Source organism: Eucalyptus grandis, chromosome 5 (assembly GCF_016545825.1).
Source record: "Eucalyptus grandis isolate ANBG69807.140 chromosome 5, ASM1654582v1, whole genome shotgun sequence".
NCBI classification, from domain to species: Eukaryota; Viridiplantae; Streptophyta; class Magnoliopsida; order Myrtales; family Myrtaceae; genus Eucalyptus; species Eucalyptus grandis.
In genome coordinates this window covers 6,863,621-6,980,142 of record NC_052616.1, presented here as the reverse complement: position 1 = coordinate 6,980,142, position 116,522 = coordinate 6,863,621, and the positions used below count along the sequence as shown (strand labels likewise).

The window sequence follows — 116,522 nt, the reverse complement described above, 5'->3', positions numbered from 1 at the left end:
AGAACTGAAGGTGGGTGTGGACCACGAAGCTTTCATTTATGTAAAAACAGAATATTCATTGCTTTATATTATGCGGATCATGTGATTATCTGATCACGAGCTGTCATTTTCCCTTTTTCGTGCTCCTTCAATAGGAAATTCACGATATTTCTGGCTTTCATTTTCATTTTCTTTTTCCGTTTTTTTTTTGGTTGTTGTTGAAGTCTTGAAGCAGGAATGATTGATATATTTTTATAGTGAATTTTTCATTATGGAATTTTTCAATATGCGCATATGATTAAGTAAACTGGGTATTTAATACGTGGATATGATCAATAAATGGATATGATCAGTAAATTAAGTGCCTATCTATGTTCCTCTATCTACTAATGCGATGCTATAATCTCATAAATTCACAAGATCGTTATGCCATAATTAGAAAGCAAAAAGCACCATAAACATGGGCCCGCACACACATTCTAAAGTCAGCTCGCCAAACACCTACTATAGTGTTACAACGCATTATAATTAAGGATATTGGAGTTTCGAACAATGTCGTGGTAACTGTATCTTAAACATTTTCACACATGATTAAAAAATAACACCTTTCAGATCCAAACATAAATTTTCATGGTTCGGACCCATCTTGAAACATAAATTCCTTCACAAAAAATTTAGTACTAATGCCCACATGCATCTCCTTTTTCTAATGCGAGCACATAAAAGCCAACGTCTTGAAAATCAGGATGGACCGATCGAACCAATCGAGTACTAATCCGGTCTTCCGTTCGATTACCTATGCTCGTCGTCTTTTTTCCACCCCCTATATTTGGCAATTTTAGCTATAAGATTTACCTCGGATCAATAGCATATATTATAGAAGTTGCTATCTAATATTAAGCATGATATTAGGAAACACTAATCCTGATTAAATATTCGCCCCACCCTTTTCTTCCCAAGTCGCCAACTTTTGAGATTACGAAATTTCCAAGTCTCCCTCCGCCCGGGGGGGGAGACGTCGCGAGCACTCTCGCTTCTCGCATATAAATAACAGGATCCGCTTTTCTCTGCTAAACCGTAGAATCCCATCTCTCTCTCTCTCTTCTTTCTCTCTCTTCCCTTCCTTTCGCTCACTATCCTCTTCGATTCGGCAAAAGCTCGCGAGGACTCTCCATTGCCCCGCTCTCCCGATTCGACCTCCCCGGCTCCCCGGAAGGCGCCCGCACGCCGCGCCACCGCCGCCGCCGTTCCTCAGCTCTCGGTTCCGTCGTCGTCGTCCCCGCGGAAGCAAGCGCGCGCACGCTCGCGCGGTCGTCCGTCCGGTCGCCACGTGAGCCTGGGAGGAGCGCTCCGGATCGCGAGGGCTTCCGTCGGATTCGGTCTGTGGTGAGTTTCGTTCGTCCTGGTGTCGGCGAGAGTCGGTTCGCGTCGGCGTTTTCGGTAGGTGCGTGCGTGCAGGCTTGCTTATAGGAGCTGGGGGAGAGTGACGGGGGAGAGAGAGAGAGAGAGAGAGGGAGAGGGACGGGCAGGGAGGTTGTACGGAGAGGGAGGTACGGAGAGGGAGAGTGAGGGAGTGAGGATGTGAAGGCGCCCTAGCCCGCTCCTAGCGCCGCGGTGGCGTCGTTGTTTTGCGTCTTTTTTTGATGGTGTCGATGCTGTCCGGAAGCTGCGGAGCTGAGTGAAAACGTCGCCCGAGCATTCTCGGGGATCGAACAGAGCTCTTCGGGATGGTCGAGCTTGGAGTTTTCACGTTTTGATGCGGTCGCTCGTCGATTCAACTTGATGGTTGAATTGAAAGATTCATGTTTGAGAACTCCAGCTCATTTGATACTGGTCAATCTGATAATTCGCTTTGCGTATATCTACTATTACTGACTCGAAAGCGGCCTTTTTTTGATTATTTTTAATTTTTCTTGTCTTCGTTCTACTTTCAAGATCCTGACGAGTGTGTAAGTTTGCGGGGGTTGGACTCTATTGATGCATTGGCTTGCGGTTGTGGCATCGATTTATTTATTAATTCACGTCGGCTTGGGCGTGTTGTGTGGTTTTTGAACGTGAATTTTCGAATTCTTCCTTAAGTTAGTGAAGAATTCAAGCCACAGATTGCTTAATCCTGCTAAAGATCAGGATGCTTAATGAAAATGTAACCCGACAGATATGACACCATGTACGTCGAAACCTAAGGAATAAGAAGAATTATGCACATTCTTAGTATTGGAAGAGAGGGATTCTCTTGGTTTTTCTTTGTGTCTCGAAAATGTGAAGGAATCTATCTAACCAAATGTATTTGGTAGAAAAGTCTTTAGTTACTGCCATTCTGGTGTGCCCCCTGCTTTCTGCTAAATGCACTTCCCGCGCTGTATGACTCATGCAATGCTACTGGTACTTTGGGGATTTTACAACTCATATCTAAGCATTTGTAGTGCAATGGACATCTGCTTGTTCTTGTATGCTGTTTCTCTATATCATTGGAATGGCATGATATACTGTTTTCAGAAGCTTTGAGTTCTAGGGTAGATATCTTGTATTTCTGGCTTGAGAATGTTTCCTTTTACAATAAGATGAAATCAGTAACTCTGTATGGAATCTGGCAAATTCTTTACTGGATGCGTCCAAGGTGGACTTGGGGAATCCCAGCTGTTAATCATGTGGGTCCCCACCTAAAACATCCAACAGTTGTGATTTTCCCGGTCCATATAAGTATTTCCCCTGCACTTCAGATACTTTTGTTTTCTTTGATATGGGAGATTGTCGTGTTTATGCTCTTCTTTCAACTAAATACAAAAGAGAATTTCCTTTTTGATGTGAAAGTTCTATGCTTTATTTCAGAAGGACATCTATTATCTAACTTTTCCCCCTCCCTAATGAACTTTTGTGATGAATTGCAGAGCCATGGTCGCCTTTGGTAAAAAGCTGAAAGAAAGGCAAATTCAAGAATGGCAGGGGTATGATTGGCTGCAATGTACAGGCTTATATTGTCAAATCGTTAGTTTGAAATTCCTGGAAAAAGTTATGAGTGTGTATTTTTTCACCAGTGGTTGGAAAAGCCACACGGAGTGTCATCCAATCTGGTCTCACGTGGAGTTTTCTGCCATTCTATATGAAATGTGTCATTTCATGTGCCTCATAGTTCTTAGATAATATTTACTACCATGTCTAAGTCAAGGTAGCTATCTTCTCCAAAAATAGAGTGAACTTGACAACTTGTCTTGAGACTCTGCTTCTGTGAAACTCCATGCATGCTTGCTGGTGTTCATTTTGTTCCAGGAAATGTCTCATGGTGCTTTGAGTTCTTTCCTATGCATAATTGACGTCCTAATATATAAATAGTGTTGCCTTTAGGTTTCTTGTATGCCCATGCAGTTGCATCGTATGAAGTTATTGAAGCTGCTAATGCTGCATTACCTTTTTCCTGATATTAATTTGATAGGTTCTTAATTTGTCCCTCTTTAATCAAATTTTCAGTTATTACATCAACTATAAGCTGATGAAGAAGAAAGTAAGACAATATACTCAACAAATTCAAGTTGGAAGTCAAGATCGTGGACATGTTCTTAAGGATTTCTCTAGAATGTTGGACAACCAGGTATATGGAACTGCAACTCTGTACAGTCTTACAAGCTTTTGCAGGCAGGAAGTTTTATTTTCGTTTCAGAAAAATATTTCATTTATGAATACTCCTATATTATTGGACAACCAGGTATATGGAGCTGTAACTCTGTACAGTCTTACAAGCTTTTTCAGGCAGGAAGTTTTCTTTTCGTTTCAGAAAAATATTTCATATGTGAATACTCCTATATTACTTAGAATGCATTTGGACAATAACATCTTACTAGCCCTTTGGGAGTTTGTTGATGTTTATGAAATTCTGTTCTCTGGAAGCAATGGTGTGAAAGGATTCACAAATTCAACTCCACACTGCAGGACTAGTTGTAGTGTCCTTCCTCGAGATTGATTGAGCAATGAACAAGTGGTGGAATTGTTTATCGTACTTAAAAGGCCCATTAACCAGCTGATATCAACTCTTATTTAGGAGAAATCCTTTTGTGCAGTGACATTGAGATTTTAGAGAAAAGGATTTGTTTTATTGTGTCTATGCATATGAGAATGAGGAGGGGTATTATGATCAATTCAATACAGAGCAGTGGTCTTGATATTTGGTGCCATGTTTTTTTCTGATCTTTATTCTCATGAGATGATTGATAAAAGAACACTATATGGTGTGATCCTGCAAAGAAATTATATAATTTTTTAATTTTTAATTTTTTTTCATGTATGGAAATTCATTTCAAATATGTTTAATAAGTCATCTGATGATATCAGATTGAGAAGATTGTCCTTTTCCTTTTGGAGCAACAAGGTCACCTAGCCAGCAGGATTGCCAAGCTAGGAGAGCAGCAAGAAGCTCTTCAGCGGCAGCAAGATATATCAAAAATATCTGAATTAAGAGAAGCTTATAGAGAAGTGGGGCGAGATCTTTTGAAGCTCCTTTATTTTGTTGAGTTGAATGCAGTTGGTCTGCGGAAGATACTGAAGAAGTTTGACAAACGCTTAAGACATAGATTTACAGACTACTATGTCAAAACTCGTGCTAATCATCCTTACTCTCAGCTTCAGCAAGTGTTCAAGCATGTGGTATAAGCTTAGTCCAGCATCTTTTTTACTTAGGTTATTCATGCTCCATTTTGTTAGTATCTGTTATGAAACTGGAACTTCTCCATCGAATATAGATTAATGGCATAGGCACATCATAACAAGCTGGCTGCGTGCCAAAATTCCAGGGGATAGGAGCTGTTGTTGGGGCAATTTCCCGCAACCTCGCAGATTTGGAGGATTGCCAAGGAAGCTACTTGTCAATCTATGACCAGCCTGCTCTTCCTCTACAGGTTTATCTCCACCAGATATTATCCATGCAATGTAATTTGTATTTCGTGGTTGTTTCCTACTGCAGAATGATGTTCCACTATGATATTTACCAAGGTTCTTCTGCAGGATCCCACAATCGAGTCAATAAAAGCAGCAGTAGACAGGTTGACCCACTCAACAAATTTCCTACACTTTCTGGCACAGCATGCATTAATTTTGCATGAGGAACTACCAACTCCAGTCGAGGAACAAGTTGACGATGGAAGATACCATTTTATGTCTTTACTGTTGAACCTGGCAAACACTTTTCTATATATGGTCAATACATACATCATCGTGCCCACAGCAGATGATTATGCCCTGAGTCTTGGTGCTGCCGCCACAGTTTGTGGAGTTGTGATTGGAGCAATGGCTGTTGCACAGGTGTTCTCTTCAGTATATTTCAGTGCATGGTCAAATAAATCATACTTCAGACCTCTTGTCTTCAGCAGTATTGTCCTCTTCCTGGGCAATATCATGTACGCAATGGCCTACGATCTAAATTCGATTTCTATTCTTCTAATGGGTCGTCTTTTATGTGGGTAAGAAACCTAACTCCTTGTATTTTTCTTTTTGAAACCATCAATTTTGCAAATTGTGTCACTCTCTGTCATTTAACCTGCCCAGGCAGATTGGCTTTGTTTTATGGTTGGTCATAGGTAATGCGAACTACTTTTACTTGAAATAAAGGACACAATCAATTTGACCTTATATATTGTATTCTTAAAGGAGAGGGAAATTATCACTGGCTGAATAATCCAGATGTTGTACCCACATGTTTTTCATCAAATAGTAAGTTTATTCCTAGACAGGGTCATCTGAATACTAAGAAAATCTGTCACTGCACATGTAATGTTGACAGCCTCTTCTGACCAATGCTGCTTAGTCTTGTTCAATTATCTATCAGAAGATAGCCCGGTTATTAATCATTTATTAAAATAGAAGGATGGTGCTCATATTTGGATTGATCGTGTCTTTGAAATCTTGAAGAGTATGTTGATAAAGAAGTTTTTGACTATGCATGTCCTAGACAGTGTGAGACTTCCGTAGCCTAACCACTTGAAACTTCCTGACAGTCTGTTGTCTAGATTGCAGATGGATAGGTTATGTTCTTGAATTTGAAATTTTGGTATTAGTCTTATCAGGTTCTCAAGTATGCTGCCTGCTGTTAACATTAACACATCTTTGACCCTGCAGATATTGTAACTCCTAAATCGTGCTTCAGATTGTAAAAAGTTTCCTTGTATAATTGCAGATTCGGCTCTGCTCGAGCTGTTAATCGACGCTATATAAGTGACTGTGTACCAATAAAGATCAGAATGCAGGCATCTGCAGGTTTTGTGAGCGCTAGTGCTCTTGGCATGGCCTGTGGTCCTGCTCTTGCTGGTTTATTTCAGTGTCATTTCAAAGTCTTCAATATTACATTCAATCAGGAGACTCTGCCTGGATGGGCAATGGCTGTTGGATGGCTCTTCTACTTAATATGGTTGTGGATTTCATTTAAAGAACCCTCCCGTGAGAAGGAACCAAGCCACAAGCCAGAAGAGTCTAATGAAGGTAAATTGTTTTCACTTGCCCGCAACTTTTCTATGGTCATGTTATTACTGGTCCAATAAAGCCTCCACCTTTTCTAGTAACTGAGAAGCTATCTTTGGGATTATGAGCTGCATCTTATCGTTTTTTTTTTTTTTTTGGTAAAGGGAATCTTATCGTTAAATTGAACCATGAAAGACTACTTGTTTCATCATTATCTAAGTTTGATAGAATGTGGAAATTTTAATCTTGATACCCAGATGTAAGATGTCGTTGGGATTCAGCATCCACTTTATGATTCATTGCCAATTCGGAAATCTAAAATCCAATTGGCTTAAACTTTTGCTCGCATCATAGGGAGTTAATTGTCCTCTTGTCCAGAGAATCATTGCGTTTACAATGTCTTTGTTCATGGTTCATCTGTTTTTGTAGTTATCTTGTAAATTTTGCATGACAGAATCATTACAAACCGATGCTCTTGAGAATGGTCTCCAGCAACCATTGCTTTTAAGTCTGGAGGAAAAAGATGAAGATGAAAGTGGCGATCAAGAATTTGATGGAAGTGATGAAGCTTCTGAGGAATCTCACCAACCAGCCACTTCAATTGCATCAGCGTATAGGCTACTAACACCCTCTGTAAAGGTATTGGAATGTTCCCTGGACTTCTTTTTTCTTTTAAACACACAATGCAGCTTCATAGAAAATTAGATTGGTCCAAAGAGACTCCATCTGCACTAGACTTGCATGCACTGTGTTCTATGGATTATATCGTAATTCACAGCACATGTTTCCAGGATGGACTCTTTTAGGCCTGAAACATTCATAAAACATGAATTTATTGTGGCCAGCAATTTTTTCTCTATGATAAATCTACAATGATTTCTTGGTCTTTCAATTGGCTCTCTGTGTCATCAAGGCCACAGTACATACTCTAATTGGAAGTTGAATTTATCTTTCATATGGTCATTTTTTCTAGTCAAATGTTCTCTTGGATTCTTTATTTTTTTAAAAGTTGGATAGGAATGGTTCATACATCAAATATACTTTAACTACAACTATGTTTTTAGGTTCAATTGCTGATTTACTTCATGCTCAAGTATGCAATGGAGATTTTACTCTCAGAATCTAGTGTCATCACCACATACTACTTTAGATGGTCAACAACCAAAGTGGCGATTTTCCTTGCATTTCTCGGCTTGACAGTTCTTCCAGTAAATATTATTGTTGGAAGCTACATTAGCAACATGTTTGAAGACAGGTAATCCCAAATGTTTGAGAAGTTATTTGGCTTATTAGGTAATTCCTCATCATGAAAATAGTTTGTAACTGTTCTCATTGATTTGATTGCAGGCAAATTTTGCTGGCATCTGAAGTCATGGTTTGCATAGGCATAATACTAAGTTTCCACCTAATAATACCCTATTCTGTTGCACAATACGTCTCTTCAGGGCTCATCATGTTTGTTTCTGCCGAAGTTCTTGAAGGTACCGTATTAGTTTAGTTTACTCCTGGGGAATATAGAAAGGCAAGAATCGAGTGAATCTACTGCTAAATATTCATCTCTGAGAAAAACGAAGATATCCAAGAAACTTCCATAACCAATTTTAACTCCGTCTATTAAGGCAACTCCTGCAATCTTACTGATAGCTCATGAGCATGACATAAAGGGATCATGCATCCATTTCCTGAGTAGTAATTTTCTTCTGGCCTCGAATACATCGTCAAAATGTGTAAGATGTCAGTGAACATATAGAAAAAAAGTACTAAACACGTGGATCATTAAAGACAGTTCTCCGGTTTAGACAATGCAGTGGACGGGTTCAAGTGCATGCTCCATGAAATGAAATCACTGTGCAATTTATGGGAGAGTGAAAGCTGGAAATTATCATGCAATTTATGAAGTGGGAAGGGGGGGGAGAGAGAGAGAGAGCAGGGGTTTTTGCACGGTTCTTCCTTGTTGACATTTTCTTCATATTCTTCGACATTTTCCAGGTGTCAACCTGTCGCTACTCTCGCGCGTCATGTCGTCCCGGCTTTCGCGGGGAACCTACAATGGCGGCTTACTTTCAACAGAAGCGGGAACGATCGCCCGGGTGATCGCAGATGGCACAATAACGTTGGCCGGTTACTTGGGGGAGAGCAGGCTCTTGAACATCACCCTCCTTCCTTCGCTAGCGATTTGCATATCATCCATCATCGCCACCATTTACACCTACAACACCCTCTACTAAGTTCATGTCTCTCGTAGCCGGTGTCCCTTCTAATGCCATCTTATATTTGTTCTCTTTTCTTCTCCAATATGTCTGTACATGTGCTCTAAAACTGTAACTGATGAGGTCCGACGGACTTTTTCTTGAGTGAGATTCTCTAGAAGTTTTCGATCGGGATCTTTCCCACAGTAGATGGGGTCCCCGAAAATCTCACTTACTTTTGCTCTCTCAATCCATTTTCAAGCTTTGGTCACCGAAATAGGTAGATGGCCAGTGGCCAGATCGCACTCTTTCTGTGGTTTAATGCGGTTTACATCCGTAATGTAGGCGAGACGTACTGGAGCGATTAAATTGCCAGAGAAAGAACAGTATCACTGGATCGCGTATAAGGCACGGTCAAGTTTTGCATCCTGACATTGTGAAGTTGGATCAATAATGGAGGAACCACAACTCAAGGTTATTCTTGGCGGTGGATACTGGTGTTTTTTTTTTTTTTTTTGTGGGGGCGGCGGCGGCGGCGGTCGCGTCTTTATTAATTAGACATTTCGCGTCTTTTTGGTGGGTAGTGACGGTGGGGAATTGACAAATTGAGGATTATGGATGTCGTCGAGGTGGATTTAATGAGATAGAAAGAGAGAGAGGCGGCGGAGTAACCCTAATGCGAAAATTATCCAAAAAGGAATCACAGACTTATTATATTTATATCAATTTGATCTTAAATATTTTAATTTGACTAATTTAGTCTTAAATTTTTTGACAATTTATTAATTTTGGTTGGAAATCATTGATTTAGATTGCCAATTGTCTTATGTGACACAACCGAAGTTGGCATAAATAGTTTTTATAATTTTTATAATTATATTTAATTTCACATTTTTATTTTATTTTATTTTCCTTCTTCTTTTGTTAATTGTTGGGTCTCGATGATGGCCAACAACTAGCCATAGTCGATGATTGGTGAGGGTTGGCCTCACAAGCTTTGGGCGTGGTTAGTGAGGTCACCTCTCACTAGATCTTGGAGAGGGTGAGCCTTGCCCAAGGTCTATGGGATTGCCTCTCGTCTAAGGCTAGTGAGGGCTCGCTAGTCGTCTCCTATGACTGAACGGCATTGTCAAGGTTCGGCAACTGGTGGAGAAAGAAAGGGGAAAAAAAAGAAAAGAAAAGAAAAGAAAAATGTAAACAATTAAAAAAATATATTAAATCATTATAAAGATCGTTCACATTAATGATTTTCTGTTAAAATTGATGAATTGTGAAAATATTCAAGACTAAATTAGCCAAATAAAAAAAATTAAGGAACAAATTAATATAAACGTTATGGGTCTATGACTTTACTTTTTTGGTAATTTCTTCGGTTGCTAACCGCACCGGTTGTGCTTGTGGCGAGGAGCGCTGATGCCGAGAACCGCGGTGCCCCCATTAAATTGGAAAGATCTAAGTCTGTACTGCTGAGGCCCTACTGAGCTGCGAAGGACAATACAGAGACAGATCTTCCCCCAGTCACAACCCCCAAACGGACAAGGAAGCCACGAACGAGGCAAAAAAAATTAAATGCCTCCACCTACTAACATATAACTACCATTCCTGAGGTGGTTTGATTGAATCAGAGGCTACCACGTCACCGCCTCTCGTCTCTCTTTGCCCGCCCATACGCCTCCCACCTCATCTCTTCTGGCCAAATAATGATCGCGATGAAAAATCAATAATTAATCAACGAAAACTATTATCATAATAATAAATGACGACCCGGATGTACCCGGTGATTAACCTTTTTTCTAACGATTGTTTCGCGACACTGATTGGATGAGTAAATAGATAGAATCTATATCATGACTTCGCTTTTTCTAGTATCATTTTTAGTCAATGTCTTTTTCGTGATTCCGACTGTGAAATCCATCCGGAAATTGGAAATTCATCTACTCCCAGATGATAGCTAGAGAAGGGCAAAATAACAAGAAAAAGGAAAAAAGAAAAAGAAAAAGAAAAACAGCTGCCTCACAACTTCGTGTCGTCTCTAAATTTAATTTTCCTCAGGCGCAATTGTGAGTCTTATAAATTGCGGTCGTACAGATATAGCTAAAGCGAATTTATGAGCCCCTCTCTCCGCAACGCGCCGTATTTAGTGTGGCCGACCCACCCTGCGTCTGAGTGGTTGGCTTTCTCATTCAATTCCCCCCCCAAAAAAAAATTCAATCGTTCACATGGGCTCCTCCTCAAGCTTGTCGACTGATGTTTGGGGAATAGATATGATGATGCTACCATCGGCCGCGGAGCCATCAGAGGTGAAGAGTTCAAAACTCAGAGGAGGCGCTAGGTGTATTAAGTGTGACTCGGGGTGGTGAGTTCTCCTGCTTACGTATCACCTGGAGATTTACGGCGCGGCTGTCGGCTGCAAGCCGATTCCTCCAACATCAAAGAAAAAAAAAAACAGATAGGATGATGCTCGTACCGACAAGAGCCCTTTAGCCCCCGTCAAATGATGAGTTTAGTAGGGAGTTTGATCCTCAAAAGCTCCCCTTTTTGACTTCCCGATCCCGTGTCCCCCCTTCATCTCGGCAAAAGAGTGGTTTCGTACTTTGCTCGAGAAGTTAATGCACCGAGAATCGTGGTGTTTTGTCAATCGGTCGCTTAATCATTGCCCCAAAAGGGCCCTGCTTCGTGAGTTCCTGAAATGAATCGCGGTTTCCGGTGGAGTCGAGCTGTAGAGGTCAAGCTGTGTTGAGTTGAAAGTTAAGTGATTCCAGTAGAAAAGCTTAGCGATCAAATTGTATCGAGATTGAAAGAACATGCAAAGCCAATACCAAATTGGATATATACAATCGAAGCTTATAGTGAGCAATACATAAGCTGTACGAAGTTTGGTCATCACTTTGAGCTTTATGGCTTGATTTTCATATTAGATCTTTGTTAATCTAATGAGCGTTTACACACAAAAAAATAAAAAAATGATCTAACTTTTGATTATTATAGATAAATGATAAACTCAATTTATGAGAACGATATTTGGTGAACATAAAAAATCATTAGTGAACAGAACAATCAACAACTTGATGAGTAGCGATATTTTTCCATATTTAAATTCTTTTCGATAAATGTTGATAACTTGAAAATCATTGGCAAGCAAGTAAGTCATCGACCGAGTTGTCAACGTTGAGATTGACATTGACAAGTAATTGTCTAGTAGTGATTTTTTTTTTCAAATATTTGAGCTTATTGATGATAAGTATCGTTGTAACTTTTTGTAATCGCATATAGACTGATGAAGTTATTCATCTAAATTTAGTAACCACCTAGAGAGGATATGAAACCTAACACTTTGGAAATGTGAAGGAATTGCTAAAGAACTGCTTATAGATAGTTATACTGTGAACACTATGTATATAAGTGTTTATGTATTGGAGAAGCTCTGCACAAAAACAAATTGATCTTGCAATCTTTCATTTCTTGTATAATAGTTATAACTGTAGTTTTGAGATATCATGTCGTTCTTTAAATTCCGACATATATTTTAACTGTAATTTTCAAATATTTCGCTGTCGATTAAATTCTGTTAAGACATCTTTGCTTCAATTTTGGTGCTTCTTCCGTGAGTGAAAATGCAGAAAAGGGTAAAGATCCAGCAGATCCAAACGAGGTTCCAGAAAGCAAATCCGCAATGATGTTCACATACCTACCGTGGCCAGAAAATCCGAATCCAAACTCAGTAATCAGCCAATTACTTGCACCCATCATTTAGCAAAGTACCACCCGTCTCTTTCTCTCCGTTTCTCGATCTTGATTTAGACTTCATCTTCATGAACGCGTTACGCGTGCCCATGACGCCATAATGAATTGAGAACGATGTTAACAAACGTAATTAGATGAAGGAATTAAACACCCGGCGTCGTTTTCTTATCTTAATACTACGAGTATCTTTTAAAAAAATCAAGTGAGAGTATGCTTCTGTCCTTTTTATTGACGAGAAACAAACATTCACTCAAAATCTAAGGGGAAAGAAATGGGATTTCATCAAGTGCAATTTTTATGGATAATCCCTTTTTACCAATTTTACTTTCTTTCTCTTTCAAGAAAAATGAATTTTATAAGACCCCCCCTGAATATTCATCTCCCATCTATCTTTGGTTTTTCTTTATTGCGGTGTCCTTCGCGTCTTGAAATTCCCTAGAGAAGTAGTTCACTTTATCATCTTGGCGACCCTACTTCTTCCTTCCTTGTCACGTCTTCTGCATTGTCCTCCCCTTGATCCCAGGCTCGCTCCTGACATCGGTCCCCTCCTTCACCACGTCACTGCCAAAGCTCGTTCGGTTCGAGGTTCTCGAGCGAGGCCAGCAGCGTCGCCATTTAAAAAGGGCATCGTCGTTCGTCTTGCTTTCTCCAAGAGGTCGTGTCGGGAAACCCTTCAAGAAATCGATCATGGTTCTTGCGTCGTGGAGGTTCCTTGCAGCTGCATTTGCTGCGGTTCTCTTCCTCCATGGATCTCGCGCCTCGGATGAAGGTACGCCTCGTTTCGCACCCGTTCTTGGCTCCTTTTCCTTGTTTTACCTCACGAGTTGCTCAATCACTGTCGATCGATGCGATAATAATACCTGTCTATTGTAATGTCCTTGCCGAAGTAGTTTGAATAGGTTACATCGAGCTCGATGTCGGATACGTATATATACGGGGCCTTCAAGAAGGTCTCTCGTCTAGAATTCGACATGAACTAGCCTTCAAGAAGGTCTCTCGTCTAGAATTCGACATGACCTATCTCTCGTAAATCGCAACGTTGTAGAATAGCGACTGGACGAGGTTAAGACGGGGTGGTTCCACCTACTTATTGCAGATCGATATGAGCCATTTAAGGGGAAGCGGTGGTTGCAATTGCAGTATCACATCCTTCCTTTCCTTTTCATTTTGCTACAGTATTACATACCACATGGATTTCTGCAATGTACTTAAAAGAACTGGTTCACAATCGCTCTCCAACGTACCCCTCTCGGCACATTTCCGTTTCCTTCCGCCAGCACTCTCTCCGCTTTCTCCAAACTAGAAAGCGAATGCGACATTTTTTCCTTTCGCTGCGAATGATGCAGGAAAAGCAACAAGTTTTATGCGCTAACCATGTGCATATTAAGATACGAAGGAGACCGCACAGGAGATGGGTCATCTCATGGTCCCCTTCACACGGATCAGTCCCTTTAGAAGGATAAGTAAGAACATGGTTAGGGTAGATCCCAGTTAGCAAAAACAAGGGATTTTCCTAAGTTTAAGGTAGCGTGTAGGTTAGACAAAGTAACTTGTTTTTCATTTTCTTACAACGCCCTTAATCGAAGGACATCATGCACTTAATCATCATCATCAGTTTTTGCCCTGAGGAATTTTTGCAAATGGTTGTTGACCGGGGCAAAAGCAAGCTGGTTGTCATGGGCTTGATGTGGATGCAAAAGATAAAATGCACCAATGATTGTTCATACTTTCTAATTTTTGTATTACTAACGTGATTGGAAACCAACGTCATCGTCTTATTTGCACCTTAGCGCTACTTAACAAGGTTGGTCAAAACATTCTGCAGCAGGTACAAGGAAGGGATTGTTAGTGTTGATCGCTCCTTCCCGTCTTTTCATACTTTCTATTTTTCTAAAGGTACTAAATTAATTAAGAGAATCATAATTAAAAAAATAAATAAAAATAAATCGATACCCCTCGCAACTCATATTCCTTTCAATATGATTCGATGAACTTTTTGCGGACAATTTTAGGAATCTAAATTTCTTGAGAAGGTGTATAATTTCCTCACCAATTTTTTTTTTTCCTCTTCAGCCTACCCAACTCAATCCTATAGCTTTGTGCGCAACGCCATATCGGCACCGCCGCTCTCATACTATGACTACATTGTCATCGGCGGCGGCACTGCCGGCTGCCCATTAGCAGCGACTCTATCTCACAACGCCTCCGTCTTGCTCTTGGAAAGAGGCAGCTCGCCCTACGGCAACCGGAACATCACTGACTTGGATGCCTTCGGGGCGGCGCTCTCGGACCTCTCCCCATCCTCCCCGTCACAGCGTTTCATCTCCGAGGACGGCGTCATCAATGCGCGCGCACGAGTGCTGGGCGGCGGAAGTTGCCTGAACGCCGGGTTCTACTCACGCGCTGCTCCTCAATATGTGAGGTAAGTTGCGAAATGCGTATACCTTTCATTTATTTTTCTTCCCAAGGTCTAGTGCTCCACTCGTCAACTATGTTAATTAAAAAAAATACTTGATTTTCAAACTAATCTATTGTAAAATTATAGTATTCTCCGATTTGATTGCTAAGTAAGTGCGTAAAAGATAGTTTTTAATAAAATTCATGGTCATCATCATCAACATTATTGACTTTTTTGGTTGGAAATAGGGATGTGGGGTGGGACGGGAAACTGGTAAACGAGTCGTACGCATGGGTGGAGCGGCTGGTGGCATTCGAGGCCAAGATCGGGCAGTGGCAGACGGCGGTGCGGGACGGGCTGCTAGAAAGTGGCGTGGTTCCCGACAACGGCTTCACCTACGACCACATCCCTGGGACCAAGGTGGGCGGGACCATCTTCGACGAATCGGGCCACCGGCACACTGCCGCCGATCTGCTCGAGTACGCCGATCCCAAGGGCATCGCCGTCCTCCTCCACGCTTCCGTGCACAAGATCCTCTTCAAGAGGAAAGGTACGTCAAGGCCCGTGGCCCATGGAGTGGTCTTCAGGGACTCGACGGGGGCCAAGCACCGGGCCTACCTCCGCCGAGGGCCGAGGAATGAGATCATTGTCTCCTCCGGGGCCCTCGGAAGCCCACAGCTCCTGATGCTGAGCGGGCTGGGCCCCAAGGCCCACCTCCAGGCCCACAACATCTCGCTGGTCTTGGACCAGCCCATGGTCGGGCAGGGCATGTCCGACAACCCGATGAACGCTGTCTTCATCCCGTCGCCGAACCCGGTGGAGGTGTCGCTGATCCAGGTGGTCGGGATCACTCCCTTCGGGAGCTTCATTGAGGCTGCCAGTGGCGAGAACTTCGCCGGCGGTGCCTCGACCAAGGACTATGGCATGTTCTCTCCCAAGGTAAAGACTATGTACACAAACACATACGCGTATACTCTAAACTCGCACTTTCACTTCCAGATAAGTTCAGAGTTTTTATTGACAAATCGAAGCGTGTTGCTATGATATGTTATGTCTTAGATTGGCCAGCTCGCGACGTTGCCACCAAGACAAAGGACTCCGGAGGCCCTAGCGAAAGCCATCGAGGACATGGACCGCCTCGAGCAGGCAGCGTTGCAAGGTGGATTCATCCTCGAGAAAATAACGGGGCCCAAGTCCACAGGCCACATGGAGCTCCGAAGCCGCAACCCGAACGACAACCCCTCCGTCACTTTCAACTACTTCCAAGATCCCGATGACCTGCGGAGGTGCGTCGAGGGGCTCTCGACCATCGAGAGGGTCATCGAATCCAAGGCGTTTGCCGACTTCAAGTACGACGCCATGACCTTCGCGTCGCTGCTGAACCTGACGGCGAGCGCGCCGGTGAACCTGCTGCCAAGGCACCGGAACACGTCGACGTCCTTGGAGCAGTACTGCAGGGACTCGGTCATGACCATCTGGCACTACCATGGAGGGTGCCAAGTAGGGATGGTCGTGGATAGGGACTACAGAGTCTTGGGCGTGGACGCACTTAGGGTCATCGACGGTTCCACTTTCAATCACTCTCCCGGCACTAATCCTCAAGCCACGGTCATGATGCTCGGAAGGTAACAAAACTCATTATCGATCAAGCATTTTAACTTATGACGTCGGCCCGCAAACAAAAATAAAGAAAACTACCATTTTCATGAGCGATATCGAGTCGAAATGGCCCGCGCATGGACGGACAGGTCTAGGACGAGCGCCCACATTTCGAAAAAGGCATTTTCTTCATTTAGGATAGATGGAGAACTCTTGAAATCTAGGTTATGAACGGGTTTCTCAGAGGAGTTTTCGCCTGGTTTTGGTGCAGGTACATGGGGGTCAAGATACTGAACGAGAGGCTCGCAAGCGAAGCGTCTTAGGAAGCAGATCATCGCCAGCCGAACGAACGCATCTTCAGTAGCTGCTTGCCTTAGATAATCGAAGCGTTATGAATTAGAAAGAAGCACGAAATTTGTATTAGAGGGTGAACGACGAACCAAAATTGGGGACTAGCCTTTCTAGCTGGTGGCAGAACATTTCCCAAAATTCCGTTGCCGTACGTACCCCTTTTGAAGAGAATATGATCTTGGATATGCTATCCATCTTCCAGATATTACCACTAGGTGGCATTATCTTTGCCTATCTTTTTACCCCCCCTCTTTTCGCTTTCGCTGTCTTGGAATGTTGCGAGGACGAAACAAATATTCGTCGCCTCCCCCCACTTCGTTGGTGGCTTCGAGCTGAGCGCGCTGGACGCCACATGAACGAATGAGGCGGTCGGATTATGGATTGCTGCATAGGCCTAGACAAATTAACAAACAACATGCACAGAGTCAGACAAATTAACAAGCAACATTCATGGTTTATGATTCTTGCTGTAATAGAGAGAGAGAGAGAGAGAGAGAGAGAGAGAGAGAGAGAGAGAGAGGGAGGAGGGAGGGAGGGAGGGAGAGCATAAAATGTCACGAGACTACTTAATTTAACTAGACCTAGCTACCACTAAATGCACATTACTGATCTAGTTCTGTTAACCCCCTATATTTCTAGAAAATTATATGCACAATGTGTGCTATTGACAATAATACATTGAAATGTAGTTAAGATTCTCTAGATTTGCCTACATTGAAGTTGTTTCTTAGTTTTTCTACTTTTGGGGTAGAGCCAAGATTGGTCCTGAACTCATACTCGGTGTTCAATTTTAATTTTTGAAATTTGTTTTGGTCAAATTGGTGCATACGCTTTTTTTTTTTTTTTTTGTTATAACCAATTTGGTTTTTTTAACTGGAAAGTGGTATCCAACTCTTCCTGAGGCCATCATCAAATTTGAGAGCAAGCCTTCATCGAACCCTCGACGAGGATCGTCGGACGTCGCAAGCCCAGTTCTCTGTCTCTCTCCCCATACTTCCGATGCTTTTCTCTTTCTTTTTTTTTTTTTTTTTTGCCGAGGTGGCTGTACACATGTACAACCACGTCAACTGATGCGTGTTCCACTAAGTGAGGTGGATTGCCACGTAAGCTAAAATGGCCAAATTGGTTTGGACCAAATCAAATTGATTAGAATTAAAGTTTAAGGATCAAATTGAACATCAAGTAAGTATTATAATATTATTAATATTATCTCACATTTGATTTAATATTACCCACATTAATTTCAGTGATGTTCTATTATCCCAATTAAATTGCTTATAACTATTATGATCACTTAATTAAAGATGAATGTCTTGATGGGAGATATAATCTGTAAGGATTTGAATGGGCATATAAATAGGTCATCTAAGCCAAACTTTCTTATTATTCTGATTATTTGATGATCGGAAAACACTCCATTAACGTCAAGAGGACAATTGGCTAAAAGTACTTATTTTCGACGGTTCAAGCTCTGCGTATATGTTCTCGACTTTATCAATGGCTAGAGATTTGTATGGATTTTACACATTTCCGCACTCGAACCTATCACGATCGTTTTCTACCTGCAAATATTTAACAGTAAGAGCTAGGAATCGATTTCGGCATGGTCCTTCTGCTTTTCTCACATGGAGTGAAGGGAAGAGAGAGGTCTAGATCATGGCACGGAGAATATCTTCGCGATGAGGAGCATTTTCAACGGAAAAAGTCTGGCATGCATGGAATGCGTAGAAAGCAGGCACTCAGCTATTTGGATATCCATGGCATATGCCTTCTGAACTCGAGCCCTGTAAATTAACCCTAGAGCCTATAAATACATCCTCAAATGTCGTTCCATTACAAACCAAGAAAAGGGCAAAAGAAAAAAAAAGAGGTCGAAGTCAAAGATTTTGAATGGCCGATGAATATAGGTGAGAGTACACACTAAGCAAACCAGTTTTAGGGCTTCTCTACTTTGGCAACACACGTCAATGATGACGACGACGGAGAAGGCGAACGGATGCCGTCCAGTCATCGACGACTTGCCAAAGGAGAGTTGCCCTTTGACTGCTTCTGCTTAACGCGATTCGAACTCGAAGGGTCTTCGAGCTTTTCGTTCGTACATGGTGAGTTTCTGCATTGATGTACGACGTGTGCTGATATGTCGAGCTTTGTTCTCTGCCTGGATTGAAACCGCATGAAATATCGACGTGACATCCTCCAGCCACATCTCTGCATTCTCAATGCATGAGTGACAATAGTAATAGTAAACGCAAGTATAAAATATGGATGAATTGAATTCGGACATTCAGTAAGCACGCTACATCTCTTTGTGAAGATATAGTAGAATGACATTGATGTGTGGTGCCTGCCTAATCACCAACTTAGCGATGACCATCTTTTTAACTCGACATACCGAGAATTAGTTGGAAAAATCTGTAGATTTGGCTTGTGGATCTGTAAATCCCCTTAGAGAGAGGGATCTATACTATGAATCGGGCTGATACCACTTCTAATTTTTGCGATAAGGTATTCGGATGATAACTATCTCGCGTCCTTCAAAATGTAATGATCTTTATGCAGTCCGAATTATTTTGAGTTTAGTGTTGCCGATCGATTCGGCTCCGTCGGATCAATCTTTCTTTGGTGCACGAGACAACATGATAAGAATCTGCCCCGTTGGGGAGCATTTCGCGACTGGAAAATCCAATCCTGAGAGCATGTCTGAAGCTGCCGCCGTTCCCCGCATCAAGGATGCCTACGTCCGTCCCCGTTGCTAATACGCACACAAACTCAGCGATTCTCAAGGAGGCTCCAGCGACAGAAAAGAGGCCTCGACATACCGCTTCGAGGTTTAGCGACGACACCGCAGATGCCCTTAATAGAACCGACGAGGCTTCGGACAACCATCGCCGGAGCTTTTCGGAAACACCCGTGGCGGCCTATCAACCTCATTCAAGGAACTTTTTTGGGGTTTTAGGGACGAGTTCACCCGTCGCCTGTTGTCCTTTTTTGAAGTAACATTAGACAAAAGAGTCGTGTAATGCTGTGAGCCAATTGCTTATCCTAACCCCATCTTGTATGGGAAGCAAAGGCTGCAGACGTTGAAACTTGTTTTCACACGGCCTTTCCTTTTGAGAGCTGGACAGCCACAGACAGCCACAAACTATGAATAAGAAAAATAGATCACTACCGAAATGTTAAAAAAAGTATATAGAAAATCCTGCGATATTTAAATGAGTTGGCTAAGCGAATTACAATTTCAGCAAGTATCTCTTCCTGAAAAATACATTGCAGGTGATAAATTTAACACAAGCAACTCGATATTTTCTTTTGTTCTTGTTTGGATAAGATGGTTTCCAAATTTTTGTTCCTGTAGGCATGACCCCTACTATTACTCTGAACACGAGACATTGTGACTCAGCACGAGAAATTGCCGCATTCGAAGTGAATGTTTAACCCCTTAACCGACCATTCTCAGTGGCATACTTAATGAACATCGTACGAAAGGGTTTTAGATCATAACGTCATTTTAATTTTGGATAACACAGGGTTCTGAATTTTTGCTCGAGCATGCATGACCCCTATGGTTACTTTGAACAATAGACATTATGATTCAATACGAGAGATTGCTGCATTTGAAATGAGCATTTAACCACTTAACCAATCATTTTCAGCAGCATACTTAGTGAACATTGTACGAAAGGGTTTTAAATCGTAATATCGCAGTTTTAATTTTGACATCGGATCAATGTATTGCAGTTCTTTTTCTGCATAAATAAAAATTGAGGACAGAGATTGTGCTACGTTGTTTGGTAAAGTGATTTAATGCTCGAGAAGACTTAGGAGTCTAGAGACTATAGAGTATGTACCGAATTAATGTAACCTTTGAAAGGGGGCATCGCACTGGTAGTCAATGAAATTGACCTCGTCATAAATAGGGAAAACAAGGTGAAAATCTAGATGGACCATTCTATGTTTGTCTATATCTATATGCAAAGGGGACCATACACCCACCCAATATATATATGCAGGACAATACGGGTTTTGCGAATTGTGATAAGCCATTGCTCAAAAGAAAAGAGAAAAAAAAAAGGAAAAGCAAAGAAAAAGAAAAATTCAGAATTTTTATTGAAGCAAAAATTGTTAGCCTCGGTTGCACATTGGACAACCTAGGTTGACTGGGTATCCATGTTAGCATTTCTTAGTTAAAATTGATTTGGCCGAGAGGACTATATTGATAGATTATCACAAGATTTAAGGCTAAATTGGCAAGATTGGATAGTTTAATTTAAAGTGGTTGCTATATATTATGTTTAAAATATTTTGGACAATTTTCTTGATTTTGCGAAATGTGATTAGTGATTGCTCAAAAGGAAAAGGACACTTATCACTAACACAAAGCCGTGTCCGTTGGTATTGTCACAATTTTGTGTATACTCAAAGATTACAAAAGCTGATAACGAGATGGTTTCATAAGAAAGTAAGCATCTCCACGAATAATAATGGAAAAATGAATTCCAATCCGCTTCCAATGAAAAGGAATAACATGGAAAAGTTTTACCTTCCGTGTTCATACTTTCATACTTTTCAATAATATAAGGGTGCATTTGGTTCGATTTTTCCAAAGGGCTTTCAACCTCCAAAGTCCCTTGGAAAAATGTTAGGGTGTTTAGCATGCCTATCTAAGGGGCTTTAAGTCAAATGCTAGTATTGAAAAAGTTGAAAACTCAATGCTGATAAAGACTAGTTTTGAATTTTCAGCATTTAGCTAAATATTGAAACTACTTTTTTTTTTTTTCAAAACTACTATTATAAATTTTTTATTTTTTCGATTTTACCTCTCATCGTTCCAAAACTATCCTTGCCTTCACAAGAGTCGGACAAAGAATTTAATATTTTTTGATAAAAAGAAAAATAAAATCCAAAAGCCCTTTATAAAAAAAAGATTTGCCAAACACTCTTTATGTCAAAATAGTTTTGTAAAGAATTTTTTTTTTTTTTTTTTATCAAATGCAATTTGCATTTCCCCATAGCTCTTTTAAGTCGAAGATATTTGCATTTTCCTAAGACCCATTTCCAAAACTAAACCAAACATAGCCTAAGTCATTGTATTTTTTTCTTTTATAATCAAGTCCTTCAACTTACACAAAATGACAAGATAGCTCCCTTTGGCACTACGTCTGGTCAAATCCAGCTGATATAGCTGTTAACAATGCTTGAGCGCGACATGGCCACATTTTGCTAATGCGGACTCTACCATAGAAAATTGTACAAGAAAACACATCAATTTCTTCCGCTCACAGCCTCTCTTTCTGAATATGAACTTGACTTTTGATCTCCAAAGATATTATTAGTGTCACACTCTAGCGTCGTCCGACACCCGCGTTAGCTTGATTTGACAATTTGTGCAAGTACTATAACCCAGATATCGATAGCATGTGGAGGGGTTTTTTTCTCCTTTAAAGTAGAAGATTCTTTCTACTTTTTACATTCTAGCATAGTGTCTATCATGAACAAATACGTGCGCCGAAAAAATTACTTACTTAGTGTCTATCATATTAAGAAAAAGTTGAGAATTTATGAAACATTGTATAAAATAAAATAAAAAAATCTAAAATTTTATTTAAAAAACAAAACTAAAAAACCCATGGTTGAAGGGGCTAGTGGAGGTTGCTATCTCTAGAAGAGGGTGGCTGACCCTTGTTAGCCTAGGGTGAGGCCTTGTAGACCTTAGGTGAGGGCTTGTGACCCTCACTAGGCTTGGGCTTGGGCACCCAGATCTGGGTGACGCTAGTGCTCACTCGGGCCTCGCAAGCATCATCGGCTCCAAGCGATAGTTGACATTGCCTAGATTTGGGCGGGTACCCGAATTGATGCTTGCGAGGCCCAAGCAGCGCCAGCATCACTTAGATTTGGGCACTTGAGCCTGAGCCTAGTGTGGGTCGCCAAACCTCGCTTGGGGTCGGCAAGGCCTCGCTTAGGGTTGGCGAGGTTTGGCCACCCTTGCCCATGGTTGGCGACCTCTGCTGGCCCCTTTCATGGTGGGTGGCAGTGGTGGCGGCATCCATCGGCATGGCCTTGCCTTGCCCTCTCTCTCTTTTGGATTGTTTCTTAGATAAAATTTTAGTTTTAAATATAATTTAAATAAGATTTAAAAAAGAAAAAGATAAAAAATGCAAGTGAGAGAGAGAAATTAATTTTAAATCGTAATGTTGGTATTTTTTGTTAAATAAATTGACAGTGTTAACAAAATGACTTGATTATATTAATTTAATAAGTTTTAGGACTGAATTGTACTTTCGTAATAAATTTTAGGATTTTTAGTGAATTTATTTATATAATTTTTTTTTTCTAATCAAGTTATTCTACTCACGAAAAGTGGCTATCAATCACCGGCCAAAAACAAAGAATGGCTAAATCAATCCCCTTTGGCACCGCATCCGGCATGCTTGAGTATGACGTGGCCACATTTTGTTTATGCGGACTCTACCATAGAAAATTTTACAAGAAAACAAATCATCTTCTTCCACTCATAATCTATTTTATCAATATATAAACTTTTGATCCGGGAAAGTATCATCTGTATTATACTTTCTAGGTTTTCACACCTTCGTCATTGGTTATTTACGACAAAACTAAAGCGTGGACTTAATATGTTACCCGAATTCTTTATGAGCATTTTCCCGGGGGTACGAATTCCCTACAAAAACATCGCAATCCAGGCTTATTTTTCTCGTAAACTCTTTATAAAAATGTCGTATTACACAAATACTTTAAGCTACGACGGCCCTAGGGAACCACGGCTGGGGCCCCCTCCTACATGATTGAGCTTTCACATTGATAATGATTTCTTGATTATTGAGGAGGTGGTGGTGTCGTTTCCTAGAAGTTGAAGTGAGGGACACGAAAGAACGGACGCTTTGCGCGAGAAAGCGCAAAAAAAAACTAGTGGCCTGCGCGAGAAGGCCGGCCACTTCCAAAAAGTTGTCTCGCCTTTTCCTTTTTGTTCCGTTCCGTCCACCACCTGCTCGACAAAATTCCCGTGAGGCCTTTTTGCGCCTCTTTTTCCAAAGGTTACATCCTCAACCCACCACCCACGGCAGCCTCATTTCTCGGCCTGGCAGGGCCTCGGGCGCTTTGGCCATTGTCGCTGGAAGGACGGGACAGCAGTTGCCAACATCAAGGAGGAAAAGGGGGCCGCTTGACGACGCGTTGGAAGTTGAGGTTCGCGTTCCTCGGTTCGCACATGTTGCAGGTATTGCATGGCCCCTTCACGACGACAACAGCATGAGGCTGAGCGATTGTGTTTGACCATCTAGTCCTCCACCCAAGTAGATGCATAGCATCCGAAGTGCTCGTCTTTTTAGGGGTGTTATATAGATGCCCACGTTACAAAGTCAACTAATTCGGCTCGAAGTCAGCAGAAAAATCGAGATCAGCCATTGGCAATTATTGGGTGTGCCGGGTGTGCGAGCTATCGGTGCACCACAAGCCCTGGATAGTGCGAGTTCCTCGTGAGCCCCGCTCGAGTCAAGGGCCGACGTGGGTCAATGGTGCACATGCGCTCGGTGCGATATTTTCAGAGCATCAGGCAGAAATATTGAGGACAAATTGGACTCGCAGCAGCGCGAGAGGCTCCCTTGTTGGAGTTTTGTCTCATGAACACGTTGACTTGGACTCGTTCATAAGATAGCACGCGAAAGACAGCCTGTCCAACAAGCAAGGGGCCTTTGAACTTGACATTTGAGGACAAATTGAATTGATTGCAGAAGCGGATGGAGATAAAACAAGGAGGAGGAATGGGAGCAAACCGAAGGTGATTTAATGGGGTGGGAATAGCAAAGAGCGATATGGACTTGCCTTGCCTCAGGGAGGCCTCAGAAGCCTGCTTCCATGGTTGCTCTCCCTTTGCTGGCCTTGCAGGAGCACCGGCTGAGAGGTCCGTGACCGGTGCCGCCACGTTCCGGCTCAACTTCCTTAATGCCACCACCTCCTCTCTCCACCCGAATTCACAGTTCACTAACCACGAATCCCTTCCTTCATTGCACGAAGCATTTTCTTTGTTTGAGAGCGCATTTCCCCAGTACGAGCAAACGGATAAGGCCGATGAGATCCGAGCCACTGAATATCATCATCTCTCTTCGGGTAACTATGTTTGTCTCGACTACACAGGTCACGGCCTCTTCTCTTACTCGCAGCAGATTGACAATCTTCCTGCGACTTCGGTAGCCTCTTCATCCTCGCATCCTCTGCCATTGCATTCGACCTCACTGGGATCGCCCTTCCTCGAGATTTCGTACAAATCAGTGAACTTGAGTTCACAGATACTTCATGGTGTCCAAGAATCCGAAATCGAATCCAGAATCAGGAAAAGAATCATGGCCTTCATGAATGTTTCTGAAACTGATTATACCATGGTTTTCACTGCTAACCAGTCATCCGCTTTTAAGCTTCTTGCAGAGTCATATTCCTTCCATTCTGATACTGATCTCCTGACGGTGTATGATCATGAAAATGAGGCAGTAGAATTGATGCTAGAGAGCGCGAGGAAGAGGGGTGCACGCAACAGATCAGCTGAATTCTCGTATCCAAAAATGAGAATCCGATCAGAAAAATTGAGGAAGATGATAGTTGGTAGTAAGAGGAACAGGAGAAGAAGAGGGCTTTTCGTTTTCCCGCTTCAATCTAGAATCACCGGGGCTCAATATTCATACTCATGGATGGGAATGGCACAGGAAAATGGTTGGCATGTTCTGCTCGATGCATCTGCATTGAGACCTAAGGACATGGACACTTTAGGCCTCTCTATCTTCAAGCCTGACTTCCTCATTTGCTCGTTCTACAAGGTTTTCGGGGACAACCCGTCTGGTTTTGCTTGCTTGTTTGTCAAGAAATCGAGCGCTTCTATATTGCAGGATTCGGATGCAGCTAGAAGTATAGGGATTGTGAGTCTCACCCCCATCAAGACATCTTTTCCTCATTTTCAGGAATCTTCTCAAGAAGGCATCGGTCAGAGACCCAGTTCTGGATTATTTCAGTTGCCAAAAAATGAAATTACATCTGGAATGGCACCTAAAGAAATGCATTCCGGATCTCCCCAGTTGCATTCATCTGAAGCCGACAATGTGACGCCAGAGGTAGTGTCATCTACTGAGATTGAAGAAGTAGAGACACCCTTTGATTCTGCCAGAACGAGAATTACAGAGACCGGCCTTGATGGGAGCTTGGAGATAGAGTTCCGAGGCCTTGATCATGCAGACAGATTGGGCATAATACTTATAAATTGCAGAGCGAGGTACCTCATCAATTGGCTTGTTAATGCGTTGCTGAGCCTGAAACATCCGGATTCAGACACCGTGCCACTTCCCCTGGTCACGATTTACGGGCCAAAGGTCAAATTCGAACGAGGACCAGCAGTCGCGTTCAATGTGTTCGACTGGAAAGGGGAGAAGATTGATCCCGCACTCGTGCAAAAACTCGCTGACAGAAATAATATTTCCCTCACTTGTGGATTTCTGCAGCATATATGCTTTTCCGACAAGTATAAAGAGTGGGAGAGGACGCTGGAGACCAGAACAAGTGTGGCAAAAGGGACGGAACCGAGAAGGAAGAGGGACGACCGTCGCGGTATATCGGTTGTCACGGCTTCGCTCGTTTTCTTGACCAATTTTGAAGATGTGTATAGGCTGTGGGCATTCGTTTCGAGGTTCTTGGATGCGGATTTCGTTGAGAAAGAGAGGTGGAGGTACATGGCCCTGAACCAAGAGACAGTCGAAGTATGAAAATCGGAGTTCCGTTCGAATCTTCTTCTGCTCTTGGAAGCATTTTTTGTTCTTCATTCTTCCATTCTTTGATTCATCCTCCTTCCTGTACGTATGTTTTGTAGGCAGCCATGTCTGATTATTACGTTGATCAAGAAACTTGTACTTTAAAGAACTTATCTGTCATAACATATAAATTGGATGCTTGACGTGCGAAAGAAGTCGGTCGCATCATCATCACCTTCAACTACACGTTGTCAATCATCCAACGGTAAGTGTGAAAATTGCTCCGCCGGTAGATTTAAGAATTGTCCCTTTTCTTTCTGTGCTAATCCACGGCATAGGTTCACACGGTCATTTCAATAAGATCACCCTCAATTTGGTCAAGTTTACTGATATTGCTGCTCGAAATTACACCATTTGAGGTGCATAGCACATTGATTGAATTGATTAAGGGAATTCAGGATTGATTCAATTTCTTTTGGCAGATTGCCATTAGCTAAGAGTCTCATATATAGTTAAGGAAAATGACACAAATAGTCATTGAATTTTGGCCAAATGTGCAATGTCGTTCATAAAATTTTAATTTATTCAATGTGGTTCATGAACTTTACCCCAATTTGCAACGTGATCCATAACTTTCAATTTGTTTAATATAGTTCGTAAACTCTTAAACGTTTTCAATATAGGTTTTGAACCATATGAAAGTATTCAATATTATTTCTAAATTTGAATTAATGGAAGGATAGTATTAAATATTTTTATATAGTCTAGGGGTTAGCTTAGTCTAGGGTTCACATTGAATAAATTAAAGTTTGGGAATAATACCGCATATTGAGCTAAAATTTAAGGGTCATTTATGTCATCATTCCACATTGTTACGAAGAAAATAAGGACTTTGAGCCAAATTTCACTGTAGTGGGCTGATCGTCCAAATTTAATGGGTGTCCAAGCCCATACAAGTTCGGGTCCACCGGAGGTTCTTTGCCAAAGAAACAAAAAAGCAAAGACATAAACATCGCTCTTTAACCCAATAGCAAAGGGATTTGCTTGAAAATCATAATTAGTCAATATAAGGCAAAGAATTCTAAGAGTGAATTTCCATCTTCTCCATCATCCTCTAACTTTAGATTTATTATTTTCTCGACCTCGCTTGTTTGATATGTTATATGTGTGTATACTATTTGAGATTCAACTTTAATTCTGATCCTCGACAGACATGTAGACAAGAAAGGATGAAGTTTATAGACAATATCTTTGATTATAATCACAAGGAATAATCATTAGTCATTACAGACTCTCAAGAAAAAGAAAATATCAAGATTTTTTTTTTTTTTAAATTTCAAGTAATATCTTTGTCGATTGATATTATTAAGGGTTAATACATTGAAAAACCCAAAATTGATATACCTGTGACAAATTTACACAAAACTATTTTTTTGACCACTAAAAACTCCAAACTGGTATACCTTTGACAAATTTACCCAAAACAAATATACTTGTGACAAATTTACCCATTGTTAATTTTCGTTAAATTTTACTGTTAAATTATTAAGTTAAATAACACGTGACAGTTAACTGGTATACCAATTTGGGATTTTACGCTCCGTTTGTCATAGTTTACAATTTTTGTGATTTTTTTGTGGTATTAATCAAATTTAGCGGAGAGTATATTTGTCACAAATTTGCCGGTTTGGGGTTTTTTGCGGCCGAATAAATTAGTTTGGGGTAAAATTATTATAAATGTATCCGGTTTAGGGTTTTTTATGGTTAGTTGGGGTAAATTTGTCATAAGTGTACTGGTTTGGGGTTTTTTATAGTAAAAAAAAATAGTTTTGGGTAAATTTGTCACAAGTGTACCGATTTTGGGTTTTCCAGGGTATTAAACCTATTATTAAAATATCAAGATTACTGACAGTATATTTGATTAATATCATGACATATATTTTTTATTATATTTATACAAAAAAATTAGTGGGTTTATTTTGTTATTTCCAAGGAAATGAAAATCTATAATTGGATAATAAGATATTCAAATAGAAGCATAAGATTTGTTTCAAGTTTTGAACTTGTTCCTAGTCAAAATAAGATATCTGGATGGAAACATGAAAAAAAATAGTAATTGGTTCCATTAAATCGAATCGGAATGAGACTAAACCAGTCCGGTCTAGTTTTCGGTCTAAGGACCAACCTATCCATTCCCTAATTCTCAATTTTGGAAACTAGGAGCTGATCACCCTTACTGTAAATGAGAAAGAACCGAGAACTAGAAGCAACCAAACAAATAATTTTTTTATTTTGAAGAAAATAAGAAATGTTTGAAATTTCGATTTAATTAATCTCTAGAGATGTATATAATTTGTTCGGTACACGTACATAAAAAGTTATTGATCTTCCTAGCAACAAAAAAGAAAAAAAAAAGAAAAAAAAAAGTCATTGATCTAAAAGGTGGCGGTTGTGGCCTCAAAGTCAAAGTCACACTAAACTAGTTGCCTTGCCTAGCCATCGCTTCGTAGGCACGTCTATTTGCGTATTTCTTTTTTTCTTTTTTTGGTAACGTCTATTTGCGTATTTCTCTATATTTAGTAAGCCAATAATATGAGTTGTAATATAGGAGAAAAAATGCTGTTTATTTTAATTATGCTTAATATTATTCTAGAATAATGTCATCCCTCATGAAGGTCTAAGATTAACATGTGGCAAAAAAGGCATAAGCATATCTTTCTTTCGTTTACCTCTTTAGTCTTCACTTTAATTCCAAAAACTTAACAGTCGTAGCCTGTACAGCCGTTGAAACATCTCCCTAGTCCTAATCAAATGTTCGGTTGTCCTTCATTAGGGTTTAAACGGCACACAACGATTTGCTTTGTCATGAATTAGATTTTTATCAAAGATCAGAAGCCTACCCATCATACTGACTCGAAGGGAGGGGTCTATGGGATTTGAATTACTTGTCTTGATCGAGCCACATCGGATCTCACTTTTATGAATTTGTAATATTAACTATGATGGCGTGTTAGGTGACAGTTCATGTGTGAGCATCTTCAGATTGCAATTGCTTATTCTTGTGTCATTAAATACATATCTCAAAGACATAGTTGTAGTGTCTTATGATGTCGTAAATAACTCTATATTTTAGAATACAAGAAATGACTAACGGATATTCAATCTCATGTATATTAAAAAATTGGTGTAGTCAATTAGTTATGTCTCATTTTGGAGTTAATTATCTGTTTATATATATATATATATATATATATAATATAGATAGATAGATATATTAAATAGATACACTTTATTAATTTATCTATTAATTCTTGTTAAGACCGAAGCCTACTCTAGTGTGCGTAATTTTCCAGGTGTCTCTTACTGACTAAACTAATGCCCTCACCAACGCCACTGTTGCCGCAGTCGAACTTGTCGTCTAGCAATGAATAGTATACAAGAATTCATGCTTTTAAATGTGGGATTCACTAGTTTAGTACTTGGTTTGCCTCGGTTAAGGCAAAACCGTAAAGGCTCTTCCCAATTTTCGCTCAAAATTAAAAAAGTAATAAAATCAGAAAGCTCATATGGTATTACTTAAATTGTTTGTAAAGACATGAGATGTTGAATGCCAAACACAATTTAATTGCGGACATAGAAATTATTGCTCATTTTTTCCTTATGCAAGAGTCTGGTGCTTTTCAGATTAAATGTCTCTTGGCCTCTCAGGCCCATCAATGTTGATGTGTGATTCATACTCTCCATTATACCCAAGTGAGTGGATAGGGGTTCGAGGGGCCGCCTTGGTGGGAGTCCTAGGGGTAGCACCCCTAATCTGCTAGATAGCTTTTATAGTTTGAGCAAATATTTTATTAGTAATTTGAGTTTGGGCTTATGAATATCTACTAATTACATAATTTGTTTCTCTTTTAATTGAAGTTTATAAAAGAAAGGTGTGATGTGCTAAGACTTCATTTGTTTCGTGGAAAATAACACGTTTTTGGAAAATGTTTTCCAAAAAATCATTTTCTAAGAAAATGACAATATTTATCGATGTTTAACTAAAACTTGAAAATAAATTAGAAAATATTTTCCACTGTTCAAGTATCTAATTTTATTTATTGAGAAAAATTACCTAAAAATTGATTTATTTATTTTTTAAATTGAATTTTAGATTATTTTTGTTAACAAATCGAATTTTATTTTTATTTTTAATGTTTCCTTTTCTTTTCCTTCCTCCTTCTTTCTCCTCCTTCCTATGATAGCCACTTGCCTTGACAATGGACGTGCTCGGGCCTCACCGAATCTAGCCTCGAATTGAGCTTGATCCTCATAAGGCTCGAACTATTTTGTGACAAGTCGTTAGCTGCCATCGTAAATGGCGATTGGTTGAGGAAGAAGAAAAAAAAGAAAAGAAAAAAGAAAGAAATTCAAAATTTGATTTTTAAAAAAAAAAAAAAGAAAGAAAGAGAACATAAAAATAAAAAGAAAATATGTTTGGTGAAAGTTGATAAGGTGAAAGAAGATATGGAAAACGTTTACCCCTTTCAAAAAGTTAGAAAATATTTTCTCCACTTTTGAATGTGTTTTTTTTTCCCATTAGGGGAATATGTTTTCCATGACTAATTTATTTTCCGTGAAATAAACACTAGAAAATCTGAAAAACATTTTTCTAGAAGTTATTTTCTGTAAAATGAACGAAATCTATTATAGTGAAATTTTTAGTTGGATGTAGCCCTAATTTAAGGATGGATTTTCTTTCTTGCCTTTACTCTCTATTTCTTTGTATTTGTGAGCCAAATCCGAACAATCAGTTAATAAATAAAGTCCAATTGAATGATGATGGGCAATTGAATTGTTAAATTTGATGCCAGGCGAATTGGAGAGAGAGAGAGAGAGAAGGAGAGACAGAGAGATGATTGGCCCATTATTTGTTTTGGTGAAATGCTCCTCACCAATTCTTCTTGTGTGTTCAATTGGATCATTCCGTTATGCATGTCGATTTTCATCTCCGAACATTTTTTGACTTGCGTGCTACTATGAGGATGACGTGAAATTGCTCCCGATTCCTTATCTCTTCCATGTCTGTATGCTCTTTGAGTCAATCGATTGCATCACATATCACATGCTTCACTGGAATTTACCTACTGGAAACTCATCGTCGAGGAGCAGATTAGTTCGACTTACATAATGAAAGAGCTTATTAGACATTCGATTGATAATGGACCTTATGGATCATGTTTATTGTCATGAACCGGCGCTAAGGATTGTCGTTCGGCACTTAAACCTTTTGCATGCGTGGATTCCGGAAAAGGGCAGAAGGAACAACACCGATTTCCATTTCCATCGATAGACGCGCCATTACTTGTCCTCTTTCTCTTGTCTGAAAACACAAAAGGACAGAAGCGAGAGCATTTTATTCTCAGTTCGCGATGGCATATACGTAAATAATGCAAATGTGGAGGTCAATATAGCAGCCCGAATCGGACCGGACCGGACTGTATCGGCCAATTTGGTTGTTTTCTAAAGACGTCGGTCTGATTCCCGTTTTCGGGAACTGAACAAGACCGGATCGACAGATTGGATTGACTTTTTTTTTTTTTTAAATATTTTAAATTTTTTTTTAAAAAGGCAATAAATCTTAAAATAGTGATAACTCTAGTATTTTTTTAAATTTCTAATTTTTTTCCCTAAGTGACTGGGTCCATTATAGGCGGGAGCGAATCGGATCGGCAATGGATCACGTCTACTACTGTCGGTCTGCACCGGCACGTCGGCGTGTATAAAAAGGCCAAGCGCCTGCACTTGAGTCCTCACCTGTCACTTGCTCAATCTCTCTGTGCGACTTCCCCGGGTTCTCTCTCCTCCACTGTTCAGGAGTTGAGTTCGAGGTCGGAGGAGGAGGAGGAGAAGGAGAAGAAGAAGAGCGAGGTTCTCTGTCGTCTGTTTTCATTGTCCATCGTTTCCCGCTCGAGTTCCTTCGCGTTGCGAGTGATAGTTTTTTTCGCTCGAGCACGGAAATGGCGAAGAGTGTGGGGATTCTTGCTATGGAGATTTACTTTCCTCCTGCTTGCGTGCAGCAGGTGCGTCTCTCCCGCTCTCTCTCTCTCTCTCTCTCGGGTTTTTGTGGTCCGTTCAGTCGTGGCGATATCATTTTCAATGCACGAGAATACAAAGGAAAACCTTTCGGAATCTGGGTGGCTATGAACCTGAGCTGTGGCGAGCTGGAGTCTCTTCTGGAGATTTGTTTGCTCAGCCAGTTTCCTGTTCGCCACTTCTTCTTTTTTCCTGGTGGTGTGGATGCTCGCTCCAAGCGATGATCTAAGTGGCTTGTTTTGACGAGCATTGGTCCATGGCATTCAGTGATGGAGCTCGCAGAGTTGCTTTGTTTGAATATTTTAAATAATAAATTACGCATTCATCTAATAACTTAAATTTTTAAATAATTAATAATAGTTTTACAAAATTTCACATGGTATCAAAATAAGAGATCCTAAGTTCCAATCATTTTAGGCCCTTGTTTGCCTCTCAATTTGAACGTTTCCACGTTTTAGGCTAAGGACAAAGTCAAGCCTACACGATGAGAGGAAGTGATAGAATATTTAAATAATTAATCACTTATTCATCTAACTTATTAAACTTTTAAAATGGTTGGTAGCTCACAGTTTTGACAAAATTGGCATATGCATGTCATTTATTTCTAGAGCGTATTATAATTGATTGTTAAAATATTTAAATAATAAATCACGTTTTCATCTAACTTCTTAAGGTTTTCGAATAGTTGTTAATGTTTATACAAAATTTTAGAATATTTATACTGTGCCAACATAATTAGCATATGCAGTTCATTTATTTCCCTTGCATACTGTAATCGCTACGACAAATCTTCTCATTTGAAATATCCTCTTGAATTGTCTCATGATGGTTTGGGAGCTTTTGGGTGGCGCGGAGTCGACTGTTCTGCATCGCCATTTTTCCCTTTTGAACTAATTCGAGGCAGATTGCTGGGTAGATTTTCCAGACCAGGAAGATGTCAAGCTTAGATATTGTTCTTTAATTGTGCTTGTGAATTTACGCAGCTCCTCAGTTTATAACATCTGTCATTCTCATCTGCGCTAACTCAGTTTCTAATTTCTGCATGAATAGGAAGCCCTGGAGGCTTATGACGGCGTAAGTGCAGGGAAGTACACTATAGGGCTAGGACAGGACCGCATGGCCTTCTGTACGGAGGTTGAAAACGTCATCTCAATGTGGTTTGGCTCATGATTTTTTGGGCTGTCTGTGCGATGATCACCACCTTTTGCCTCTCGTATGGCATGTTAAGTTTGAGATTTATTTGCCTATGCGGACCAATCATATCTGCTCTAGCAAGGGGAATTCTGTCTTGACTCAAATCTTGAAATTTTAAGTTTGACAGCTGTGACTTCCCTTTTGGAGAAATATGGGATTGATCCAAAGCAAATCTGTCGCCTGGATGTAGGCACTGAGACTATCCTTGATAAGAGAAAGTCCATCAAAACCTTCCTCATGCCAATCTTTGAGGTATACTTCCGCATGTTTTGGAGTCTATTGACTGTTGTGGCAAGGGGTGCATTAGTGTTGTTGCAAAGAAACCGATGTGTACTTGTGGGGGACTTTTTTTCTTTTCTGGCTATTCCACAGAATCCCCTCAAGAAAATGATTGCTTTGATTAATTTTTGTGTGTAAACGAATGGGCAAGTGGAAATACTGATGTCGAAGGCATTGATTCAACTAATGCATGCTATGGGGGAACTGCAGCTTTGTTCAACTGTGTCAACTGGGTGGAGAGTAGTACACGGGATGGACGCTATGGGCTTGTTGTATGCACTGATGGTGCGGTATGGATTCTTAGTAGTATTTGACTGTTACCTCAAGTTATCTCTAATTCCTTGGCCAAAGGGCAAACGTATATGTTTGTGTGAGCCTACATGTGTATGAATATCTATCTTCATAGCTACTCATGCTGAATGTGTGTTTTTGTAAATCCATACCCCATATAATTTGTCAATTTGCTTTTTTCCCTTATTTTTTGTGGTAAACGAAAGTGAGGTATATCAGTTTGAAAGCACCTTTTCGGTTGCACCAAGAGGTCTGTCATAGTGTCTTAGATCGTATCACATATAATTTGTTTGCTGGAGCACCCATAATTGCGGGAGATTTCCTTATTCAGGTATATCCTGAAGGACCAGTTCGTCCTCCAGGAGGAGCAGCTGCCATTGCAATGCTTATAGGTCCTGATGCACCGATTATTCTTGAAAGCAGATCCAGGGTGAGTCACATGTCTCATGCCTATGACTTTTACAAGCCCAATTTTGCGAGTGAATATGCGGTAAATGCCCCTGTACATTACATTCTTAATTGGTCAAATGATGTCTCCCTTGGTTCATCACTTCTCTTATTAATTCTTTTCTGCATCTAAATGTGGGGCCGTAAATAAGCACTTTATGGCAAGTATAGCAGATAATTACTGAATGTAGTTGATAGATGTCGCCGAGAATATTGCAGCAAATTGAATGAAGGGATTTTCTTTTGGTGCTATTTCTGTCATATTCATCTTGATAAATTCAAACTTTCTGAAGATGGTAAAATGCACCTTGACAGTTTTCTGAATAAAGAATTTGAACAGTTATAAAGAACAGAGAATATGTAAGGAAGTGTCTTTGATCTCTCACCTTTGATTTAATTTGACTTTAGCTTCTTATGTAATAAAATTTGGGAAGCAGTAAAGTCCTTGAGCAAAATGATTGAATAATATACATTTTGTAGGATGAGGAAGGGTGATCTGTTGTTCAAAGGGATCTGTGATGACAATAAATCTGTCGAAAAGATTTTGGGTTGAGTAAGCAAACATGATGAAATCTTTAAGTTCAGGAATCAACAGATACATTCGAGTCCCTCAGTGCAATTGCAAAATAATTCTAAGTATTAGGTTTGGCCAAGACAGAAAATTATTTCTATAGATTAGTTGAAAATATTTGGAAATATAGTTAAGATAATGCATGTGATGCTAGCGGTTTTTGAGCAATCAAGGCCCTTACGACGTATAATTTAGCAGAGCAAGTTGTCGTAGTTAGTGTTATCAGAAACCTTCTGGAACAGAATCGGTTGCATTATTAAGCAAGTATATTTAAGTCAAACCAAGTACCTCAAACCTTCTTGATGAAGTCGAATGCTGTTCTCTTGATGTAAACCTGATATCTATTGATTGCTGACCACAAAAACATATCCACTGGCTTTTTTCATTACGGAGTATGTGGTAGAGACTAGATGGATCCTTCCTACAATATTGTGCTCTGATTAGTCCTAGTTCTCTGCGATATCCATCTGCTTACCCTGTTTCTTAGATGTATCTATAGATACTTTTTGGGAAGCTATCAGAAACATGCTATTCGATGGCTCTTGACTCCTGCTATAAACATTTTTGTCACAAGTAAGTTGCTACCAATATGCTAGATGCCTTTTCCTCTCTATTGTTTTATAGAATCTTACATGCTTTCTATTTTATTGTGCTTTGGCTTTCCATAGATTTGAGACGTTAGAAGCAAAACAATTCTTGATTTCTGATGCCGCCTACTTCATTTTCCACTCTCCTTATAACAAGGTGCCATTTTTGCCTCATCTCAACTTTCAAGCAATAACTAATTTCAGTATGCTTCAACTTCATTAAGTCCAGTACATACTACCCACTGCAGTTTGTACAGAAAAGCTTTGCTCGTTTAGTATTCAATGACTACTTGAGGAATGCCAGGTTTTATGTTCTTCCCACTTTACAGCTTTAAAAAAACTTTGGTAACATATATACTTTTACTCAATGATCAATTTTACTTCCATTTGACGGGCAGCTCTGTAGATGAACTTTCCAAAGAAAAGCTGGCACCTTTTTCAAGCTTATCTGGTGATGAAACTATTCAAGCTGTGATCTTCAGGAGGTCATTCTAAAGCCTTCATCTAAATCCAATAGAAGGATGAAACTTTGTGGCTCATAGTGCTGTTTTACCCCTCATTTTAGGTATCCCTACAAGTTGCAAAGCCCTTGCATGATGAAAAAGTGCAATCAAGCACTTTGGTACCAAAACAAATTGGCAATACATACACTCCATCTCTCTATGCCGCATTTGCTTCTCTTATTCACAACACGCATGCTACACCGGTAAAAGTTTTTGGACATATTTTACTGATTGGTTCTTGCGCCTAACATCCGGATCTTGCATCTCATGTTTATGTTCTTCAATTTCGTAGGGAGGCAAACGCGTCATACTGTTCTCAAATGGAAGTGGTTTAGCTTCTACAATGTTCTCATTGCAATTTCGCGATGGTCAAAATCCCTTCAGCCTCTCTAACATGGCAGCTGTTATGGACGTCGAGAAGAAGTTGAAGTCAAGGCATGAGGTATTTCTCATACTCCAACAATACGCATAATTTTTATTGGGAGAAATCTCATGCTACATGTGCTTAAACCCACTATTTGAGCATATATATGCAGCAGCAGTTAAGACGTTTCTGTAAATGTCCTCCTCTGATCACCCATCGCTTTTGTAATTTTCAGCTCGCTCGACTGTATTGCTTCTGCATCTTGAATACTAAAGTCTGAGGACAATAAAATCTAATCATCAAAATTGCGATGAAAAAAACCTAGAGCAAGCTGTCATCTTATCACATATTAGGTGGATGATAGACTAGTGATAATACATGCTTTATTACAGTTCGCTCCTGAAAAATATGTCGAGACCAGGAAGCTTGTGGAGCATATATATGGGTTAAGGACTTTGCGATGAGCAAGGACTGTAGTCTCCTATCTCCTGGTACATACTATCTCACTGAAGTAGACTCCATTTACAGGATATTATACGCCAGGAAAGCCAAGGATGGTAATTGTGACAAAAGTTCGGCTGGTCACTGAAATGAACAAGATTTTTCCTGTAAACCCACAAATTTGGATTTTCGGTTTTTCGAGCTTGGCAATTTCAGGAAGCATCACTATCTTTCTTGCTTTTGTAACACCATTAGCCAGCTCGTGTTCGCACAGTGGTATGTAGCTATTGCTGCAAGTATTCTCACAGTATCTATGGATGTTTTTACTCATTTCCAGTAAAAAGCTTTTCATTCACTTACTCAAAGAGAGCTTGATTGTATTATTGGAACCATTTCCTTTTGGGCATTGAAGCTGGGAAGAAGACCTGGTTTGTGTGAATTATTACTAGTTAGAATGTGTTGAGAAAACTCCTACCAAGTCTTGAAGTTGACAAAACTTTCTTGTTTTTACTCTTATTTTGAAGAACAAAATGCATTTAAAGTTGCTTCTGAGGTGATATTGAAGACTTTTGTCAAAGTTTATTTGTTCTCAAAAATACTTCCCACTTTGATAAAAACTCAATCTGAGATATGCAGAGGATTATGCCCCTCTCTGTTAATGAAATGATAGGCACTATTCAGTTTTATGAAGTGGAATAGATCAATGGTGAAGATGATTCAAAGGGTAAGAAGTCAATTGCACTTAAGTCTAATGCTAATTCTGATGATGCAGACGATGACATGGATGACGAGGAACTTGCACTCTTGATTAAGAAATTCGGAAACCGAATAGGAAGGGAAGAAGATTTAACTGGAAAAAGTAGAACAGGCAAAACTTCAAGAAGATCAATAGAGGACGATGAACCTAATAAGGATGTGATATGTTTGAGTGTAAGAAGAAATGTCACATCAAGTTAAACTTTCCTTGCTAAAAAAGAATAAATGTAAGTATGAAAAGTGTACGAAAGTACTAAAAGCATAAACTTAGATTGATACAGAGTGTGAAGAAAGTGACGAGAAATTTGCAAATATCTGTATGATGGCTCACTCAAACTTAGATTCAGAATCAAAATCCGATTGAGGCATAGACTTTGAGTCTGATAAGGAAATCGAGGTAAACCATTCTAAATCCCTATCAAAGTGTCTAAATACAAAAACGAGCTTTATTTAAACCTCAAATATTCTCTTAAAAGGAACACTGAATTAAAGAGGGAAAATTCTAAACTTAGACAATAGGATACTTCTTGGAAAGAAAAGTTTGGGAGTTTGAAAAATAATTTTAATAATTTAAAGAAAAGCTACGATTCTCTTTTCAAAGAAAATAAAATTTTGAAAAAGTAAATTTTTTACACTACGAAATTCTCAAAAGGCTCGAAAACTTTAGAACAAATTCTCTCTGCTCAAATTCCTTATTATAACAAATTTGGTTTGGGTCTAAATAGAGAAAGTGATCCCTTGATTGATTTTCCTAAAGTTAATGAAAGATTTAGACAAAGACCTCCAAGACTTGCTTACAAAAACCACTTTCAAAGAGTTTTCTTAAATATTCTAAGTGTGGAGACTCATAACATTTTGAGAATGAATGTCCTAAAATTTGGAAACCTGTTAAGAAGGATTGAACAAAAACTGTCTTTACAACTAACTCTTGAGGACCCAAAAAAATTTGGGTACCAAAGAAAGTTTGAGATTTCTTTTTTATTGTAGGTTATTATTAAAAGGAAAAGCAAATGGTACTTAGATAGTGGTTGTTCTAAATATATTCATAAAATTAGGAAAACAAAAATGAGGAAATGTTTCTTTTGATGGAAACAGTAAATGAAAAATTATTGGACATGAAAGTGATGATTGGTACCTTGATAATCAACGATGTATTCCTAGTAAAATCTCTAAATTACAACTTTCTGAGCATAATCCAACTATGTGATACAGGGTTCGGAATCAACTTCCGAGAAAATGTTTGTTTTGAAGTCACCAAGACTTCTCATAAATCTTTACCGGTCGAAGACGTGGCAACATTTATCTTCTGGACATAAACACATAGAGTACTTAATGTCTTATTTCAATTCAAGATGAAGCAAATCTTTGGTATCACAAGTTAGGACACATTAGCATGAAACATATTGCCAAACTATCCTCCAAAAAGCTAGTCCGCGGTCTCCCTAAAATGTTGTATCAGAAGTTTGAGCTGTGTACTTAAGTTCATTTAAACCCATAAATTATGTTCCCACTAACTGCTTTTTGCAGCTTTTTCACATGGATATTTTCAGACCGACTAGAACTCAAAACATAAGTAGTAAAAAATATTGTTTGGTAATAGTAGACGACTACTTAAGATTTACATGGGTTTTCTTCTTGGCAAATAAAACAGAAACTTTCTCATATTTTTCAAAGTTTGCAAAAAAAATTCAAAATGAGAAAGGCCTTCTCATGGGGGAGAATTTTAAAATCAAGAATTTACAAATTTTTGTGATGAAAATGGTTTTTAATATGTTTTCTCCTCTCCTTACACTCCAAAACAAAATAGAGTTGTAAAAAGGAAAAATTTGTCTTTACAAGAGATGGTCAGAATTTTGTTAATTGAAAGTAGGATCTCTTCTCATTTTTGGGTAGAAGCAGTCTCCACTGTTTTTTTATATAATTAATAGAGTATTTCTAATGCTAATCCTAGAAAAAATCCGCTATGAAGTTTACAAAGGAAAAAAATCAAATATTTTTATTTTTATGTTTTTGGTTGCAAGTATTTCATTTTGAAAAATGCAAATGATCATCCGGGTAAGTTTGATAAAAAGTCGGATATTTCTTGAATATTCCACTATAAGTAAAGTTTACAGGATCTTCAATAAGAATACACGGACTGTCGAAGTATCAATGAATGTCAGGTTTCAAGAAGTTGAATAGAATCAACAAGATCAGACTCAACTTGAAGAGTCTGAGTTAGTTTCGAACTTAATGAAGTCTAAGTCACTTAAACAAACTCAGCCATTTGAACAAAGTCAAGTTGAAGAAAAAGCAGAAGATCCAAAGGAAATAGAGACTCAAAAAATTCTTGAAGATAATGACAAATTCAACAATAACTGGAAGCACAAATCAAGTCATCCTAAAGATCTTATCATTGGCAATATAGAAGAAGGAATACGTAGAAGATCTAAGATCAGAGGAGACTCAAATGCTCTACATTTCATTTCTGAAATAGAACCAAAAGGAGTGAAAGAAGTTTTAACTGATGAAAGTTGGATAGAAGCAATGCAGGAAGAGCTTAGGCAATTCAAGATCGATAATGTTTGAGAGTTAGTTCCAAAATCAAAAGAAAAATCTGTAATTGGAACAAAGTGGGTGGTCAGAAATAAGATGGACGAAAAGGGAAAATTGATCAGAAATAAGGTAAGACTTGTAGTAAAAGGATATATGCAAGAGGAAGGAATAAACTTTAATGAGCCATATGCATTGATAGCCAGGTTAGAAGCTATGAGGCTATTACTTGCATATGCATGTTTCCACAATTTCATTTGATTTAAGATGGACATCAAAAGTGCATTCATAAATGGTTTTATCCAATAAGAAGTTTGTGTAGAATAACCACAAAGATTTGAAGATCCCAGAAAAATAGACTTTGTCTACAGATTGAAGAAAGCTTTGTATGGTCTGAAGCAGACATCTCGAGCTTGGTATGAGAGACTGAATAAGTTTTTGAAAAATAATGGTTTCAAGAAAGGTATGGTTGACACCACCTTGTTTATCAAAAATGAAGGAAAATACTTTTTACTTATTCAAATATATGTAGACAATATCATCTTTGGTTCTTTTAATGAACTTCTGTGCAAGAAATTTTCAAAATCTATTCAAGAAAAATTCGAGATAAGTATGATGGGTGAATTAACATTCTTTTTGGGTCCACAAGTCAGACAATCGAAGAAAGGAACCTTCATTTATAAAGAGAAATATGTCAAAGATGTCATTAAGAAGTTTGGAATGGAAAATTGTAAGAAGATTGAAACTCTTTTGTCAAGTTCCTCCAAACTTGACAAGGATGAAGATGGAAAAAAAGTAGACCAAAAGACATACAGAAGCTTGACCGATTCTCTTCTCTATCTTATTGCTTCACGGCCTAATATTTTATTTAGTGTATGTATGTATACTAGATTCCAAACTAATCCTAGAGAATCACATCTTAGTACTGTTAAATGTAATATCAAGTATATTGCAACAAATCCAAAATTAGGTCTGTGGTATCTAAAATGAGGAAACTTTACTCTACATGGATGCTCAAACGCTGAACTAACTAGTTGTAAAATTGACAGGAAAAGTACATATGGGAGTTGCCAACTCTTGGGATAAATGTTAATGTCTTGGTTCTCTAAAAGGCAGAACACTGTGGCACTCTCAACGACATAAGCGGAATATGTTGCTATTGATAGTTGTTTTTCTCGAATGCTTTAGATTAGACAACAACTAAGAGACTTTGGAATAAAAGAATCTTGCACTAAAATCAGATGCGATAATACTAGCATTATCAATCTCACCAAAAATCTAATTTTTCATTCAAGAGTAAAGTATATTGAAATTTGTCATCACTTCATAAGAGATAATGTACAAAATGGTAAAATCAATGTTCAATTTATTGATTCAAAGAATCAACTAGTAGATATTTTCACCAAGCCACTAGAGAAATGTTCATTTGAATTCATTCGTCAAAAGTAAAATATTACCTAGACATTTGGTTAGAATTTATGCAAAACAGACTCGTCCGATCAATCTTCCCGAAGAGACATTCTTCCGAAAGTCCTTACAGACTCAGGTAATTATATTTCAAATTTTAGCGCGTAAATTTCTTTCCTTCTTGAACATGTATGAATATTTTATTCGAATTTTACTTGCCATTTATATTTTGAAAATTGTTATCTTTTAATTCTTTTTTTTCGGAGTCAAATTTCAAAATTATTTACAGTTATTCTTTTGTAAATTTTCAAAATGGAAGTTATTTTTTCCTTTCTTGTGTTCATTCGGTTGCCTTAGGTCAATTATTTTAAATAGGCCTACAATTTCTTTTCTTTCGATTACCTTTGTCCTTCACAAACCCTAATCTTGCAAACCTTCGTTTCTCTTGTTCTCAAATTTCTTTATCTTTCTCTGCAAATTTTAGTATCATTCACTCGCAATCATATAATCAAAATCCTCCAAGTTTGTCTCGATATCTTCATAATGGAAGTCCTCTCGCATTGCTAGTTGTGGGCCTCGTTTTGTACCTGATACTTAGACGCATTTTGATCTTACTAGAGAAGAGTCACCAAGGAGCACAAATTGACCATATGTTGGGGAGGAGGTCACTTAGGATGCAACTCTTTTCTCGGTGAGGAAACCCAAAATCTTCTTAAGCACTATGAGTTTTTGAAAAATTGAGGAAATCCTATGGATTTTATCACCACTTTCATGAAAGAAAATAGTTACAGGAACAAAACCTTATTTTCAAAAGTCATGGAAAAACTAGGGCTAGTAAAATTTGGGAGAGCAGAGGACAAATTTGCAATGTTTTCGGCTGATCCTCGTGTTGAAATCGAAAGTCTATCTGAAGGGAAGAAAGAAGATGATGATTAGAGAATGTTTAAGAATTTCCAACCCAAATTGGGTGTTGCTACTGAAATTACTGGGTCTAAAGAAAAGTTGTTTCGGTCAAAAGAATACAAGAAGGTTTATGTATAGATACTAAATAGGGGAGTCATCAACCCTTGCATAGTAGACTTTGTTTTTCTAGATTTGATCAAAGTACATTTGAGAGAGAAATTTGCCAAACTTCAAATGGAAAAGTTTTGTGTGGAGTCATGCGATGCTTATCCTCAATTGACTACCTATTTTTACTCTAACTTGTCTATCTTGAGTCCCATAAACATTCAATTTACTATATGTGAGAAAGTCTTTGATGTTGATGTTGGTTTGCTGATTGATATATTGGAAGTGGAAAGAAGTTGATTCGTGTCCATAAATATCTCGAATGATGAGGTTATTAAGTTTCTAGTGAAGGATAAAGTTCCTAAGGGAATATTACCTATTCCAAACTGTCTGCTTCTAACATTTTGCTTCGCAAGATTGTTATCATCTACATCAAATCCAAGGCTACCTCCAAGATTGATGTCTTGAAATTTGAAGCCAAAATGAAGTGGGCTATCTACAACGAAGTTGCCTTCTCTCTCCTTCATACCACTCTACCGCATATGTATAGAACTGTAATGAAGGAGAAAGTTTAACTTCCTTACGCAACATTGATCACTAGGCTCTTTCAACACTTTAGATTCAACCTCCTTCAAGCTTTTGTTCTAGAACCATCCTTCCTATGCAAATTAGATTTAAAATGATCTCCAAGATGAGATTAAAGGATCTCTCTGATGTTCTGAAGCTTATGAAAAAGGAATATGCTAGTACAACTAAAACAAGATCTGCGGCCGAGAAAAAGAGGAAAGGAAAAAGTGTCATCTCGCGTACTCCAAAGAGGAAAAGGCCTATTCTTTTGCTACAAGATGACAACGAGGAAGATGATGAAAACGAGACTATTTCTGACATTGTGTTAAATATTACCATGAGAGACCTTGTTGCAGGATTAGCTGATTTTGAAGAAGAGGTAGAAAAAAGTGAGAAAGATCTAGAAGAAGAAAGTGAAGGAGAAGACACTTAAGAAAACAATGGTGAGACGGATGACATAGATGAAGGAGAAGAAGATGCAGATCGGAAGAAGGAATATGAACATTCTGATGAGGAAGGAGATGATGCAAGGGAACATCATAAGGTGATGCTGGAGATAAGAATGAGGGAAATGATCAACAAATTAGTGTTGAAAGTACTGGACAAGGAAGTATTCCAGAAGATGAGAATATTCTTCCTCATACTAAAGTCACTAAGATAGGAGGAGTAGGTGAGAAAACTCTTTTTCAAGATTTGATTGTAGAACCAATCATAAGTGTTGGAGAAAACTTCCTTATTTGTTTTGAAGTTGACAAAACGTTTCCATCAGTCTAATATGAAGATTTGCAGATTCTATCGTCAAAGTCTGAAGACCTCTAGACTCAAGATTTAAAGTCTACCCTCGCTGATAGTTTCCAGACCGACGAAGAAAAGATTTATTCGATGAAAAAGCTTTATCCAGATATGAGTATATCTCTAAGGATTTGGTTTGTGCGTTTGAAGAAGATCTCACGGCTGGAGATAGCATCTTATGATCTATTATTCTTATTGAAATCAATTTGGATAATTAGATCCATTGATTGACAGAGTATACTTGGAAGGTTCTACTTATGGAAACCTAGATCTTGATTGTATGGGCGAACATGATTGGTGAGCTATCATCACATTCCTTAAATAACTTGAGATCTTTCTAATTGATTCTGTCTAACAAGTTGAATGGAAGAACTCCTTTGGAAGGTGCCAACGGTTATGAAGGCATGGAGGAGTATATAAGGAAGACACTTAGGTTATTCAAGTGTGTGTATGAAAGAAAAATTCCAAAGTCTGAATCTCCTAGTTCTTCATTATTTCGATTGTTAAGCTTTTCTTGTACTCAAAAGAGAGATTAAATACTTGTGAGACATTGATGAAGTGTAGCAGAATCTCTACACTATAGAATCAAAGATGTGAGATTGTAAAATCTCTTTTGGTCTATAGTGGAATCTAGCCTGTGGGCTGTCAGTATGGGAGAGTGGACGTAGACTTAGTCTAAGCCGAACCACTATAAACTTTGTGTCTCAATTCTCTTTCTCTTATCTCTTTACTTTAAATTGCAATTTCATATAACTGTTTATAGTTCTTTATGCTTTCAGTTTATTACTCTTAGAAATTAATTTATTTTGTTAAGATTCCAAAAATTTCTTTGATCACCTATTCACCCCCTCTAGGTACTTGTACTAGCCCTATCAATAAGTAATGGTGTCAGTCACTTTCTACCATATGTAGAGGAAATTTATGCATCTCATTTCCCTAAGGAATCTCCTAGCGCAGAGGACCAATAAGCTAATGTTTAGACCAATTTTCCTTCCAACTTAGATATCCCTCTAGTTCAACTTGTAGAAACTAGTGCTCAAACCAAACCAGACTCAAACTATCCTTAGATAGTTGAGCTTCTTATGGAGATTAAGGCACAATAGTATGGGATAGAGGTTGAAATCCAAAAGTTACATGTTGCTCTCGGTACTATCTCAAAATCTCTTAATGGCAAGGTACAATCTCTTGATGGCAAAGTTAGATCATCAATTAGCAAGTCATTTAGAACTTGGCTAAGGGTGAGACTATCTTTGATCAATGCCTAACAAAACTTGAGAAGACCGTGCAGAATTTTGAGGATTTTCGTCTTGTTTGTGTTTCAAGAAACCCCTGATCCTTTCCAAAAACTACATCTTTGGTTTTTTGCTAAGTTTGTTTTTCTCTTTTTGCTATTGACAAAAAGGGAGAGACTTTTGCCGATTGTGTTGTCGTTTTTTGTTGATGATGTGCTTTGTGTGCTTTGTTGGTGTGCTTTTTGTGCAGATTTTTGCAGACTTGTGCAGACTTTTGTAGATTTTTGAGTTGTGAATGCTTTCAATTAGTATTATGCTTATTTAATATTTGCTTATTCATAAACTCTATATCTTGTGCTGCTAAAGTGTTGTTTTGCAGGATAACATAGATATTATGCTTAAATTTGTATGAAAGTTTTGTCACCATCAAAAGAGGAGATTGTTGAGAAAACTCTTACCAAGTTTTGAAGTTGACAAAATTTTCTGGTTCTTACTCTTATTTTGAAGAACAAAATGCATTCAAAGTTGCTTCTGAGGTGATATCGAAGACTTTTGCCAAAGTCTATTTGTTCTCTGAAGTACTTCACACTTTGACAAAATCCAAATTGAGATCGTGTATAGAATGAATAAGAAATTAGATTCAGACTTAACAATTTTGGGACACGGATTCATAATAAACTTATTGGGAATTTATTCTACAATGTCTAGTTCTCTGGTGAAGGATTTCACTTACCTTTTATAATGTCCTCTTGGTGGGTCAAGTAATAGAACTTGCTGGCTCTATAAGGTCCCGGTATGCATTGTTAGGGTATGCGGAATTTACAAGTGAATGCTTTTAAGTACATAATGGACCACCACAGATGTTTTCATCAGTGAACCTATCTTTTGCGGTGAGAATTGCATCTTCTAATTTTCTAAATACCCTTGGTGACCAAGTGTCACAAACATGTCATTGGCTGAAAATCAAGTGTGCTCACTTGATGAATGTCATTTTCACTCACAATAATGCAGCATTTGCTCTGTTTTTTTTTTTTTTTTTTTTTTTTTTAAGGCTTTGATAGTTCGTTATCTTATATTGCTCTTCATAGAATGTGGAGCAGAGACAGATTGATTGTCTCTTTAGTCTTCTATCTCCATTGGGAAAACTCGTTCCCACGGGAAAGTCACTACATGTCAGATTGACCCTTCATGACCATCTCTTTGCATTAACCTGAATCATAGATTTTGCAGTGAACGAGGGCATTTTTCGACACCAATCCGAAAACGCCTCCTTAGACACCATTCTACTACTCGGATTCGTGACATTGATCACAACAAGCTGTCAATCCTATGCTTCTATTTTTACATAAGTGTTTCTCAAATACTAACATGCCTCCTACATTGTACGTGCATACTTCAAGTGATATCATATTATACAGAGAGATTGCGAAAATTGAGCTGGTTTCTTCTGGGGCAACTTGGGAATTGCTCTCGTACTCAGAAGTTGCACCACGTCTTCCATGGAGACCCCCCCGTTCTCTTCCTTCAAAGTACAAACCAGACCAATGTCCAAGGCACGAAGAGCTTGTTCTATGGCTCCGCCTGATCCCATCCGCTCGTCCAGGACTCTTTTCTTCTCTCCTGTCTCATGCATGCTCCACGCAAATTCTAGAATTCCCGTGTCCTCTTTCTCGCCCACACTCGAACTTCTCTTCCCAGCAACAATCTCTAATACCATCATACCGAATCCAAACACATCTTTTCTCTTGCCAATGAACACATTCTCGCCTCTGTTTGACTTCGCTGCGACAGTAACTAATGCATAATCTGCCAAAATGGCTGCACAGCTAATGTCGAGAAACACACTGCTCGTCCTCAAATTTCCATGAATGGTGTCCTTAGAATGGAGAAAACTTAATGCTTTCGCGACATCTGCAATGAGATTGAACCTACGAGTCCATGGAAGGATGCCGAGTCCTAAAAGCCATTTGTCGAGGCTCCCATTCTGGAAATAATCATAGACGACGATCATCTCCTTACTGTTGTAACACCACCCTTTGATAGGAGCCAGGTTAGGATGGCAAAATTGGTTCAAGCCATTGATTCTTTTCATTATTCGGGCGTGCATGCTCGACAAAATTGTCTGACTCTCCAAGTGCTGTGAGAACCGCTTAACTGCAATATGATGGCCATTGGGAAGAGTTCCTCTATATAGAACACCTCCCGGGTTGCTACTTAGCACTTCTGATTTGCTGAATTTGTGTGTAGCTCTGTAAATTTCATGGATCGTAAAGGAGTGAGGCTTGCTAGGTGGTGTTGGCCTCTGCTTGATGTCGGGGAAACTATAAGGTGAGCTTTTGTGGGGGTTGCAATAGAGGACTACAAGAGCTAGTGTGCATAGCCCAACCACAGCGACAAAAATCAGAAAGCTGCTTGGTTCCCTTGAGCGAGGGACTTTAGAGTACTTGGCAACTTGGTGGAAGAGGTTTGTTTCGCAAATTCTTTCACTGGGGACTTGAAGAAAGGCTTCAATTGTGGAAGAGAAGTTCCATGATAGGACACTCTGGATTTGTGTCGATTTGGCTGTGGAGGCCGAGAACCCAACAAACATAAATTTGTTGAGAAAACAGGATAGATCCAGAGGCGATGATAATATGGTTTGGTTTGGCGTGCGATCATTGTCAGCTCCCAGATAAACATCGATCCATTTCCGACTACCGTCGTAATTGATCCATGCCCGATGAACAGAACCACCATGGAGGGAAACTGTGGTTTCTGATAGAATGGCTGTTTTCATGGAAACAATGCTTCCAAGGTTGATTCCGACGTGATCATCGTTAGGATCGCCAAACTCCGTGTCATGGCCGTTATTGAATTTGATTGCGAAAATCTTGCAGTGGTCGCATGTGTCATTACGCAAGCCAAGCCTGTGTCCGGCTCTCCCTACAGTGAACTCAGGAGCCAGGACAAATGCTAAGCCGCTCCCTTCTTGATCACGGCTTGAGGATGACTCATCAGTAGCATTGGATGTAAACATGGTGGCTGTGAACTGAAAGGAGAAAGTGGTATTGAAGGAAGCTATGGTCTTGGTTACAGGTTCAAACATACGAATAGGACAGCTATAAACGGCTCTACCTGCTAGACAACTACGATTAGCAGCCCGTGATGGGTCAGGAATTTGGATAATACCATTGTCATTGGATATTGTTGCACTCCCCAGGAGCTTAATGTCGTGCGTACTCCTTGGGTTTAATCTAGGATGGAAGCTAGTGAAGCAGAGGTCCTTCCTTACAGTTACTGATGTTCCAAAATGGAGGTGATTGCGGTGGATTTTGTGTGCTGCAAGTTGGGTGTTCACTGAGAGAAGGAAATACAAGGTTGCGAAGATCGCCGAAGACAGAGAAAATGAGAACGAAGCCATCTTGTGATTAAGGGGTACGTGATTGCCTAAATATAAGTGCATTTTGCTGGCTATTAAAAAAGGCAAATTGATCAAGGACAGTAATTATACGATTATTTAAGATAACTTTATCTATCACTTAGCCCATAAAACCATTAGCAACTAAAAGTATGTTATCAAAACTCAAGACAGTGCTTGTCCATTATTGTAGGAACCACTTAGTACTTTCATATATAAAATTTTGGGAATCTCAAGTTTTAATTCCTTAAATAAATGCCTTAAAAAGGTCCCTATAAAAATTATCTTTCTGCATGTACGTTTCCTTCGTGGGTTGGTCGAGAAAAGAGCGGGTGCAGAGAAAACTTGAAGGATAATATTAACAATCATCCCAAGTTATTGCCATAGAAGAGGAATGTTGGCAATCTTCGTGCAAGAGCCTCACTGATTATGTAGGAATTGGCTGACACTCCCAAGTTGTAGTTACAGAGCTACAGGAGAGCCAAAATGACTCTGGCGGCTGACCTAATTCTCTAGGAAGGATTATTTTAAGTAATCACGTTGAGAGCTTCAAGCAGGTAACCTTCCATGTTTCATTGTGTGCTGTACTGTGACAAAATTTGAACAATTTAAGCTCCTCATTCTTTCTTGTGAAGAATTAATCATGGAGAACTGGTAGGGGACTGGAGTTTTTCATCGACCCTTGTAAATTGGCATGACGAACTCTATGTTGAGCATGCAATTCCATATTGAGGTATAGACAATTACAATTAAGAGAACTTGTGTTCTCTGAGTCGGTTCATGCGGCTGCCCAATGCAGGTTCAGCATGCTTTCCCGTCCGAAAGTGATTGAGTCTATTGGACATAGCCCTGCAATAACTTCTCTGTGATCAGTGTAAGGAAAATCTGAAAAGCCCGAGAACTACCAATAGTAGCAGTTACTTGCATCGTTTGAGTTGGTTTCTAAAATGGAACAGACACTTTCGGATATGCTTCACTGTCATGGATGCTTTTAATTTGCAAGAAAGCCTTATCATTTGTTATAAAATGAAAGTGGAATATTTTGCCTACTTACTGCATCTCAGTGATATCAGCTCCAAGCGATCTTTCTCAGGAGACAGCAAGTTGCATAATGAAGCATTAATGAAGCTGGGTTATACTTTTTGCACGATATTTAACTCTAGTTAGCTGCTTTCATTCTTAATTTGCATTTTCTACAGCATGACTTGTGAAAAAGATTGGTTCTTGGCTGGTTATATGATTTCTATCCGTGGTGTACCTCTTACGGTACTCTTAGTGCAGTTTACTTTTTGTAAATGATTCTAATTGGTCTTCCTTTATCCATTCTTCTTTTCATTTGATGTTCCAAAGGTTTCCCATTTTATACTGGAATGACGGAGCATTTACTTTTCAAAATTGTTTTATCTTGCACGAAAACGGAAAAAAGGCGCACTAAAATTTGTGTTCCAGGGTGTTGGAAGGGACCAGAAGTTGACAGACAACAAGAATTAACAATTTTGCTCGTGTGTTTCTCTGTGTGTCTGTCACTTCTATTTCCATACAATTAATTATCCCCCATATTATGCTTCACACCTCATCTTCACAAACTTCAACTTTGGAGGTGCCAAAAAACTAGTTGTTCATCTGTTTTTTCCTAATTAGATTATATTGAGAGAGTTTAGAGGACATTGTTAGAACTAGGAAAGCTAGAAGAAACAGGAGGGTACTATCATTATCAGGCTGCTATGAAAAGCACTTCCAGTATTCAGAGAACGGATTATAGGTTCTGATTAACCAGAAGAAGAGCATGAGGTACCATCCAAGAACTGCTCAGTTTCTGATCCGGAATTGCCTGAGATGTCAGGGCATGGAAAACGATAAAAAAATTAGTCGTTCCAATTCGAACTTAGGGTTAAAAGAAAAAGTATTAGGTATGAGCATTAATCTCTAGCATATCCATTGCTGAAGCTCTGGTAGAACATTATCAAAATTTCTACTCGAGAAGATGATAAGAGAAAATTCATCTTTATCCCTTGCAACAACTGTAGGAAGAAGGAAGCTATGCACAGCAGAGGCTTTAAATCCTGAGAGAAACAAGTCTTATGCAGCAATGGACGAAAACCTTTCCTAGTTTTAGAAGCTGATTGAGCAAGAAGAAACTTAGAGATGCGCGATATGTCCACAGGAGCCTAGAGCTTGTCAGTTCCTACATTGAGAAGAATGGAATTCTTGTTGTGCATAGGATTTATTGTTCCCTAGATGACCAGTGCCTTCCAATTCGTCTGCCTCCGTTTCTTGATAATCTCTAATTGACTATCTTCTGCTAACTTCAGGAGATAGACAGAGCTGGAAACATACATTGTTTTTAGTATTAGCAATTGTTATGACCCGGAGAGGCTATCTTACCTCAACCCAGAAAGTGTATTGCAAGCCAGATTTCACAGGGCTTGTCTAGGGACTTCAGGACCATTATGCAGCTTAAGTACCCCGCCTTTATCCTTTTCTTTTCCTATGAGGCATATAGGAGATTTTGCTATAATACACCTATTTTATAGATGGCAAGCGTGGTCATCTGAGTTAACAACTTCATTTTGACCGTACCCTAGTCATTAGCAGCGGTTGCAATGGGGCTTTCTTCCCTTTGGGCTGGACAAGCTGCATCAAAAAACATAAGATATACAGAGCAGATCTAATCCTCTAGATGACAAGTTAAGAGTTTTGGCCCAAGAAGAGAAAAAAGACATGGAGATCATATTATCAATGATATTAGCAGTTCAGTTTCCCTGATTGATAACTACATGAGATGACCCGAGTGCAATGTTTCAAAGATGGGCTTCAGTTTGCAATGAACAGCAGCTGGAGTTCTGGGTAATGAAATCTCTTTCGTTTCATACAAAAAAGGTTAAAAAAAAAAAGCACAAGAAAGTTTGTGAATCCCCAATTGTCGATGGTGCGAACTTCACTGATCATTTAGCAGACTGAGACATGCTGGCTGAGTACCCAAGTTCTGGAGAACCACCAAAAGGCAAAGGTCATATCTGCTGAAGCTTCAATGTTGGAGCACAGGCCTAGGATCTTCAAACAGGTTAAGTTTCTTCATTCTCTAATGTGGCAAAATTTGTGAAGAAGAGAGAAATAGACGGTATGATAACTTTTGCATCATATACATTCGTCGATTTGATATTACCTGATAATTGTCCCCAATCCTCAAGTAGACCATCTGGGTGCTCTTTAAGTGTGCAAATTCAATTAACGAATGTAAAGAGAAGAGCAAGAGTAAGCCCTGACGCAGCAGGAAATACTTTGGTGCACTGATTTGAGAGAGAGCATAAGAAAGACAGCAACAGCTTAGAAAAAAGATCTTTTTTGCCAACCCCGATTGGTAAGGCCTATCTTTTTCACTGCAAAAATCTGCCAATAGTTCATCTATTGATTTATTCATTTGGGAACACAGATGAAGAATGGCCTCGCTGCAGTTGGTTGAATTTCAGTCATTCAGTATTACATCACGAAGATTTTCAGTTAGAAAAGCCGTCTTATAAGCTAATTTCACTTCAGATATACGTAATCCTATCTGTCTTTGCATGACTATCCGTTTTGCCTCCAGCACAGTCGCCAATTCCGTCAATTCCAACCACGGCGAAATTCAGTAGGAGCTAGCAATGTCGTCGATCTCACACTAGGCCTGGTCTAATAGAGAGAGCTCATGTACCAGCAAGAGCCTAACGAGCCATGTTCTTTTTGTCCAACCCCTTTTCTTTTGGCACCGTTTGACAAGTTAAACAGACGCATCTTTAGCGTAAGAGCGACCAAATTTCAAGAAAGTAAAATCGAAATTTGAATTATTAAATCCGGAGTATAAATTCACAATTGCATTATAAGAAACCAATTTCCAATAACTTTCTTTTCATGGCATTTGGTGGGCAAAATGTTTTCTTTCACAGTAATAAAAAAATGAATAATCCTCTTCTTTCTGTTCTTCCTCCTCTTTCGGCAATGTTTTGGCAAGTCAAACAACATATTTTTGGCACACGGGTGATCAAATTTTGAGGGAGAGAAAGTAAAATTGAAATTCGAATTATTAAATCTGGAGTATAAATCTGCAATTACAATGTAAGAAATCAATTTCTGATGACTTCCTTTTCATGGCACTTGGTGGGCAAAATGTCTTCCTTCAGGGTAATAAGAAATTAATAATCCTCTTCAAGAACGGTTCTTTTCCTAATTTTCGTCTTTCACCCTTTTAACCTTTTAAGCTACCAATCCCTCTCTCTCTCTCTCTCTCTCTCTCTCGCGGCCATATCCTTGTTGCACAGCTTCCCACGCAATATACAAGACCAGAAGTCAATACATAAAATCTCGGTGAAAAAGCATGAAATTTTAGGACTCCTCGAGCGTTGAATGCTTCCGGGGGGGGAAGTTCGAGCTCGTCGGGACGTCTTTGTGCCTGCTTGATTCCGCAATTTGGCTGTAAGTTGAAGAATTTCGGAGCTAGTTCATACCCAGTAGCTGGCTATGGCGAAACAAGCGAATACCCTCTTTCTTGAAGACTGGTTGAGAAGCAACAGCGGCGGCGGCGGCGGCGGTGTCAACAGCGCCGGCAACGGTCCTACTTCATCGTCGTCCGCTCGAGCAATAATTCAAGCCTGGGCCGAGCTCAGAGACTGTCTTCAGCACCAATCTTTCCAACCCCACCACCTCCAATCCCTGAAGACGCTCCTCAACTCTGAGGCTTCCCTTTATGTCGCGGACCCTCAAGCCAAGCTTTTGATCTCGACCCTCTCTTCTCCGAACGTCTCTCTCCCTCAGGAGTCGCATCCCATGTTTCTCAGGCTCCTCTATTTTTGGGTAAGGAAGTCCTTCAGGCCCAATCCCGTGCTTATTGATTCTGCCGTGGAGGTTGTGTGCGGAATTGTTGTTTCGGCGAGGTTTGATTCGGACTGGGGCCGTTTGGTGTTCGCCGAGGGTGTTCTTGTTCTGGGTGCATTCTCTGTCGTGCCTGCCGCATCCGATGCCTCGAAAGTTCTATGCTTGGAGTCCATTTGCAGGCTGTTGGAACATGGTGGTGCATTGATGAGGTTGTATGAAGGAGTCATAGCGAATGTCCTTGCGGGAATTGGATATGCTTTATCTTGTCCTGTCAATGTTCATTACGATAAATTTGTGAGCTTTTTGTTGGGAGTTTGGGGGGGTGAAGATGGACCTGAGATTAATATTCCAAGTGGACTTATGATTCTGCATTTGATTGAATGGGTGATCTCTGGATATATCAATTCTCGTTCTTTCGAAAAGATTAGGTTGTTTTCGCAGATTGCTTTGGAAAATTCAGAGGAGAAGTATGTTCCTTATGCTCTTTCAATGGCTGCTGGTGGAGTATTAAGAGCTTCCAATAGACTTGCATCTCGTGGTGCAGGGTTGGAGATTCTTGGATTGAGAAGTAGTGCAGAAGACAAGATGGAATATCTCGCCAGTGCATTGATTTCCAGAATGGGAGATCCTGGGAATTTTATTGACTATCCTGCGGATAGACTCCTTTTACAGTGTTTAGCCTTATCAGTTGCTCGGAGTGGCTCGTTATCTTCAAGAGCCCCCTTTCTTATATGCCTTGCTTCTGCATTGATGAATGAAATTTTTCCCTTGAGGCGTTTATATGCCAAGATACTTGATAATTCTCCTAGCGGTTCAGCTGGAATAAGGCACAGTGAGGTTAGAGAACATGTGGAAAGTGTTCTATTTAAAGAAGGAGGAGCTGTGACTGGCATTTTCTGCAATCTTTATGCTTCTGCGGATGAACAAAACAAAGCTCTTGTGGAGAATCTCTTCTGGCGTTACTGTTGTGATTTGTATGTGGGTCATCGGCAACTCGTTCTAGTGTTTCAGGGCAGAGAGAATAATTTACTTGGTGACTTGGAAAAAATTGCCGAATCTGCTTTTCTAATGGTTGTCATGTATGCATTGGCAGTTACAAAGCAAAAGTTAACTCCCAAACATAGCAAGGAAACTCGGATGGAGGTGTCGGTGCAGATATTAATTGCATTTTCTTGTTTAGAGTATTTTCGGCATATTAGGTTGGCTGAGTATCTGGATACTGTTAGGGCAGTCCTTCCTAGTGTTCAGGAAAATGAGTCTGCATGTGTAACATTTGTAGAGTCAATTCCTTCTTATGCTGATCTCACAGTTGGCCAAGGTAAGAATTATCTTCTGTTCTACTTATCAGTGCGCTTAGTGCCTAGCAATAGTATTTCTGAAAGTTATATGTGGATTATTGTATTTGATAAACTTCCGGATTTGTTCTGCATTTATTCCTTTGTCAGGATCAGAGTACTGTTGGTCCACAGATGACGTGCAGACTGCTCGCATATTGTTTTACCTACGGGTTATTCCAACCTGCATCGAACAGTTACCAAGTGCAGTCTTTAGGAAATCTGTGGCTCCAACTATGTTCCTGTATCCTTAACCAAGGGTCTTTTTTCCTAATGATATCTGAGTTGTGTGTCTTAGCATCCTTAATGAAGCTTCGATAGATATATGGGACACCCAAATGTAAAAGTAGCTCAAGCTGCACACTCTTTGTTTGCTGCATTTGTATCTTCTGGTAAAGATTCTTTTGAGGATCAAAGAGCGTCATTAAAGGAGCAGCTTGTGTTCTACTACATGCAGAGGTCTTTAGAGGTATCTACTGATATGGCTTTGCATGAAAAATCAATCTTTTTTTCCTTCATCAAAAGTTAGTTCTCATTGTTGTAATTTCTCTGTTGCAGGCATTTCCTGCCATCACTCCTTTTGAGGGTTTGGCATCTGGAGTGGCAGCCATTGTTAGACATCTTCCTGCTGGTAGTCCAGCTATTTTCTACTGCATACACAGTATTGCTGAAAAGGCAAATAAGCTATGCAATGTAGAGTTTGTTCATGATGGTCATATGTCCATGAAATGGCAAGGAGAGTCAGAACCTTGCAAAAATCTGCTGGAGCTGCTTCTGCGCCTTTTGTCACTCGTTGATATTCAAGTGAGCTCTCTTACTTGTTTGTTATGCCATGCAGTACAATCATTCTTAGCCAAACTATATATTAAATGATTATTTGCCTGGGTGCGCGTACCACTTTTGAACCACATTTTTCTCTAGTTTTATCATCTGATAGGAAGTTGCTTCCATCAGAGTGATAACTGAGGGACAAGAATACATTGGGGCAAAGTAACTTAGTACATGGGTGCAGAGCTTAATAAGAAACTCATTTTGTTGGAGAAATGACTTCTGCGATTGAGATAGTATATCTCCTTTGATGTGTTAAACTTGTGATATGATGATTCAGGTATTGCCAGACTTGATGAAGTTGTTGGCACAGCTGATAGTCCAGTTACCGAAAGATGGCCAGAGCATGGTGCTCAATGACTTGTATGCACAGGTTGCAGAGTCTGATGATCTTACCCGCAAACCCACATTAGTTTCATGGCTGCAGTCATTGTCTTACGTATGTACTCAAGCTAAGTCATGTGGGAGTGATATCTCCGAGATTTCTTCATCGAGGAAAGAATCACCAAGTTGGAGTGCTAAACTTGCACGACTTTAAAATGTTGAGGTGCAGTCTTGACTTTTCTGACTTGATGCAATTGTCTTGTGCACTCACATTTCTGTCAGCAGGCAGTAGTATGTAATTTTGCATTTGATGGGTGGTAAAATCTGGTTTCAATTCAGTGCTACTATTAGTTATGAAAATAAAAGAACTCCCTTATGAAGATTTTTCAAGATTTTGGATAAGTGGCAACTATCTCACCATTTCTACATGGCATAAGATTAACCAGTTGTGCGCTCTCATTAGAGTTTTTGATCAATTTTCTATATATATCTTCTTGAGTTAAAATACTTCTTGTTTAGCATAGGTTGTTTATCTTAGTTTCAAATCAATCAAGATATTCCCTTCTCTTTTACTCTGTTGAGTTCATTTTCCTTCGTTTTCCCTTGCATAGATGCCGGCAGTGGGAGGTTCTTCAATTCTGAGATTCAATTATGCTTATTGATATGTCAACAAGAGAACAAGTACGATATAATTTACAAGTGAGTTGTCGTTTCTATTTCTATGCCTAATCACCTAAATGTAGCTGGTTACATCAGGCATGCGGCCTCGTCCCCAACAACTCTGGTCATGTTGCATATCCAAAAACCAACAAATGAATACCTTAGTGATTGGATTTTTGCACATTGTTAACTTGGTCAATCTGTCTTATAGAGCTGAATCTTGAACCTGCGAAGATGACCTGTCATTGAAATATCAACATAGATTTTTAAAACAGATCAGAGCTGGCAGACCAAATGGAACTCCACTGCTTAACCTCACTCCTGACCAGGTTAGCTTTTCTATGCGACTATTTTGTCTGTCATGCAATCTTCTTTTCGTATAGAAGAGCGATTAACGGTGTCAGTTTCACATCATGTGTTGCTTTCACTCTGTTTTTTCCTCTTAATGATTGATGGGGTGCATGTGCGCTTCGCTGCAGAGTGGAGATTAAATTTCCAGATGCAAAGCTATTAGATCCCTCCGAGTTGCTTGTATTTTTCTGCCGAACATAATCCTGGTAATGAAACTCAATTTTCCTTTTGCCTTGAAGAAATCTGAATTGTATATATGCCCAGAGAACAGTTAGATACAACTCTTGACACTCATTATAGTTTGTCAACTTAGGCGCTGATGCCGCCCTTTTACCCCTAGTTTAGGGTAAAGTAGTTTCAGTAGAAGGTATGTATTTTATCTTCTTCTGTTTGTCTGAGATATGCTGACAAATATCAGACGAATACGAAAATCTGTGATGCCCACCCTTTCTTTGCTTGGATCACTTATTTTGATTGGTTAGAGAGCCTGCTTAAATTACTACCTTGAAGTTTCACTGTAAAGAAATCTAACCTTTACTACGATAATCATCATCCAAATGTAGGTCTGCTGCAGCTCAGAGACTCTGCTTATGTTTACCTAACACAGGTTCCAAATACTCCTTTTCACCCAGATACCGGAATGTTCTATATCCGCATGCTATCTGCTAGTTGTATGAACTAGAAGAGGATACTGTTTATTCACACGTATAGTGGATGCCACAATATGAGTGGAGTCGACATTTCAATCGGCATGTGAAAGGGATTGAGCATGTTCCAACAATGTCCACAATTAATCTGAGGTGATGGCGGAGTAGCTACTGATTCATAGTGATGGGGACTATTGCGGAATGGGAGAAGAGGTTTACCAAAAAGACTATGCATGGGGTCACAGATGAAGACAGGTGCTTAGGAACAGTATGTTTTATAAGCTTAATTTCAATGCTTTTGTCGGGCACTCACTGGTTTCCCAGAGTTCCTTTTCTTCTCGTCCTCTCTTTTTTATTCTTTATTCCAAGTTGTTGATGGTCCCCTTGCGCCACAGTGACCGCACTGGCCCTCCTTTCAACCGGAAGTTTTCCTGAATTGGTTGGCCAAAAAAGAAAGAGATAATAGTATAAATAAACTTCGATTCAGTGTGCGATCTCGTTTTCGAACTTTTAATTTGTGTAATGTGGTTCATAAACTTAGACTCAATGTGTAATGTCTTCTTTAATATTTAATTTATCCAAGTAAATGTTCAATGTAGTCCATAAATTATTGATAAATGTCTAATGTAGTTTTTAAATTATATTAAAAAAAAAAAATTGAAGGACTATACTGAATGTTGGATCAATAGTTAGGATTATCACAAATTAAAAATTAGGAATGATCTTATGTATTGAATTAAATTTTAGAATTGTTTGTTATTTTTTTTTAAAGAAAAGAAGGGAAGAAAATGAGATGTTCACAATCGCTGACGTCTAGTTTCATGTGGGATCCTCGGAGCAGAACTTTGCGCAGACAACTAATTATTGTCCTTTTGACTCCTGAGGATTACCTTGTTTCTATCCTAATATTGGCATGTGGATGCGATCTTTAACTCGTTATGCAGTTGACGTTAGTGCTTCATTCGACAGGCCAAACGCATTGTGATTTAAACTAAAATTATGCATTGCGATTTAAACTGTAATTAAGGTCTGGGTTCTGTTAAGGAGTGTGCCAAAGTACTATTTTTGTTTAACTACTCCTGTGGAGTGTTTTCTTTTTTCTTTCTATTTTGTACTTTTGTGGCATTGAAATGATGAAGTAACGGCCAATGGAACTCTCTGCTATGAAGGTAGGGGGCGGGGTGGCGGTGAAAATATTTTATAATGTAAGGAATGCAAATTGCAGCTTAATAAGTGTAGTAAGCAAGATGTCGAAATTTGCTTTGTGCTTTTAGGTTTAAGTGGACGGGCCTGATCGTGGGATGTTCTGCTAGTACTTCTTTGAGGTAGCCGGCTAACTACGGTTGTCTTTGAATTTCGAAAAGAACTAGAGAATTGAAGTGAAATCTTTGAAACTCATATCGCTTGGTAATCATGAGACAAAACCTTTTAGATATGTTAATCAATTCATGCCGCGCATCCAATAAGACCTAGAGAAGTGTAAGATAGAGAAGCAAATCATGTGCCTCTTTTGAGTGCTAAGAACACCTCGTTTATTATGACAACGCTTCACATCAAAGTAAAAAAAGAAGGAAAACGAGTACACATATCATGTTCTAGAGGATCTAATGCTCGAGAGATAAGCTCATACCTACAACTACACAAAGGAAGCTTCTAATGAGCTATTTGATCTCGACTAAGATTATTTGAGTGGTGCTCGATTCTTTGAGTTGAGTAACTCGTCAACTTAATTGTTATGGCAGATGCAGAAATTAAAAGGAAATTAAAACTGAGAAGAATAAAAGAATACCGGATTACATAGAAACCCTTGTCGGAAAAATCATGGGGGGAGGAGAAACAAAATCCACTATAGAATTTTAAGTATTACAAAAGGTGGTTGTGAAAAACTAAGACTTTTTTTGTCTCAAATTTTTAACCTCATAACTTGAGAAAAATAATATTTATATTGTTCCCAAGCCCTAACGTTGGCTCAAGCCCATTAAAAAGAAGAAGAAGAAAAGATTTAAGACATTTACAACAAATCTCCACCTTGGCTTGATTCTACATAAGTACAATCTTCTCCTCCCATTAGAATAAAACTTAGTTGCATCAAACATTAACCAAATCCAAGCAATGATTGTATTTGGCTATAGGTAAAAGCTTTGTCAACATATCAACTGGATTGTTTTCTGTACCAATTTTCAAGACCTTAATATAGCTATCAACAAGAATGTCTCGAATAAAATGATACCATATATTAATGTGCTTTGTTATCTCATGGTACATTTGATCTATAGTAAGATGAATAGCACTTTGAGCATCACAATGGATAATAACCACACCATGATCCACAATAAGTTCTTCAAATAAGCCTCTTAACCATATAGCCTCTCTAATTGCCTCTATAGTAGGCATATACTTTGCTTTTGTAGTAAACAAAGGAACTGTATGTTGCAAAGTAGCTTTCTAATTGATTGCATAACCTCCAATAGTAAAGATGTACCCAATCAATATATCCTATCCAAATGTCACTAGTTTTCCAAAACTCTAAACCAAAATCATAAGTATCCTTCAAATATTTCAAAATCCACTTCACAAATTGCCAATAAACTTTGCTTGGGCATGATACACTAATAGCATGTGAAATATCGGGTCAAGTACAAACCATGTTATATATAAGGCTACCAACAACACTGGAACATGGAACATGGGACATATATTTTATGTCATCATCTGTTTATAGACATTTTTATTAGTTGATAATAATAAAAAAATGAGCAGTAAGAGGAGTATTTACTGGTTTGTCATCTTTCTAGGAGAAATATAATTTTAACCCTTTTCGATCTCGTCAAATTTCCATGCTTAGGATTTTCTTTGTTACACTTAAATCTTTTGTCTTAAATTTAGTGCTCAAGTATGCCTTCAAATTATGTATATTGGATTTATCTTTTGCCACAATCAACATATAATAACAGATAAATAAAAGAGCCACTAGGAAGTTTGGGCAAATATACATAGCTACCATATTTTCTCTTACAATAGTCAATTTTTACCATAAATGAATCAAACTTTTTATACCACCATCTAGGCGATTGCATTAAGCCCTATAGACTTTTTTAATAGACAAACATGATATTTTTTACCTTCAAACTGAAAATCCTTTGGTTGACCTATATAAATTTTGTCTTTAGGTTCACCATGCAAGAAAGTTGTTTTTACATTGAGTTGTTCTAACTCTAAATCTTGCATAGCAACTAATGCAAGAAAAATCCGAATGAGCTATGTTTAACAATAGGTGAGAACACATCATTAAAATCAATTCCCTCAATCTGACTATAGCCTTTAGCAACTAGATGAGCTTTGAACTTGATTTCTTCAATTCCAAAATTACCTTCCTTTCTTTTGAAAACCCATTTATAACCCAAATATTCTATTCTTTTGGTGGCTTGACAAGCTCCCAAATTTGATTCTTTTCAAAAGATTACATCTGTTCATTCATAGCAACTAATTACTTTGTCGAACCTTTTGAAGAGAATGCTTTTTTGTAGGTTTTAGGCTCACCATACTCTATTGACTCTACAATTGAAAGAGCATAATCAACAAAATCTAAGAACCCATATTTCTATGGAAGCTTCATTGTCCTTCTTGGTCTATCTCTGCAATAGAATACTATTCCTTCTCAGGTTCTTCGAACTCAATATTATTAGTAGATGAATGAATTGGTTGTGAAGAAATTACTTCAAGCTCTACTTTATCTACAACACTTTGGCTTTTCATCACAAAAAATGGATGATTTTTTCTTAGGATGAAGCATAGTAGAGTCATCAAAAGTAATATCTCAATTGATAATAATCTTAGTTGAATTAGCACACCAAAGTCTATAATTTTTTATACCAGAAGCATAACCAAAAAAGATGCATTTTTTTGCTCTAAGCTCTAATTTGCCTTCGCTAACATGTGCATATGCTGGACATTTGAATACTTAAAGAGAAGAATAATCAGTAGGTTTACTTGAGCATACCTCCTCGGGTGTCTTGTACTCAATAGAAATGCAAGCGGAATGATTTATCAACCAAGCAGTTGTATTGACTGCTTCAACCCAAAACTCCTTACCTAAACTGGCATTAGACAATAGGCACCCAGTCCTTTCTAATAAGATTTTGTTTTTGCGTTTGCAATGCTATTTTGTTATGGTGTATTCACTGTAGTATGATGTCTCATAATACCTTTAACTTTGCAAAACTCATTAAACTTACCTCCACAAAATTCCAGTCCATTATCTATTCTCAATCGCTTAGTCTTCTTACCAGTTTGCTTCTTAATTAATGTTTTCCATTGTTTAAATGTAACAAAAACATCACTTTTTTGTTTTAGGAGATAAACTCAAACCTTTATTGAAAAATCATCAATGAAAGTGAGTAAATATCTCGAAGTAAGGCCTTTCGAAGGAACTTTCTTAGGCCCCTAAAGATCAGAGTAAATATAATCCAAAGTGCACTTTGTCGTGTGAATTCCTATCTTGAAATCAATCCTTTTCTATTTTTCAAAGACACAATGCTCACAGATATATAGTTTTCCAATTTTCTGACCACATGGAAGACCTTATTTACTTAGCTCCTCCGTCTCTCTAATACTTATATGGCCTAATCTCATGTGCCATATTTTAGAGTTGTCTTTTCAGTCATAGCGGATGAGACATCAACTTAACCGGTAACTGTAGTGCTTTGCAGTTGCTACAAGGTGCCAGTTTTCAATCCTTTCATCAATAGAAGTGAACCTTTCATAATCTTCGTAACTCCACCTTCAACTCTAAACTTACAATTGTTAGCATCAAGTGTACCCAAAGCGATGATGTTTTTCTTCAAATTGGAAACGTGTTTGACATTACTTTGTACGTGGAGAGCCAATCATGATTAAGACACATGTGGTACGAATAACCTGAATTAAGAATCTAGCTATCACTGGATTTGTTTTTATCTTTTGCAACCAATAACTAATTTTCGTTTTCTTTTTCAGTAGTAACAACTTGAGTGGGGTTTTCCTTTCCTTGATTCTGCCTAATCTGGTAGTTTTGATTAGTCTGTCGATTTGCGTTCCCTTGATTTTGCTTTGCTTTCAGTTTCAAACAATTTTTCTTGATATACCTCTTAAATTTACAATAGTTGTAAATCAAACCCCTATGCTTTGATTTTAATCTAGACTTGCCATCATCACTTCTCTTAACAAACCTTCCTCTAGCAACTAAATCAACCCCATAATCATTACTGCATTCAAAAGTCAATTATGTATCTTGTTTTTCCCTATTTAGAAGACTAGTCTTGACATCTTCAATAGTAATAGTTTTTCTACTAACAAACATGGTTTTTCTAAAATTCTTATAAGAGGAAGGTAGTGAACCTAACAATGAGAGAGCTTGATCCTCATCTTCGACCTTAACATTAATAGTTCTTAATTCAATAGATAATAACATTGAATTTAGAAATATGAAATTTAAGAGAAGCAACTTCAGCCACACGAAGAGTAAAGAGTTATTGCTTGAGCCTCAACCAATTGGTGAGGGATTTTATCAAAAAAATAAAAATAAAATACTCTCCAATCTATTCCATCAACATGCAGCTATTTTCTAGTCTAGTGCCTCATGCGGAACTTCATTCATGAGGCACAATTGAATAGTAGATATGGCTCTTTCATCCAATTCTTTTCATGTTTTATCTAACGTGTTTTTTGATTTCTTTCCTTTTCCAAGTAGAGTTTTATTCAAACCCTGTTGTGTAAGAATAGCCAATATACAAACTTGCCATAGGTTGAAATCGCTACTTCCCTCAATCTCCTCAATATCAAATCTCGTTGTTGAACTTGAAACTATAACAAGAAGATCAAGAAAAACCCTAAGGCTATAATACCAGTTTGTTATGGCAGATACGGAAATTAAAACGAAATTAAAACTGAAAAGAATAAAAGAACACTATATTTACGTGGAAACCCTTGCGGGAAAAACCACAAAAGGAGAAGCAAAATCCCTATAGAATTTCAAGGATTGCAAAAGGTGGCTATGAGAAATTAAGATTTTTCTGTTTCAATTTTTATAACCTAATAACTTGAAAAAAAAAATTATATTGTCTCCAAGCCCTAATGTTGGCCTAGGCCCATAAAAAAGAAGAAGAAGAAGAATTAAGACACACTCAACACTAATCAAATAGGCAGATTTCCATCTACTATAGTTACATCCCTATATACTAGTTTCACTCAATGATAAATCAGATTTGACATCAGAAACGAATCAAGTCAAGTCAACTTTAAGCTCGTCAAAAGCTTAATCAAGTCAATCTCAAGTTTGACTAATTTGGGCTATTATATTATTATCCCATACCTAACTATACCTAATCAATTGAAGTCAAGTACGAATAATTCAATCACGCACAAATTAGTGGACACTGTAGATGGACTCCACAATTGCGCCGCTAAACTAGTTGAGAGATATTAGATTGGAGTGGTGCGCCCACCCGGAGCGTCTCGAAGCGCACAGCACATTCTCATTGGTCGATGATCTAAATTCGGCGATGTGGTGGCTCGTTACTGGTTCTATCCACCTCAGCAGCACGGGGGAAAAATTATTATCCGACAGGCTTCTATCTAGCGCATCAAATGCTTTCTATTCTGTCTCCTCGCTCTCTCCTGGGAGAGGTATCTTTGGTGGGATGATAACGACAAGACATGGCCTTTAATTCCATCACGAGATTTTCGTAAATGAATGAGTTATTGAGCATGTAATAAACAGTCATGTTACTAATGAAAAATTACGAGAGATTGTCATTTTTCACATAATTTTGATGACCTTCTGCTTAATATTTCTATGTTTTATATAAATCAAGGCATATTGTATTCAAGTTTTCTTTTATTTGGTGATTTAGGAAAAAAGAAATAACTACTCTTATTGCTAAAAAGGGGAGTTGTTTTTCTCTTATTTAATATTATCATTTTCAGCCTATAGCAAACGTTTTTCATGCATGGATTAGTTTTTCGCCATCCAAATATCGGAAAATCAGAAAATAATTCTCGAACATCGGTCTTCTTATAAACAAACGAACCCTTAAACATTATTTCATGTGTAACGACATGAACAATTGGGAAAATCAATTAATTTGTAAAACGTGATTGGATTTGTGGGTCATGTAATACAGTGATGAATGATGGACAATTTTTTATTGTATTTTTTTAGTTCAAAAGCGAACTAAAGCGTCGGACAATCCTGCAATCTCACGCGTGATATTCTTAGGTCAACATGGCGTTGAGTTTAGCATTGTTATCAAAAACTAGATGTGGGGAGGAAGGACAAGGGCCCACTCCCCCCTAGCACCACGTGTCGCCTCGTCACGAGGCGGTATCGGATTTTCCATGTACCCATTCGTTCGGAGTTTTTTATTCCCCCTAATTATATATTTTTTTTTCTGCCCTTGTTTTGAGAGGCGCCTGTGTCTCTTCTCCAGGATCTTTACCAAAACAAGAAAGGTATTTTTGATTTCTGTCGTTCTCTATTCATCCACCCCATTAATTTAAGCATTCAAAGAATGTTTCCTAGGGTTAGCCATGAGAAGGCTAGGGTTCTTGGATTTATCTTTTCTTGGGTCCCTGAATTTTTCTCACTTGGGATAAATAATAGATAATTTAGAAAAGGAGATATCTGATTTCTTTCCCCTTCAACCAACAAGCACTTTTCTTTCTTCTTGACTTGGTTTCATCCGGTTCAGATTCCCGTCCCTCCTTTTGCTATTTCTGGAAAACCTAATCCGGGTCTTGCAGATCCGGTAGCCTCCTCAAGGAAGCTGTCTCTCGATACACCATTTCTCAACTCCCCATTTTCTTGGCATCGCAGAATCGTTTCTTGGACTTTCTTGAGCTGCTCCTTTCGCCTCATTTCTCAAGTGCGTGAAAACCAAAAAAATGGTGAGGGGGAAGACTCAGATGAGGAGGATAGAGAACAAGACGAGCAGGCAAGTGACCTTCTCGAAGCGTCGGAACGGGCTGCTCAAGAAGGCCTTCGAGCTCTCGGTTCTTTGCGATGCTGAAGTCGCCGCCATCATTTTCTCTCCTACTGGAAAACTTTATGAGTTCTCTACCTCAAGGTACTTCAGTTAGTGAACCAAATTACTGTCGTTGCTATAATTACTAGCTGTTTCTTGATTTGCCGTCTTCGGTCATGACTAGATTGGCTGCGAAAAAGCGAAACGAAAGGAATGAAAACCCTATAATTCTTATCAAGTTTTCTGGTAGGAATTAGTGCCTTTCTATTCATTTTAATTTTTAGTACAGATGACGCTGTCATTAATAATAATGTTTCTAAGTAGCCTACGACTTTATATAAAATGGCAGGTAACTATCATCTCATCTTTTTTCTTTTTTCGGCCCTATAATCAGATCTTTATCTTCTGTGGTTACAGTCTTGTACGGCAATTAGTATATAGTCAAATTTATTTCCGTATCTTCTGGCCCTGGCTGAGATCTGCATAATCTCCGCCGTACTACTTGGAGTACGAAATATAGAAAACAGACATTTATTTGCACATGGATGAAAAAATTATATTTGCAGATGGTATTTACTGTCAACACCATATTGGCCTAAATTTTCATTTTATGTAACTAAATATATAACTATATGAAAGGCGAAAGTTCTCTTTGCAAGATGGCACGTGTAAAAGATTTCTCACTGTTGGGTCAAACGTAATTCCTCATAAAGGTAGTGTATAAACAAGTTGGTCATGTTATGCTCAACATTTTCTAAACCATACTTCGTATCAACATAACTTTGATCTATATGAGTATAGTTTAACTTGTCGGACATTTCCTTTATCTCAAAAAGTATGAATTTTTGTAGCAAAAGAATTACTTCTTCATTGTCAACTTGGAAATAAGATCTTTATACATATATATACTCATTTTCGAGTTGCACATATAGGAGCTCACATGAAATAAAAACTTCCTACTGCAGGTACTGGTTAATCAATTTGTGAACTAGTTATTTTATTTTTTCATAAGACGGCTATGCATGCCTCGTGACTTGACTCATCCTAATGGATGCACGCGAATTGCCCCATCCACCGCATTGTGTAACCTACCCACAAAATGGTGGGCGTGGCTTAGATGACATCATTTTTTTTTTCTTTTCATCTAATGTTTACCATCAAATACATTTTGGTTACACTGACCACCATGGGAACCAACGTTCGTTGGTGTTGTCTTGGAAAGACTCGCTGACAAAGATAAGCTTAATCTTGCCAAGAATTCTCATACTGAAATCATCTATGGTAGAGGAAGATGGTGTATCTCTTTCTCAATATTGTATGCACTGTGAGAGGAGTTTATCACCTCAAATCTGCCTTCCTTAGTTCTTGATTTGTTTAAGAGCTATATCTTCTGAAAGTTTGGGTTTATGGCCACTAAGTTTATTATTTGTTAGGATTGTTTGTATGATCTCGGCGGCTCATTGGACTCAATATCTGTCATTCACATAGATAGTTTATGCATTTTCTTGAAAGTGTTAAGTGAAGCAGATGGGGACAACGTTTGCATGAAAAGAATCTAATCTTTTTTGGAAAACTAATCTGCTACTAAGAGCAACAGTTAGGATTTCCCAGTCCCAGTACTTAAAACAGAAAATCTATACCGTGCAATGCACTCCTAGTTAAAATGATATTATTCTCTCCTTAAAGCAAAGGCACTCGTTCTTCTCTTCCTCTCACATTTATACACTTACTACAAGGGATATATAATATGATGAACCGGTGAAGAAATATTTTAGACATGTGCTTTTGGTCCACTTCATTGGAGCTTACATTTTTGAGGAGATAGATCGATGTAACAATTTGCAGTACAGGATTGAATCCTGACATTTCATCTCAGCTTTATCGTATCTGTTATTCATGATTTTGTGCCTATTTTCCTAGCTTGCAGTGGTTGTAGGTTTGGCGAAGTTAAATACGCATCATGCGTTTCACGTCCAAAGATCGATATACCCACGATAAGAAATAAGATATAATATATAGAATTTATTCGGTGTTCACATATTACCTGCCAGTTTAAGTTGTTGAAAAGAAAGGTAAAAAAAAGGCTTGTTTCTAACAATAAGGGTGTAATGTCCTTTAGTGATAAATTAATAACCAGGAGGAAAGAGATCATTTTTACCGTATGATTGGTAATACGAAGAACAATCCTATATATTGTACCTTGGTGATCTATTAAAGATTACTTGAAGTTGTGATCTATCATCTCATTGCTTATCTTGTGTTCGAATGTTCAACTAAAAAACTTATACTAATAGGTGAAGACACACTGAATTAATATAAGGCTCATTGAAACCTCATAGACAAGTAACTTGAGAGATAGGGAGCCTCCCACAGTAAATAAATTTGGGGTGGAACTCAACTCCTATACCATATTAGAAAGTCCAATCCAAAAGTTTAAATTAATAGGTGGAAGGACAGTATATGAATATAAAATCCTAAGTAATCATTGTGGGATGCTTTAACGTGATGTATATAGTAAGATTGACGATGAAAAACACTTATATTTCGGCCAAGTTCTTGTTAAGCCCTGAGATATATAATTGCTAATACATGATGCCAAATACTTCAAGACTCCCAAATTTTGAAATATTATTAGTTACCTGTGTATGTTTCTTCAAAGAAGATAGAAATCCTATCTTTGATAAAAAAAACTGAGTGTACTGTTCTAGAGGCTCTTATGTCTTTGGTGACCAAACTAGCTGAAGACATTCATTTAAGAATGGACCTGATGAACTCTCCGTGTTTCATCTCGATGCCCATGCATCAATTACCATAGCAGCCGAAAAAAATGGATCTTTGTGACCTAATTCTTGGGTGGTTTCCATTAATTAACGGGAGCCGAGATTACATAGAATTTGTCTCTCTATAAATGACCACTTGCACTCTTTATTCAAACTTAAATTATTACGGTGATTTAGTAGTAATGAAGATTAAGAGAAGAGAAATCCCAGTTTTCAAGTCAACCTGGCTGTGCTATGCGTTAATAATAAGGATGGCTGAATTAGTAGAAAAAGTGCTCTTAAGATAAATATATGTATATACACTGTAAATTGCCGCTCCCTAATCATTTAAAACTTTTAGAGTAACGGGTACGCACTTAATTTTTAGCATGACAGCAGAATAAGATGTCAGTTCGTTTCATCAAACTAATTCTTTGCCAGTCATTGAGTTCCCCTTTTCCGGGGTTAGGTTGTGCTAAAATTTATGAATTGCTGAAAAAACTCGTCCTTCAATTTTCTTTTGCTCATCTGTTGATTAGATCATCAATCATATCTCTCTAGTTGATTCACCACTGAGCTTGTCAGTTCAAAGAACTTCAGCTGAGCATCCAAGCAAGATGTATGAAGCAACACGTCCATACATATATTCTTGGAAAGGAATTCTTACTTTGATAGCAGGTCAAAGGGTAAATATGTATCAGTGTATTTGTGCGTATCGTTAATTGTCATCTCGATATGTTTCAGTAAGCATTTGGCCTGGTATGGCTCTGGTCATTTCCACTAGGACACATGCAAGTCATATAAATGCTGATATGGCAGTGGTAATTTTCAGCATGAGCAGCATAATAGAACGATATCAAAGGAAAACAAAGGACCCGGGGTGCAGCGAGAAAACTACCGAAATCGATTTGCAGGTTTACCTTTTGATACTGATCATGTTCTTAGCATCCCTTCCTCGTCATCTCATGCATAAAAATTGATAGATTCTACAGCTAGCATGTTAACCATCTTTGATCAAGATGTCTTGAAGTTGCATTTAAGAGTCCACAGCTAGCTAGGGGAACTAAACAGTGCCCTTGTCGGGATTAATCATATTCTAATTAATTATTGCCGTGACTACAATGATTACATATTATCCTCAGATTTTTGAGTCTCTAATTTTCATAAAAAGGTTAGCAGGGAAAAGAAAGATCACCTAAGACAGGGAAAAACATCGTGCCCACTCTCACAAGTTAGACGAGTCATTTCTGTGCATCAATGGAGCGGATTGTATGAGTCATCTCTGAATGTGGACATCTCTTCTCAAACTTGCAATTAATTTTGGATGAGAAATCTCTCTGGGACACATATTTGGCATTAGCTTGTTGAAAGCAATTCTAATTATAGACAACCACATAATCTGTTCACCGTTATGAGAGGATACAATAGCAATCGTGCTATTTGCTTATGAATAATGTTCTTGCATAGTTGTCCAGCAATCAGTGACCTTCAAAGCATTCATTTCTCTCACTCAAGAATTTGAACAACAAAGAGAGAACAAACTCGAGACATCATTCAAGTTGAACGGAGCTAAGTGTGTCTGTCTTTTTGATGCAGAATATGAAGGGAAACTCTCTAGACATGGCAAAGATGATCGAACTTCTCAACGTTTCCAACAGGTCCGAGACCGATCTCCCTTGTAACGTTTCTGGCAAATATTTAAATCTTTATTAATCAGTCCAATATTGTATTGATTGCACTTTTGTGTGAATGTTTGTGTAGTCGGCTCTCAGGAGAACTTTCAGATACGTGTTCAATTGAGGAGCTACAATCAACACAGAACCTGTTAGAGAGAAGCTTATCCAAAATTAGGGCAAGAAAGGTATACGCAAGCTGCCCCTCTAGCTGTGTCGCTTAAGCTTTGATTCTACAATTTCCCCCAAAAAAGAAAGGGAAGTATGTACGAATTGCCACGATGCTAAAGTCAATTACTTGTCGATCTCATGCTCATGCAGAATCTACTCTTTAAGGAGCAAATTATGCTGCTAAAGCAGGAGGTAATCAAACTGTAAATCCATGCGCATGTACTTGTGATTGCATGTGCTTCTGCTGGTTTTGCTAGATTCATCGACTTGCAATCTCTAATTCCTATGCGATAAATCTTTCTTTGGTCCATTGCAGGAGAAGAAGTTGTTGGATGAAAACAAAAAGTTGCGTAGTAAGGTGATTTGCGTCTCCGTAGATTTCTTTTAGTTAATGGACACTGCTTGGAACTTCAAGTTATGAATCGTGATCTTACCATCGAAGTTTTATGTTCCAGAACGAAGTGCGAGGCCCGCTGAAATTTGTGACCGAGCATCCAGAAGTTCCTCGAGGACAGGGACTGGACGTGGAAACTGAATTATCCATAGGATGCCCTCAAAGACACCGATTAAACATCCATCCACATGAAGAAGGTTTGAGCATACACTGGCTATAATAGCTGTCATTTGTCCAAAGCTGGTACGAGCTTGACCATAACTCAGAAATCTGTGTCTCATTGTCATTTTTTCGTGATCGACTTCATAATATCTGTCCGAAGGGGTTTTCTTACCCTAATGATGGAAGAGGTAGGCTTTTAATTCGTTGCCTCCTTGTACTTTGGAGCATGTATTTGCTACTCATATATAAAGAACGTCCCTGGTGTTTGCGTACGTATGTATTCGTATAAGGATTATAGATGTTGGAGAGGCATCCATGTCATGTACAGTGACTTGGGGAATCGCACTCGACTGTCGCGGCCCATACCTTCTCGATGATTCAGTTTTGTTACCCTTTTATTATCCGAAAATTATCCGAATAAAACGGACAGAAACATGGTCCGGTCGATATGACCAAAATACAATCGCATGGTGTTTCTGATCAGCAAAGACTAAGAAAAGAAGGAAAGATCGGAAGCCAATAATTGAAGTTCCTCTTTTTTTGGTCATTGTGTTGCCCAAAAAAGCTGAACTTGGAGTCCCGCAGATTCATCCGTCTATACTTTGTTCCTCTTCCTAAGCTTTCGCAAAAGGTCAAATCATGTATGCGAAGAAGCTGTTCAACCGAAGAGATTCAGGCCAAAAACTTGGGGCTCTACTCGGGACTCATTCTTTCTTCTAATCGTGTGCTTAACCACAAACGCAGTGCCGTGTCCAAACCGATCAGCCCTCGTTAGACTTTATCGGAAAAAAATCCAGAAAAAAGCTTGAAAGTTACGTTGAAATTTGTTAAAAATGAGAACTCTTGGCTTACTTTGTAGGAATTGAAGATTCTTTCAAAGATTCATGCCGGCTCCTTTTCATATTGATAGCAACCTTCTATTGGTAGTTAAACTAGGGTTGATTTCGCAGAAGAGATTCGCCAATAAACGACCGAACCTAAACCTGTTTTAGTTTCCTTCGTTTTTGTTATGCTCGGAAACCTAAATTCCTCAAATCGCCCCATTGTTGTACTTTGTACCCTAAATTTTTAAATGATCATTGAATTCTCCACACGTTCATTTTGTATGACATGACTCTGTACAATTAGTCTAAAAGGAAAGTTGACTATTCGAGCCGACATTGTCAAGTATGTCATATTGGGCTCGATTTCTTTCCGTCATATTCCATTCATCAAAAAATTTATTCCGAAGGGCTTCCTTTCAACACTTCAATTCATTTCATCTCAAGAAATTCGGGTGACAAAGACATGATTAGACTTCGCTGCATTGTTACTTCATAAAACTCCGTCTGATTTTGACCTGGGTGCAAATCAACACTTGAGAAATATATATTGAACCGGCATCTTCTAGCGGCTTGGAGGGAAAGACGTTCGTGAATTTTCAACATTCATCCCCACAAAACATGGAGTCCAGCGAAGAAAATAATTCATCGGCTGATTCCGGGAGATGTCATCAATAAATGGGACCAACCACGTTCTACCCCCAACCGAAGGCCAAATTTTCTGCACAAACTATTTTGGAAGTATATGAGAGAACATATGAAGAATATGGCCAGAATGATTGCCTATATTTTATTAAATTTGGAAAAAAGGGCCAAATTTGAAAGTGACTAGTCGATCAAGTTAGGTGTACCTTTATTATTTTGGAACGCCAAGAGTTTATTAAGGTAGCCCACGAAGAGTTACTACGCATGCTAAATAAAGATCATATATGAATTATTAATGCAAGGTTTTATATGAATATATTATTTTTTGGGTACTGGCTGATGTGTTAGGAATTGCTTGACATTACAGCTTGCACACAAGTGTCAAATGGCTCCAAGGTTAGATAGGCATGAATGAGTGGCTAGAGATTATCGATTGAAACAGTAACATATCCAGACAGATTGGAGAAGATTGGGAAATCATGTTTCCTTTGGCAAAAAAGAAGAACATCACTTAAACTCATATTAGGGCTTTTAGTTATGGTGACAAAGTGCTCATAATCAAGCATAATATCATATATCATATTTTGTGAGAATTTGCTTGATTATGGGTCCACCCATGATCCACCTTACTCTCGAATCTCAATCGATTTTCATAATGGTATCTATCTTTCACATCGTCAATTGTTAATTAAATTCCACCCCAACCCTTCACTATTTGTGCCTCCTACATGAAAATATATGTCCCAGTCTCTCGTCATTGAGTGTAAGTTCTTTCCAATTATGTTGCATTGAAGTGTAAATTCTCTCATATGTTAGACTCCATTTCATGTTTAGATCTTTCATACTCTCCTAGCATGGGCCTTACCTTTTCTTTTTATCTTTTGGCTTAATACCTTGAAAAATCCCAAACTAGTATATCCATGATAAATTTATTACAAATTAATTTTTTAACTATCAAAAGCTCTAAATTGGTATACCATTGACAAATTTATCACACCCATGATAAATCTACCAAAAAATAATTTTTTTAATTACCAAAAATCCAAAATTGATATACACGTGATAAATTTACTCTAAATTAATTATTTGACTATCAAAAATCCCAAATTAATATACTTGTGACAAACTTACTTTCTATTAACTTCCATCAAATTTGAACTTTAAATTTGTTGACCTAGATGACATATGGTATTGACAAATCCATAGGGTAAAAATTATTAAAATCTCAAATTGATACACCTGTGATAAATTTAACAATATTTCCATGATAAATTTAATACTACACATGTGACAAATTTGGGACTTTTGTCATATTGACCTCATTAATTTTCACGTGGACGTGTCATATATGTCACTCACATTAGTAAATTTAATGGTAAAATTTGACAAAAGTTAACAAAAAGTAAATTTGTCACAAGTGTATTAGTTTGAGATTTTTGGTAGTAAAGAATTAATTTGTGATAAATTTTTTACAAGTATGCTAGTTAAAATTCGTTTGGTGTAAATTTAATTTTTAATGATAAAAAAATTAATTTGGGGAGCTAATTTGGGGTATTTTAGGTTTTTTTTTTTTGGTCGGTGGGTATTTTAGGTATTAACCCTTATCTTTTTGTGTATTTTGCTCATGTGCTCAACGGTCAACACAAGTAGGGGTGAGCGGTTCTAGGTTCTGGTTCGGTTCCGTCTGGAACCTGGAACCTACCCTCGGGTACAGGTTCCTCATTTTGAGGAACCTGGAATCTACCCGTGGGAACCGAGAACCTAGCACCTACCCTGTCATAGGTTCCAAGGTCGGTTCCAGGTTCCAATAGGTTTTTTTTTGTTGTTGTTGTTATTTTTAGATTTGAACTATAACATATGCGCACGTTACCCAAAAAACTATAACGTACGCGCACGTTACCAAAAAAAAAAAAAAAAAAAAAAACTATAACATATGCGCACGTTACCAAAAAAAATATAACGTATGCGCACGTTATCAAAAAAACCTATAATGTACGTGTATACTACACGGTAACTTCCCATTGACATGTTATCTTGATACATTAATTTCACACTGCATAACAATAATAGAATATAATTAGAAATTTCAAAACAAATAGCAAACTAGAAAGTAGAAATAAAACATCACTAGAACAAGAATGTCTAGAGGTACAAGTTTTGAAAACAATTTCGATTAAACCCTTAAATGAACTCAGAAAATTCTGAAATTTGGACACGTTGTATTTAAGACCTAGAGGTACAAGTTTCATGAAGAAATCGTAGTCCAATTCGTTCTGGATTAAAAGATAAAATCGATTTACTTTTTCTATTCCCTACTTGCACAGTTTTTGAAACATTTTTGGTTAAATAGAAAAATGAACTACAAAAATTACGAAATTTAAATATGTTGTAGGGAAGACATGAAGAGAGATATTTCATACAGAACACATTTCCAAAAGAACCTCATACAAAATGATATAGTCCACGCATTGCAACTTATAAGATCCGAACACATCAGATTGCACAGTTTTAAAAACATTTCCGATTAAATACCCAAATGACCTTCAAAAATTATGAAATTCGACTATATGATAGCCAAGACCATAAGGTAGATACTTCATGAAAACATCGAAGTCAAATTCGTCCTAGATAATTAAATATGGACGGTTAAAATCCCTGTTCGTAGCACCGTAATTCCAAATCTAACCATCTCCAAAGGACCACGATTTCACCTACCTATTCTTGTTTTTTTTCTCTAAATTTTTGATATGTTGTACCTCAGAATGTCCTTTACAACTTTTGTTAAGAAACCGAAGTGAAATTTCGACAAAAAGGTTGCCTTACAGTCCATGCATTCATCAAGGGTCGGTCCCAAAATCTCCAGATCCAGTCTTTCCAAAGAATAACGATTTCATCCACTTATACTTGTTTGTTTTGTCCCAAATTTGAGTATGTTATACTCCAAGAAGTCCTTTACAACTTTCATTTAGAGGCCGAAGCCAAACTTCAACTAGAACATCACATACAAGTCATTAGAACATCCAAGGTTGAGCTTTTTCTGCCCTAAGTAATCGGTTCCGAAACAGGTTCCGGTTCCGAAACCGGTTCCGGTTCCTAGAAAAAAGGAATTGGAACCGGGAACCGCGCTCAGCCCTAAACACAAGCCACTATCAATTCTCAGCAATGTTTTACACGATCCTAACGCAAATGAGCTCAATTCATCCTAGTCGGATGAAATGGGTCCCGCGTGGGCCCCCTCCTGGGTGGGATCAAATGGTCACGTTTTCCTCACCCAACAGAGATTTTTTTTGTTTTTTTGGTCGAACACCCAACAGAGATGGGATGGTGGGCGAGCCTCTCCGGACCGGATAAGACTTCCAAGAAACAAGGCGGAAATAAACGGCTGCGATGGGATGGTCCGGCGAACCTACGGCCGAAACACGCTCTCCTAAAAGTTCGGCCATGCACAATTTGCACAGCAAGAAAAGAAGCATATATTCGTCGGCCTCGGTCGCCAACGCCGGCCTCGGTCGCCAACGCCGCTTTGCTTGTCGGCCCAAAAGAAGAAAGCCGTACCATATTCGTCGGCAAACCACGTGGTTAGCGCCCAACCACGGTTCGCGTCTTTTCGATGAAAGAGAAGAAACCTAGCCTTGGAAGCAACCTCCCAAATCAACGCCGGGACAGAAGATCGGATACAGACGGCCCCCACCACTTCCATTTCCATCACGCACGCACCCGAACTTCCCCTGCAAGCCAAGGAAGCGGTTGCTTCGGTTCTCGCTTTCCGACGTTGAAGCCCGCAAGCAAAAGCCTCGCGTCCTCCCGAGTAAAAGCAAAAGAGAGAAGGGATAAAGAGAAAAGAGAGCCTGCGAAAATATCATGCTCTTGCTTTGCTTCCGATAGTACTCTTCTCTTCTCTGTTCTTTTCTAGAATATAATAGAGTGTCCAGGTCTTTTTTCTTTTTTTTTTCCTTTTGGGGCTGAGGAGCGGTAGAGGGGTTGGAGGCTGAAGCACGTCTCTTTCCCCTTCCTTCGCACACGCAGGCAGAGAGAGAGAGAGAGAGAGAGAGATGGGTTCTCTGACTGTTTCTCCTTTCGCCCCTTCGAAGTTGGAATCTTCTCCTTTGTATCAGAAACACAGGTCTCTGTTTCACTCCAGGAGATCCACCAAGAAGAAGAATCTCTCTATCGTCCCCGTGAGTTTTTCTTTCTTTTTTCAGCTTATGCTTCTGAGTTGTACACTCTATGCGCTCTGTTTTGGGAATTCCTTTGTTTCTTTTTTTGAAAGGGGAAAATGAATCGAGGGTTGATTCGCGACTTTTCTCTGGAAAGAATCTTGGTCTTGGTCGCGTATATTTGTTTATTTGATTGGATTGGATCAGGTTGCGAGGTTATTTGGGCCGTCCATCTTCGAAGCGTCCAAGCTGAAGGTTCTCTTCCTGGGCGTGGATGATAAGAAGCATCCGGGGAAGCTTCCGAGGACTTACACGCTCACTCACAGTGATGTCACTTCGAAGATCACTCTGGCTATCTCTCAGACCATAAACAACTCTCAGGTAATCAACCAAGCCCCCCCTGAATCTCGATTCATCCGGAATCCGATGCTGGATGAGATTCTGTTAAAACCATGCTCGATCTTCGTCATAAGAGTTTCCTCATGCCTTTTATTCTTGGGTCGGGAACTGAATAGCATAACTGTGCGAGAAGCTGGGAGAATTTAATGAAAGCAAAACAGGGGAAACAGAGCACTGAAGCATCACGCACAGGAAAGAAAAGATAGGGCTAACAGTTAGCACGAGAGATTATATTTATATACTTCCAATTGCTCGTTCTAAATTTGTTTCCGTTCATGTTTTAACTGAGGATCTCGCGAACTGGTTTCGGTTCTTGTTGTAGCTGCAAGGATGGTATAACAGATTGCAGAGAGACGAAGTTGTGGCGGAGTGGAAGAAAGTGAAGGGGAAGATGTCTCTGCATGTCCACTGCCACATCAGCGGAGGCCATTTCCTCCTGGACCTGTGTGCCAAGCTTAGATACTTCATCTTCTGCAAAGAGCTCCCCGTGGTAAACTCCCTAGCCAAATCGCCCGCTAATCGATCAACTTGAAACTCTATACACCTTGTTCAGAATCGACCATTTCCTGTATAACAGATCAGGAGAATTAGTTTTGGTTGATCAATTTGATCTGATATTCTTTTGGAAACAGTTGAATTGATCGGATAGATTGTACTTTGAATGAAAACACAGGTGTTGAGGGCGTTCGTGCATGGGGATGGGAATCTGCTGAGCCAGCATCCGGAGCTGCAGGATGCTCTGGTCTGGGTGTATTTCCACTCCAACCTTCGGGAGTTCAACAAGGTGGAGTGCTGGGGACCGCTCAAGGATGCTGCCGCCCCTTCCTCGGCCGGGGCCCGGAAGGGGGAGGAGGAGGAGGAGGAGGAGGAGGTTGAGGCGGAGACGCCGCCGTTGTCCGAGCGGGAGCCGCCGGAGGCGTGCCGCATCGAGTGCGAGTGTTGCTTCCCTCCGATGAGCTCGATCCAATGGTCGGAGGAGCTTCCCCGGCTGAGCGGGGGTGGGTACGGGCCCCAAGAAAGCGTGGGCCAGCGAAGCTAGCCCAAAGGGACAACCTTGTATACGCCTATCGGTCAGCCATAGTTTTTACTTCTTTGATGGCGTGTTGTTGTAAATGAATGCATGAAAATTGTGTATATAAAAAGCCAATTGTGAGATTTTGCGGGGATTGCACCGTCGCCTAGTATTAAAGTATAAATATATTTAATTGGGAAGGCAAATGAGTTCTGGAAATATTTGAATTTATGATTTTCTATTCTTATATAATGTAAGATTTTAATTATTCTAAGATGAAAGTATAGTTTAATATTAAATTTATCACATTTGTTGAATAAACTTCTTCCAAGCAGTTCTTGGGTCACTGTCCAGTGCCCTTTCGGTGTGATGTGAAACGACTATTTGAGCCAATTCGAAAAGATGGATTTGGACTTTATGCTTTCTTTGCTTGTTCGATTTGGTTGGACACTTGATTTGGCGTCGTGCCACGCGAATCCGGAGCTTCCAGGTGTCCAGGGCATTGAAACGAGATGAACCGGTCTTAATCAGCAAGAAGTAGTTCTCGAATAAGAGCTTTTAGAAATTATTGTCCTTTCTCAAATGCAAGGTCGTGTACATTTGTCCTTTCAATTTCAGCCATCTCAAGCATCTTCCCGCTGGCAGTCTTACACCGGAACATTAAATATTTAAAATTATCATTCTCACAGTATATCAAATACTATCACTCAATCATTTTTCAATCTTTAATGACTTTAGAAGAAGAAATTCTCATAGGTTAAAACCGAGAAGACAAAAGATAGGGCGTGGTTGCGCGAGCGATCAAACGGGTAGAAAAAGAAGTAAGATGTAAACGCCATGCGATTGCACAGGCAATCAACGGAAGTTGACGTTGGCCTTGTAGGTCATCCCCACTCTCCAGTTGGAAGGGGCGACGTTCAAGGCGACGATGGTCTCTTTGGTGGTGTACGAGGTGAGCTTGAAGGAGAGGGCTTGGCCGCCGAGGGTGGCGAAGGCCTGGTACGAGGCGCCCCAGTTGTGGCTCATGCTGATCCACCCGGTCCGGCTCCCCTTGACCCACATGCTGGCGACATCGCCTGCTCCTCCCACGTTCATCACGTACACCAGGAGCCAGTACCCGTTGCCTTGGAACTGGAACCGAATCCCGCCGGTCCTCACGCAGGGGACCCTGTCGATTTGAATTGAATCATGATATGATTTTAGAGAAGACATTGAGTTGAGACTAAAGTTAGTTGAAGAATAAATCTAAAGTAGATTGGGGAAGTCAGGGGATAGTGGAGTCGAGGAATGTCCATAGAGCGCATGGCTCGAGCTCGGCTGGACTCGACTCATGTTGTACTCGATATACAAAATTTGACTCGAGTTCGATCGAGTATTGAATTTCTTGCCTGAGCTTGGCTCGAATAGAAAAACCATATGGTCAAGCTCAACTCGGTTGCAGCCGAGTAATCGAATACTGGAATTGATTTTTGAGTAATAAATTTCATTGCTAGTAAATAAATTGAGCTTAATGTAAAAATCAATGTGCATGCCATTAACAAGGTACGCATAGGTGCATACCTCCGATGCATGACGGGGACGATGCCCGCCTTCCACTGAGCTATCTTCATGAACGCGGGCTTGGACATGTCGAAGTGGGCTCGCGGCGGGTTGCACCACCCGCCGGCGTTGGAGTCCTGGGACCAGTTTGGCGGGCAGAGGTTGGTCGCGGTCACCGTCGTGAACACGACCCCTTTGAAGCACCAGGGTGACTGGACGCACTTGATCTGGTAGCACTGCCCGCACGCGTAGCCGTCGTCAAAGAGGGTCGAGCTCAAGGCGGCCGTGTCCGTCCCGTATCCATTTTGGAAGAGGTTTCCATATCCGCAAGCGCCTCCTGGACATCAGAATTCAGAATCGAGAAGCTTAGCCAGATGCGGATGTAAATATATCGTTACAGAAAGAACGGTCACTATAGGCATATATTACCCATTGTCTCGGAGGCAGTCTCATCCCCATAAAAAGTGGCATGGGCAAGGGACCAAGCCGTCGGCTTAAAGCCGGCCGGCAAACTGCCGTAAGAGCCTGCGGCGGCAGCAGGTCTCCAGATAACCACCAGCAGGCAGAGGAGGCCGAACCTCCACGAACGAAGCGAATCAGAAGCCGTCGCCACTGCCATTGCAATGCTTCAATCAAGAAGGCCCTTCTGCTGCTCTCTCTCTCTCTCTCTCTCTCTCAAGCCTCTCAATAGAAACATTTCCGTTGCTCTATATATAAGTATTAAGTCTGCCCTTCGTGACTATCACGAAGATGGAAAGCGAATTCGTGATTTAATGGGAAGTCAAATGACGATATAATTAAGATTAGAATCGATTATTGGACCGGCCGGAATTTATCATACGTGGCAAATTAAGTACGTAGGGTTAGGACGATTTATGGAATTAACTATGAAGCAACGTGGTCACCTCCTTTTTGTACGGATTTTGTGGAACGTCTTTGGGGACGTGCGGGCAGGTTCTATTTGCGATGCTGGGGACACAAAATATTTGTAAGGTCTAAGCCTATTTAATAAAATTACTTTTAAAGGTCTTCAAGAGAGAGACGAGAAACTCTATTTTAAAAAGAACAAAGATGTGAGAACAATGCTCATTCGCCCTCGTCTCTCTCGTCAGTCGTAAAGGATTTTGCCACCGAAATGAGAGGTTTTTTTCAGGGATATTATTCAAAACTCCTCTGAACTTTGTAGGTGGTGCATATTTGCCCGTGAACTTTTCGATGGATACATTAGCAGAACTGATATAATATTCTAAGAAAAAGCGAGAGAAAGTTAATGCTGTCACACATATCTTCTTCTTCTTCTCCTTTTTTTTTTTTGGGGGTGGGGGTAAATCAAAGTTTCGATTACTCTGCGAATTTGTCCATGGTTTTCGGCAGAATATTATCAAAATACCATGGTTAAATTGCTATGAGCATGGTCTTCAATTTAAGAACTCCCCCGTATTCATCAAATCTACACCTGGAAAGTCCACATTGGTATTGCTGACTATTTGTAGAACCTACTCCGCTTGGTTCCACGCCTTTACTTTTGTGGTTTTCTAGACATAGAAAATTCGACTTAAATTGTGGGGTTTGAACTTAGTTTTTGCATGGTTTAAATTTGAAGTTCTGCACACTTAAATAAGCTCATTAATTATTGCAGATTAAGCTTTGTTGTCATCAGGCATGCTTTTTCAACACATTACATCCAATTCGCATGAGGCTTAGGTCATCTACTAGCTTTCACAAATGATTAAGTTTTTAGGAAAGCATTGAGCACTCAGCTCTAACGAAACCAACGTGCAAAGAGCATGCAAGTTTTTAAAATTTTTCCCTCCTAATAAGAACTTGTTCATGGAAAGAAGGGGATGATTGTCCAAAAAGTCATAAATATATTGTATATAGGCCAATTTAATTTCAATTTTTTGAATTGTATCAATTTAATCCTAAACATTTTAATAATTATCAATTTAATCTTCAATATTCCAATCATATCAATTTAGTTTTAAATATTTTGAAAATTTGCAAATTTAGTCCTAAACCTATTATTTTGATATTTGGTCATAAGAATTATATTGGCAAATTATCAAGAGATTTAAGACAATTTTGACAAATTATTAAAAAGATTTATGATTGAATTAGTGCAATTAAAATGTTTAAGACTAAATTGATATTTAAACATATATTTAGGACTTTTTAGATAATTTTTCCTAAAAAAGATTGTATTTTGAATATTTTTTTTGGCCTGTAGAAAGTTACTTTGACAAATCTTTATTATCATTATTTTTTTTATTGGTTGATCGACAATTTTTTGTTTGATCGGTTCTTTTTACACCTAAGTAAGCCAACTTTGAAAATCTCTCTCTCGCTCTCTCTTCGTGACCTCTGTCGTGGAGGGAGTGATCTCTGCACAACCGCAAACGACTTTATATCTTAGGTTGCCCAAGGGGAACACCGTTGGTTTAAGGTCAAGACCTCATGTGGCAGCCATTGAGATTACTATGGTTACCATAATGCCCTTTGTGATGGGAAATATGCCAAAAAAGTCCTAAACTAATTGTATTTATACCAACTCATTTTTAAACTTTTTAATTGAATTAAATGAGTTCTAAATCTTTTGATGATTTATTAATGTAGTACATTCAATCAATTTTGTCTGTAAATCACTAACATGTACGTTGGTTGTGAGCTGCTTGGAAATTTGGATTAGAGCAAAGAGATGCTCAAGGATGCTAGGATAGTAACATCTCGAACTTAGTAGAGCCACATTTCTTAGAGGATCCTACCAAGCTGGAAAAGAAGAAGTGTTTAGAGAGACATTGGCAGATTTTGCATAAGCACACACTTTACTTCAAGGGATTCTGTCCAACACATCACATCATTTTTTTTTTTATATCTTTTATAGACATCAAGAGGTCACAAACAAACATGGATCATGCTTACGGGTCTGAAATTACACAAACTCCAGGAAATTCGATTGGGAATTACTCTAGGTGATATGAATAGTAATTTCCCTAACATATTGCTAGAATACTTTGCTACAGTGACCTCTGTTACAGTAACCTAGCTACAAGCCTATCTTCTGTCGTGGGAGTCATAGTCATAGTCTTAATCATCAGAACCATGCATTGCAAAGTGTTCTTCCGTGTGTCTTTGCTCAAGTTCTGCAAGTCTGATGTCAGAGGGGCTGCAGGTGACTCCTCTTTATGCTATCATGGCATTCCATATGTTTATTCCACTTAAGAAGGATGTTTCCTCATGAGTCCCAAAGAGTCCTAAAGTGTCGGTAGGCATGTTTGGCTGGGGCTAATTTATTGGTTGAGCATAATGAGATGTGTCTAATCCAAGTGATAAGGATAAAAGTCCTTGATCGTAGGAATCTTGAGAAAGAGGGCCTCCCCATTAGGTATGGGATGCTTGAACATGCAATGACTATGCAGGATCATTCGTGTATGCCATTTCTTGCTCTTGTGATGGAGATATCTTTGTTTGGTTCCATGCTTGTTTGAATTCCTCAAGTGCTTCTTTGGCCTATGGTGCAAGGTCTTAGTGATCCTATAGGATAGGTGTGAATTAATTCCGTACTTCTTCAGGGATGGTCATGTTTTCTTGGCATAAGGCTCTCTGAAGTTCTCTGTAATTGTATTCAACAGATCCAACACAATCAGAAACTGATTTGTAAATACAAGCTTTCTTAAGGTGTGATTGAGGTTTGTAAGTTGTGATTCCTACTCCTTCTGGTGTATCAACAATGATGCCATTATTTTATACAAAAGCCCATGGATGTCGGAAAAACACAACAGTGTGTATTTTTGGTTTTGGTCAGATAGTTCTCAGTTCCTTTTGGAAGATATGCTTCCAATAAGTGGGTGGATAGAACTAGTTGAGTACAACCAAAAGGCTCATATTACTTTCCTTTTCAAGGTTACGATCAAGTGCAAATATCCCGATTAAGTTGGCGATGAACTTTTTGGTAGAAAACTCAATAGTTATTAAGTACTCAGTAGTTAAGTACCATAATATCCATAAAAAAATTATCAAGAAAATTATCTTCCTTCTAGATTAAAGGATGTATGAATGGATACTTAAAGTTTAGTTAAAAAAGATAAAGAATTGAGCCTCCATCAAGTCTAAATAGATTTGTGTGGCACTACCATATGAGGTTGTCAAGATTTTCACTAAGGTTGTCATTCTAGATCTGTTCAATAATTTCTTAGGGGCAGTCCAAACTTAGCCAGTCTTGTATTCTTTTGATCTTATACTTTTCGTTGTGATGAAAAGTATGAAAAACATACCTCATAATGTACATATTAATCTTTGTTGGTGCCTTTGGCCTGTACAAAGAGTTTGTAAGAACATTTTTCTTTCCTGCAACGTGTTTGGTTTCAAATGAGTATTTTGAAAATCATTTTGTTCATTCAAGCAGTTGAGAATGAGGAATATGCTTTTGTTTGAACTTAGTCATTTGAGGAAAGGATGCCATATCTACTTCTATCGGGAAATAATGGTCAATAAGATGTAATTCAAACGTTTTTATCCCATTCTTTATTGTCAATATTTCCTTGAAAGTAGAATAATAATGCATTTCAACGTAGGAAAACTTTCCACTTTTGTAAACCCAATGATTTTGCTTACTTTTAATTTCTTCAAGCATTATGGCTACCCAATATTCGTCATTAGCATCAATCTAGATGAATCTCTTCCCAATGGATGATATTTTAATGGAGGAAGATTCTACATCACTTCTTTTAGCTTTGTAATTGCTTTGGTTTGAGCTTTACTACAAGGCGGAGGATTCTTCTTCAGCATCAATTGCAATGGAAGTAATAATTTTGTCATGTTAGGAACAAAGTCTTGGAGATAATTAATTATCCCAATAAATTGTTGAACTTGCTTTGTTGTGAAATTTTTTCTGAAAATTTTAACAATTCATGAGAAATGTGCGGCCCTAGATAGTATGTATCTTCGTTGAGGTGCATGTCAAGAAATTCAATCTCTGTCTAGGTAATATTCATCTTTCTCTAAGAAAGCATGATTCCATATTTTTTCACGATGTTTGCAAATTGATCGAAGAGTTGGTAATGAGATTTCTCATCAAGGCTATATAGCAAGATGTCATCAATGTAAACTACTATTCGACAAGATTGATTGAAAAATACGACACACGAATTTTTGGAATAAGGATTGGGCTACTTTGAAGCTAAAAGGGAGGACTTTCCATTAAAAATGCTAGCTTGGAATGCAAAACCTTGTCTTGGGCTTGTCTTCGGGATGGATGCCCAATTGCCAAAATTCAACAAAAAAAGAATTTCTTGAGGATAAAAGGCACTTGTTATCTTGGAAGAGAAGTTTAAAGAATTTGTAATTTATCACTAGCCACTTTTTTCCTTTGTTCTGCTCAACTCGTTTGTTAACATAAAAAGTTTCACAAGTCTATTGGGAATCTGAGATTTCAATAAGGCATTGCTGTAGCAGTTCTGAACATTCCTCCTGAGCAGCGACAAGAAGATCTGAGTTCATTCCCATATAACTCGCCCTGGTGGGATTTATGTCTTTATTTTTTATGAAAGGAAGACTATAAAAAAAATTCTGGATTTTTCTACAAAGGATGAAGATATTTCTAAGAGAATTTAGAATGTGATTCTGAACAGGATTCTAACCAATTTTGCATAAATCGGATTTAGTAAAACTCATTTGGATAGAGAAAAGCCTTTGAATATTGACAAATTTAGATATTTGATCTTTATATTTAAAGCCTTTTCCAGGAATGATTTGGAGTTAAGGAATTTGAGTTATAACCTCCCAACTAATGATCAAATCTTTTTTAGGGAGACTAGCTCCAAAGATTTGAGTGGTTATAGAGCACTAAGGAAAACAAAAACTGAATAGTTACTAGTGTAATTCGCACATTTATAGAAAAAGTATCTCCTGAGACAGAATTGAAATATTGAATACAAGAAATCCAGTATTCTTCAGGAAAAAACCTTTATGTCTAAAATTGAAGAATTTGCACCAATATCTATAAGAGAAATTATTGTGACTGGTTTGGCAAACTTTGAGTTAAAATTTTTTACAAGAAAATGAGGATAATGGACTTGACTTGAAAATATACTAGGGTCTTACTTTGAAGAGGTGAGAGATATATGGAAAAGATTTTCATTTGAGTTATAATCAATTTCACTAGGAGTTTGATAACATGGAATGACACAAATAGTTTGCTCAGATGGGTCTTCATCAATGGAAAACAATGATTCAATATCATCATTTTCAAGAGAAATATCAGTTTCAATTTCAATGTAATGTATCAAGTGATCCTAACCTTTTTTCGGCTAATGGCAATTTTTGGAGAAATATCCCTTTTTGTTGCAGATAAAGTATTGAGTTGATTTCTTGCGGGTTGAGTGATCTTTTCTTCTTCGTAGAAATCGTCATTTTTTTTCTTTGGAAATGCTTAGATCCATGTTTGGATGTTCCTATCCAATACCTTTTAAAATGCTTTTTCTTTTTAGAAGATTTTCCGCAAGAGCTATCACAATCTTTTTTGAAACACTTAATCTTCAAATTTTGATGCGAATCACTTCCATCAAGTTCTCGATTGTCCTTGAGATAAGTTTGGATCATCTAGCACCTTAGACACAAATCATCAAGGCACAAATAGATCTCTTGCTATATTTCTCCCAACAAAATATCCACAATTTTCCTTTGATTGTTGAAAAAATGATCCCTCAACTTGCTGAGATAGTTCTCTAGGAATAGAGGCTAGAAAAACCTGTGTTAGGTTTGCATTAGCTTCAAGGCCATATAAGAGTTTGAACATTTTCCAATAATGCTTATCAATATGCCTTTTCTAGAAAGATCAACATTTTCTTTCAAAAAACTATATTCTTTTGAGCTCATGGTTAGTAGGTTTACCAATGAAAAAATGATAAATGATAGTAATAGCTAGGTTGAATCTGCTGAAAGAAGAAATTGTGCTTGATTTTGTTTTGTAACCAATTGCCATCAATGTTTGAGACTATAAGTGAACCTCGTGACAAATCCAAAGAGGACGTCATACTTGCCGTGATTTATGAGAGCTTGGGTATTTAGTTAAGTATGAAATCTGGCCATTTGGAATAAAGAATGTCATCAACAATAAAAAAAAATTGTTTGGAGGAGGAAGTTAGATTTTGGGATGAATTATTTGGTTGGATGACCTTTGATTCAAAAAGATTTAAATCCATCTCCTGATTGGGGGGATCAGCCATGAATATTGAAGAAGTGGCTGGTACAATAGGAAATGATTCGATAGCAGGGATCGAAAAAGAAGAGGAGGATGAAAGAGATATTGATTTTGATTCTAAATTTGAATCAATCAAAAGAATCGGTTCTGGCTGAGGCTGAATATTGTCTTTGAAAATAATATGATTTGGTTGTTTTGACGTAGAAAAATTTCAAATTTTATAATTGGTTCTTTTTTTTAATTAACTCTAGGCCTTGAGGTCACCCGCTAATCATCGCCAGCCTTAAATGATGGTATCGGGCCCTTGCCCAAATCTAGGCAAGGGCCATAATTGGCCAATGAGGGTGTCGTATCCCTTGTCTATGACTGGTGAGGTCATAGAGACCCTTGCCCAGATCTTGATTGTGGTTGGCAAGGGTTGGTTGGCAACCTTACCAACCCAAAGTTGGGAAAAAAAGAAGAAGAAAGGAAATAAATAATAATAATAATAATAAAGATTAAAAAATTAAAAATTTATCTATGTCAACGTCGACCATTATACTAGTCTTGTTATTTAGGACAATTAACGTTCATGTTAATGATTATTTTTTTTTATCAAAATTGATCAAGTGGACTATATTGGCAAATTATTAAAAAATTTAAGAATGAATTGATATAAAGGCAATAAGTTTATGATTTTTTAAAAAAAAAAAAATTTATCCCTAAGAGGGGAGAGAAAGCATATTGGTGGCGATGGTCGGAGATAGAGGGTTGACAACATCTAAGGAGTGGCAGTGCAACTGCCGCCGGAGGGGAGCAAACGAGAAGAAGACAATGAATGGGTGTCGTAGATGTGGTTAGGGTTCTGTTTTTGAATTTTTTCACGTCTATAAATTTTAGGTGTAAACGTGGATTCCATAGGTTATATCACTTTCCAAATCAAAAGTTTGATTGGACAAAATTTTTCTTCACCCATAACAACTAGAGGGAAATGTATTCCTTAAAAGAATATTTTGTCAATCACATTGTCATGCCTACATAGCATTTTCTGAATATAAGTGTAAAAAAGCTATAAAACAATGATAGGTACTATTGTTTTCTCCAAAAGTGCACTTGCTTTATGGAAATCTCAAGATTTTAAAAATATTTTTCAAAAAAATGATTAATTATATCCCTTACAAATTTATATAGATTGATAATACTTTCATCATCCATAAATTTTTATTGATATTAAAAATATTTTTATTAATTAATTTCTCTAAGCAATATAATTAACAATTTTCGAAAAATATTTTTTCAATTTTAAATTTCTCGTGAAACAAACACATCCTAAGTCCTCATTCCTTTTTTGATATCAAGGAATCATGGTGTAGCCTTTTACGTGAATAATTTAATTAGGCATAGTAATCTCTACAAATAATGAGGCGTCAGAATAAATAAACAAATCTGCCTATTTGATGGTGATTGCTTACTAATAGCACTCTCTATCAATGATAGGCAATAGGAAAGCTCTCAAAGCAATATTCTTCGAGAATAGAAATAGAGAAATTCCCTCATTTTCCTCAAGAAGATTTAGACATTAAGAATGCGACTGCATATTATATCTATATAACTGGCGATGATACAAAACTGGAAACAAACGAGTGACCATAAAAAGCAAGTGAAATCTCATTAAACAATAGTTTCTTCAATAGAATAGCGTGTCCGTAATGACACCTACTAAGTTTATATTCAGAAAATACCTACACATGTTCATTTCAGTATATAGGAATTCTATATGTCACTTGCAATTTCATTTTTCTGTGCTGAAAGGGAGAAAAACCCTAGTAATTCTAGCTATCCAAAAGCTGAAACTTTGGAATGTGGATATCTACTATGTTATCAGGTCAGACTTCAATTATTTAATTCCATTTTACATGGTTCTTTTATTGTTTTGAGAATCTTCATCTTCTTATTCTTCTGATTCATTGTGCATTTTTGTATGTTTTTATTATTATTTGCATATGAGAAGGAATATTGAAATATCACATTCTTCTTACTGCAGACTCTATATGTGTAGAGAAGACTGCTGTAGACTCAACTCTCGTAATATTGGGAATTTCACATGAGGGAGACCCTCTACAGGGAGAGTTCTATGATAGAAAATTTGCTCAATTATAAGACAAGTGAAACAGGAGAGTGCTTCATACCACAAAAAATCATGTTTCAATATAAAGCTCACCAAGCTTTATATTTTCATGATGATAAAAATAAGTGTCCAAGATATAAAGGAGACATTGATGCCATCAATTCCTAAAACAACAAGCTCTTCTTGGATGCAGAAAATGATCGATCGTATCATATGCTACAAATACATATACAAACAAAGCACAAGTTCTAAGAATTATCCCAAGTTTAAACATCTTGAACACAACTTAAATCCCAGTGACAATAGGAATGCTACCATTTTATAAAACAATGCTTAATCCCCATTGAGGCCTCTACCCTCAAACTCTAGGTTCGTTAACTTCTGTTGCAGCTCGGACAGATCGACAGTTTGCTCGCCAGTGATCTGCACATTGAACAAGGCAAGCTGATGTTTCAAGGTTGAGATGGAGAACTTCCACATAAGTCATTTGCTCATCACAGATAGTTGGAGAAAGAAAATATTCAGGGGAAAAGACAACTATATTTCAGCTGATACTTTGAGACTAACTGATATGCGTGAGATGAATCAGGAAGTCCTGGGAACTACCTCAGATTCAATGCGATGAATTAGCCTCCCGTTTACTTTAGTGGAGGTGCAGTTAATCAGGTCCAATCCATCTCCAGTCAGAACTTCAAGAACTCTCCTTAAAGGCATCCCTTGTTCTGGTTCGGTACTAATTGCTACTTCCACTCCTCTCTTGTAGGATTTGACAATCACAATGTTCTTGGGACGAGAAGAACAAGAAGAAGAAGGACATGCAAGCCGATTATTTGTGTCAGTACCATGAGAGTTGGGTGACTCTGATTTCTTGATTTCATCTCTCTTGTCACTTAATTTCTGGATCTTGCTTTGCATATCCTTTATGTACTTCACTGCTTCATAAACAATATCAGACATTGATCTCTTCCCCTGCAGTATCATCATACCATAGATTCATTCTTCCCCGTAAGATAAATACTGCAACCACTGATTAATTTTGATGGCAAAAAACTAAAGATGAGATGGAACTAATTATGCACCGTGTCGATATTAATTTGTTCAGAGTCACTCTTAAATTAGCTGCAAAATTAGTTCCAATGACAATTCGGAGGACTGACCTGTGTGCACAAGAAAACTAGAAAATCCTCCATTGCACACATAGAATTTCCCCTTACAAATCATCGAAACCAACTCATTTTCCCCCCATCAATGAACAAAATGAAAAGTCTCTTCCGGAGAAAGATTTAGATGCGAACCTTGAGATATTCGAGGGGGAGCAGCAATCTCAAAGACTGAAAATGCGCAGCCATTTCTTGCCTTCTTTGTCTCTCGGTTTCTCTGTGCGTGAACTTCTTTTCGCCTTTTGGACTAGTCTTTTCTAGGTCACGCCTGGACAAGCCAGAATTACGCCATTGCCTATAATCCGGCCGGTCAGTGAGGTCCAGGCCGTATTGACTAGATGCGATCATGGAGAGTGGAGAAGCAGATTGCGACACCTGATCTTCAGTTTCATCGGATGGGGCTGTGGATGAAGTATGATTCATCTGCTGTGCTGCTATCACCAAGAGCTCATCATCTTTATGCGAGGGCGTTGAAGAAGCAGATTGCAACACCTGATCTTCAGTCTCATCAGATGGGATTGTGGATGCATTAGGATCCATATGCTGTGCTCTCTCTCTCCCTCCCTCCCTCCCTCTCTCTCTCTCTCTCTCTCTCTCTCTCTCTCTCTCTCTCTCGCAGAGTCAGATGTGTTTAGCGTGTGTTTAGCAGTCTCTCTCTCTCGCAGAGTCACATGTGTTTAGCAGTCAATGAAATAGATAGGATTTCGGGAGCTCATTTGCACAGTGAATTGACCTAGAATGATGTCAAAATTTTTGTGTCCAAGATACTGTATATCTGGAGAAACGCATGTTAGCATTATATTCGAGTGCAAATCTCAGGTCGTTATTTTTTTTACTTTATAATTTTTGCTCCAAATCTTGCAGCTCTCTTAATATTACTTTTATTTAACGAAAAATACTTAGGGCCATTTGAAGTGTTTAATCTTTGACATGCGAAATTATACATAGTCTTTTTCATAATTGCTTAAACTTACTTTAAAATGCAGAGTTTTACATGTTTAGACTGCGAATTGTAAAATCTGCTGGAATTTTAGTTATGAAATCGCAAATTGCAACGGGACATTTCAAAACTAATTATTGAGTACAAAGTGTTAGGTAAAAGAAAGTTAGGCATGGTCACTGTTATGATCTCTACTTTTTCTACGGCTCGTACATGAAAAAAAAAAAACCGTAATTTCTTTTTTTCATTTCTTTCATCATTTTTTGCTCATTCTAAATAATGAAGAAGTTCAAAAGAATACTTTCTTGGGACTCGATAATAACAGCAAGAAGCCAGATTAATATTTGGACCCATCCATCTTCGTTCTTCTCAAGAGGAGGAGACCTATTGATCTACACTTATAGGATAGGATCTACGTATTATTTTGATTGTTCGATTTATGGGACCACTTCCCCTTTGCAGGATTGTTTATGTATGTTCCCTAGTAATTTAGTTCACATGAATAATGTGGACATGGTATATAAGAAAGGCAGTATTTATTTAGGGCTGCTTGAGATTTTCAGCTATCTGTGCTTTAACGTCATTGCGTAGTTCTTTAATGATGGTGAGGAGGTGGTCCATAATATGATATGACAAATATTAAGGACAAATCTTATCTTGATAACTCCAAGTCCGGAAGAAAAAGCCACATCGCTGTTGATCGTTATTATAATTCTTCCTCATTATCCACGGCTTATTTTTGACATTTATCTTTGCGCCTCCTTTCGTCGAATAGGGTTTGTGGGGGCTGCAAATTTTTTATATGTCTAGAATACTAAAGGTGGGTAGTTGCCTATGCTAGTTATAGCTTATAGGTCTAGAATACTATATCTTCTCTCTAGATGTGCGCGACCTGATTGGACCAGTTTAAATACGAAATCTAACACTACTGACGACTCGCATTGGAACTCGAATTTTACGAAAGAAGCCATAGGTTTTGTATGCTTTCAATATCTATATATTATTGCTTACATTGGGCACGCATTTTCAATAATCCCGCGACTTTTAATTTAGCGGAACCAACATTCAGATAAGTTGGATGTAGGTTTAAAGAGGATATTATTATGTCATTTGAGAATGTCGTGTAAAATGTTTTTGACAGCTCGTTTGGGATTTTAAAAGATTATTTCTTACTTATTTTGTCTTTATAAAAAATTCGAAACTAAAAGTGATATTTAAAACTTGGAAAATTATGATCTGCTATATTTTAAGAAAGATGCTTTTCAAACACATCTTCACGTTAAATAAAAATTATAGTGTTGTGCGTTAGATAAAAGTCATGTTGTACGATTCACAAAATATGCAAGAAATAGAACATTACGAGTAAATGTCACCTCAAGTAAATCCTTATCTATTAAATGTTTACCACATTACCTGGGTATAATATATTTTGGAAAAAATTGTTCAAAAAGTTATAAACTCATCATGCTTTTATTAATTCAATTCTAAACATTTTAATTTTGCCAATTCAGTCCCAAACATTTTCACTTCTTCCCAATTGAGTCAATTCAACTAATTTTGGCTAAAATTTGCTGACATAGACGGCCGGCCCTAACGTGGCACATTTTTAATAATATTTTAGTGATATTTTAATAAGCTTTTGAATTTTTTTATGTTTTTTTAGGGTGGGTTTGGAGTTTGGCCACAGGCAAGGGTGGTCGACCGACCCTCACTAGACATAGGTAAGGGTCGGTGACCCTCGCCGGCCACAAACAAGGGTCGGTTGACCCTCACTGACCTTGGGCAAGGGCTGCAATGCCCTCGTTGACCATAGTGGCAGCCCTTGTCGACCATAGTGGCAGCCCTCGTCGGCCAAAGTGATAGCGCGCAAGCCCTTGCCTAGAATCAGCTAGGGTCGCGAAGCCCTCGTCAACCCTCACTAGTCCTAGGTGAGGGCTCGCACGCCCTTGCCTAGAGTTGATGAGGAGCTCAACGCCCTTGCCCAAGGCTGGTAAAGGTTAGCTGGCCCTTGTGTGTGGTTGGCGAGGGTCGTCAGCCCTCCCCTATGGCCAGCACGGGTTGATCTACAACCTTAGCCTGCCCTAGCTATTAAAAAAAATCATAAAAATTTAAAATAATATTAAAAAATTGTCACGTCAGCATTGACCATCTATGTTAGTAATTTCCAACTAAAATTGACTAAATTGACTGAATTGACAAAAAGTGAAAATATTTATGAATGGATTGGTAAACTATGAAAATGTTTAGAATTGAATTAACAAAATTGAAAGGTTGAGTTTGGAAAAGATGCATGTACCCTAGCCTGCAGTTCAAAAAGTTGTTGATTATGGCTGTGGAAGTTGGCCGTCAGATTATTTGTTTAAGAGAGAAGGATAAACTTTTTAATTATGTTGTATGCTTCGACGGTCCCTTCACGTGAAAGCTAGTAGGATGAGGATAGTTAAAGAATGGTTGAAACAAGACAGACAAAAGAAGGTAAACCTATATTGAAGAGATGAAGTCAAGGTTCCATACGCTTGTTTAGAAACCCTTTCTTGAGCCAGTGGCGATGAATAACATCGGTAGTTGTTGGGAAATCGTACCTTTTCAAGCTATTGTTTCACGGCATTCACTTGCTAATCCGTGTTAAATACTTGCAAGCGATGTGCGCTTGGAAATATTAGCTTATTTTTTTGCCTGCATAGTGGGAAAAAAGAAAAAAAAACAATTGAATTTTGATTTCTCACTTTCTTAAGTGGACAATTGACTTGTTTCAAAAGTAAAAAAACTGCATAAATCTCATTACTGTTCACTGACATTTTTTAAACGGTTGTCTCATCAGTAGTCAAACTGGAGGTTTTTGTTGCATTTCTAGAGAGTTGAAAATTGTAGAGAGGAGTGCAAGCGTAATGCTCAAGTGATATGCGGCTTTTTCCGTTTGAATTCATTTCGCACCTCAAAATTCACAATTTAAGTGTGTTTCAGGGAGTTTTTCTATTTACATTATTTTACGGCATTATCTAGGCTTTTGTTTTTTTTGTTTTTGTTTTTACGAATTCTTTGCTTAAGATTGTTTTTGAGCTTTTAAGTATCACTTAGGGTTAGCAGTGTACTAAATTTGATCTTCTCCATGTATCATATAGCTTTTGGTGATACATTGCAAAATACAGAAAAAGTAGATTCTTCTCTAAAGTTGTGCCTGAGAGCATGCGTGTTTTTGCGTGTGTTTGCAAATCATCGAATCTATATTTCTGTAATGCTTTGCTGCGCCAAAAAATGGATGTCAAGATCAGTGTATGATATTGTTCTTGTTGAATGCTCTGCCGTGGTTAGAAAAGAAAACTTATGTTCCAAAATAAGATGGCATATGTTTTCACAATTTATTTTATGATTGTGTATAAAATAAATGTCAAGATCAGCGAACAATATCATTCCTGTTGAATGGTTCGATGTGATTAGAAAAGAAGTTCCAGACTAAGGCAGCAAATGTTTTCACAAATTTTTTTTTTCAAAGGATAATAACACAAACAGTCCATGAACTTTAACCCAATGCATAATTTGGTCCCTTAAATTTTTTTTTTTTTTTTGGTTCAATGGTCCATGAATTTTTTCCCAATATGCAAAATGGGTCATGATTTTTAAATTTGTTCAATACAATCCTTGAATTTTTTTGTACATGTCCAATATATTCCCTAAATTGTACAAAAATGTTCAATATGGTCATAAAAGTATTCAATGTAGTCCTTCATCAATTCAAAACTAAGGATTACATTGAACATTTTCATATAGTTCATGAACTATATCAAACACGTTCTAAAAATTGAGGGACCATATTAAATAAATTAAGAGTTGAGGGGCCAAAATTGCATATTGAGCCAAAGTTTAAGGATTGTTTATGTCATTTTACCTTCTTCTTTTTTTATGACACATAAGTAAATTTTGCAAAAAGTATCAATTGGAGTCGGTAAAATGAGGACATGAGATGTGATTAGTCTATCGACCAGCCATTGGTTATAATTATTAAGCATCAACACGACACAATTAGCGAGATTTAAGGCCTTGATAGGATCAAATAGAATAATGCTAAATGAGTACTCCAATATTAAAACTTGTCACTAATTACGGGTGAGTATTTGAATAAATGAATTATATTCAATCAACTAATATCAATTTATCGTATCATGTTTTAAATCTAAGTTTATATCTCTTCAACATTTTACTATTGCACCTACGCAATGGGATTAAAGGTCCACAATTGAGTAAGACCCAAGAGGATCCACATAATACTATATAAGGGGAGAGTCCAAATTTAGGCAGGCTGATGATTTGTGACACTAGCACGAGTTTCGTTTGTCATAAAAGAGATTATGGGGCTTACATGTTAAACAAATTGAAAATTTTATTAATTAAAATTGTAAGGACGTTGTGCTACTATTTCGATGTTGAATACAAGCAAAAGTCGAGTACAATGCGACAACGTGTGTATATATTGCATTATTCCATATAATTTTATTAAAGTCGATTACTGCCATCACATGTTTCTTGTATAAAAGAAAATGACCGATTAATTCCGCATCAAAAGATAATGACATAACTTTAAGCTTTTTGTAATGCATAACAAATTTATGAACAAGTATTTTGAACAAACTTTGGGTTGTCTTCAATAGATACTAAGTGTAACTTTTGAATGGTTAATATAGAAGATAGAAACCACTTATTCTTTGAGTGTACTCCGAAAAGTGGTGTATGGCGTAATATTCTGATACAAAATGGAGTTCTGCAGGAGGTTGGAATTTAGAGCCTCAATGGATGATGTGGGTCACCAAAGGAAAAAACTTGGAGGCAAGACTCCTCGACCTGTCTTTCTTAGCGACTATTTATTGCATCTAGATGGAACGTAATTGTAGATAGTTTCAAAACAAGTCGTTTGAGCATCATCTTCTATTGACTAGAATTCGAAAGGTTGTAAGAGTTAGGGCGTTACTCAACCAACTATGTAGGCCTTCCCAAGAAAATGTTTTATTGGCTTTTGTATGGAGGCTTCTTTCTTCCATTTTCTCACATAATTAGTCACTTTGAATTGCTAGGGGATTCCCCTAAACTTTTGCACCTCATTTGATTCATGATATTCGCACATTTACACGAAAAAAGAGAGTATTTTTAATAATATTTTCTTATGGTTTAAACTCCATTCCATCTATTTCTTTTAAACATCACCCGGAAGAATTAACGGTTAACTTAGTGGTGGTTTTCTTAAAAACTTAAACAGTTAATTAGGAAAAAGACTCAACAATGGATTTATGACGAATTAGTTAACACTCATATTGTGTGTAAGCCGTACCCTCGCTCGTGCAGGACTAGACTCGATGTAATGAAATAGGCTCAACTCTATATTGTGTAAGCAAGTTGTGAGCCATGAGGATTAATGAGTGTGAGAGGGAGTATCATGATTTGAGCCTTTGACATAGTACCATGATTGCCATTTATCCCAAAAGTTTTAACCATCAGGAATAAGTGAAAATGTACTTTTAACATATTATTCAACATTTGCATCGCCAAATTGAACGGATAATTTATTAATAAATAGCATTTCCAAATACCCTCTGAAATGGCGCCTATTCTCAAAGTTCCTCCTGGACTTGATGTTGTTCCAAAACACAGGAAAAGTACAAAAAAAAGTCGCACATACCGATTGTATTTCTATCAATTTAGTCATAAATTTTTTAATTGAACTAATTTAATCTTAAAATTTTCGCATTTCTATCAATTTATTTATACATACCTCGGCGATCGGCTGGAGGAGGGGAAGGAAAAAAATAAAAATAAAAATAAAAAAATTCAAAAAAATTAAAATATTATTAAAAATTGTCCACGTTAACACTGATCAAGCCATGTCAACCGGCTAGCATCCAGTCAGCAAAATCCAGCTAAAATTAGCTGAAAAGGATTGAATCAATACTAAATAAAAAGGTTTATGACTAAATTGGCACAAAAACAAGGTCTAAATTTAAATTGGCACAAATATAAAATGTTTAGAACTTTTTTAACATCTTTCCCCCGGAACTTAAACATGAAGTACGTAATCATATGACAAGACATTTTGCAAAAAAGGGCACTCATGGGTAAATATGTAGAAATGAATCAAACATATTTGACACAACTTTCTTGTAGAGCTTGTCAAGTGAAAAGAGTGTTGCGGCTTTTATAACATCTTTTGCGAATATCTTCAAAGTTAGAGCCAAGAAGTTGCCTCACTCATACTCAACTTTAGAACTTATAATTCCCAGACATATAAGTAGGAAAATTACCAAAAAAAGTCCTAAATTTATTACAATTTTTTCAATTTAGTTCTCTTTTTTTTTTGTCAATTCAATTCTAAACTTTTTGTAATTGTGTCAATTTAGTCTATTTAGCCAAATTTGGCCAGCCAACATTGACGTGGATGCCAACAGGAGACAGTGGATAATTTTTTAATAATATTTTATTTTTTGATTTTTGATTTTTTTCTTTTCTTTTTGATTTTTTTTTCCTCCTCTCTCCTTCCTTTTACTCCAGCAACTAGCAAGAGGGGAGGGCTAGTCACCATCACTATCACTAGGCAAATGTGAGCTCGCCCAACCACTAGCGAGGTGAGCCACCATCAAATCTGGCTAGGGCTCCCCTTGCCAATGGACGGTGAGGTCGAGCTCGCCCAAATTCGGCGAGGTAGACCTTGCCTAGCTAGTGGATCGGCAAGCTTGCATTGCCGTTGCTGGGTAAGGGTGAGCTCACCCAACCACTGGTGAGGCAAGCCTCACCTAGTCATTCGCGAGGCAAGCCTATGCCAGATTTGGCAAGGGCTCACCTCGTCAATAGCTAGGCGAGAGATGGTAAGGGCTCTCCTCACCTAGTCATTCACAAGGCGAGCCCATGCCAGATTTGGCGAGGGCTCCCCTTGTCAATGGCTAGGCAAGAGATGGTAATGGCTCTCCTCACCTAGTCATTCACGAGGCGAGAGATGGTAAGGGCTCTCCTCACTTAGTCATTCGCAAGGCGAGCCCATGCCAGATTTGGTGGGGGCTCCCCTCGTCAGTGGCTAGGCAAGCTTGCCCTCGCCTAGTGATGGCAATGAGAGCTCTTTAGTGGTTGGCAATCGGCCCTCCCCTTTGGTCGATCAATGAAGCAAAGGGAAAAAGGAGAGAGGAGGAAAACAAAAAGAAAAAGAGAGAAAAAAGAAAAAGAAAATATTAGTAAAAAAATTGTCCACCGGTGCTGGTTGGCATCCACATTGGCCAAATGTGGTCGAATGGATTAAATTGACACGATTATAAAATGTTTAGGATTGGATTAGAAAAAAAAAGGTTTAGGATTGAATTGAAAAAATTATAATAAGTTTAGGATTTTTTTGTAATTTTCCCCATGTAAGTTACATATCTTCTTAATGTAGTTACATCACAAGAAATACACTTCATTTTGACAGCAGTTGCATTAAATCGGCTCTAAAAAATCAAATTGTGTTAACATCAACTGGTGTACTCAAATATGTCTAAGCATGTCATAAATGAATTTAAAAAATAAAGTCACATGACACATTTATTATTCATGTGTAGATGAGTTGATTCATTTATAATACATACACAATGAATCTTATACTTAATACTCTTAATTAGTTGGTTGTTATTGCAACCAAATTTTCGAGTGTGAACCACTTAGAGTTTGGCTAATGAATTAATAAACCTAGATTTAACTCGGGCTCTCCCAAGCTCATACCAATTCGTGACTTAGTTTAAATTTCTTAACATGCAAATGGATTTTATCTAGGAGTCACCACTAATCAGTTTACGGTAAGTCGATTAGACACTTAAGTAAAATAACAAGAGGATTATTTTACTCCTACAAACTAGAGATTTTAAGTATGGAGACTTGGGGTGCGTTTGTTTGCGTTTCTGTTTAAAGATTGTTCCGAGGAACGAAATAGAAAAAAGTGTTTTTGTTAGGAACAATTTTTGAACAAAAAAACGCGTTTGGTAAACTTGTTTCGGAAATAAAAAATAAACAGAAACACGTTTGGTAAATTTGTATAATTTTTTTATTTCTTTTATTTTTTCTATTTTTTTCTACTTTTTCTTTTTTTTTTTTTTTTTGGCCGGTCGCCGACCTCGGCCATGGCCGGCGACCGGCCGACGAGGGCAGCCGGCCTCGCCCAGCCACGGCGAGGCTCGCCGGCCCGGCGAGGCCAAGCCTCGCCGGATCTGGCGAGCTCGCCCGGCTAAGGTGAGGCCGAGCTCGCCCGGCGGCCGGCGCGGCGCGCCGCCGGGCCACCGCCCGAGCGACGCCGACGCGCCAAGATCCCGGCGAGGTCGAGCCTCGCCGACTGCTAAGGCGAGCTCGAGCCTCGCCGGCGCTTCGGGCGAGCTCGGCCTCGCGGATCGGGCGAGATCGAGCTCGCCTAGGCCGGCGCGAGGTTGGCCTCGCCTAGATCCGGCGAGACCGAGCTCGCCCAGCGGCCGGCGAGGCTCGGCCTTGCCGAGCCACCGCCAGTCGGCGTCGCCCCGCGGTGGCTCGGCGAGGCCGGCGAGCCTCGCCGTGGCCGGGCGAGGCCGCCGGCCCTCGTCGGCCGGTCGCCGGCCATGGCCGAGGCCGGCGAAAGAAAAAAAAAGAAAAAATAAGAAGAAAAAGAAGAAGAAAATAAAATGTGTTTCTCAAATATGTTTCGAAATAAGAAACACAAATTTTGTGTTTCTTATTTCTTTCTTTTGTTCCTGGGAACAAAAGAACAAAAAGGAACGAAACGCACCCAAACGCGTTTGTTCCTTTTTGTTCCCGAACAAAAAAACAGAAAAAGTGTTTAAAAACAAAAAAGAAACATAAACAAACAGGCCCTTGGTTACACAAGACTTCTCTAATGCTCTATTTTCAAAAATGTTTTTGCAAACAGTTTGGATTAATTTTAAATCTATTTCCTTAACATATGAGGTGTTCATGCGAGTGCGCAAACCACCAATTTAACATCCAAGAAAGTAATGAATAAATTACGAGACTTACCTTCTGATAAAGCATCTGCGTTATTAGATCATAATTTTACATCATCAACCCTAGATATGATCTCTAATTAACACACAATTTCTTCTTTTTTTTCCATTTAATTAATGAGAATCATGCTTTATGCAATGCAATGTAATTAAATGACCTAATTCTAACGACAAGCAATTTCTAATTAAATGGACTTAGCAACAATTACTAAATAACATGCACTTCATGAATCTAATTCTAAATGACATGCACATGATATTTTTTTTGCGTTTTCTTAAAAAAAAAAAGGATTGAAAATAATTAATCCTAAGTCATTTTTTGTATTTTTTCATGAAATTCGAAATTAGGAAAAATGTGAAAATTGTCTAACTAGATTAAGATTCAATTAAATTTGTATTAGGAATTAGGTTAAGCCAAATCCTAATTTAAACTAAGTTATTATCTTGACTTAACAATTTCTAACCTAAGATGCAATCTATTAAAAAAAATCAATTTAAACTTAAAATGAAATATGCAAGTGTATCCTAATATGCAATGATGTGCAAAGAATGCCCTAACTCTAGGTTTTTTTCTTCTTTTTTTTTCGATAAAATTCGAAATTAAAATTGGCAAATAATTAAACATGCAATTTGACTTAATGAAACGAAAATCTAACATCCTAAATTTGTGTTTTTTGGTATTTTCATTTAAAAAATTCAGAATAAATAAAATGCTTAATCTAAATATGCAAATTACCCTAAAGCATGCGATATGCTAATATGAACCTAATCTAACTCAAGCATTTTTTTAGGATATGAGACAAGCACCAAGCCATTTAGAATCATTAAAGATACCATAATAATATCTAAATCAAACTTGATTTTCTCACTACTAAAAAAACTTTAAAAATCAAAATATCAATTTTATTCCCGCTTGATTAATTATTTAATCTAAAGCCTTATATATGGAATAAAAAATTAGAGTGCGGTTGCGAATTAGGCAAATAACCCTAATCGGGAGATAGGTCCATCGCTTATAAATGTACACGTTATATACCAATAGACGTATATTAGGCAATAAACAAATTATGCGCAAGTATTTACCTAAATTTGAAAATAATTTCCAAATCCGAGCTTAACAGGGTCACAACCGACTCGCACTCGAAACTCCGGCGATGGAAGCAATGAGAGGGCTTGGGCTACTGGTGTTGCGATCTTGCTGGAGGTGCAGCGGCTGTGGACAGAGGCGGTGGCTTCGCGAGCTGCTGTGGTGGCGTCGCTCGGAAGGGGGCAGCCGGAGTCGCTGGCGGTTCGGTGCTGCAGGGGTCACGGACGACGACCAGCGGGGGACGGGCGGCAGTGGCGGAGGCGCGTTGACCGGCTCGAAGGCGGACGCTGCAGGTCGGCAGTGGCGCAGCGAGGAGGGCTCGGCTTGCTGGCGACGCTCGCGGGTTCTGGCGTCGCTGATGGAGCTGGGGCGGAGCAACGAGGCAGCGGCGGCTTCGCGGGTCAGACAGGAGCTGCGACGTCGGGTTGCAGCGACTGGTGCTGCAGCAGGAGCGGGTGAGGGGTGGCTGAGCAGAGGCGGCGTCAGGTCGTCGCGCCTGCAGTAAGGGCGACGAAAGGCGGTGCTGGTGCGGTGACCGGCGCGAAGGGACGATGGGCGAACTGACGCGGACTGCAGGCGAGGTAGGGCGCAGCGGTGGTCGGCGGCTTCACGGCGGTGGCGACCGGCGCAGCGGAGGCCGGCAGGCGGAACGGTGAGGGCAGGCACGAAGAGGACGATGAACAGGAGCTCCTTTTTTCTTTTTCTTTTTCCTCTCTCTCTCCTCACGTCTCCCTCACCTGTCTCTCTCTCTCCCTCTCTCTGCTGCGGCTGTCAGCAGAAGGGAAAAAGCTTCTGCTCTTCTTTCTGCAGAAACTAAGGGTGTGCATGGATTTATTTCTGTGCTTTTTTTGTTCCTGGGAACAGAAACAAAAAAGTGTTTCTGTTAACACAATTTTTGAACAAAAGAACGCGTTTGGTAACGTTTGGTCCGGAAATAAAAAATGAAAAACACGTTTGGTTAAATTTTATTATTTTTTTTTTCTTTTAATTTTTTAAACATTTTTTATTATTTTTTATTTTTTCCTTTCTTTTTATTTTTCTTTTTTTTCCGGCCGGTCACCGGCCTCCGGCGGCCGGCCGACGGGGCGGCAGCCCTCGCCCAGCCACGGCGAGGCTCGCCGGCCTACGCGAGGCCGAGCCCGCCGTGGTTGGGCGAGGCTCGGCCTCGCCTTGGCCGGGCGAGCTCGGGCTCGCCCGATCCGGCGAGGCCGAGCGTCGCCGGCCCCGACGAGGCTCGGGCTCGCCGGATCCGGGCGAGCTCGAGCTCGCCCAGCCATGGCGAGGCCGAGCCTCGGCTGGATCCTGGCGAGCCCGAGCTCGCCCGGCCAAGGCGAGGCTCGGCCTCGCCGGCGCGGCCACGCCGAGCCTCGCCTTGGCTGGGCGAGCTCGGGCTCGCCCGTCCGGCGAGCCCGAGCCTCGCCATGGCCGGGCGAGCTCGAGCTCGCCAGATCCGGCGAGCCCGAGCCTCGCCGGGGCCGGCGGCGCTCGGCCTCGCCGCGCCGGCGACACCGAGCCTCGCCGGGGCCCCGGATCCGGCGAGCCCGAGCCTCGCCATGGCCGGGCGAGCTCGAGCTCGCCCGGATCCGCGAGCCCGAGCCTCGCCGGGGCCGGCGACGCCGGCCTCGCGGGGCCGGCGACGCTCGGCCTCGCCGGATCCGGGCGAGGCCGAGCCTCGACGGCCGGTCGCCGGCCATGGCCGAGGCCGGCGACCGGCCAAAGAAAAAAGAAGAAAAAAAAGAAGAAAAGAAGAAGAGAAGAAGAAGAGAGAGAAGAGACGTTTTTGTTCTTTTGTTTCTTCCAGAAGTGTTTCTTTTCTGGAGAAACAACTTTTTTGTTTCTTTTTTTTTCTGTTTCTATTTTGTTCCGAAACAAAAAAAAAAAACAAAAAAAACGCAACCAAACGCGTTTCTGTTCCTTTTTGTTCCCCTAACACTTTCCGTACAGAAGTGTGCTAAAACACTTTTGGAGTGTTTCGATGCACGCCCTAAAAACCCTTTTTGCTGTTGACTTCTCCCTAAATAGAAACGAAAATAATTTCTCCTTTGTATTCGAATTTCTTCACCTCAAAACCGAGAAAAGCCCCCCCCCCACAATTTTCTCCGTACGCGGTCCAATGTTCTTTACTTTTCATTTCCTTTTCAGCTCACGCACGAAATATTTCTTATTTTGAATCAAAGAATATGTTACTCAATATATGCCCCCATGTACAATATTCTCTTTATATTTTTCTAATATTCCACTTGAAACTTTCATTTCTGCAAAAAAAAAAAAAAAAAAATCAATAAATGAGCATTAATTCAATGATATGACCGGAGATTAACGCTCATCTATCGCCCGATCGGTTTAATGCAAATGCCAATAAAAAAAAATGCACATAAAACTAGATGTTATGCAATTTTAATAATATATTTTTTAGGAATTAAAAATTAATCCCTAATTTTTATGCAATAAATGACTAAATGGGTTGCCCGTGTCAACATTATAATGATATTTATCAACTTTACATCAGAAGGTTAATGCCAAATAATTTCATATGATGAGATACCTAGATTTTTGTACTCCTCGACAATGTCTATAAAATAAAGTTGAGATATGTTCAGCGAAGTCCTAAAACTTATCAAGAAAGTGCAATTGAATCCTAAAACCTACAAAAAGTGCAATCAAGTCCTAAAACTTATCAAGTTGATTCAATTGAGTCCTAAAATTAACACCGTCAAGAAAGTTAATAGAAATTGTTGACGTGGCATTGACGTCATATTTTAAATAAATTTTTTTTTTTCAAATGGCTTTTTAAAATTATTTTTATTCAAAATCTTTAAAAATTATATTAAAAACTAAAAAGGAAAATCTAAATTTATTTAAAAAATAAAACTTTTCAAAAAAAAAGGCACCGGTGGACTTCCGCCGTCGCCCATCGCCGGAGGGGTCGACAACGGTCACCGGCCCGGGCGGGGTGGCCGGCCCTCGCTCGGCCGAGGCCTTGCCGGCCCCAGGTGAGAGCCGGCCACCCTCGCTAGGTTGGCCGAGGACGCCCGGATCTAGGCATGCCGACCCTTGCGGGGGCCAGTGGCCATCGCCCGCCCTGGGCGAGTCTTTGCCGGCCCTCACGAGAGGTTGGCGACCGTCGCCCGCCTGCGTGAGGCCTCGTCGGCCCTCGCTCGGGGCCGGCGAGGCTCGTTGACCTCGCTCGGGGGCTGGCAAGGCTCGTCGGATCAGGGTGAGCCTCACCTAGGGCAGGCGACGGTCGGCCACCCCCGCCTGGGCCGACGATCGTCGCTTGGCCCCTCCGACGATGGGCAGCGGCGACCGGGGGTGAGAAGAGCGCTGATTTTTTTTTTTTTTAAAAACATTTTTAAAGTAAAATTTTTAACTTTTCTTTTTAGTTTTCGGTGAAAATAAGATAAAATGAATAAATCTAATCTTTTAGTTTTTAAATCTATTTTTTTAAAAATGAATAAAAAGTCATTAAAAAATCCACGTGGAAAATAAAAAAATTATTTAAAATGTCACGTCAGCATTTTTAACAGAAAATGCTAATAGTGTTAATTTAGGACTCAATTGACTTGATAAGTTTTAGAATTTGATTGAATTTTTTGTAAATTTTAGGACTCGATTGCACTTTTTTGACAAGTTTAAAGGCTTATGCTGAACATATCCCAATAAAGTTTGATTGAATTTCCCTAGCGGAACAAAAATCTAGTTTGACCCTTGCGAAGAACAGAGAAACCGCATATCAGGATCAAGATAAATACAAGGTGAAAAATGACAAAGTTCTCCAAGACAAATTCAAATGTGAAATGTTTTATTCATTATTCAAGACGGAAAAAATAGGGAGAATAGCCAAAATAAACAATCGTCACGTCAGTCCTCAAGCGGCTACCCTTTTTATCGACTTCATTTTCCCAACGATCACGCAAACCTAACAACGACTGGGGTTCGAACCGAATGCTTAGCAGAGACCCACGTGACCGCCCCCCAAGCATAGGGTGTGGCCGGCTTAGCTTTCCCACTCCTCGTAAAGTCAACCCTATAACTTGCTGTCTGGTTCGCCTTTGTGAACACCAGATCGCGTGGTTGCACGCCAATCAAGTCCAAACCCTTGATTGGGTCAATGACCGAACGGTAACGTGACTGCGCGGGTCCGACGTTCCTCACCGTCCTTGTCACGCTGACCTTCGTCGCCGAACCGTCGAAGCTCACGCTGATCGATGGATAGTTGAGCTGGTAGTCGGGTATGCTCCTTATGCTTGAGCATTTGACGTTTTCTTTAACTATGCGCTCGATTTCGGAGTCGGTGTAGTCGAGGCCACAAAGGTAAGGAATGTAATCTTGCGGTGCGGTGTCGTAAATGAGACCAGGATCGACGGCCTTTGATGGATTGACGTGTCCAGCGCCCGTGGCGAAAATGTCCGCTGGACGGAGCGTCTCGTCCACGATGGGTTGGCCCTTCAAGTTGGAGGTGGTTGCAGTGGTAATGATGGCGGACTTGACGGCCGCTGGCGACCAGTCGGGGTGCGCGCTCTTGAGCAGCGCAGCCACACCGCTGAGGTGGGGGCAGGACATGGAGGTCCCGGAGAGCACAGCGAATGCACGCTTCTTGTCCGTAGAATTGCCTAAAGGAAATGGCCAACCGGCTAGAATGTTCAAGCCCGGGCCGATGATGTCTGGTTTGAGGATGCCTGGGCTTTGCGCGTTGGGGCCGCGAGAAGAGAAGGATGTTACAGCCGGGTCGGCAGATCTCCCGTTGATGTGCGTGCCTTTGAATAGGATCGTGGCCTTCGGTGCTGACGCTGTGCTTATGTATTGCTTGATATCACTCCCAGCGGCATAACTCACATGGACGGCGGGTAGAACATGCCTATCGGCAAATGTGGTGTATCCACCATCGATACTGTTCACGAGGATCATGGCCACGCCACCTGCGTCCTGGACTTCCTGACCTTTATCGCGTCGCCCAGTTCCGTCATTGTCGCACACGACCACTTTCCCTCGGAGGCCCGAGCGGTTTCCCAGTGATCCGGTAAGGCAGTAGGCCGAGGATGGATCTCCTTTTTCTCCAGCATAAACAAGGGGAAGTGGCACCGGATCGAAGTCGCTCGGTTGGTACAAGGTCTCCCCATCGAACTCCTTCCCATTCCCGAGCCGCGCCGTTGCCTTTATGCTGCGGTCGATGCTGCTTGCTCCCACAGTGAGAATCCAGGGTGCCTCGTTTGACAACGTGCCGCTGGATGGCCCCGAATTCCCCGCGGAGCAGCTTACCAAGATGCCCTTTTGGGTGGCGGCAAACGCACCCGTTGCGATCAAGTCACTGTAGAACGGTTGGGAATTTCCACCTAAAGAGAGGGAAAGCACATCGACACCGTCTTCGGTGGCAGCGTCTAACCCAGCTAATATGTCTCCCTCACTGCACCCAAGAGAACTGCAAACCTGGTAAATTGCCAAATGCGCAAGGGGTGCTATGCCTGAGGCCGTGCCATTGGCATTACCGAGCGCATTGGCATTCCTCACAAAAGCACCAGCAGCTGTGCTGGAAGTGTGTGTGCCATGGCCCTCACTATCATATGGTGGATCGGCTTGGGCCACAGTGTTACTCGAGCTGATAAAAGATCTCGCACCGATGAGCTTGTTGTTGCAAGACGTGCCGTCGAAGTCACACCTGCCCTTCCATTTGGCGGGGGGTGGAGGCACGTTCTTGTCGCTGAAGGAAGAGTGGTCGGGGAAAACCCCCGTGTCCAGTACTCCGATGATCACGCCCTTACCGAAGTTTGAGTCCTTCCAGAGCCCGACTCCTTGGTGCAATCCCAGGAAGTCGGGGCTGTGGGTTGTGTGTAGAGAGAGCGCCTTCTCCGGACGCACGGCCAAAACACCGTCCTTCTCTCGAATGGCTTTAGCTTCCTCGGCCGTCAATTTGGCTGCAAACCCTGATAGCACATGTCGGTATGAGTGAACTATTCCTCGCTCTTGGTTAGAGCTGGCTGCTGTGGCGGGTAAAAATGACCGATAAAAAGTATCAAGATCCTCTATAGTAGCGAGATGTATGTCCGTTGGCTTTCGTACTTGGATGATATAAGCCGACAACGAGCTCCTCGTGTCAGCTCCTGCAATAGCACCATTAGCAGGGGAGATGCTTTGAATGCAAATGAGATGGAGAATGAAAATGGTCAAGGTCGTCGGAGATAATCTGCATTTCGGGTCTTCCATCTCGAATGTGCAGAAGAGGTAGAGAAATGCTTTTTGCTTCTGAGTTCCGTGTTGATAGTTGAATTGGAAGCGCATATACATAAAGGAGAAGCGAACATGGATATTTTTTTTTTATTTTTTTTATTTTGAAGGAAAGGATTCTTATTTCCTAGTTTGCTGATATATTTCCATGTAAAAATTGACTTACCTGCTATAACCCTCAAGGACGGGGTTTCTAAAATCGACCAATTCGTTAAGGGAAATAAAAATATGCAGATTTTCTGTTGGTAAGAAAAGGGGCAGAATTATAGGTTACTTTCCTAATGAGACATTATACAATCTGACCCCCTCATAATAAAGGAAGCAAACTTATTGCCTTTCGAATGGTAAGAAAAGGGGCAGAATTATAGGTTACTTTCCTAATAAGACATTATACAGTCTTACCCCCTAATAATAAAGGAAACAAACTTATTGCCTTTCGAGTGGTAAGAAAAGGGGCAGAATTATAAATTACTTCCTAACAAGACATTATACAATCTGACCCCCTAATAATTAAGGAAGCAAACTTATTGCCAACCCATTTATTACATGATTATATGCATAATACATGCTATGCAAATACTCTTTTTCTTAATATGCTTTATCCAGCGGTGATTCTTATTTTCCTCATTAGTACAATTATATCATATTATAATAAATAGTTAATTTACAAAAAAAAAAATTGTTAGACAAAATGTTTGGTTCAGGGTAATATTGAATTAACTTTCTAAATCCTAAATAACATTCTTTAGAAGACGAAAAACCAACCGAAGGCCTAAGAGTTAATGCGAAGCTCTACAAATGGTTTAATAAAATGAATTGAATGTCATGCTATAGTGTGATCAATAAAAAGTATCCTCAGTAATTAAGCACAAAACAAAAACCAGCCATCAAGCTTCCAGTGCCAATTTTGAAACAGTCATGCGATCTAATTTGCAAGCAAATGCAAATAGTATCCGAAAAGATCGTCGAAAGTATGGAGTGTGCCGCGCTACCAAAGGTGAACAAGTCATGGACTTAAGTAAAAAATGATATTTTGAATTTTGAAAAATTAAGTAAACAATATATATAATAAAAAATACACTCACGCTATTTCTGCCCTTTATTTAGCTCCGAACACCTTCTTTCACATTGAATTGACTATGTTATTATTTGTAGGTCCACTCATCACTTATGATTATTTCTTACCTTTTCTTTCCTTATTTTTCTTTTGTTTTAATTTGTTAAGAGAAGAAACTACCCATACTCCTCTCACACAACAATTATTAAAATTAAATGTTAGGCAGACTATTGTTTTACCATTATCATTCGCTTTCGTTTCTTCTTTTTCTTTTTTATTCTTAGTCTTTCTCCATTTAAAGCAAAATTTATGTACCTTTTTTTAAAAAAAATTAATAGATAGCTAACTAGTTTTTCGCAAAAAAAGAAAAAGAAATAAAAAGCTAACTTCTGTGATAATAAGTTTTATATACCTTTTTAAAAAAACTAAGATTTAGTACACTTTTCATTTAATTATAAGTTTAGCACGTGTCATTATATTTTCACAACTCAACTTTGATTTTATTGAGTGGATCTAATAGTCAAATTTTTAATTATTAATGATGCATTAAATATTTTGATTGACTTTGATCCGTTCTTCTACTTATGGTGACATACTTCAAAATGACAATCAATCAAACGAGATATGATCTATCTTTTCTAACAAGCAATAGAAATATTATGTCGATCATGATAATTACCTTGTTTATTGTAATCAAGAGGAACATATTTGTATCTCTTTGAATTTTTTTATGAAGACAACATAACCTTGAACACGAAAATGTGTCCATACACTATTCAGAAAATCCTCTCACATTAGAAAATTACCTGTTAAAGTTTCAAATGAACTTGTTGACATAACTGATTTGTTGTTCTTAGTTCACAGTTTCGCTATCAACAAATACACTTAAGCAAAAAATAATGTTGTCTTCTATAGTGAGTACACAATAAAAAAATAATATAATGGAAAATTAGTAAATTATGTATAATGCATGTATTAACCATAATATCATATTGGGAAGATTCACGATTATGAGGATAACCTAAATAAATAAAGTAAACAATCTACATATAGAACTAACATTTAAAAAAAAAAAAAATTGATATATGATTAGCGCTTGCTCATATTACAACAATGGAAAATAAGTTCAAAAGAAGACAAACATAAAGGAAAAATGTTGAATGTAATGGGCGTGGAAGGAACGGCTAGGGTGAAAAAAGTTTTTTTTTTTTTGTCAGTTCTACTCTAATCCTCCTCTAACACTCATTCTTAGACTTTTGCACTGCCTCATTGCAGAGCGTGGGAGTCGAAACCCACTCCTGAAATAAAATCGTCTCCACCCCAATTTCCCTCCTGAGAATATGTGGATTTGAACCCCTCACTTCCCCCTTCCAAGTTGGAATGGTGGCCATTGAGGCGAACTCCCAGTGGTTAGAGTGAAGGAAGTTATTTAAAAGGAATGTGAGTAGTCTTTAGTAAAGTCTTGTATTATTTCCACCCTTTTATTAGATTATAATACCCTCTTTGACATTGAATTGAATAAATTATCCATTGTGAGTTCTACTCTTAACTTATGATTATTTTTGGCCTTTTCTTTTCTTTATTTTTTTTTTAACTTTTTAAGAGACAAAACTATTCATACTCCTCTCAAACAACATTTATTATGGTTAAATGTAAGGCATACTATTGATTTACAATTATTGCTCGCTTTCTTTTCTTCTTTTTTGGTTTCTTTTTCTTTTTCTTTTTCCAATTGAAGCAAAATTTTGCATACCTCTTTTTTTTTTTTTTTAAAAAAATTAAAGAGAAGTTATTTGGTAGATAGCTAACTAGTTTTTTCACCCAAAAAAAAAAAAAACTAGCTATTGTGATAATGAATGTTATATTTCTTTGTTTTACAAGGATTTTTAGTACACATTTTGTTCAGTTATAATTTAGTATGTGTCGTTATGTTGTAATCTGTTATTTTGACTACTCAACTTTCATTTTATTGAGAGAATCTAATAGTCAAATTTTTATAGCCACATACTTCAAAAAGATAATCAACAAACAAGATCCGATCTTTTTTCTTTGATGTGAAATAGAAAATCATGTCAATCACGATAATTACCTCCCCTATGGTAACCAAAAACAACATATTTCTCGCCATTTGACCTTTTATATAGGGACAACGTAACCTAGAATACAAAGATGTGTCCACACACTACTAAAAAAATCCTCATGTTAGAAAATTATCTATTAAAGTTTCAAATGAACTTGTTGACATACTCAGTTGACAATTTCATCATCAACAAATATACTTAAGCGAACAATAAAATTGTCTCCTAGAGTGACTACACCACAAAAAGTAACATAATGAAAAATGAGTAAATTATGTATAAAGCATACATTAACTATAACATCATAGTAGAAAAATTCACAATCGTGAGTATAATTTAGAGAAATAAAGTAAACAATTTGCATATAGAACTAACATTTCTTTAATCCGATATATGATTAGCACTTGGTCATATTACAACAATGGAGAATAAATTCAAAAGATAACAAACGTGAAGAAAACGTTGAATATAATGTGGGTGGAAGAAGTAGCTAGAGTTTTGAAAAACAAAAAAACAAAAAAAACATTGTTTGAAAGGGATGTTGGTAGTTTTATCTTTTAGTAAAATTGCAAAAGAAAAAGAAGAAAAGAAAAGCAATAGATAATTATAAGTTAAAAGTGAGACCTGCAAAAGATAATATAGTCAATTCAACGTGAAAAATGATGTCAAAAGCCAATAAGGAATGTGGAACTAGCGTGAGCCAAAATAATATTATCTTCAATAGTGATTACACTAAAAAAAACTAATATAATGAAAAATGAGTAAATTATGTATAATGCTAATATTGTAGTTTAAAAATTCACAATCGTGAGGATAATCTAGAGAAATAAAATAAACAATTTGCATATAGAATTAACATTTCCTTAATCTTATATATGATTAGAGCTTGCTCATATTATAACAATGGAGAATAAGTTCAAAAGAAGACAAACATGAAGAAAATGTTGAAAATAATTGGTGTGCAAGAAGCAACTAGGGTGAAAAAATGGTTATTTGAAAGGGATGTGAGTAGTTTTATCTTTTAGTAAAATTGAAATGGAAGAAAAGGAAGAAAGAAAAACAAGTAATAATCTTAAGTTACAAATTGGGCTTGCAAATGATAATATAGTTAATTCAAAGTGAAGGAAGTATTAGAAACCAATAAAGGAGTAAAAGTAGCATGAGCCTTGAATAATCCATTATTATAGGGTCGATAGAAAGCAAATGAAAATAAATATAATAATCCATTAGAGCAAATATATCTGTATGTTTGCATGCACATACAGCTGTTACATGCTATAACAAACACAACCAAAAAATAAACTACTTTTTTTTTTAAATGAGCTTTTAAACATGAAAAACAAAATCTAACTAATTTTGTACATGGGATCATAAATTTACTATTTTAACAATGGTAATTTAGTAATTTTATGACTCTCAATATGTGAACATAAATTAATTTATTTTACTCAAATGATAAGAAAAACTATCCAGAAAGTCATATACTTATTTAGAGTGGCCAATTTAATTCTAAAATTTTCAACTTGGCAATTTAGTCCTAAACTTATAAATAGTAGTCATTCTAGTCAATTTTAGTTGGAAATCATTGATGTGATAATTTGGTCAATATTAGCCATCTTACATGATAAGGTCAGCGCTAACATGAATATTTTTTGTAATATTTTAAATATTTTTGAATTTTTTTATTTTTTCTTTCTCTTTTGTTTTTTTATTGGCGGAGGGAAATATAGAAAAGATAAAAGAAAGGGGGCGTGATATTTCCACTCCCAAAATGGCTCATCCACTCCTTAAGGATTTAAGAGGACAAAATTACCACAATATTGATTAATTACAACAATAAAATAAAATTGTTAGACTGAATATTCAGTTTAGGCCAATATCGATTTAACTTTCTAAATCTTAAATAAAGTTCTTTGGAGGACGAAAAACCAACCGAAAGGCCTACAGGTTAATACAAAGCTCTATAAATAATTAAATAAAAATAATTGAAAGTCATACCGTAATGTGATCTATAAAAAAGTACCTTAGTAAATTAATATCCTCAAATGAGCTTCTAAACATGAAAATAAAATCTCACCAAAATCTTATGGGTAGTGCAATGTAATTTTGCATTTTTATGACTCTCAAATTGTGCATAAGAGGAAAGAAAATCTACTCAAAATGATGTAATTTCCAACTTTAGCTTCACTACAAATGCAATCTTAAAGTTATTTTTAGGGATAAGTGCAATAGAAGTCCTAAAACTTATCATGAAAATGCAATTGAGTCATAAATTTGCTAAAAGTGCAATCAAGTCCTAAAACTTATCAAACTATTTCAATCGAGTCCTAAAGTTAACACCGTCAACTTTTTTAATGGAAAATGTTGATGTGGCACGAATGTGTCATTTTAAATAATTTTTAATTTTCTACATGGATTTTTTAATTATTTTTTATTAAATTGTTTTAAAAAAATAGATTTTAAAACTTAAAAAGAAAAGCTAAAATTTATTTTTAAAATTTGTTATAAAAAAAAAAAAAGGCAGCTCCTCCCTCATCGGCCCCTCCAAAGAATGGTCACCAGCCCCTTGAATGAACAAGACCAAAGGAAGCGCTGGCCTTTTTTTTTTTTTTTTTTGAACTGTTTTGTTTTTAAAATAAATTTTAACTTTTCTTTTCTAGTTTTTAAATTTAATTTAAATAAAAAATTATAAAGCCACATGGAAAATAAAAATTAATTTTAAATACCACGTCAGCATTTTCCATTAAAAAGTTAACGGTGTTAACTTTAGGACTCGATTGAAATAATTTGATAAGTTTTAGGACTTTATTGCATTTTTTGCAAGTTTTAGGACTCAATTGCATTTTGTGACAAGTTTTAGGACTTCTATTATACTTATCCCTTATTTTTATGTGATTTTCTATGAAGATGCAATTTAAAACTACTAATATGAAAGAGATTATGTATTTTTTTATTTTCTATTTTCTCATCTTCCATCTCGAATTTGTAGAAGAAATGGAGAAATGCATTTTGCTTTTATGTGTTGATAGTTGAACTTATAATGCATATATATGTAGGAGAAGTGAAATGAATAAATGCATTGGTCTTATGTCCACATCAGATTATCGTCAGTGTATTGTAGGACAACCGATGATGACTACCCTGTCACATTAGTTATTTCAAACGACATTGACAAAAATTCAAAATCTCGAGCAAGGATTTAGGATTATATCAGTAAAATTACAAAAAAAAAAAAGGGGATTAAATTGACAACCATACCATAAATTTATGTTATTTGATCATTTTCCCCTAATTAAACATTCAAGGCAAATATGATTGGACTCACCAAACGATATGCAGTTTCATGAAAACTTTAACATGGACAAAAGAGTTATTCAATTGAAGTAGTCCAATTTTAGGTTCACTCGGATATATACCATACAAGTCTATCACCTAACAAAAAGACTAGGCCTAAACCTTGTCAAGATTCATTTCTCCACATGGAATTAAGCACAAAACAAAATTTGGCCATTAAGTTTTTAGTGCCAATTTCAAACAATCATTCATACTCATTTTTAAGCAAATGTAAATGGTCTCCGAAAGAATCATCGAAAGTTTGGAGTGCGCCATCCTAGTGGAGTGCCAAGACTTGTCATGGGGAGCCACTTAAGTACCAAAAATTAGGAAAGTGATACTTAAGTGCCAAAATCGAGGTTAAATAGATCAGTTAAATGCCAACAACAATAAAATCCAGCCAAATGCATACGTGACATTTTTCAACAACATGCTTTATTAAAGTGGTATACTTCTTCTTTTTTAAAAAAAAAAAAAAACATTTGGACGATGAAAATGACATTGGACCATCTATGCTAGCTTGGCCAATTTAAATGACGTTATTTTCCTTGGTGCTAAACAACTTCGTTTAGTTTTTTTTTTTACTTAACCAAATCTAGTTATTGATGTTCCTCTCCATTCACACTTGCATTCACACTAGATCTAACGTCCTTCTCTCCATCGTCATTCACGGTCGTCATTCACGCTCACTGAGACGATCATCACTCGCCGTCATTACTTGCCCAAGTTTGTCCTCTTCTCTCTCTCCTCTATGATGAAGTTAGGGCTCAGACTTGTCTATTAGAACTCCGATGGGGAATTTGGGGCTCGACCGAGAAACGTGGGATCAACCAGGAAATATAAGGCTAGAATGGTATTTTGATGTGTCATCTAAGGTTCGGATGTGGTGCTAGAACCCTAATAGGGATTTGGATTGGTAATTTAGGGCTCAGCCTCGAAATATAGGACTCAACGGGGGAAAATTAGGAGTCATATGATACTGTGATGTGTGATTTAGAGCTCAAATGTGATATTGTGATGTGCAAGGGCAATTTTTAAGGGTCAAATGTGAAATGTAATGTGCTAGGATGATTTTTAGGGCTCGAAGTGATTATCGTGGGGACCTCTGACATTTTTTTTTAAAATTGAAATGTTGAAATTGGTGTTGTAGGGACTTGTGTTTGTCGTGAGAATCTTTGTTTATTGGTCAATATTTTAAGAGAATGCAAGATAATCAAAGTGGCTATTGTGTAGGGGTAAATTGTCAACGTGAGAACCTCTGTTTGTTGTGGGGATATCTTTCTAATAAATGGTCTGAGATATGCATCGCTTTCTTATTTCCTCTTTTTCTTGGCAGAAGTACAGCCCAAGTGCCATAACTTGGCATGGAGTGACACTTAAGTGCCATAACTTTAAAATGGTGCACTTGAGTGCCACTCCGACGAAAATCCGGCCAAACGGCTGATGTGGCGACTTTGGTCCAAAACGGCGTCGTTTTGCACGTTGACGTGGCGGAGAAAATGCAAAAACGACACCGTTTCGTGTCTACGTGTAAATAATAATATAAAAATTAATTAAATTAAATTTTATTTAAAATATTCAAAAATTAAGAAAAAGGGGGAGGGGGAGGTCGAAGGGGCGGGCGAGGGCTGAGCCCTCGCCGCCGCCGCCTCCTCGCCGTCGCCGGGAACGGAGGGGGAGGGTCGGCCGGGCCGGCCGACGGCGCGGGTTGCGGATCACGGCGAGGGCTGTGACCCTCGCCGCCGGTCGGCCGGCGTTGCCGGCCCGGCCGAGGGCCGACAAAGGTCGGCCCGACCCTTCCCACTCCGTCGCCGGTCCTTCCGGCGGCGAGGGCCCGCGAGCCCTCGCCGGATCCGGGCGAGGGTTGCGACCCTCGCCTTAGATCCGGCGCGGGCCATGACCCTCGCTCGATCCAGCGAGGGCTCGCGGCCCCTTGCCGCCTCCCCGCCGTCGCCTAGAAGGGCCAGCGACGGAGTGGGGAGGGTTGGCCGGCGGCGAGGGCCCGCGAGCCCTCGCCTAGATCCGGGGCAAGGGTCGCGGCCCTCGCTGTGATCCGGCGAGGGCTCACAACCCTCCTCGTCGGTCGGTCGGTCGAGGGCCGACGACCCCAGCCGACCGTCCCCCTCCGTCGCCGCCCCTTCCGTGGCGGCGGCAAGGGCTCGCCCTTAGCCGCCCCTTCGACCTCCCCCTCCCCCTTTTTTTTTTTAATTTTTAAAATTTTCTTAATTTTTTTAAATTTTTAAATTTTTCTTAATGTTTTAATTTTTTGAATATTTTAAATAAAACGGCGTCGTTTTGCATTTTCTCCACCACGTCGGCATGCAAAACGATGCCGTTTTTGAACCAAACTCGCCGGAAAATGGCCACATCAGCCATTTGGCAGGATTTTCGCCGGAGTGGCACTTAAGTGTCCCATTTTACTCCGATATTAGCACTCAAGTGTACAATTTTAAAGTTATTGTACTTAAGTGTCCCTCCGTGCCAAGTTATGGCACTCCAGGTGTCCCAACCTCATTTTTCTTTAATAAAGTTTATAAAAATGTGGGGACCTCTATATGCAATTGTCTATTGTCTTTTGTGAATGTGATCCCAAAAGTTAATTATTTTTTTCTCATTAGTTACGATAATGACTTATGATAAGAATTATGTTGTTGTCATTATTTGCTACGGTATGGATTTTGCAATTAAAGAAGATAAGTGGTAGTATGATGGGGAAATGAGGACACTATTTTTGTC

The 116,522-nt window shown here is 38.7% G+C and overlaps 10 protein-coding genes and 1 pseudogene across 15 annotated transcripts; 7 read left to right on the top strand and 4 right to left on the bottom strand.

Annotated features, from left to right (window-relative positions):
- The first annotated feature begins 1,048 nt into the window (after positions 1-1,048).
- LOC104443765 (SPX domain-containing membrane protein At4g22990) lies at positions 1,049-8,880 on the top strand. The gene is made up of 11 exons (XM_010057293.3): positions 1,049-1,365; positions 2,868-2,924; positions 3,445-3,565; positions 4,303-4,614; positions 4,761-4,865; positions 4,972-5,426; positions 6,140-6,441; positions 6,875-7,059; positions 7,485-7,675; positions 7,768-7,901; positions 8,410-8,880. The coding sequence occupies exons 2-11, from the start codon at positions 2,872-2,874 to the stop codon at positions 8,646-8,648; spliced, it is 2,097 nt and encodes a 698-aa protein (XP_010055595.1). The 5' UTR covers positions 1,049-1,365; positions 2,868-2,871; the 3' UTR covers positions 8,649-8,880.
- Positions 8,881-12,802: 3,922 nt separating this feature from the next.
- On the top strand, positions 12,803-16,906 carry LOC104443764 (protein HOTHEAD). The gene is made up of 5 exons (XM_010057291.3): positions 12,803-13,122; positions 14,427-14,775; positions 15,000-15,690; positions 15,811-16,376; positions 16,622-16,906. Exons 1-5 carry the CDS (start codon positions 13,041-13,043, stop codon positions 16,671-16,673), a joined length of 1,740 nt encoding a protein of 579 aa, XP_010055593.1. The 5' UTR covers positions 12,803-13,040; the 3' UTR covers positions 16,674-16,906.
- Positions 16,907-23,620: 6,714 nt separating this feature from the next.
- On the top strand, positions 23,621-26,616 carry LOC104443763 (molybdenum cofactor sulfurase). Its single transcript, XM_010057290.3, has one exon. The coding sequence runs from the start codon at positions 24,531-24,533 to the stop codon at positions 26,460-26,462; it is 1,932 nt and encodes a 643-aa protein (XP_010055592.1). The 5' UTR covers positions 23,621-24,530; the 3' UTR covers positions 26,463-26,616.
- A 5,830-nt stretch (positions 26,617-32,446) lies between these two features.
- On the top strand, positions 32,447-40,523 carry LOC104445994 (annotated as a pseudogene).
- Positions 40,524-46,898: 6,375 nt separating this feature from the next.
- On the bottom strand, positions 46,899-48,893 carry LOC104445993 (L-type lectin-domain containing receptor kinase VIII.2). Its single transcript, XM_010059911.2, has one exon. The coding sequence runs from the start codon at positions 48,891-48,893 to the stop codon at positions 46,899-46,901; it is 1,995 nt and encodes a 664-aa protein (XP_010058213.2).
- Positions 48,894-53,127: 4,234 nt separating this feature from the next.
- LOC104443758 lies at positions 53,128-58,469 on the top strand. 4 transcript variants are annotated; one of them, XM_010057286.3, is made up of 9 exons: positions 53,129-55,056; positions 55,184-55,316; positions 55,394-55,541; positions 55,631-55,876; positions 56,181-56,447; positions 56,836-56,905; positions 57,096-57,213; positions 57,364-57,441; positions 57,799-58,469. In XM_010057286.3, exons 1-5 carry the CDS (start codon positions 53,385-53,387, stop codon positions 56,436-56,438), a joined length of 2,457 nt encoding a protein of 818 aa, XP_010055588.2. In that variant the 5' UTR covers positions 53,129-53,384; the 3' UTR covers positions 56,439-56,447; positions 56,836-56,905; positions 57,096-57,213; positions 57,364-57,441; positions 57,799-58,469. The 4 variants fall into 4 exon arrangements, with proteins under 4 accessions (XP_010055589.2, XP_010055588.2, XP_010055586.2 ...); XM_010057284.3 differs by having other exon boundaries at positions 56,981-57,213; XM_018874426.2 differs by having other exon boundaries at positions 56,836-56,923.
- A 6,745-nt stretch (positions 58,470-65,214) lies between these two features.
- Positions 65,215-71,317, top strand: LOC104443757 (MADS-box protein SOC1). 3 transcript variants are annotated; one of them, XM_010057276.3, is made up of 8 exons: positions 65,215-65,370; positions 65,735-65,984; positions 69,474-69,555; positions 70,238-70,299; positions 70,403-70,502; positions 70,636-70,677; positions 70,802-70,843; positions 70,941-71,317. In XM_010057276.3, exons 2-8 carry the CDS (start codon positions 65,803-65,805, stop codon positions 71,097-71,099), a joined length of 669 nt encoding a protein of 222 aa, XP_010055578.2. In that variant the 5' UTR covers positions 65,215-65,370; positions 65,735-65,802; the 3' UTR covers positions 71,100-71,317. The 3 variants fall into 3 exon arrangements, with proteins under 3 accessions (XP_010055578.2, XP_010055579.2, XP_039169157.1); XM_010057277.3 differs by lacking the exon at positions 65,215-65,370 and having other exon boundaries at positions 65,395-65,984; positions 69,386-69,555; XM_039313223.1 differs by lacking the exon at positions 65,215-65,370 and having other exon boundaries at positions 65,397-65,984.
- A 4,817-nt stretch (positions 71,318-76,134) lies between these two features.
- Positions 76,135-78,343, top strand: LOC104443756 (protein STAY-GREEN homolog, chloroplastic). Its single transcript, XM_010057275.3, has 4 exons — positions 76,135-76,685; positions 76,872-77,045; positions 77,386-77,553; positions 77,737-78,343. Exons 1-4 carry the CDS (start codon positions 76,560-76,562, stop codon positions 78,100-78,102), a joined length of 834 nt encoding a protein of 277 aa, XP_010055577.2. The 5' UTR covers positions 76,135-76,559; the 3' UTR covers positions 78,103-78,343.
- Positions 78,344-78,631: 288 nt separating this feature from the next.
- On the bottom strand, positions 78,632-80,283 carry LOC104445992 (expansin-A7). Its single transcript, XM_010059910.3, has 3 exons — positions 80,044-80,283; positions 79,636-79,951; positions 78,632-79,243 (listed from the first exon to the last, which is right to left on the bottom strand). The coding sequence occupies exons 1-3, from the start codon at positions 80,231-80,233 to the stop codon at positions 78,931-78,933; spliced, it is 819 nt and encodes a 272-aa protein (XP_010058212.2). The 5' UTR covers positions 80,234-80,283; the 3' UTR covers positions 78,632-78,930.
- Positions 80,284-88,985: 8,702 nt separating this feature from the next.
- On the bottom strand, positions 88,986-90,682 carry LOC104443754 (transcription factor bHLH120). The gene is made up of 3 exons (XM_010057274.2): positions 90,215-90,682; positions 89,526-89,888; positions 88,986-89,342 (listed from the first exon to the last, which is right to left on the bottom strand). Exons 1-3 carry the CDS (start codon positions 90,617-90,619, stop codon positions 89,253-89,255), a joined length of 858 nt encoding a protein of 285 aa, XP_010055576.2. The 5' UTR covers positions 90,620-90,682; the 3' UTR covers positions 88,986-89,252.
- Positions 90,683-104,881: 14,199 nt separating this feature from the next.
- LOC104445991 (subtilisin-like protease) lies at positions 104,882-107,297 on the bottom strand. The gene has a single exon (XM_010059909.2). The coding sequence runs from the start codon at positions 107,295-107,297 to the stop codon at positions 105,006-105,008; it is 2,292 nt and encodes a 763-aa protein (XP_010058211.2). The 3' UTR covers positions 104,882-105,005.
- Positions 107,298-116,522: the final 9,225 nt, after the last annotated feature.

Bases quoted from the DNA above. Each gene is read 5' to 3' on its own strand.
- LOC104443765 (XM_010057293.3), top strand. From the start codon at position 2,872: ATGGTCGCCTTTGGTAAAAAGCTGAAAGAAAGGCAAATTCAAGAATGG. The intron at 2,925-3,444 runs GTATGATTGGCT...TCAAATTTTCAG, and splicing joins CAAATTCAAGAATGGCAGGG to TTATTACATCAACTATAAGC. The intron at 5,427-6,139 runs GTAAGAAACCTA...GTATAATTGCAG, and splicing joins ATGGGTCGTCTTTTATGTGG to ATTCGGCTCTGCTCGAGCTG.
- LOC104443757 (XM_010057276.3), top strand. From the start codon at position 65,803: ATGGTGAGGGGGAAGACTCAGATGAGGAGGATAGAGAACAAGACGAGC. The intron at 65,985-69,473 runs GTACTTCAGTTA...GGTAATTTTCAG, and splicing joins TATGAGTTCTCTACCTCAAG to CATGAGCAGCATAATAGAAC. The intron at 70,844-70,940 runs GTGATTTGCGTC...TTTATGTTCCAG, and splicing joins ACAAAAAGTTGCGTAGTAAG to AACGAAGTGCGAGGCCCGCT.
- LOC104443758 (XM_010057287.3), top strand. From the start codon at position 53,385: ATGGCGAAACAAGCGAATACCCTCTTTCTTGAAGACTGGTTGAGAAGC. The intron at 55,057-55,183 runs GTAAGAATTATC...TTCCTTTGTCAG, and splicing joins TGATCTCACAGTTGGCCAAG to GATCAGAGTACTGTTGGTCC. The intron at 55,542-55,630 runs GTATCTACTGAT...TCTCTGTTGCAG, and splicing joins ACATGCAGAGGTCTTTAGAG to GCATTTCCTGCCATCACTCC.
- LOC104443763 (XM_010057290.3), top strand. From the start codon at position 24,531: ATGGACTTGCCTTGCCTCAGGGAGGCCTCAGAAGCCTGCTTCCATGGT.
- LOC104445992 (XM_010059910.3), bottom strand. From the start codon at position 80,233: ATGGCAGTGGCGACGGCTTCTGATTCGCTTCGTTCGTGGAGGTTCGGC. The intron at 79,952-80,043 runs GTAATATATGCC...TCTGATGTCCAG, and splicing joins GACTGCCTCCGAGACAATGG to GAGGCGCTTGCGGATATGGA. The intron at 79,244-79,635 runs GTATGCACCTAT...TCAAATCGACAG, and splicing joins GTCCCCGTCATGCATCGGAG to GGTCCCCTGCGTGAGGACCG.
- LOC104443756 (XM_010057275.3), top strand. From the start codon at position 76,560: ATGGGTTCTCTGACTGTTTCTCCTTTCGCCCCTTCGAAGTTGGAATCT. The intron at 77,046-77,385 runs GTAATCAACCAA...TTCTTGTTGTAG, and splicing joins AGACCATAAACAACTCTCAG to CTGCAAGGATGGTATAACAG. The intron at 77,554-77,736 runs GTAAACTCCCTA...ATGAAAACACAG, and splicing joins TCTGCAAAGAGCTCCCCGTG to GTGTTGAGGGCGTTCGTGCA.
- LOC104443754 (XM_010057274.2), bottom strand. From the start codon at position 90,619: ATGGATCCTAATGCATCCACAATCCCATCTGATGAGACTGAAGATCAG. The intron at 89,889-90,214 runs GTTCGCATCTAA...ATGATACTGCAG, and splicing joins TCCCCCTCGAATATCTCAAG to GGGAAGAGATCAATGTCTGA. The intron at 89,343-89,525 runs GTAGTTCCCAGG...TTCAATGTGCAG, and splicing joins TTCATCGCATTGAATCTGAG to ATCACTGGCGAGCAAACTGT.
- LOC104445991 (XM_010059909.2), bottom strand. From the start codon at position 107,297: ATGGAAGACCCGAAATGCAGATTATCTCCGACGACCTTGACCATTTTC.
- LOC104443764 (XM_010057291.3), top strand. From the start codon at position 13,041: ATGGTTCTTGCGTCGTGGAGGTTCCTTGCAGCTGCATTTGCTGCGGTT. The intron at 13,123-14,426 runs GTACGCCTCGTT...TTTCCTCTTCAG, and splicing joins ATCTCGCGCCTCGGATGAAG to CCTACCCAACTCAATCCTAT. The intron at 16,377-16,621 runs GTAACAAAACTC...GTTTTGGTGCAG, and splicing joins ACGGTCATGATGCTCGGAAG to GTACATGGGGGTCAAGATAC.
- LOC104445993 (XM_010059911.2), bottom strand. From the start codon at position 48,893: ATGGCTTCGTTCTCATTTTCTCTGTCTTCGGCGATCTTCGCAACCTTG.